This window comes from Rhyacophila brunnea, unplaced genomic scaffold, assembly GCF_057557595.1.
Source record: "Rhyacophila brunnea isolate RB1 unplaced genomic scaffold, BYU_Rbru_1.0 scaffold_2, whole genome shotgun sequence".
Lineage (NCBI taxonomy): Eukaryota > Metazoa > Arthropoda > Insecta > Trichoptera > Rhyacophilidae > Rhyacophila > Rhyacophila brunnea.
Genome location: NW_028232859.1, coordinates 22,016,704 through 22,160,882, shown reverse-complemented (window position 1 = coordinate 22,160,882; position 144,179 = coordinate 22,016,704). Strand labels below are relative to the sequence as shown.

General features: G+C 32.6%; 1 protein-coding gene across 2 annotated transcripts; it reads right to left on the bottom strand.

Annotated features, from left to right (window-relative positions):
• Positions 1 to 61,480: 61,480 nt before the first annotated feature.
• On the bottom strand, positions 61,481 to 139,808 carry LOC147072056 (myosin-IIIb-like). 2 transcript variants are annotated; one of them, XM_085947830.1, is made up of 21 exons: positions 139,304 to 139,808; positions 81,046 to 81,228; positions 78,433 to 78,588; positions 76,844 to 77,125; positions 75,918 to 76,220; positions 75,487 to 75,768; positions 75,203 to 75,391; positions 74,586 to 74,788; positions 74,320 to 74,500; positions 74,011 to 74,161; positions 72,934 to 73,144; positions 71,275 to 71,570; positions 69,882 to 70,177; positions 68,440 to 68,714; positions 68,185 to 68,350; positions 67,618 to 67,888; positions 67,333 to 67,473; positions 66,279 to 66,412; positions 65,661 to 65,842; positions 63,662 to 63,805; positions 61,481 to 62,048 (listed from the first exon to the last, which is right to left on the bottom strand). In XM_085947830.1, exons 2-21 carry the CDS (start codon positions 81,196 to 81,198, stop codon positions 61,619 to 61,621), a joined length of 4,446 nt encoding a protein of 1,481 aa, XP_085803956.1. In that variant the 5' UTR covers positions 81,199 to 81,228; positions 139,304 to 139,808; the 3' UTR covers positions 61,481 to 61,618. The 2 variants fall into 2 exon arrangements, with proteins under 2 accessions (XP_085803956.1, XP_085803957.1); XM_085947831.1 differs by lacking the exon at positions 139,304 to 139,808 and adding an exon at positions 82,214 to 82,550.
• Between the last annotated feature and the right edge of the window lie 4,371 nt (positions 139,809 to 144,179).

The window sequence follows — 144,179 nt, the reverse complement described above, 5'->3', positions numbered from 1 at the left end:
TATTTTATTTGTATCATTCAATTATATTGTTTGTTATAAAAACATAAATATAATATAGACGATTAAGTAAAAAATTCTTTAAGTACTTTACATAAAGTATTGACAATATAATTTATAATTATTATAAATTACTTATCTTAAGGGGGAAGGTGTTCCATGTCAGCTATTTTCTGGTATTTTCAGAGGTTAAGCCTGAATAGTACGTAAGATTTGTAGAAAAACTATTTATATAATTATGAAGCTTATTCATCGTCAAATATTTATGTAAAACATTTGATAACTACATAAAGTATTTTTATGACGTAAAATAATATTCTTTGAAACCGTGAAACGTGATAATTGAGAACGAAGCCATATTTTTGTGACATTAATAGGCTGTGATGATGACAAATTTTTCCCCTAATTATTATCTCAAACGATTTATTATAGATAGTTGTAATGTTATAAAACATAATGTAGTAAAATATATTCAGTATAATTATAATATTTGCAGTTTCTATTGGTTCTAAATCTAATGGAAGCGAGTGGACATTTTGTTATTTAAATATGCTACAATTATAGACATACGAAATAATATAAAGCTACGTATCAGAAGGTTTATCATTAATCATTGAATAAATGATGAAATATCTTGTTAGTTATAAATTTATAATACTAAATAGAGACCTTTTTAAAACAACTGTTTCCACGAAATATTCGACCATCTTGATATCCGTCAGACCCACCTGCGAATTGGTGTAAGATGTATGGAATCTTTAGCTGGTATTATTTTCACTTTATATGACCAAAAAAATACGCCAACACACAAGTATTGTACAAAAATATGTTTATAAAAGTGAATGCTACAAATTGAACACAAAAATAGGCGAAACAAACACAAATTCGAACATATTATTCAAAAGGAAAACATATTTTGACAGAAGAAGACAATAGCAAAAAACATCTGAAGAAATTTGTATTTGCGTCAATTCTACGTCATGTCATACTAAATCATATATCTATCTATATTTTTACACTGTTGCAATCTATTTGCCCCTAATATTGCAACATAGCAATCGGTTTTCTGTCCCTTTCTATTACTATCTTGCTCTATATTCAAAATTAATTTATTATGATTGTACAATAGGATAGGTATTTTTTTAGTTGTGATAGATTTTTTATTTCAGTGAAATTTATCGGGTCGTCATGTGTTGCCATATCTACTAAAATATTATTGGATTGATATTTTAGTAAATAGGTGATAAAATGAGTTTTTTCACCAGCTGTAGGTACTAGTTTAACTATTTTTTATTAAATAAATAATACACATGAGGTTTTACGAATTTCACATTTGTTATTAAACATACTTATATAATTTAGAACACCTCAAACACATCGCGAAGTGAAAATAGCTATATTTTTTACTTAGCGATGTATTGTCCCAAATTATGAATCTACCTAGGTTAGGTACTGATATATATTTATTTTTTTTGACTGATTGATGAGATGATTTTAAAGAATACTTTCATCAAATGACATAATAATGGATGCCCGTACATATTTTCCAATTTAATATTTTTTTGAAAAAAACTAACCATTTAATTTCGAAAATTTCACGTAAATTTATTTGAGCGGGAATGCGAAATTTTCAACCTTTTTAGTTCTTTATATAACAATATTAATGCATTTATTTATACCTACTTACACAAAATGCCGCGTTTTCATTATCCAATAGCTGGAAATTTCAAGAAGGAGAGAAATTGGAAATATTAATACAATGTATTAATACAAGGAAATATTAATAAAACAAAGGTTCTAAATTATTATTTATAGTTTGACACAATTATTCATAAAACATACATATTTGAAAAGTCCACATTTCACAGAAAAGTTTGGTTTACATTTGGTAATTATCTCGCGAAAGTACATTTTGCGTATTTTATAATAATTATGGTCATTTGTAGGTAGGGAAGACACATGTCAATTTTCATGTAGAGTAGGTATTTAATTAATGATGTATCACATAAATAATATGAACTAATATCTTAAACTTGAGATGGATTGTGATCAATTATCATTCCCTTTGCACAATGTAATCATTCTACTGGATATTTTTTATATCTAAATAGCTTTATGTTAATAATATACAACTCTCAGAGAACTTGAAGCCTTTTTTTTTTTTTTTTTTTTTTTTTAAATAAAGTTAAAATTACGAATTTAAAACATTTGAATGCCAAGAAATTAAACAATTATGTCCAAAATAGTTATAGGATGGACAAAAAATGGAGTGATGTTGAATAGAAGTCTATAAAACATATAAACAAAGAATAGGTACCTAGTACATTAAGTATGTATAGGCTCAGATACACATGCGAGAAGCTCGGATGCTTGATGATAAGTAACTATGTATACACATGTTAGCTTAACGCTTTTCTAGCTAGTAATACGATATAGAAAATATACGACTAACCAGCGGCGAGAAATGGAGGTAGGCTATTAAAATTCGACATAAATAATGCACACTTAACTTTGTTAGCCATACTTATTTGTTTTTATTGAATTAAGAATACAATTTGCAGATGGTGCAGGTTAGTTTATAAAATTCAAATAATCCCTGCCTACTCCATCTTCTACTTCGGCCATATCCGCCCCTTAGTTGGAGCATATGGACACCACGAGGCGCCTCCAAAAATCCCTGTTGCTCGCTAGTTTTCTTGCAGCATTCCAGTCCGCCGTATACACTCTATAGATAGTATTTAGCGGCTTTCCAGGACGCCGGAATCCGGTTGTCTTGAAGAACAGGCAAGCCAGGTTGAAGTTCTCTTCTGGCATCCGCAGCACGTGACCGAGCCGGGTCCAACGTCGCTTCTTCACTCTCAGTGTGACGTGAGGCTGCTTGGTGCGTTCTCTTATCTCCTCGTTACTCCTAAAGTCATACACCGCACACCCAATATCCATCGCAAACATCTGTTTTCGAAGTTCAGTATAATTTTGCTCTGAGCCTTCGTAAAGTGCCATGATTCGCTACCGTAAAGCAGCACCGTCAGAATGTAAGCGTCAAATAGGCGGTATTTGGCGAGTACAATCTTGAATCCCAGACACTCCGCATCGAGTTGAATGTTGATCCAGACATTCCCATTCGGATAGCAAGCTCTCTCTGCAATATTCCATCCCGTGATGTGTACCTCCAAGTATTTGAAGCTGTCGACGCTCTATCCGAACTCTAAACCATAATAGTTTTTCAGTCATACTTTTTTGTTTTCATTGAATTGAGAATACATATTACAGATTGCGTCGGTTAGTTTTTTTTAAAATTCATTCAGGCCTACCTACACCATAATCGATTAAAAATATTCTTCGATCTATAAAATTATCCATGGTTTAATTGCATACATTTAGATGTTTTATCATCATCATCAGGGGCGCGACAACCCGGTGTGGGTCCTAGCCTCCTCCAACAGCTCCCTCCACCTGTCCCTATCTAGTGTGGAAGCTTTCCAATTTGGTACCCCCAGAATACGGCAGTCACTGAAAGCTCCATCCAACCAGCGAATCTTTGGCCTCCCTCTTCTTCTACGTCCTATTGGATTGCTGGACATCACTTTCTTTGCCGGTTCATTGTCATTCATACGGTGCACATGACCTAGCCATCGCAGTCTCCCAATCTTAATTGATTGAACTGCGCTGCAATCTTCGTATAGCCCGTAGAGCTTAGCATTATATATTCTTCTCCAATTGGTGCCATCCCTGATCGGTCCATATATACGGCGGAGAATTTTTCTTTCAAAGATGTTCAGGGCTCGTTCATTTCGCAGAGTTAATGTCCAGGTTTCCGATGCGTAAGTGAGCACTGGCTTTACAAGTGTCTTATAAAGAGTGCTTTTAGTTCGGCGAGATAGTATGCGGGACTTAAAATGTCTTAACAGGCCAAAGTAGCATTTATTCGCAGACATGATTCTCTTGTTGATTTCTTCTGTAATATCATTATGTCGAGTTACAAGAGATCCAAGGTATATGAAACTGTCGACTGTATCAAACTTGTATGCACCAATATCTAACTTTGGTGCGCCTTCTCGTGGTGTGACATAGACAGGCATGTATTTAGTTTTTGCCTCGTTTATTTGTAAGCCCATTCTTTTGGCAGAGGCTTCTAGTGCTGTGAATGCCTTTTTTTAGCGCCAATTCTGATATGGCAATGATGTCGATATCATCGGCATGATGTTTTATAGATTAATGAATATTTTTTGACTATTATCTACAGTGGCATGAATCATGCAAGGTTTGATTGAATTTTAAAAACTAACGAACGCTATCTACACATTGCAGTCTTAGTTAAATAAAAACAAATACGTTTGAATGACAAAGTTTAGTGTACACTATTTATGTCAGATTTTAACAGCCTACTTCCACCTTTTGCCACTGCTACTAAAATACGCTCATGGGGCATGTTCTGGCATTCCGATGACTTGCGCCATGTGATTTCCTCTGCCCCTACACGGCCTACACCATGTCCGGAAAGTCAGTTGAAAAGAGCTGATGACCCTTACGAGTTACTCGCATGTGTATCGGTTGCTTAGTATAGATTTATTTTGTTCCATTTGTTCCGTCTTATTCATATGAACCCATTGACCAGTAATGATGTTATCCGAATCTGTAAAAAATATTAAGTACATAGTTTTTAGAACAGTGATTTTTAACCTCGTCTGGTTGGCGGAAGCAGTGACACACCGAAGAAAATTGTCACCTACAAGCAGACATTTTCGCCCTTACGATTTTTATTAAAAAATATTAATGTAATTTACTATTGCATTTTATTTTTACAATGGACGTATGCAAGTAAATTCATAAAAAACTGATATATACTACACTGCTCGCAGAACCCAGTTGGGAATCACTGTATAGAATCAGATGGCTAGTATAATAATATTTAATTTACGGGTTAGTTACCTGTTTCTAAACAGATGCTGTTTGGTAACTGGCAAATAAAATTACAGCCTCAGCGATTTATCTTGCTTTTGTAATTTATTTGATTAAACATTTGATTCTTCGATGTCCCTACTGCAAAAGTATTCTGAAAATAATGTAATCATAACAGGTATAATGTTAAAAAAACATCTTAAAGTAATGACATTATGAGACGAAAACGCAAATATTAACAATGCACATAACCTCAAAATGATATGGACTAATCACTAAATTATCAAATTTTAATAATTATCATCTATGTCTATAAGACATAGATGATAATAATGCATAAATGATACAATGTATTACACAAAATACAACTATAATAATCATTAAATTTGTTTTACTTACTTTTTGAAATATCGCATTATATGAGAAGGTATTATTATCATTTTAGAATCCATTATAAAAAAGTGACGTTTACAATAGTTTACATGCACCTGAAGCTAGCCACAAGTCGTAAAGGCTAAAGTGCACTTTATTATTTAGCCATAAACATTTTAAATATGCCTGAAATAAAATAGTGTTAATGTTAATAGAGAAACAAAAAATGTGTGTATTTTACCAAATGTATTACGTATTTCATTATGTACAAATCTATTTTGTTAATTCGTAAAGCACAACCACGTACGTAAAACGCATGTCCAATGTTTAATTATTTGTTATCGAATTCAGATGTGACAGAAAGAGAAAGATTAACCTTTTAATCATATTACCATGCGTAAAAGAGATGCAACATAATATCACTTTCACTTTAAAAATTATACCTAGTATTCAATGTCATAGTTCAACTTTAAATGAAAAAACAGAAACTCTAGGTAAGCATGTGTGCCCTTAATGAAACTACTCTTCTACTAGCAATCAATTTAAAACGTATACAGAGTGATCAAATGCTATGTCAGAACTATCTTTTTTAATATCGATAAAATAATATGAATACTTAAAAACAATATTATAAGTCATCTAGAAGTTTTTGAAATATGGTTGCATTAAATAATGTTCGGTATCCAATCGACTGATATGGTCACTACTATAGCAGGTGGTGTAAAAAAGGCATTTCAAGTAAGGAGGCTTGTTTTTCGAGCCAAAAATAATTATTTTCTTAGGAAATATAGAAGGGAAAATAAAAGGAAGCAGATGACCTAGTAGAAAGTGAAAATCTTAAATGAGAGACATCTGAGTTTGGACAGGGATTGGAGGAATCGAGAAACTATTTCACACAGACTCCTTCGCCAACATAATCGCACACATCTTGGGACCTGATGTAGTACACAATATATTATTATTATATATTCACGCAATAGAGAAATTAATCTTATACTTAAAAACATGTTTGGGTATAGGTAAATCAGTATGGATACAGTGGCAATACGGTAAAAGCAGCTTGATGTTAAAGTAGCATTGTTTGCTAGCATTGAAATAATCATTACAGCAAAAAGTTTCAATACACCCGCGAATCGCACATGCTGTCACTGTATACCGATTTACCTATATTTTACACAAGACACGCTGTTTAATTATAACGCATATTAAATGAATAATATAATTCATCTTGAAATAAGATTTTCTATGACTAACTAAATACCTGGACAACATACACGCTAAGTAAGTAAGTATACCCATACAAATATACATTCCATTAAAAAATATCGCCACACGTATTAATAATATTTTTAATGCTTAGTTCGAAGCCTGCAATTTGAAGCAATTCAGGTATTAATAATTTAGATTTAAATGTATCTTAAAGATAAACTTATAATACAAAAGTCAATTCGTTAAAGAACCCTGTCATATTATTACATATATTTTTTTGTAATAATTTTGAATAATTAATATTTTTTTTTCGACCATGTCCGATCCTAATAGGATCATATGGGCCTCCACAGAGTAGAGGTTTGTATTAACAGATTTTGTTTTTTACGATAAATGGATGTCAGCCACTTGCTCAACCTATTAGGTCCATACCCTGACTCACACACAAATTGAAAAACAATATGTGTACTTGCCAGACCCAGGATTCGAACCTGAGACCCACAGCGTGATAGTCTAACGCTTTAGCCGCGCGGCCACCGTGGGTGTATTATAATATTTTTAATCTATGTTATATGTATTTAAATGATTTTTATTTAATTATATATATGTATATAAGGATACTTATATAAAGTATAACTTGAAATTTTTTTCATTTATATCAAATCGAGGCTCAATAGTGTGACAATATCAAAATTAGATGGTATCTATTATTTATTAAAAATGATTTTATCTTCCCACCAGCGCCGAACCAATCCATCCCCGACTGTGATCAATCGACTAATACTATATTAAATCAAAATTTCGATATAAACATTTCATTAATTATAGCATCTTTATCTCAAAATAGCTTTTTGGCAATATAAAAGGAAATTATATATATTTAACGCGATCAGTATCTATTTTTATTCGTCCTGAAAAATATGATAAAACCGATACGCGATTTAAATAAATCACAGACAATAATATGCAAAATGACCCCTGTCAAAAAACAAATAAGGGGCATCAATACGTCTGGTGATTGATTCAGGTTCGGTCCACAGATTGCGCGGCGTTGCTTTATTTCACTCTCTCAACAATGGCAACCCTGAAGAACAGCATTCGACGTGAAGTTTGCTCTGAGCAAAGCGGATACAGCCGCGTAAGAATACGCGAATTGAAAAGAAATGGAAAGATCTGGGAAAAGTGAGGAGGAAAGAGGGGGGCGTTAGACGGAAACGCACGACTGCGTCATCTGTTCGAGGCACTTACTAAATACTGATTTATTTAATGATTCTGGTTACTCATACATTCGCTTTTATTTGTGAACAATAAATAAGTGGGTTATAAAAATATAATACAAAGTGTTATTATTGGTGACTGACGTAACCTATATTGACAATATTATAAATAATATGTATGAATGCGAACGCCGCTCTAAGTGAATTGAAAAGCAATCTGTTTAGCTGATAGCAAGCGTTGGCACAACTTAGAATGAAAGGGAGGTGATAGAATATACCTGATTGGATATTGGATTTGTCTGAAAGTGTCGGAAGTCACGACATTTTAAAGTGTATCCCATTGTCCATATAAACCGTAGTCTTTAATTTAGATAGCCTATTTTACTATTCTCGAAACATATTATATCCCTTATCCCTCCTGAATATCCGTCCGAAACGTTATGGAAAGAATGAAGAAGAACACGTTATGACAACCCAAAAATTTATTACAATAACAAACCACCGTGAAAGTCTTAATCATTAAATTATAAATACTTCTTGCCAGAGAACACAAAGTTAATAAGAACTGGCTTACCATATTGAGTGTAGTATAACAGGTTACTGATCATGGGACAAATTTAAATACTTAAAGAATATTATGTTATTATCAATAGGTACGTCTGTCTCATAATACGCATTCAATATTTAACAGTCAGCTCATTTTTCGTCTCTTGGTTTTATGGCGTGCTCTAAAATAATATAGCGAACCCTGTTTCAAAACGTATCCGAAAATTTGTACGTAAACAGTTCACCGCAGGATATTTATTCTTGCGCCGCAGTACGTGAAACATGAGTTCGTGTAACATTTAATCAAATGACGAGTTCTTCGTTGAACATTTCATCGTGAAGTATATTTATACGTATGCTACAACATGTGGAGAAGTCTTTATTAGGTTAGGTTAGGTTAGGTTAGGGTTAATCTAATTGGAACAGTACTATTTGCAAACTATCGCCGCATTTTGTAAGATGTAAGAATGACAGTAAAATTATAATGTATGTAAAAAACCAACTTGTGTTCATTTTATTACATCATTTTCAGTTGAGGGTAATTATAGCTGTCTAGCATACATGAAAATATGATTTTTCTGTTTTAATGAAGCGTAAATGCATCTATACTTAATTAGTAAGACAGTTAATTTTGATTAAGTTCACCGGAATCACTCCGTGGAATGACGTCATGACAAGACGTCCGAAAAGATCTACGCAACACGTACCCGGGTGACAAGGAAAGGGGCGCTAAAACTTTGGCGGCCGAAAAAAGAAACTTTTGACACTTCGCTGTTGATTCGGCAATTTCTTCTGGCAGTTGTGTGAGTTATTGCATCTGCTGTTTTGGGAAACATCTAAGATAAGACGTGGGGCGATCACAGATAATGCCCTGTAGGGGCGATAGTTTTATTTTTGCTTACCAAAGAAAAATAACACCAATTGAACGATTTATCTAGCTGAATATGTTATCGTTTTACTTTAAAGGAACGAATAGTTTTGTAGGAAATGTTCGCATATTATTATCAGTTAATATCATATTTATTTTACCTACCTATTCATTTAGGTCTAATATTTTACACTCAATTTCTGAGAAATACGCATATTTTTGGATGTTGGTATATTTTAATAATTGTGTGACTAGTTTGAACTGTTTCAAGGCCCCATTTAGAATTGTATGACGAATCTATTGCGTCATCTGCATCAAAGAAAATTGCTACTGCTCTCCCATTGCAAAGTGGCTGTTTTTCAATTCGGTGCTCAAAGCATACGCCAAGAGAACGGAACCTTTTTGAGGTTGGGAGCTAGTTTTTATCTTAATTTGACTTCAAATAAGAATATTATAAGAATTTTTGGTGTTTCTTTTTTAGTTCTTCTTAGTTCAAAATATTAATTTTAAAGGGCAAAATATCTTTAAATACCTGCAAAAACAAAATAATTTTAATATTTTCGTATTTTTTTTATAGATATAGTGAAGCAAAGAAGAATAAAAAAACCTTCATGCAGTTTTTCATTAATTCAAATGTATTATATACTTATAGAAAATTATTATTATTTTCATTATTCACAATCGAAATTGGGATCGGTCAAATTTTGTTCCGAGAACGACCGGTCGGGAACCCTTGGATACGCAATCATCGCCCATCGGTAGCTGCACCATGAATCCCCATGCACAAAAATATACCTACAGTACGCCGTAGATTAATAAAACGGAAAAATAGAGTTAGGATCCAAAAGTGATGTCAACGAGTACGATTATTGATGTATAATAAATGCAACATTTTCCGTCAGTATTTTAATCCTTTATCAAAATTATCTGATTAATGAAAGTTATACAGTTTTACTTTCGTACAGAATGTGTACAGAAGTAGTTTTAATAAAAAATTATCGTCTTCTTGACCAATGTCTTTCGATTGAGAACTGAGAGCCGATTGATTGTCTATTCCAGTGGTTCTTAACCGGTGCACCGCCAAAAAAATGATAAAACCAGAAAAATCCGCGAAATTATGAAAGCCGACGAAAGATCTAATGTGATTTAGATTTTGCCGAATCGATCGCACGCGTCTTCCGTTGGCCTCACAGGCGCCACTTGCCCGACCCTAGAATACCCCGCCAGACCATCCGTCAACTGATCGTACCTACTTAAAAAATAAATTTTCTGAAATAATCATGGAGGAATTTTGGATTTCTGTCCATGACGAATATCCAGCTCTCTACACGAGGGCACTGAAAATCTTGTTACAGTATTCAACATCATATTTGTGTTAGCTCGGTTTCTCAACAATAACTAATGTAAAAACGAAAAAAACGAGAAAGACTTACGAATTCAGACGAAGAAGAGGGTAGCTATATCAAATATTCAACCTAATATTTCTGAAATCTGCAAAATCCAACTTTTCCATATATGTATACATATTTTCCTTAATAATTTGTTTATTTGACTGTAATCTGTTTCTGACCGTTTGATTTTGGTGCACCGCATTTTTTTCTTATGATCAAAGTGCACTATGACTTTGAAAAGGTTAAGAACCACTGGTGTATTCCATCTAGCTTTCTCTTAATCCTCACTACAAGTGTCCTATCCGAAGAACACGAACAATTTAATTGGTATTAATTAATATTCTTTATGTTCAAGTAATCCCAATTCTGTAATGTGAAATACATCATTCAACTAAAACTACTAATTTTTATAATTCTCAACAATTATGTGATTTACTATTATAAGTATTTGAGTATAATAAATAAAAAAGTCTTAGCAATCAGGATAACGCATGGACTCTGGTAAAAGAATTCTCATAACCTGCTTTATCTGGTGGTAGCTATTTCATATAGCTTTTTAGATTTAAACTTACTGAATGTAAGGCTTACCGTACGTCCTGATTTGACCGGAATTGTCTCCGCTTGACGATGGAACCCGAAGTCACGGCCGGTTGGTCATTTTGTCCCGGTGTATAATGTTATAGTACATATTTTCTCATCCACAAGCAAGAGATCGATAACAAAATGTATTACAAAAAAACTATATATGCGGAACGCAATACTTCTATTTAGTCAAGATACCTTTTATAGATGGTAAGATATCATATCACAATATGAAGCATAATATATGCATTTTTGTAATTGTTGTACCTATATCAGTCATCATCAGATAGTGAAAAAACGAGGTTGTGGAAACAACAGCAACTGATAAAAATGGTCAAAATGAAATGATTATTGTCTTATTTCGACCATTCGTAATAGTTATAATATTTCTTTTTATTCAATAAACTTATAATTCCTATTTTTTTTATATTCTATGTAATTTTGTTCCGGTTTTCAAAAAAAAAACGGTAAACCTAGATATAGTGAACTTTTCTATGTTGTCATATTCTCTGCGGATCAAGTGACAAAATAATGAAGAAAATTGGTACATTAATGGCGAGAAGACTGTTCGATTTTTGAATTTATTCAATATGGACTATTATAAATTAGGTATCTATATTTTACTAGCTGAGCCAGCTGGCTCTTGCCAGTCTGTCTCGCTAGGTCTTGCAGACGGCTTGGCGGTGTTGTATTTTAATATAATTGATAAGTATGCATAGATGGCGCCATAGTTTTCTCTTCGGGATGGGTTTTTTATTCATATCAGACAGTTTGAAATTTCGCTAATAATAGTAGAATGAGGTTGCAGAATCCTTCATCCAGCAGTGGATTGATCCTAGTTGATGATGATGATGATAACGATATGAGTATGTAGATAAATATAATATCACCAATTTTGATAAATACAGTAATTCAAATGACAGAAAGGAGTAGAATCAGGCTAGGGAGGGCTTTATCCAGCAGTGCATTGGATCAGGTCGATGGTGATGATGACGATATTAATATGTAGATAAATATAATATCACCGATTTTGATAAATACAGCAATTCAAATGACAGAAAGGAATATAATCAGGCTAGGGAACCCTTCATCCAGCAGTGGATTGATCCTGGTTGATGATGATGATGATGATAACGATATGAATATGTAGATAAATATAATTTCACCGATTTTGATAAATACAGCAATTCGAAAGACAGAAAGGAGTAGAATCAGGCTAGGGAGGGCTTTATCCAGCAGTGGATTGGTTCAGGTCGATGATGATAATGACAATATGAATATGTAGATAAATATAATATCACCGATTTTGATAAATACAGTAATTAAAATGCAGAAAGGTATAGAATCAGGCTAGGGAGGCCTTAATCCAGCAGTGGATTGGTTCAGGTCGATGTTGATAAGGATGATATAAATAGGTATAGTATCACAAATTCGTTTAACTGCTAGTAGTAGAATCAGGTTGCGGAACCCTTCATCCAGCAGTGGATTGATCCTAGTTGATGATGATGATGATAACGATACGAATATGTATATAAATATTATATCACCGATTTTGATAAATACAGCAATTCAAATGACAGAAAGGAGTAGAATCAGGGTAGGGAGGCCTTTATCCAGCAGTGGATTGGTTCAGGTCGATGATTATGATGACGATATGAATATGAGGATAAATATAATATCACCGATTTCGATAAATACAGGAATTCAAATGACAGAAAGGAATAGAATCAGGCTAGGGAGGCCTTTATCCAGCAGTGGATTGATCCTGGTTGATAATGATTTGAATAATATGTATAACACCAATTATTGTTGAATACCTTTTAAATATTTTTGGGTTATATGAGCTAATTGAATGTATATAAGTTTCATTGGTTTAAAAAATTATCATTTAACAGCCATAAAAAAAATGTTACGTTATCAAATTTTGAAATAATATTCTATGGTTGATCCAGTGTTGCCATGTCTACTGAAATTTCAGTAGATCAACTGATATTTTTTTTCGAAATTCAAGAAATCTACTGATATTTGTGTTTCTCCATAATTGTAAACTAACTGATGATTCTTTTAATAATAAACTTGTAATGATTTACGCATCACCTTTTTTGATGTTATACACTTCTAAATTGACATAAAAAGCATTGTAACTCTACCCAAGAGCGCCATTTTACCCATTAATATCATCATTGCTTACAATAAATTAATATTATTAGTTATTGTTATTCTTATTAGTTTTAAATCATATCTAATAAACCATATTTTTCAAAATCTACTGATATTTTATGAAATCTACTGAATTTTTTGTCAAAATCTACTGAAATTTAAAATTTTGACTTGGCAACACTGCGTTGATCGCATAGTCAGTGTTGCCATGTCTATCTACCGAATTTTTAAATTTTGACTTGGCTGACGCTGACCGAGTTGCAACGTATCCACTTGGTAAGTCGAGGTTCTCAAGCTAAAATCCTGGACATGAGAAATTTGCTAAAATCCATTTCTTTTTAAAATATATATATTATGAAACCTCTTCGTGAAGCGGCTATCAAGAGCACCGGATTGAAAAGCCAATAAAATAAAATTAAAATAATTAAGTACAAGATAAAAAGAACTTTTTATATACCACGTTTTTAAATTTTCTGTTGAATCATATAAATTTGACAATTCCATGTATTAATAAAAACTTTTTATTGTACTTGATAGAAATACTGAATAAATATTATAGAATATAGAAATGGGGAATGGGACGACTGGCCTCCGGACAGTTGGACGCCGCACTGTCGTAGACACCTGTAGACGAGGTATTTTATTCAGTTTCTACCTACTACTTAGTAATTTGAATTGATTTTACTCTTAACATAATGTATTCTTTATCGCGGATTGAGAATTACCATGCCAAAAGCTTTACATAAAATAAAAAAACTCTCGTTCGTTGGAACTTAAACATTTGCACGATTAAATCATTGTTTACGTCTGCATATTTACATTCTTACCGACTATTAAATCCTAATAAATTCATTGAAATATAAATAATATATTATATAATAATATTGAATATTTTTTAAAGTACCTATAAGTACTTAACGTCTATTTATTTTCGAATTCCGTGGCGTCCAGTTGTCCGGTGCCAAATCGTCCTAGACCCTAGAAATGTCATTTTGACATTTCATATTGATTTCCATAGTAACGCACGTATATATTAATAATTTAGTTGCTAGGACCCACTTAGCAACCAATATTAGTGAGTAATAAATATTATTTTTAACGATTTTTTTTCCGAAACATACGAAACAGAATTAATTGAAAATGAATTCAATTCTGCTTAAAGATTGCCAAAAGTATTAAAAGAATGCATTGTCGTCGTGTTCTGATATATTCTAAAAGTTTCAAATGTCTAGCTAGTCGGGAAGTTAGTTAAAAATCTTGGACAAACAAAAAAAATTGTAATGCGCAAGAAAAAAATTGTACCGGACAAACAAGAATACGAGCTGATAAAAACGTGGTAAAATGAGGCGTCCGCGCTGGCCTGGCCGAGTTGCAACGTATCCACTGGGTAAGTCGAGGTTCTCAAGCTAAAATCCTGGATATAGTGAGATTTATAAATTGTTTTTCAAATGTGTCCAGGGCATGATAAATTTGCTAAAATCCATTTCTTTTTAAAATATATATATTCTAAAACCTCTTCGTGAAGCGGCTATCAAGAGCACCGGATTGCAAAGCCAATAGATAAAATAAAAATAAAACACATATTAGTAAGTATTTTACAGTTATTACATTACACCCATAAGTATGCATTGCTTATAATATGACACAGTGAGCTTCTGCAAGTAGGTATTAATAATGTTCATCTAAATGCGAAAATCCAGTGGGAGACAAATAATCTGGAATATGATAAAATACATTTTCAAGGTGCGGTGTAACAATCCATGTTTCTAGCATTGCCTGATTCTAAGTCGACGAGACGAGTGACGAGTGACGTACAATCTACACGACGTAATAGTTACAGAAGCTTCAACATCACTAAATTATATCTCTGACACCAGTGGCGGCACACCGAAACAATCTAGAAATACGTAAGCATTCCTCATTATTTATATTGTAAATTATGTTGTACTGTAATATTGCGCGATAATTTCAAATTAAAATTTCTAAATAATGGAAGCCCAACATTTTGGAAAGATTTCTATGCTCATTTGAGTACGATGTGCTGCATGGTATATTTACACCCATCAATGATACACAGTCAAAGCGGAGATATAAATTTAATGACAACTTACACGCTTTCATTCATAATATTCGGCCTCTTTAAATGGCTAGGCCTTGTATATAAAATAGATGAGTCCACATGAAAAAAATACTGACATTTAGGAATCCGGAAGACAAACTATATGTCATAATTAGTAGTTGTTCTACCTGTCACAAGATATAGCGATAGCGTACAACCGAATTTGAAGATTTTACACCAAAGTTTAATGGAGGTGACTTTGGTTAGAACTCGATGGCGGTCGTTGCTGGAAGAGGGTTGTAGGTTCAGGAAAAAGAATCAACGTAATCGTCTGGAAATAACCATCTCAACTAGATATGCCATATAATAAAAATCTAACACAATTATTTTTATAAAATGCACATACAATAAACAACCTATATTAATATTTTCGTGAAATTATCGAGCGCTCCGGATCTTGAAATACTCTATTTGAGCGCTGCCTTTTCGCGATTCTGCCAATACAATTTTATTTATACAGCAAGTCATATTCGATTTTGGCCGTTAAAAACAATAATTTTATCCAGTAAGAATTATATATCTATATTGCAGTATGGGTGCTAATCTGCCCTTCTTAGGAAGAAGGCAGTAACTGACTCTCAGACACTTTCGAGATAAATGACATAATGTGTTTTTTCTCACACTTTAGTACTGTAAATTAATAAAAAACGGTGGTAATTTTTCTTGCTAAGATGTTAAAATACAAACAAAGTAATAATAAACAAGCAGTAACTGCAATGAATAGGTGCAATTACTGCCTTTTTGCTAAAAAAATGTACTCTTTTAGAATATGTCTATTTTTTCACTAAGAATTTTAACGGTATTTTAGTGATAATACTGATTTTAAAGTGAACAGAATATATAACTTTCAAAATTACCTAACGGATGGCATTCATAACTCAATTTCACAATTTTTGCGAGTTACTGCCTTCTTCCTTAGAAGGGCAGTAATTCCCATTGATAGCTTTCACCTATTCTGATAACGTGTCCGCTTTAATATTGAAATAACATGCAAGAGTTTGCCTTCTATAAGTAGATAAGTATTACAAAAACAATTTAGGAGTTGTTTATTCATTTATAAGTCGTTCTATAAGTCTTTCTAATATATGATTCTTAGGACTCTTAAGATAATCTCTAGATTATACAATCATTAGAAATCCGTTTTGTATTATCAACTTATAATACATTCTTACTCAACAACGCCTGTCAATTTTAATTAAGTGCCGGGAAGCGAATTATATTATAGCCCAGTAGTAAGGGCGGTACGTCAATGGCAGTAAAAACATATCAGATGAAAATGCGGAATCAAATATCATTCGATCGGTTGACACAAGGAATAACCACGCAAACACAAATAGAAGGAAACACGCCTCTGCACACAGATTTATTTACAGATAACACAAATACAAAAATATAGAAATCCTTTACATGTTTTCTTTGAAATCTATATCCTGATAGATATTGATACCCCAAACTATTCTTACCTGAAAAAGAAGGTAATTCTGGATTCTTCTGGAAGATCTTTTTATACACGTATTATAAAAAAAAATGATCTATCAAATCAAAAAAATAATAAATAATGTAATTTTTTGGCCGCCATCTTGATATTTTATGAGATTTCAATTGCAAAATGTCAAGTTTTACTTCGAATTATTAGGTATTTACCATGTTAAAAGATATCTACACTTAAAATCAATCAAATCAGACGTTAATAATTATAAAACATTGAAAGTTTGGCCACCATCTTGGTATTTTATTAGCTTTATATGTCCAAACTGAAAAACAATTAAGTAAGACAATCATTAATGAAAATTTAATTTTTCTTTGCGTTGGTGCTATTATTTTTTTTACCTGCCTCGCACTTGACAATTTTCCTTAATATTATATTGTGGTATTCAAATCATCCACTACCGTAAACGTGACATAATGGTTGGTTGAAATATTGTACACATACTTACTAAAATAGGTACCGACCTACCTGCATTAAGTAGGTAAGTTAAGTATATGATAGTCAGAAATTTGATGCGCATGAAAATAAATAAACTAAATATCTAGCGTATTTTCAGCACATTTTAAAGCTGCAGGAGCAATCAAAAAATGTTTGTTAATACGCCACAAGCCAGATGCGTTTTTTGCAAGCTAGATGCCTATCGAAAAATGCTAGATCTGGCAATAAAAACGCTAAATTGGCAACGCTGTATGTAGTACAAACGTCAGTAAACGTTCCACTGACTGCATGTTAACGTGACACAACATGTATATTCCAGCTATATGCCATATTAATGCGAATCGGGAATAATTTAAAAATATATTGATAAGCATTTAAAATGAAATCTTTTCTGTTTCTAGTCCAATATACTGCCCATATGACTGCAAAGTATAGTTTAAGTGTAGTAATATATAACCAGTGACCCTACTTAGGTCTCCAAACGCTAAATCATCTCTTTCGCCAACCCACTTGACTAGAATAAGACGTTCCTCGTACGATATGCAAGAGAGCCCACATATTTTATTACGGAGACGTTCCCTCGGGTCTATCAGGGTATTGGTTCGTGGAAAACATTACCACCGTCTTGACATAGAAAATAGAAAGCATTCGGAATTGTTTGACCGGAAAGCCCTCCAACAGTTTTCGCATTCGCTATGTGTTACACAACGTACAGAGTAGGAATTGCAATACCGAATGAAAATATTAATACCGGTATTCTTGAAGTATATGAAAAAAACAGAAGTATCTATTAATAAATATATACTTATATTATACATAAAAAGGTCTTATATAGGTAAAATTTATATTTTATAGCGTGCCATTGCTGGTCTCCAAGGGTGTTGAAGGGCAACGGAAGTAAACCAGACATCACATGACCCGACCAAAATACCATATTAAACCGTTTTATGTTTTAATACATTTGTTTCCAATTTCAATACCCGTATTGTCCGACTTTTAAAACCGGTATTTTGGTATCAAAATACACTGAGATACCGGTTTTGAAATACCGTTATTGCGATCCCTGGTATTGAGGAAAAATGTACGAAGATTGGGAGGAAACTCGTGGTTAATATAAGTATATTTTCTATAGGGATGACTATGATTAACTACAATATATTTTTGTACTTATAACATATTAATACGAACAATATCGCATACGTGAAATAAAAATAAGTCAGATAAAAAAGATAGTAATTCATAAGATATTATCTGTATTAAGGCTTTTTTACACGGGTTTAATACTAATCATTAGTACTCGCTAATCGCACTAGACACTATACTACTTAAAACGTTGAGAAGAGTTTACACGAGTTGACAAGTAAAAGTGTATTAGTAGTACCAATCAAATATAAAATAAATACTGACACATACACCTGATCGTATTCTTAGTTGACTAGTTGACTAGTTACACTAGTTGAGTAAAATTGGGCGATTTACACGTTGCGATAAGTTGCGACTAGTAGAGTTATAAATAGAATCGGTTTCTATTTACTGGCTCTCACATTTTTACACATTCAATTACTAATTATAATGCGTAAACAAGACCTTAGGTGTATTTTATTTTTGAAGAAATGAGTATTATAGTTATATAGCCCACCACTCCAAAAGTTTTTAAACAACAAAATATTATAGATACGTTAAAACATGTTAAACACACTATTTAAACTGGATACATCTAAATTCATACTGCTGCGGCACCTGGGTGTCTTCATTTGATGATAAGAGGTACCAATTTACCGAAAACCATGAAAATATAAATTATGTTTATAGAAACTGGCAAATAATGTATGTACACTGTTACAAAATGCAGTTGATATTAATTTATGCATAGTTTTAAATGGTTTAACTAAATTTAATTTAATTAAATTATTCCATACATTATTAAATTTCCAGATATTACCGAGATAATTCTGATATTTAAAATTGGATTGACTGGAAGGTATTATTTTATTAATGAATTTATTTTATATTGACCATTTTGAACACGGAACATGTTCGACATGTACCGAAACTAAATTATTCACATTATATAATACAAACGGTGCATGTGATAGGGCAGACCGCGTCAATTATTATACATATACCGCAAAAGGTCGCTAACGATGGCAAAAATATTTAATATACGATATTATGAGTAAAATGTATATGTACAATAGCATTCAATATTGCAAAATTACTATCAAGTGTTATTGAATGAAAATGGTAAAAAGAGTTACCAAGATTCCCCTCAGTTAACATTCTTTTTTAAGATACCAATATCCTTGAAAAAATCGTCCTAAATACAATGATGTACGTTATTTCAATCATTCTCCTCGAGATTATTCAATGAAAGATAAAGTGGCGACGATAAACGGACGTCCATTTTGTTCCTCTTCCCGCCATAATGAACGACGATAAAATGGAATGCGATCATAAAATGGCGCGCTTCGCACACTTTGATGGACCGCTGTCAAGTTATCGTGACGAAAACGAAACACCACAGATATTTCTCTCCCCATTAATTTCGCATACACCACAGGGTTATTTTCATAAGAAAAAATTGATAGAGTCTTTGCACACACTATACGTATGATTATATTATAAACATGTTTTCCCATATACATACTATAAACAGTAGGTACATAATTATGAACCAAGACTCACGCTAGTTAATATTACAACAGGCTGCATTATACAACAATTCACGACATAGTTAATTGCGCAATATTATATTATATCTATAATTAAGAAAGCTCTGTGATGTATGAATTGTATTATATATTATTAAGTATCAATTTATTCAAAGACGTCAAAGAAACTTTTATTTTATTGAGACAAAGCTTAAATATTGAAGTTAGGCTGAATAATAGTATGCTAAGGTTAATGATTGAATTATTTGTATGTTATTCCGCATCGCAGGTTTGTTTATAACACATTTTACACCACTCTCACCTGCATCATATCAACACGTAGATTTATTTAGTCAGTCAAGTTCATGAATTATTAAAAATGAAAAATGAAAATTTGAATTGTTATAAGTGAGTGTAATTTTATTAATTACAAACTAAATACGTTGTTCATTTCAAACACATTATAATTTAGCTATAACTGCGTGTCATAGGATATACCATCGCCAATTATTGTTGTTATAAAAATCCCCAACTATCCTTTCCATAATATCGGGCCTAGGTACATATTTTATAATAAAATAAAAAATCGGTGTGTGTACTTATGTACGCGCGTTAGAAGTTATACTTCTTTGGCGTAACAAAACAAAAACAGAACTTGTGATAAACTAGATTCTTTGACTAGCTCTTAATTATCTTGTTAAATTACACACTCAAGAAAAAGGACCGTTTATTGGAACGCCGTTGGTTTATTTCTATACACTTTAACTTATATTACCAAATTATATAATGGTTTCTCGTTGTTTTTATTTTTAAAGTACCAACTGTCACTCTGACGTTTAATAGTTTGTTTACGTAAGGAATTGCAAATGCCCGACAATAATAAATTCGCTGTCTAGGCAACGGAACAATTCTAAACTATAATATTATACTGTATAATCGTCACGATTGCAGTGTCATAATGTGGCGTAAAGGTAGTGCGTTCGGCTGATAACCGAACAATCGTTGGTTCGAATCCAATCGAGTGCGTTTTTTATCGTGTGAAAAAATAAATTATGTGTTACATGTCAAACGCCAAAAATACACTCTGATCTGATTTTCCAAACGCGCCAAAAGAAGTATAACAAAAATGTACAAATATGTACATACTACACAAAATAATAGTTCAAACTATTTGGTTTAAATTTACAGGTATAATAAAAACTAATTAAAATAAACAATTTGATAATAAAGTACCTACGTCCAGAGACAACCTGATGACTTGGAATCATGCACAGAATAGGAACCTCTCACAATATCATGATCCTCAGTAATGCGGCAACGGAAAACGAGCAAAACTTGTGTCCAGAATTATAGGAATACAGTTTATTATTTTATTATTTAACACAATACGCCTGTAAATTACTGGTTTCTATACACTAAAACAGAATAATATGGTTTTAAAGTTTGAACCGTATGCCATATTTAACTTATGAATACTGTTCTAGGAAATATATTTTCACATAGGTAGTCTATAAAAGTATCTGATATATAAGTATATACTATACGTGTATATACTCATAATTAGTGAAAATATAAAGCCACATGCGGTTTTAATTTATGGATGAACTCGGCGGTTGGTTCCACTAAAATATTTCTCATGTATGTTCAGTTATTGCAAGCTCTAAGAAACAATTTGTATTCCATAATTCTCGGGCCATGTTGCGTGAAGAGAAGAGCTGTGCGAGGAAGGGAGGGCACAAAGTTGACGGGTTTTCCGGCAGTCTATTCCTAAGTAAGAAGGGTCCATAAATTGGCTTTTTTGTTAACCCTCGGGAACGACGATTGACAAAATGGCGCTTTTCTAAATTTGAATAAGTGCACTGCTCCAAAGAGAATTTTGTATAGCTTATAGAGAGAGACATTATGGGGTTCATTTTACGACTTGATAAATAATATACATTCAATGTAGAGTATTAAATTTGCTTGTATGTATTAGGTACATTGTATTAGATAATTAATTTAATACTAAATGAATGTTGAGTAAACAGAATGAGTCAAAAATACCCACATTAAAATCAAAATATTATTATAAATGTCAAAATTTTTGAATATGGAATATACTTCGGGAGTTTAATAAGAACACTATAATATTATGTTACAGGAAAGATATTATAGATAAGATGTTATGATGGTTTAATGGCCACTTAACTGTTTATTTCAAACAGATTCTTGACACTCCCAGTAGTAACATAGAAAGGACTAAGAGACTTACGCCACACCACACACATGTAGTATTGTTTTAAAAATTACTAGTAATCGTCCATGATTTCGCTTCTGTGAAATATGGAAAGAACAAGTAAACAGATATAAACAATAAAGAAATATACGTATTTATTACTAAGCGCGCGTTTCTTAAACCATAGTTTAAGTCATATTTTGTATTCAACAAATAATTCACACATTCTAATTATTGAACATACATAGTTTTGAAAACACTTCTGAGAAATTAATAAATAATAATAAACCAATAGATTTTCTTTTGATAAAAGTGGTTTTTTTTCTATTGGTTATAATATATGTTCTCAGAAGTGTTTTCAAAATTCTGTATGTTTAAGTCATATTGTTGAATGTGCGTTATTTTCGAGAAGTTTCGTTTGAAATATCGAAAACCGAGATTAAAGTAAAAGTAGTCCATAAGTCGTGCAAGCTTCATCTATATTGGTCCAGCAATCTTTGAGTTATAACCCAATTAACGGACAGATATATTATAGTCACTGCAATTTTATTATTAGATTAGGTAACAATAATTTCAACTTGCGCCATAACTAATGCTTTTGATATTATAATATAAAAATGTACGTATAACTATATATATATAAGGATATATTTAAAATCACCAATTATTGGCAGCCATGTACTCCGAACCGTCATTAAGAATATTTAGATAAATATTTTTTTTTTTAAATGCAAACAACCTAGGTACGTACGAATCTACATTATAACAAAACGCCAAAACGATTCGTCATCTTTCAGTACAATCTGTACCCACATTGTATACCAATATACAGACTGTTATATCACTTTAATATAATATACATATTTTGTGCCATGATATACCTATCACAATCTATATCATATATGACTCGTTATAGTTATACGCTAAATGCTTTTGATTGAAATAGCTCCACTAATTTTATCTACGTAACATAAGGTAAGTATATAAAATTAGTCGATGTAGGTACGTCTAAAGACAATGTAATTTGTTATTGTTTGTAAGGTTTCTTTCATAACACAAGATACTTAAAAGTTAAAAAGACGTTAATAATATTATCAAAGGGTGTAGAAACACAATGAATAATCAACTCCTCAAACATGACTAGTGTAAACATTTCATTAGCAAATGTGACAGTTTAAGCCGAGTACATCCGGCAGCCGAGCGAACATTGTAATAATAGGCATGGAATTGATTACAAGCCGTGAGCTTACGTTTTTTACCGCGAGATTCCGCTTCCGTTCCATTGTGGCGGGAAATTGAAAGCATGATTTGGTCATCATGGAAAGCTGGCGCTATTATCCGCAGAATGAATGAATAAGGCGGGAATATTAAAATCCCCTTTCAGCGGATGGCCAATTCGGTTTGCGATACGGTTTCAATTTGGACCGATCGGCCAGTCACAATCGGCGAAGGTGCCATTATGTTGGCCATTGAACATCTAATATTTATGTCCGTTAGGAATTTTGTTTCAGTCTCAAAGGTAAGAGGATAATTAATTGCGTACATATTAAATAAAACTACCTGCCCAAAAGTGATTAAGTATACAGTTTTCAGCGCTGACTCATATTCCTATCATCTTGAATCTTGATGCAAGTTTTAATTATTCCGACTTGAAAATGTTTTCTTTGTACTAACATGATTCTGCCACATTCCTGCAATGGAATATATGAACAGCGTACGACGTGATTTCCATCATGCAAAAACTGACTAGTCTGCTCGCTACATCGAATGTTCGTGACGTGGTGGAACCAGCGTACCTCTAACACTTAAAAGGTATTTTGCGAATAATTAAAATGACGCATCATTTTTTACATGTACACGGATAGTTCGCACACATTTATTGATCAGCATTCTCACTGGATACAACAGTGACCTACATGCGACGATGCGTTCTTATATACGTATACACTAGAATTTTTTTAAAACTAAAAAAAACGCCAGTATACGCGTGAGCTTCAAAAATGGCGCCGCTTTTTTCTTTAAGTATGTATACGTCACAGCAAAATGTATATAAACAGGAAGCCGATGTAGGTATATGGCGGGCGTTTATGGCGCTTCTAAAAAACGCTATTATGTCAGAGACTTAAAATTGATTTAACGTAGACCCTGTCAAACCCATGCAGACGCCAAGTTCACTCGAAAAGTAACAGTGGTATAAAAATACCAATAAGTATTTAAAAATGGTCACACGGTCACTAGTTCATCAGACAAACCAAAATCTCCAGAGGACCAGTCAACATCAATCGTTTTACATAATATTATTATACAATTTTTCATCTATTCTAAGGTATTTAACATTCTTCATTATCAAAACTCATTATATTGTTCATATTTTAAAAACATATATTATCTTTAATTCTGTAAAAATACAATATGAAAAATAAATGTATTAGGTATATTCACACAATGTGAATAGGCCGAAACAAATTGAAATAAGACAGATTTGACGCTAAGCCCTGGGGGCATCATTTGTTTAAAAATACTTTTCGATTCTTCGGATTTAATTTTATTGAAACACGATATTTCATTTTATTTATATTGAATAAGATAGGTAGTGAAAAAAAATTGACACTTTTAATAATTCCCGTTTTATTTTTTACTACTTATTTGAAACAAGTTAAGGGAATTTATTTAAAATGTCGATGCGTTCAGAGATAGATTGATGGAAATAGCAAAGGTGAAATCGATTTCTTATAATTTATTTTGTTCGGCATTTCTTGTCCGTAGAGTAAAAAAACTCGCCTGCGGCCCAATTTGTTGTATTTTTTATAAATTTACTTACATAGTACATAATTTCAAGTTTGTTTTAAGATTTTAGATGATTAAAAAATATATTATACAATAAACCTATTAGAAAAATAACTTTGTTATTTAATCATTTAAGGTAAGTAGGGGAGCAGTTTTTATTTTACGGAAAATCTAAAATGTCATGATCTAGTAAGTTTCTGCCTTATTTTTATTTTATTTTATCAACATAAATAATTCTAAAAATAAATGCCATGAAAACTATACACAATTTAAAAAAATATATGTATACTATGAAACTATGAAGGGAGGAATGTTCATCTGATTGTTGGAAAAACCTAATTGTTTGAACGATTTATTTAACACGCCATTTCACTGTAAAGTATTTTTGCAGCACAAAGCGGTTTTAAATTACCCTACGGTTGATCTTATAACTATAAAATGATTACATTCAACTTTTTATTACAAAGCATGATATGATTAGGTATGTAATAAAATATTCAAAGACACGTTCCAAGCCGATTGTTTTCTAAAAATAATAAAAAAAAAACTATAAGAATCACTCTAAAATAAAATTTAATAGTTTCTTTTTAAGTATAAATCGTCACCTGGGAGAATATGCATCAAATAGCACAATTAAATAATAAGTAATAGGAGTAATAGTGGAATTAGTCAAGTCGGAAATGTCAATAATTGAGTATAATAGTATGAAAATGGCAGTCAATTCATTGTGTTTATAAGATTAGCCTAATTTATGATGAGCAATATGCCGATAATCCGGATAATCCTATCAAAAGCTAAGGTCAATAATTTATTTTGTTTGATGTGTCAAAATTATTCCCTTTCATTGTCAACATTTCAAAGTAATAGACATCGTTGCAAATGTATACGTAATCAGTGATCCATTAATAATATGCCAGAACTGTAAGCTTACCGTAATCGCATTTATATTTTTGGCTTCTTGTGATTACAATTAAAATTTTCTTGGGTGGGTAGATAGATACCTACCTAAAATCAATATTTTAATTTACTGATTATTTTCCAGTGAAAAATCGAAGTTGCATTGTATTGTATTATGACAAAAGTCATCTTATTGTTTTTCGCTGTCCCTGATAGCGGAGTAAAATTAATATTATTATAAAAAAAAAGATTCAACAATCCATAACAAAAAATAGAGGTAGAATATTGTTTGTATACCTTATTAATTACGTTCTCCAATTACAAGCCGTAAGGCTTTCAGTTTTCTCATCTTAATAAGGGTCAGTAATTCTTTAGTTTTACGTTTCCGGCACAATATAAGCGTGGTCTTTTCAGTAACATTCGATGTCACCAAATTTTGAATACCTCTATCTCCTCTCTAATATGATTAATTATAACGTTCTTCAAATTAAAAATGCTTTTTATTATCTAAAATATATATATAATGATGGTGAAAATAGGCGAAATAAAGTTAAGTTAAAAATAATACGCAAGTAAGTAAATTTAAATTGAACCATCTTGATGTACTACGTTTTTATTGAACGAATAATTTACAAGATTTAAAAATGTAACATACTTAATTTGGAAACACCCCAGAAAAATCCCTATTAGATAAAAAAAATATGATGCCAGACCAATTTGTTTTATCAATTTAACCACCAGCAGCCTACCTAATTACGACTAAATTAATTAATAGTCATGCAACTTAAGTGCATCTCAAATTTCGTTAATATTGGCAAACCGGTTTTTGTGGTTTCAATCGAGTTAACTTAGTAAACCACATTTGCCGAAATCCTTCGATAGATACAGGTTAGAGTCCGGCATCATATTTTTGAAGATTTTCTCTAATTTATATATGTTTTTGAGGTGTTATCAAATTATTATTGAATATTTTAAATATAAATAAAATACATGTATGTATATCAGTGGCGAAGGGTGGAGATAGGCTGTTAAGATTCATCATAAATACTTCACACTAACCATAATATTTTAGGTATGCTAATGGGCAATCTGATAAACATAGTAGACAACTTTTCAGTCATACTTATTTGTTTTCGTTCAAAAAAATTAAAAATACATTTTATACATAGTGTTGGTCAGTTTTTTTAATTCATTAAGTACTAACATCGTTAAAGTGCCCACAACCACCCGTCATATATGCACAGCCGTGGATATGCACGGCCGCTTTCTATGACGCTTTAAACGTGTCTGAAAGAAAGATTTTTAAGTGCTCATTCCATCCCGAGACGGAGCCGCACGGGACTGATGCTGCAATCATGCGCCGTAGTGCTTAAAGAAGAAAGTTAAGAAAGAAATAATTCATTAAGTACTGTCTAAACAAAACTACAATAGATGAAAAAATATTCTTCTATCTATAAAATATTTAAAATTATATATTATGATTTATGATTTATGATTTAATGGCATAATTTTAGATATTTTATAGACGAATATTTTTTGACTATTATCTATTATAGCTTGGTTTAGGCAGATTTTAATTGAATTTTGAAAACTAACCAAAACTATTTGCAAAACAAATACGTATGACAAAGCTTAGTGTGTCTTAATAGCCTACCTTCACCCTTCGCACTGATATATATAGTAAACTGTACTTTCTTTGAAATACTTACTTACATTAACTATTCTAAATAAACATAACAAATTGGAAATGCTTTTAGTATCGGTATGTATTCACTTAGTGTGCTGTGAGGAATATAGAGGGTAAAAGTGTGAAAGGTATAAATTAAATTTGCACGGGACAATTCACAAAGCAGCAGAGGTTATTTGGGAATAAAAGCGAAAAGAGAGTGGTCCATTTTGGACAGGTGCATTCAACTTGTATAAGAGTTGTCATTTTTTTAGTCAGAAGATCGTTTGAATGAAATTAATTGTTCAATTTTCTTTAATATTTTGAAATAATACTATTAAGTTGAAACCTATCTACTAGTTAAAAAAAATTCAATCAGCGGATTTCAACAAATTTGCGATGAATATCTTAGTGGTACCTACCAACCTATGAATATTGCATTGTTTTTGCTATTTTAAAGATCTGACTTTTTATGATTCAGCTAATAGCATTGAAGCGATTAGAGTTATTTATCATTTTTTTTAAATATCTGTTAATAATAACAATAACTCTACAATAGATTCCATCAGCATAATTTTGCAAGTTAACTTTTACATGAAAACCTTCCTTAATTTATCAATGAATAAATCCCAGCATTTTATAAAATGCTGGGATTTTTCATCCTCAACATTAAGGCTATACTTCAGTTGAGGCACGGTCTAAAAAGATCGTGGCTAGGCGATGCGCGGATTGCGGGTCGCGGGTGCAAATGACGCATGCCGAACGAAATATAATTTGTCATATAAATCCAACATGCGTCCATTTAATGTTCTATTAGTAACAATAATAATATATTCATTGACATGTTTTCTTTTTTAAGTAAATGGGTAACGTTTTTAGTCATTTTTACACGATTTAAGAATTAATACCCCGTCCCCATCACGAAACAAATTGACGTGTTCCCAGCTCGACGTTCTCTCTCCGAATGACAGCGAGTCCAAATTTTCGTCGCGCCTATAGTTGAAAATTATTTGCCGTTTCACTGATGTATCGTCTTAATAATATATATACGTATATAAACCTTCTTCAAGTCGTATATCCGTATATAAGTGTTTCTTATACTTTTATAGTGTATTACATTTATAGAGATGTATATTTAATGTCTTCTTAACCTCTTATCGATAGCCGGGTTTATATAGCAAATAAGCTAAGTACATTTTTAAACAGCTCCAAATAATATGTTTTAACTATATTTGTCGTTTTTTTTAATTCTAAAATGTACATATCAAACAAAATATATTATTAAAATTATACACACTTAATTTAAGTTGCATACAAATAACGTTAAAAAGACACTCTATCGTTTCTTGCTTGAATATTTCTGAGGGAAGTACTCTAACGGGAAAAGAGTCTCAGAGCATGAAGATTCCCAAGACACAAAGATACCTTTTAATACCCTTCGCCAACTTTAAATAAATTATCATACTTCACTATGTCTGATGAGAGCTTTCATTCAGAAAAATACTCTTTCTGTGCATTCTTTTCTAATATCTTGTTTCTTGTTTTTACAGAAATGAGATATTTTTGCATCTCAGCTTAATTGAAATAGCTGCTATTTTTACATTTTAGATGACCATTTTTATCATATTTAATTAGTTTAAGTATTGGACTAATCTTGTAATATGTAAATTGTACATTTTATTGTTACATTTACATTGTAATATTTTTCATAGCAGGTACATTTTGTAATACGATTTTATAAATATAATAATATGGTGTTACATTTATTAAAACAATTTGAAATAATACATTATTTTGACTAAATTAACCCACTACCCACTAGTTGTAAACTAATTAAATATATTTAATCAAAAACACGAATTGTTGCACCGGAAAACTACAATACTATTTCATTATATTATATTATGTAAGTATAAGGGTGGTAGTTAAATGCATATTTAAAAAGCTATCTAACCATACAACACATTATATACATCCGCCCAAACATTCCATACATAATGTATTTTTATCTAAAAAATATAAATATATTTTCAAGTTCTTTAATATCTTAATTTAATATATACGTAATATATATCTATATATTCTGTGTCGTTTTATGTTTATTTGAATGTGTTTAGTACATTAAGATGACAAAAAGTGGATACTGTTGTCACTAAACATGATTCAAACGGAATAGTACGAAATGAAATCGATGGTAACTTAAATTAAAATTCCTTCATGGGCGATCGCGATTCCCATTGGTGGTCCTAACCAATGTGAAAACTATCAATTATAAATTGTTGATAATAATATTGAAATTATCTATTTCAATGTTCAAAATATTGTTTTCAATATTTATCATATTATTTTAATAGCCGCTTTGGTTACATGTTCAAAAAATAACCACATATATATACAATAGAAAAAATAACTATCTAAAGCTACCTATCCAAAAGTTATGATAAATGTACAAACAATGCATATAATCATGAAATCCTAAGATTTAAAGCACGGAAGTCTATATATTTACTCTAAATGTTAGGTACATAATCACAATCTCAGCCTACAAGAAGCAAAGTAATAAAATACTCCACGCCGATTCGCAGTATAATTTTTGTATAACGCCAAACGGAAATCGAAAAAAAAACCTTATTACGTAGGCTTAAGCCCTAAGCCTCCCATTAATTTTCCCAAATATCTTTATATAAAGTCCCTAATATTTGGGAAACTCTTTCAAGGGTTCTGCTATTACTTGTTTACTTTATATACTAACTGTGACGTCATATAAAATATCTTCACGAAAATGAAGGCACTATTTGCAATTTTAGCGGACATATTCAGGCTAAAAAATTCTTGCGACCAGTACGTCAGTAGTACAGCTAGATAAAAAGGCATTACACTGAGATTTTTTTTTGTCTTGTACTGACTTCTATTTACAAGGAAACGCATTCTGCCGTAATTGGGTCTTAAAGTTTTGTAAATAGCCCTGAGAGTAACAAACGACTTTTCAGTGGTGCAGAAGAATTTGTAACAAAATTAAAAATAAACGGACCATTTCAAGGAAGTAGATAGTGATCATCACCAGTCGGGGGATATCTACTACTGAATGAATACCACTCTTCTCGGTAACTAGTTCTTTGCTGACACATATATACGCCGAACTTGACAAATGTCATTCGTGAAAATCGTTTTTGAATTTATCATTAAAGCAGTTTCTTATTACTTTAATTTTTGACATATTTACAACTCAATTCAATAACAAAGATTCTCTGTATCGTTAGATATACCAACAAATTCTTCAGTGAAAAGCTACAAATAAAGACAGACTCGCAAGCATCTACTTGACTCATAGACTCCTCATTTATATGGGCACGTGACTTGGAAAGGGATGGACCTTTATTACAATGCAGGTAAAGTAAAGTAAAGGTTTCCTGAAACATGTATTATAATAATTATCTATTTACGAATGATAGATATTTGTATGAGTGGACACTGGGAGAATAAAAATGTATGGGGAATGGTATCTGTATATAAAGACGTCACGTCACGTCACAGATACGTCAATGGTTAGAATTAAACCTTCCAGTGACTAAAATGAATTTTCATCACTAATCAATGTAATATTCTTTCTATTAATGTTTCATTAAAATTATATAAATCCTCTAATTCCAAAAGATGTTAGCTCGTATTATCATAAATTCAACAAAAAGCGGAAAACCCGATGTGGCTACTATGTAATCAACTGAACAAAGAGTTTAACGTCTTTATTTAAAGGTAAACCATTGAAGACGTTTTAAAATATAAATATGTTTAGTAGGTATGTAGAATTATTGGGAAATCTTAAAATTGGGAAACTAACTGTTAACTAAATGTCACATATGAATGTACTCAGGAAACTTAGGTCACGTAATGAATGACATAATTTGTTTTCATTGTAATTGGTAAGAGTGAAGTAAACACCTGTATGTTTCACTCGGAGATGGAGTTAACACTATTTGAAAATTACTTATTTTCCAATAATTTTCATACCTCGAACAAGATTAATTAATTTACCTTTAGAGCTTTACAAATTTTAGTATGATTCAATTCACGCCAATTAACAACTTTAGAAACTATACGATTTATATTATGCACTCTTTGTGGTTAGGTATAAATACTTAAATACTTAATAGTATATAAAATAAAATTCAGATGTGACGTCAGTTAAACTAGAAACTGCACTGGAATTTGAAGAAAAAACGTTTCCGCGGGAGACCGAGCGAACGTGGACGCCAAAAAGGAAACAAAATGAAATATTTTTGTAATAGACTGTAAATAAATCGCAGTCCACTTAACTTTACAAACAAGCAGCCTTTGTTCGCGAACTAAATATAAATGAGTTCTACAGATTAAGCCATACAAACTAAAGTTAAAGTAATGTTTATTGAGGTAATTAAGAAACTTGTTTTCGGTGTGAACAGTTTCTGCAACGTTTTATTGGGTGGGTATAGATAACAAATTCTTTTGTCGCACTTTTCTTTGGAACCAATTATGGAAAAAAAATCTGAAAAAATTCAGTGCGTACGTAACACGATGATTTTCCAAGCGTTGGCGTTTGCATTTATTTACCCGAGAAACGGCATAACTTTTTATGTAATTATTTGACGGTAATTAACGTGACGAGAAATGATGGTCATCATAATGACAAAAATATCTTTTCTAAAAAAAATACCAATTCTTTATCCATAAATTATTAAATTTAGACCTTCATGCCGTGTAACTGCCTTTAAAATTGCATGGCTATGAATTTGTAATACAACTAGTGGCTTGTTGAGACAATAGCCCGTAATAAATTAATTTTATTTTTGCTTTCATATTGGGACCCAAGTCTTTCATTCAAGCCATCAGATATAGAAATAGATTCAACAGTTTTCTCATGATTTTAATTAATTAATACAGAATGTTTAAAAAATCCAATTTAACATACACGAAATATCATTCATTCCATTACTTTCAACTAATATAATATTCGTTAAAAGTTTTTCGTAAAATCTGCTACTATTTTGAATAATATCATAAAACCGGCTAGTTACAAGAAGTGATATAAGTAACTATCTTTAAGGCATAAAGCCCACCAAAAAAGCGTTCGGTGCGCTCACTACTGAGTATGTCCCCTCCCACCCGCGCATTACCCTTCACCTATGTAATAAGGGGCTCAAGGAGCACAAAATAATTATTATTATCAGCGTCTCTCATACAAAGCAATAAAAATATTATTAAATTTCTCGGGGCTTGTAATTAATATCGGACACGCAATAACTAAACAAAGAGTTCACTGTTCTTAAATAATGGCTTCTCGCCCGTCTATCGACGACGCTTCGAGGAGCGTGATTTTGCTTGCCGTGTTCAATGAATGGACTACGTTGTATTTTCATTAATTCTTATCGCTGAGAAGCCAAAAACGGTGACTCATGGGGCAGGCGGGCACAATGCGTCGTCAAATCCAGTGTGCGCTGGCGTATTTGATTACGTTGTATTTTCGATGATTCACATAGAAAATGCGCGAGCGCCCCGCAAGCCTGCTTTAGTGGACTTTATGCCTAAGAGAACACAGCTCAATCGAGCTTAAAACCTAAATAAAACTTATAAATTCAGAAATAAATTGCCAAGTACACTTTTTTATTCAAAATTAGAAAAACTTTGGATAGACGTGACTAGTAGAAGCTCGTATCCGGAAATTTGTACGTAAACAGTTTGTACGTATTTGTACGTTTGCTACAACATGTGGCGAATTTTATGAGATGTCTTTACTAGGTTAGGTTAGGTTAGGGTTAATCTAATTGGAACAGTTTTATTTGCAAACTATCGCCGCATTTTGTAAGATACGTACAGATGTATTCCACGGTGAAATGTCCAACGAAGAACTCGTCATTTGATAAAATGTTATACAAACTCATGTTTCACGTACTGCGGCGCACGAATAAGTGTCCCACGATGAACTGCATACGTGCAACTTATATGTAACCGTAGAAACTAGTCTTAAGTTATATTCCTGGATTGGATTTTTGTTGTTAAAATGACATGGATTGATTCGTGACTCACCGGCCGCTCTCGCCTCCTTGCAGGCGTCGTACATATCCTGCTTGATGTCGAGGTTATCATCGGCGATGGTCTCTCCGACGGTGACGAACCTCTCCACGGCCAGGTTGACCGCCTGCCCCACCCTCGCCACCGCCCTTCCGCCGCCCCCACCCGACGCTCGCTCATTTCTATGCGACACTAACGTGGAAATCTGTAAACAAAGATTAAATGAAAACTATATTAGTGAAGTTGACATTAGGAGGCGTTTATACTAGAAAAAGTTGATTCTCTCAAAAAGGTCGATTTCTGGAATTGACTTGAACCAAGTAGGTTATAAGATTCTACAAAACATAGATTTTTTTTAAAGAAATCATGAAAATAATTTTTCCGACAATATTACTTAATAACAAAATTAACAATGCCTTAGTTCTAGTGATGTTCAGAGAAAATTCTTATAAAACCTTTTATAAAAATTCTTATAAAATTTTTCCTCCGAAAATTGACTAAGTACTATATAACAATAAAAATGAATTCATTTCATATAGGTTTAGATTATAATAATAATGAAACCTTTTGGTAATAAATGATGCCTGAAGTTCATTGCACAAGGTGATGGCCTTTTATCTGGGGGTTCTGGGTTTGAGATCACAATAATTATGTGATTCTCTTAAATCCTGCGTGTTTGCGATTGTTTTTCTAATCACACTACTAACTGTCATCGAGCTTTAAAAAGAATAATATATGTATATGGGTAAGTACATATTTTTTTATAATTCATAAAAAAGAAAGGGTATGAAATAATATACCTATAATAGTACACATGTTGAATGAATTTTAATGTTTCCAAAATTTTTCGGAATATCTACCATTTTTTATTATGCATTTCTTAAAAATTAAGAAAATAAATAAATATTGTCATTAAAAATTATTTAAAATAGATACGATGTTTGTTATACAAGCAGAGCGTTTCACACTTATGGTCAGCAGTTGGTTATAAACCAGTTGAATGCGGTATTTGTCTATGTTTGTTTGAACACTTAAAAATGCACATGATGTCTTTACAATCACAATGCTTCATGACTTCAACGCACATAAAAGTATTCATACACAATATGAAAATCAAAGGATTGCTTTTTTGAGTAGCCTGTCACTCATTAGCGAGAAAAATGTCCCCAATTTGAGAATCACTGATTTAAATAAACCTTGGATCGCTCATTATTGTTCGGAGAGGATTAATCAAAGTTTGAAATACAATCTTGACAAATTAATATGTAATTTAATTATTAAAGTATCTGTAATACAATAGCTTAAACTGTTTGTATTTATAAAATAGCATATATAAGCATCATAACATGTAATTGAAGCAATTTAGCGAAGGCATCAATCATACGTAAAGACTTGACTAAAGGTCTACGCAGCGTCGTAGCAATATCCTCTACAAGTCTACGCCGCTCGTAGACGCAGATTACAGCCACTAGCGACTAAAAGCAACCCCACCGAACCAGCAGAACAACACGATAATGTATAATGTGTGATGAAAATGATATTAGACGGTGACGCAGTTAACTAATATGGCGAGCTAATGCCACCGGGTCACTGCGGACCGCTTATTATAGTGTGTACCATCTAATAACATCTTATAAATACTAATATAAGTTATCAAAGAATATATCTACGTATGTTCTTATATTTAAATTCTGTAAGTAATATAAGACAAGTAGTAATAATATTTTTAATTAGTATTATATTGACTGGATCAGTGGTGAAGACTCCGTGCTATGCGATCATTTAAAGCCTACCTTTTTATAAATATAAATTTAAATAACCTAAAGACATTTAACGGTTAAAAAGATTAATAAAGCTATGTCTCTTAGTATTAAATTTAGGATTCACATATACATAGATATACTCAATACTTTATACAAGTATATTGAATCCTACTAACACATGCAAATAAAGGCTTGGTATAATCCAAAGTTTAGAATTTTCCATGCCCGCATGGGGCGCTACTACCAGTAGGGTATTACTCAACACTTATTAAAATAGCATTATCTCATATTCTTTGATCTTAGAATACTATTTATCAAAAGCTTTTGTGAATTCTAATGGAACCATCGTTAGGAATCACCGCCATAATACACGTTTATAAAATTGTTAGCAGATCTTGTATATGGCTGAATGAATACTGTATTTAAAATGACCTTACAACAATTCTTAATAAATTCTAAATACAAAGAGTCAATTTATAGTGAACATAATCTTTTTAAGTTATAAGAGTTATTATTTTTATTAAAAACATGATTTCTTTATACTATATATAGGTATCATATTTCTTTAAAACATCAGAGTGTTGAGATATTTTATTATTTTTGATATTCGATATTTTTTTTAAACATTTTTTTAGTTGTTCAGATAGCTTATGGTATCCTTACTTAGTTACAACAGTATTTTATTAAAACAGTATTAAAAAATAATAAAATACTGTGTAAAGTACGTCAAGCAATCAAATATGTCTACAATCTTGTACAGAAAAAGTACAGCATGGTTTAAAAAGGTACACAGCGGCTGACAATGCGATAAATCTCTGTATACTATCCAAATGGAAAAAATGGAAGCTGTCAAAAAAGTACTATAAAAAAATTGCGTTTTATTAAATAAAAACAACAATGTCAAAATGTTGTTGAAAAAATAATTACTAGAGACACAACAGTCACATTAGGGAGGCTTTCATCTGAGAATAAATTAACTCGGACTGATAATAGTACATACTAATATTTTAAATATGTCCATCTGAACTTTGGACCTAAATAACAAAAATATTATACGTTTAGATTAATTATTAACACATGCGTTCACTATCATATAAAAATAACAATACAATTTAAAATTAAATTATTTCCACCACCAAAATATTTAAATGTGTACGAGTAATGTAGTAAAACAAAAATGGCACTATTATTTATATCAATAGTTTGATGAATTCGTGGTGGCCTTACCAATTTATTATTAATTAGTTATATACAAAAAAATAACGAAAAAAGGGTTGGTTTGTAGTTGTGAATCTCATTCATCATAATTTATATAAATATGATTTCTTATAAGACCCTACGTAAACACTTTAAACTAGAAAGTAATAATAATTGAACCCATGATCGTTGAGTAAATATTTTATTACCTACATTACTTGGGTATAGTTTTACTAATGAATTAAATATACACCTTACTAACGTTATTCCCGACATATTTTGCGTACGACTTTTTACAAAAACACGAATCATATAGATCTGTCAGATGAGCCTCCATGTCCTAATCAGTCTTGAAAAAGTAACTTAAAAATCAATTTCGTTGGAAACTTTTGCAATTAGTAAAACAAGGGATGTAAGTAGGCATCACGGATTCCAAATCAAGGAACGCTTTTTGAATAATTGAGGCAATTCGCCTTTTAAAATATCGCTTCCGAATTTTACACAACCTCGAGGATTTGGGTCAGTGAAGATTTACTTCTTGCTCGAGCGGATAAATCCCACTTTTCGGTCAGTGTCATTTCCTTCTACATGAATGCTTCATCAAGCCTAATTACCACATCACAAAACTATTAAAATAGAACACCACGTGGCTTAATATGGATTCACCTTCGCCTGATAGTTTACATGGTTTTTAATGTTTTATTGTTCATTTTTATAATATGTATTCTATAATATCATATCATTTTGTTTTCATCAATTTAAATTAATGTTTTCGTTATCCCTATACATTCAAAACATCATCCAGTCACGTTTTCAGCTCACTATTCATTTAGTATTTGAATTCCAATAATTCTCCCCCTCCCTTCCATGCATTCAATTTTAAAATGTAAATAATAAAAATATGTTTTTTTTTTTAAATAAGAAGACTTTTAGAGAGTAAAAAAGTTTCAAAGATAAGACAAGTAAATCGATAGTTAAATAGATTTTAATCCCAGAATAAGTCAAATCAAAATTAAATTTAATGTACAATCCATTGTAAGTATTTTATTCTCAAAAATGAGGATTTTTATGTTTTTTTTTATGTATAAAACTTCTAATTGACAAAAAAAAATCTTGAAAAAGAATCAGATTTGCTTAAACAATTTCAATTAAATTTCAAATTTTTGCATTAATACTACTACCAAGTTACATAATATACGATCGATGAAGAAATACTTATTATTAATGCACACTTTCCCATAAATATCTTTTTAATGCCTACATTTTCAATATCTTTAAGGACGTCGTAAAATTTTACTATCTATGCACCTGTGATTTTCACAAATGAAAGAAACTTCTCATTCACTCTCGGAGTAGTTACTAGATCAAATTATACAAAGTTTTAATCTTGAAAAGCTACTTTGTTATTTTACATATAAAAATAAATATTTGTTTTTACGCTTATTCAGGGCCCGAAATGTATCGGAGCGTACCGTTGCACCGTTCCGGTTCGTGAAATCGGTAAAAGTATCTCTCCGTCTCGTGGAAAAATATTTTGACAGTCTGAGCTAGATATGCAATATAATAGAAAATCTAACACAAACAAATCTAACATATTTTTTTATAAAATACACAGAATTACTGTAAATATCTTCAGAAAATTGTCGAGCGCTACGGTTCGTAAATTTTTTCCATTTCGAGCGCTGCGCTTATTCAATATATAAAACAGCTAATAAGGGATGGTTTCCATATATATATATATATATATAACCTTACAAAGTAAGTATCTTAATCGACCATTGTGTGTTCCGATACCAAAATACACTGTAAAAATAAATTATAATAAACACTAAGTATTAAAAATGAAAATATTTTACGAAATAATACAATAATTTCCAATATAATCTAAAATAAGTATTTTTTGTGCATTGTATAATTTATAATATTTAAGAATATAGCATTAGTTATTGATTCGTAACACCTCAAAAACATATTATTGTCAATTTAAAAAAAATTGCTGATGGGATATCGGATTCTGGCCAATGTGTCTTACCAATATTAACAAAAAAATTAAATATACCAGACGTTAAGCTATTGATTAATTTTGTTGATATTAGGTATACTGCAGATGCTTTAATTGGTAGTGTAGATTAACCGAAGTCCGATGGATGCGAGCTCGAATCCACCAATATATTGTTTTAAATATTTTTTCTCATAAGTACGTTTCTGATGTGTTCCGAATTACGTATAAAATAATATTAACGAAAATGCATTATATTGCTTTATTTCACGTAATTAAATAATAATGAAAAATAATTACAAGATAAAAAGAACTTTTTATATACAACGTTTTTAAATTTTCTGTTGAATTATTATGCTCAATATACTCAAACTTGTACTTGATATGAATTAAATAAAAAACAAACAAACAAACAAATATTGAATACTTACTGAAATGTCATTTTTACATTTCATTTTGATTTCCATAGTAACGCACGTATATATTAATAATTTAGTTGCTAGGACCACCCCCTTAGCAACCAATAATAGTTTTTTACTTTTTACGGATTTTTCTGAAATAACTTTCCGTACAAAACAGAATTAACTGAAAGTGAATTCAATTCTGTGTAAAGATGGCTAAAATGGCATCGTGTTCTGATATATTCTAAAAGTTGCAAATGTCAAGCTAGTCGGGAAGTTAGTTACAAATCGATTGCAAGATTTGTACTAGACAAACAACCACCGGACAAACAAGAATACGAGATAATAAAACCTTGTAATAAGGGGATGGTTATTTTGAAAACGATGTTATTTTCCTATCAATAATGCAAAACAACATGATGGTATAGTAATATATTATGTAGGTATCCTCAACCGCATTTTTTAAATATAATTTACAAATATCTACTAAAACTATTAGAAACTATATATACTCATCTTTATGTAATTTTGTTCTATGATCTGTTGAGTTATTCATAAAAATGCATACAAAAGATGAATCCTCTGTGACTTTTGATCATAATAAATCATCTAGACGAGATTCTTGACACGGTGCGTGGCGCAATGCGATGGTCATTTATAAAGAAAGCAGAGGCAGTTAAAATGAGTAATGGCATCAGGTCTGTTTCAGGAAAGACGATCCTTCCACTTGCAGGCGAGCAAAGGTGATAAAGCCATAAATTACAACTAAATCTGCCATACGTTTGAAAAACTAAACCGCCGACAACTTTACTGGCGAATGAAAATTGCTTTAAAAAGGGTTGAGAAATGGATTGCGGCCTCGTGCTTAAGTTGCCACACGAACTTCGTACTTCTTTGGTAAAAGCACTCGCCAATTGAACTTGGAAATGGAATCGATGTGTTTTAAGTTGAAGAGCTGCTATTAAAAAAAAAAAAACGAAATACAATATTAAATATCTAATAGTCAATTGTTAAATTAACCATTACCTTCGAAGGATGAACAGAAAAGTATTTTGCGATAGTGTATGTTAAAATTATCATTATATTTTAATTAAGCTTTTTTATTCAATGAATAATATATAAACTTTTAAAATATAGCATTTATAATTTGGAAATAAGTTTAGGGTAATCTGTTTAACCAATTATTATGTAATCGGTGCAATACTAATTTCGCCGAAATTATCTAACAATCCATGGTACAATCTCTAATTCTATTAATATAAGCAACTATTGTTTGAAATTGAAAGTAATCATAATAAAAATAATTATTGCACACATATAACGTCGTCTACGAATCAAAGTTAGAGAATATTATTGTTAATAGCTTGATGAAAAATTACTAAAAATGATAGCCATCAGTGGTGTACGGTTCATAGATGCTGTAGATTTGGAGCATCCGCAAAAATAATCGACAAATGATTATGCAATAATAGTATGTATTTATTATCCAATTTTCTGGTGAAGTGTACCTAACTATATTCCTTCCAAACATTCTCATTATTACAATACTACGTAAATATTTTTATAATACAACATATTAATTTTTCGGCCGCACATCATCGTTATATTATTGAAGTTAATGGTGCCACAAAACCACACTCACCCCGCACCAAATCCGGTATTAATTGGGCGTATCACGAAACCCTACGTTTGTTGTGAAGTATCGGTATTTTTAATGACTGAGAATGTCTCAGGAGCTGTTACCCAAGACTTGGGTAGTCATATACTCAAGTATTATTTACTGAATTTACATGACATACACACAGAGGCAAAAATTCAAAAAATGTGGTAAAGAACAAAAGTTTATTAGGCAATATAAGTAAAGAAATTGTCATGCTGGAAATTTTATTAATGCAAAAGGATGGCCTTTTATCCAGCAGCTAGTTAAACTGACTTGATCAGCTTTTCCATACACAATTTTAGAAAGTCGCAGAGGATATGGATTGCATCCTGGTCCAAGTAACTAACGATTCATTTAGTTACAAAACTATCTGAATGTGTGACAAATAATGGATAGGTTTTTTTTCACAGCGTCTTTACAACGAAAAATCACTGCTTGCCTCTGGTTGCCAATATTGACGAAATTTGGAATGACATCTCGGACACACAATTGTTAGAAGTTTCAATGTGATTAGTTTTTCATGTGGTTGCTTAAAAATGGTAAAAAATATTGTCCAAAATGCGACAAGATTGATGTGAGAGGTCGGTCCACATGCTTCAAATATTTTTCAAAAATAATATATAAGTTATTCTAAACTAAATCATGTAGGTGTGCATATTTTTTCATTTTCACATGTTGACACGTTAATAAATAAACAAAAATGAATAACTTTGTCTAATTAATCATATAGAGGTTTTAATACATATTGCGACGCTTAATTTATAATGATCAAAATGAAAATGAATGCTTTTGCTTTATTACAACGTTTTTATTAGGTCGTATTCTTATTTTTCCGGTGGTTGTTTATCCAGTACAAATCTTACAATCGATTTTTAACTAACTTCCCGACTAGCTAGACATTTGAAACTTTTATAATATATCATAACACGATGCCAATGTATTTTTTTAATATTTTTAGCAATTTTTAAGCAGAATTGAATTCATTTTCAGTTAATTCTGTTTTGTATGAAAAGTTATTTCGGAAGAAATCCGTAATCCAATCCACTATTAGTGGTTGCTGAGGGTCTGGGGTCCTAGAAACTAAATTATTAATATATACGTGCATTACTATGAAAATCAATATGAATGTCAAAATGACATTTCAGTATTATTTCTATCAAGTACAATTTTTTTTTGATCGTTTAAGCTAGTCAAGTTAAGTTTATATGATTCAACAGAAAATTTCAAAACGTTGTATGTAAAAAGTTCTTTTTATCTTGTAATTATTTAGTATTTTAATTTTGCCAATTACTATACGCAGTATCTACGTGTAGGTAATAATATTCAATACATTAGTGCCAAAAGACAAAATAAAATCATCAAAATATATATATGTACAATTATCATGATATCGTTGGAAAGTAATGTCATTTAGGGGACTATTTATTTTTTAATATTATAAACGTTATAGCCCGTTTACAGATGCATGGATTTACTTACTGCTGGCAGTTCATATTATTAGGATCATAATAATAAAATTGAAGCTTAAACACGTAAGACTGCATTCATGTATCAGAAAAGTTCAGCGGCTTACGGATTTTCACGCGATAGTTGCAACTCGCGCGATATCTGCGCGATAGTGGCGATCCTGCCGAACGAAAAATACGAACTACAGCGCGCAGCAAAGAAAACCTTCACGCAACATCAACCGACGCGTCTCGCTGACACTAAAAAAGGCGCGACAATTAGCATTTTTGTGTGTAAACAGTTATTATCGCGATAGATTAATTAATACACTATTGCAGGTAGTAAATCCATGCACGTGTACAGGCGATATTCGTTACAAAATTTAGAGATTGTGTAATTACGGCAATTTATCATTTTTTTTAATTTCTTCCTAGTATTATTAAAATGAACTTAAGTATACGTTTTATTACGTTATTTTTAAAGCCATTGTAAATGGTACGCCTTGACATTATTATTTAGCATTAAAAATTTATAGCTCATGTAACTTTTTCAATTTTAAAATACAGACATTACATTATAATATTCATTCCTCATATCTTTAAATTTATAATTAAGTTATACAACATTTTTTTTTAAATAAAAGTATTTTTGGTAAAAATTTTAAAACAAGAGTGACTACTTTACGTGTTATCGAAAAATATACATGAACTCAAATGTACCATTCATAGTATTAATTTCGCATAATTTATAAATAATGGGGAACAGTTTCGTCTAATTTAAAGAGACACTATAAACTGTTACATATTATACAATAATGCAGATATTTATACCAACAAATTTCAGAAGTCAAACTTATATATCTTAATTATTGTTAGGTTTAATAATTAGTTTAATTAATTATTGTTAAGGTAAACTTATTTAGTGAATATCACTAAAAAAGTTTACCTTCTAAAAATGGAAGCATAAATATTTATTTAATTGTATAGTCTGTACTAGTTAATAAGGTCCATCTAAAACGGATGAAGTCGGTTCTGATATTATTAAACTAAATAGAATTAGCACAACATAATATGTATTGTGTTTTAATTTAACTTAAGGGCGGACGTGCTCAGCGTTTAAAAAAAAGATTTTTTTTTCGGTTAGGTACATGTTCAAACACGCGCGTTAACATTTTCTTACTCCCTACTTCAGTTTTAGTTTGTCAATTTATAGCTACGGCCGTATGTTGTAGCTTAACCACTGGAATTCCAAATTCCAAACAAATTCCAAAAAATCGAATAGAATGCCAAAAGAAATGGCGTATTTAAAAAAAACACTACCTTATTCTTAGGTCAATAATTATTATAAAGCGATCATTATTCGTAGGATATTCATCACACTTGAATGGCCAAAGACATAGCCTATAATATGTATCTTTAGAATTATCTTCAAATGTGTTCATCTTGCCCATTTTTTGAATAATAAAATGCCTAATTCTTGTCAAATTTGGTATCACAGAGATTATCAATATAATTTTTTATCGTAAATATTTCACTATAATAATGTCGACATAAATTATACTGATGGTTTTATAAATGCGTTTAAAAATTATTAAATGTAAAAAATCTTAACACCACTGCACATTTATGTACAGAAATATGACTATATTCTAAAACATTAGAGCGAGAGGTTTAAAATAATATTATTTAAAGTAATGAAAATACTTTATGCAGTCATCAAATGTTTAAAATAAATATAAAGAATAATAAGGCTTCAAAATTATATAAATAGATTATCTACAACGTTTAAGGTATGTCCAGGATCATGCTTTGAAAATAGAATAAAAGCTCCATTTTGACCTACGCTGAGCATGTCCCCCCTTAATGCAATATAATATCTTTACATATTATTATAGAAAGAGTTTGAGCTTTCGGTTTACGTCCACCATCTCATAATAATTTCTTTCGCAACTTTACTCGAATAATATGATGCTCTCGAAGAGTTTGGGTCCGCTTTCATAATAATAATTAGATTGTATGAAAAACGTTAGGTAGATTCCATCTAACGTTAGTTGCAGGTGACGTCCTGCCCTCGTTAGGGGAAAGAATAATATTCGAGCGCAAGACGGGAGACTTTTTTCCTATCTAGAGCGCTCATTAATGGAAAACGGATATTTTCGCAAGGAAAAATAGTTCTACGGTAGCTTACAAAATAGTTATAATATCTACCACAACATCTCTATTAAATTTACCTGATTATATCTTACAGTGATAGTTTAATATACATTAACTATGAATCAAATCTACAAAATACAGGTAAATATATGATAGGCAACAATTAATTTTAATTAGTTCAGTTTCAGAGAGGAAGTGTTATTTCGGACGTCATTTGGATTCCTTCCTAGTATACAACTGGAGAGAAGGTCTCTTCTCAATTTGGCTCGACCGAAATATCACACACTCTAGCGTACTTCATTCACAACTAGGGTTTTGGGAAGTTATTCCTGGGATGCTTCCGACACAAACTTGAAGAGCATTTCTCATTCACTATGCCACGAAAGGTAGTCAGTGGCGAAGGGCATCTGTTGAAGGTAGGTAGGTTGTAGTAAATAACTGCAAAAAAGATCTAATATGTACAGCCATATTTACAGTCCTTGAATTTGAATTTTTTTCATCTTCTGCATTTTTCTGAACGAAATATATTAATTTTACCTTTTTATAATAGATTTATATAGTACATGAAAGAATACAACAGGCATTAAAATATATATTAAAGAATGTAATACTCAACCACGATTCGAATTCGGATTAGAAATCTGGGCAGTCCGGCGTTTAGAGTGTAAGATTGTTTCGGTATCGGCCGGGCGCGACGAAATAAATGTAAAATTACATCGTTGTATAGGACCGGACGGCTTATGATATTAGACTGTTTGTTAAGGTTGTTAATTAATGTTTATAATACTTAGAAGTATTGTACAGCATTTAAATATTACAAATCATTTCATTACCACATAAGTTAATGCCACAAAATTATGTTTTTTGCTTGATAATAAACTAGTGTAAAATTAAATGTTAACGCAAGAAATATGCCTTGGATTAGTTTCTAGTAACAAAAACATGTCGTATTATCTCATTAGTAACCAATCTTTGATTTTTTCTACCAATAAATAATTTATTACATAAGATTTTGGCAACCCTGTTAATCCAATGCGTAAAATACTGGTTTCTCATCCAGAGAGTTTCATGTTCGATTCCTAATAAAGTCAAAATACTATATTGTATTAGATTTTTCTCAGGTCTGTGTGTTTCTGTGTTGAGTTTCATTATTGTTACAAACGTCGTGGTGTCTAATTAATATAATAAATGAAATGCTTAAATATATACTCAAATAATATTTCTATTATTCTGTCTATTTCAAAATAAAACATAAAACGAAAGCTTCTCTATACGTATTGGTTATAGTTAGCTTTTATATATTTTTCTGTTTTATTCCCTGAAAAACAAATTGTTATGCATACAGTTTTTTTTGACGTTGATACTATCTTCAGTTTTCAAAATGACACTTAATTTCAATTATATATCTTTTATGTCATTATTATTTATATCATAAATCGCTTCCAAAATATTGCATTAGTGTTATACCCCGTTTACACGTGCACGATTGTACTGCACGTATTATCGCGCCAATAATAATAAAATGCACGTGTAAATATATATTATCGTGCAAGTTACAAGATTGCATGCATGTATCAAAAAAGTTCAGAAGCTTCTGAATTTTCATGCAATAATTTTTACTTGCTTGGCGTAGGCTTGCTTGCTAGTAGAACGATGGTGGCGAACCTGCCGGAAGAAATATGAACTACACCGCACAGAATATTATGACGTCTACTGATTATCCACGAACTTGTCCGAACCTGTCATAACGCACCATACGATGATTTTAGAGACAGTCAGCACTTTTAAGTGTAAACAGTTATAATCGCGATAGTTTAAAAAACACACTGTTGGTGCAAGTAAATCCATGCACGTGTGCAGGCACTATTATGTTCGCTGTCCTATTAAACTGTGGCTTGAGGTTCCCAAATAATGTATTGCAATATAATTTATTACTACAGCCGTCACTAACCACAATTTATAATTTGGCGCGATATTAATTTATACACGTATAAAATATTCATATTTCATTATGATTTAAAGACCTCATTATGGTTGGTTGACTTTCAATTTTCCGACAAATTGGTGTGGAAAAATGCCAATTCCATATGAGATATATTAATCGAACTACAAATTTTATTATTAAGTAGTTTATTTATCATAACGTAAATTTTATTTTAGCTATTAAAAGTAAACGGCCCACGTGCTCGTCGTAGGTCAAAATTAAGTTTTTATTGTATTTTCAAACCATGATCCTGGACACTCCTTAAACGTTGTAGATAATCTATTTATATAATTTTGAAACCTTACAAACTTAAATAAATTTGAAGAATAATAATATTTACAAGATAAAAAGAACTTTTTATATACAACGTTTTTAAATTTTCTGTTGAATTATTATGCTCAATATGCTCAAACTTGTACTTGATATGAAGTAAATAAAAAACAAACAAACAAACAAATATATAATACTGAAATGTCATTTTGACATTTCATTTTGATTTCCATAGTAACGCATCTATATATTAATAATTTAGTTGCTAGGATCACCCCCTTAGCAACCAATTATAGTCTTTTACTTTTTTACGGATTTTTCTGAAATAACTTTCCATACAAAACTGAATTAACTGAAAATGAATTCAATTCTGCTTAAAGATGGCTAAAAGTATTAAAAGAATGCATTGGCATCGTGTCCTGATATATTCTAAAATTTTCAAATGTCTAGCTGGTCGGGAAGTTAGTTAAAAATCGATTGCAAGGTTTGTACTGGACAAACAACCATCGGACAAACAAGAATACGAGCTAATAAAAACGTTGTAAAAATGATGTACATACTGTTATTATTTACAGAGTTCATAATTAAAATAATATGTTTCTTAAAAGAAAAGAGTTGGAATGCTGTAAGTGATATTCAAGCAATCTCACGTATTACTCTGAAGGTTGTCACGAATAAAACGAGTTTAGCCGAATTTGAGTGGACTAATGAAAATTGTGACATGGCAAAAGGGGAGAGCTCAGAAATGGCGCAGGGCCGCTCTAAGGTGAAATTAGTGTCTGAGCGTAACAATGTCGAGTGAGAATACTTACGAAGAGCGGCTAGAAGTATGACTGCGATAAATCACGGGGGTTAAGGGGGCAGACACCTTTGGGGGCCCAAAATGCCGGCGAGAGAAGCGCAATTATTAACGTGCCAGCTGAGAAAGCTCCCGAACTCGACGAGCTTCATATTACAGCGTTGTAAAGCTTGCGACTCTCATGGAAAGGTGACAGACTAGACGAGTTTTTCAATAAAGCCTCCTCATATAATCCCAACATACGATTTTTAATTTTTGTTACTACAGCAATATTTGGTTTGACTTGCGAAGAGAGTCGAACTAAAACATTCGATAACCTTATTATCCTGCAATTTTGATCGGTTTCAAACTTTTCACAGTGAGACATATCGGTACTGTAGTAGAAAAAAAAATAATAATAATTATGTAGATTTAGTTTTCACATTCATTATATTTATTTCAAGAACTGTTCTCTATCGATATCGATGGTTATTCTATTAGTATTATGACATTTTAAAAATGCAATATATTTGAGAAGCAAAAGAAATTCAATAAAAATATAAAATCGAATAAAAACCATTACTTAATTAAGAATAATAGTTTATATAAGTAATATGCATAATTTGACAACACTTTTGTGAAATATATAACCACTAGAACACCTAGACACCCATTAGGATTTAAACCTGCACCCCCGGGGTTCTCGCGCTCATGTGCTCTTGCCACTAAGCAATACGTTTCCTATCTAATTAAAGTTAACTGATAAGCTGAAGATAAGGCCACGTGAGCGCGAATCCCGATATCTTATAAATTATATTGTTTGTTTAATAAAAGAATGTTACATTTTTAAATCTTGTGAATTATAAATTGAATAAAAAAAATAGTTTATTAACAGTATTAATATATTGAAAGATGGTGTTACTATTCTCATTTTGTTATAAAATTGATTCATTGAGCATATCGAGTTCTTGAAAAAATATTGGTGCATGGGGAGCACGAAGATCCATTGGATTCCGGTGCCACAAAAGTAACCTACGTGCTGCAGGTCTGACATGGCGGGAGGCGCAAGAGTTGGCTATGGACCGAGGGAAGTGGCGTGAACTTGTGCTTGCCCTATGCCCTAATGCTGGGTCGTAACATGGTGAAAGAAGAAGATCTTCTCTTTTTAGAAGGTAAACCATTGCGCACTACCAGAAAATGCTATTCTGAAGACCACCGGCCGCCACTGATTGGGGCCTCTAAAGCCCCCAACTTATTAGTAGATACGTAATTTAAAAAAAATATGTTTATTTTGTCCCTGATCAGATTACTGCACATTATTATATATGTTCTTCATCCATTAGGCAAGTTGTAACAAGAACATTTTATTTTCTCACAAATTATGTGTGTTTCTCCGTTCGACGGCTAAATATATTTATAGCGTTATTTAAAATTTATATTTCGACATCCGGGGGCCACTATAGTCATATAGACCCTTTTTCCTTATAGAAAATCCGGCCCTGAATATATTTATCGTTTATCATTAATACCATATACCTAATTGAATTATGAACAAAACTTCTACAATGAAACTTCAATCTTCATATTATTATGTTTTTCCGGAGAACAAGGATAGTACTAAATTCACTTTTAATATTTTCCTGCAAATAGTAATAACAAGTTTTAACCATTAATTTTAACAAACATGACAACACTATAGACAGTAAAATTTTAATCAACAAATGCCTATACATATATTTTCTGTATTAAGTTTAAATAATATGCTGGGAAAAAAATATTTTATAGAGATGGAGTCTAAAAATATTATAATATAATATAACGAAAGACAAGCAAAAAAATGAAGCAATGGTGTCTAGTTTTCATATAAATTCTTAAAGAATAGACTTAATAATTGTTGCATAAAAGATGGCACTAACGAAAATCGGAAACCTGCTTCAGCGATTTCGATAGGGACGCTACCGAAAGCTTCACCTGGTAGAAGAATGGTTTCTTCAACATCTTCGATTAAACATATTACAATCAATTAATCAATATTACAATTTACAATTATTCTATTTGAAGCAAATAATTAACCCAATTATATGTTTGTCACCATAGAATTATTAATTTCTTATGATATGTCATAAAAATATGCACAAAAAAAAATCAATTCATTTTCAATTAAATGTTGCTTGTAGCACTTAGCGTAGTACTTATAACTGATTCTATCAATATTTATTTTATAACTTTATTAACGATCTGTGCCATATTACATATCAGTTATCAATACGTAGTCTTGGGGGCTTTTTTAAAATTTACAACTTTGATTTTTACTGTGCCCGTAGAACTTAAGTTCATGGAAATACACGGATATATAATTGATATTATACAAATATACACATTATTAATTATTGTAGATAAAAAGGCCCATCTTAATTTACAATGAGAATGACCATAAAAATTATATAAATGTATTTCATTTTTATTTTATGGATTCTTGATAACACTAACATACTCTGTAACATTATGAAGAAAATATTCTCGAAATTTTATTAATAAATAATTTTATTGCAGCTAGCGATGGTTAAATTAAATAAATTGATAAGAATTGTAATTTCGATACAGATTTACTTAATTTTCTATGTTCTTTAATTTGGTCAATCCAATACCACCGAAATATCCACTTTATTTAACGGTAAGTTTTATATTACAATTTACCAATGCAAATTCATTATTTACAAAAAATAATGTTTCAAACTCGACTAGTAAAAAATATCAGTTTATCACGTATCATAAATAAATTGCCTTAAGACCACAGAATACTAATTCATATATTTACTATGGTCGGTTGTATTAACACTTTAGTGTTTACAATGCAAAACTATATACTTACCTAATTGTTTTTCATAAATAAATAATAGGTAGTTTTAATAAATAAATACTTACAAAACATTTACATAGATTGCAGATAATTAATATCTTCAAATTTGAAAATAAAATTAGATTTAGAATATTAGTAGGTAATATTAATTATAGATGGAAAAATGCGTGTAAAATTTTTGAGGTTAAATTGTCATTCCCATTTTCTTCTGTATTTAATAGTAGTAATACTTAACCCCACCCAATTTTTTAAAATTCTCTAATCAAACAATATAATTTTAACAGCATTATTTATAAGCTGAAAATTATGATATTATTACTTAGATTTATTTTTGTGATTGTATTTTTGGATAAGTATTTTATAATTTTAGTGATAATGTTATTGTCACACTATCTATGAAAATGGATTAATTTCCTTGAGATATAGTGATGAAAATTGGTTCTGATATATATTTTTGAAAAAGTATGATTTTTCGACAGTGTTGAATTTGAAATTTGTAGTATTTGACAGATTGTAATGTAATATTTTCACGGCGCTGAAGCACGGTGGAGATGGCCGTGGAGAATGGACGAGGAGTGTGTGGTGCTGGTGACGTTTGACAGTTGGCAGAACACTTACCTGTGCGTTATGCCAGTACTCCGCTATGTCTCCCATGGCTCCGATCGCTATCTCATACCACAACCGTCAATTAATTTACCGCACTACGATAACAGCCACAATCATAACTTATTACAAAACATCAATTATTAACAGATAGCTGACATAAATCACAAAACAGCCGCCGAGCAGAGGACTGTCAAACTCGACAAAAGCGGGATATTCACCGAACCACGCCGCTCAATCGAAGAACGTGAAGTATCATTACACATGTTTGCATTTATTTAATTATTTATAATTAACGATAAATTATTGTTGATTTTTATTTGTTTATTATTACGTCTATTATTATTACAGCGTCACTAAGCGATATAGTAAGGTGTTATTGTCCTAATGATTATGTATTGTTACCGTTTATTGTTGATATTGTTTAGTTGGTGTATGCGCGGATCGAGTGGGAAGCGTGGCCTGCCGACGTGGCTAGGCCTGCGAAGAGTCGGGAGCGACTGCGCTGCGAGACGGAGTGCCGGGGACCGCTACCCGCTTGCTGCGAGCGCGCCCGACCTACTGGTCGATAATGCCCGCCCCGGGAACACCCGCCCCCACCCTGCACGCCCGCCACTCTAAGCCAGGCCTCCAAAACCCTACGCCGGACCTTATTCAGAAACTCATAGAATGCCAACCCTTAGAGAAAACCTGAGGCAAAATAAGGCGAAGTAGTCATTCAATTCAATCCATTTATTTTATCCTACCGTGGACACAATTCATCACAATAAGAATAATAAAAATGTTAATAACATAAACATTATAATGTATAAAACACAGATAAACGGAAACCTAAAATAAATACGACCTAAGCCTAAAATATATGAGTGTAAGTAAGTCCCGTATAGATGATATATAAACTGCGAAGTGAATGAAGTGCCCTTGGAAAAAGCTCATTCCATTATGTACTCAAGTTGCACTCTGGATGATACTATAGAACTGAAATGCCGAGTCGATAAAACCAGGGGAGCTTTTATACGACTGAGGAAAATAGTATGCAGTCCCGACCTAAACCTCTGTACATGCGCTCACTCCGTATCAGTCAGAAAAATAAAGTTATAAATATCGAGGTGATGATAAAAAAAAGATCATAGATATAATCAGATAAATGAAAACAAGAGAATTCGCTAACTTTGGCTACATAATGCGACATCCCATGATATCATTCAACGGAAGATCTCCAGTATGCGAGGTCTTGGTAGACTAGTTAGAGATCATCACCCCATCTTTATCTAGAGCAGCGACAGACAGGGAGAAAATGGCCGAACTCATCGCTGATATCTGATAACGGATATGGCACATAAGAAGAATTAAAACATTGATAATGTGTAGCGAAGATCTGGAATCTACTGAATAAGTTAAACATACTCTAAAACATCGTCCACTTAATTCACTTTGATAATATGCAATTATATCAAAATCGGAAGCAATTTAGCTATAGTATGGTTGAAAAAACTATTGGTGCTTCTGATTAGATGGTTATCTGTGAAACACATTATTATACTTAATAGATTATTATACTAAACTATTATACTATATTATACTTGCGAGAATTGCAAAGTTAGTATTTACACCTCGCGTAAGTTGGATAAAATACATAGCATTCCAAAGAAAAAATCAGTTGGATAAATCCACGGATAATATCACTACAACCTCAAGTAAAGACACTTCCAAAATCTTTTCTGAATCCCCTTCAAAGAATATTCGTAGGTACCTACTTAAAATTATGCGGAGCTACTTGAAAATGATCAATGATTATGTATGTATGAAATCACAACACTTGCAATGTTACCAATCACGAAGAGCATTTTCAAGTAAGCTAAGAGTTGAAATATTAATAGGGTGTAAAGGTACAAGGTAGAACTTTTGCAATATCAAGAAACTACGCAATATAACAGAATGCGGTTACACTATGTAACGGAAAGCTGTAGCTCATTAAACTGTTGACTACTCTTTTAAAACTATTATAAAACCCCAATTATATATCAATCAGTGGTGTCTTATGTTATTAGTCGGAAAGCTCATCCAATATTTCCAAGCAAAATTACATTGTAGAAGTATGTAATTCACATTATTATTAACATAAACTTTCGCTACGCCGTAGCAAAAGCTCTCTAAAATACCGGTAGTCCCAGAAGTACCCGACCTGACGTATAGATAGCAGGTGTTGTTTAAAAATAATGACCATGATAGAAAGTACCAACCTTATAAAGCTTACGTTTGAAGTTTGACGACGCTAAGTTGTTCAGTAATTATTTGTCAGCCATCAACAGTGAACACTCTCAGTGAAATTGTAAACAAGGAAAAAATTGGTCATAGTTATGTGATACAATACTTTCATTTGAATGGCTTCAGTCCAACCAATATCAAAGCGGTGCTAGATTCTACTCTGGGGGTGTCTGCTCCTTTGTTTACAATAGTAACATATTGGATGGCTGAGTTTAAACGAGGCTGTACGAGATGCCAAGACGAACATCGCAGTGGTCGTCCAAATAAGATGACCACGCCAGAAATGGTGACGAAAATCCACAAAACGGTATTGGATGAACGTCGACTGAAATTGCGCGAGCTAGTAGACATGGTAGGCATTTAAAAAGTGCTGTACATCACATATTGACTGAACACACTGACACGAGAAAGCTGTGCGCAAGGTGGGTGCCAAGATTACTCACAATGGAACAAAAACAGCATCGTGAGGATGTTTCAATCGAGTGTTTGGCGAAGTTTCACAGCAATAAAGCAGAGTTTTTGCATCTATTTATAACCATGGATGAAACTTGGATCCATTGCTTCATACCTGAGATGAAAGAACAGTCAAAACAATAGACTGAAAGGGGAGAATCAGCTCCAAAGAAGGCGAAGACAGTTCCATCTGCAGGCAAGGTCATGGCGTCAGTTTTTTGGGATGCGCGTAGGGTAATTTTCATTGATTATCTTCAGAAAGGAAAATCAATCAACGGCGTGTATTATGCAAACTTATTGCAGCGTTTGAGTGATGAAATCAAGAAAAAACAACCGCATTTGGCGAAAAAGAAAGTTTCGTTTCATCAGGACAATTCGTCAGTTCACACATCCGTTATCGCGATGGCCAAAATCAATGAGTTAAAGTTCGAATTGCTTCCTCACGCACCCTATTCACCAGATTTAGCCCCCTCGGATTATTTTCTGTTTCCTAACTTGAAAAAATGGCTCGGTGGTAAAAGATTTGCCAACAATGAAGAGGTCGAGTGTTCGGTTGATGGCTATTTTGAGGAGCTCGACAAATAAACAGAGTATCGAAGCTATTGAACATCGCTGGGAAAAGTGTATCGACCTAAAAGGAGACTACGTAGAGAAATAAAAATATTGTTTCCCAAATTTTTTGTGTTTTCTTTGTTAGGTCGGGTACTTCTGGGACTACCATCGTATTTACAATAAAAACTACTTTGAATTTCAAAGAAATATTTTCTGATCATTCAAATATAATACATTTTAATTTTTTAAATTACACGAATAAATGGATAGGTGACTTTGCTAGCAATGGTTATATGAGTATCTAGGACCATTTTAGCATATTTTGAATAGCTAGCATACATGTTAAATAATATATACATAAGTTTTTGATATACACCAATATCGAATAAACTTAGAGAAGGATATAATAATTACTACTTAATATTTGAATCTATATAAAGTTCCTTTCTTATGTGCAAGCGTTGTTTATATATCGACACCTCCTACGTATACTATTGTAACTAACAAAATGACGTTTTTCACTTTTTTTCATTTTTCGTATCCATAGTATGTATTACATATGATGCAATTTACAGAATTTCAAAATTCGTATTATAAGTGCGATTTTCAAGCATTGCATATTATTGTATCTCAAATTTCTTGAAATTTTTCCGACGTGAAGTATGGTAACGTATTTAGCAATACTATACGCGGGAAACGCGCGGAGATCTTGCCGCGCGGGTGTATTGTTACTGCTAATTACGATACTTCACTTCGGACGGGAGGTGACACACCGCTACCACTGTGAACTTTCGGTTATATTGTATTTTTGTATAGTTTGGTAAATATTAAATACCATAATGAAGAGATCTAGACAATGTCAATAAATATTGCGCAATATATCCGCCCGACAGGACTTTAGTGTCAAGAATACAAAAATTGATAGAAAATCTATGCGTGCACAAAAATGTGTGATTAGGCCAGATGGGACAATTAATAGTACAGCGTAAAATATTATAGAAACGGATAATAATAGTAAAACAACAATGGACGAAATAAATTCTACCCAGGGAAACGGTGACTTTAGGATTCAAGGTAAGTTAATATTTTTAATCTTTTTCTCTTTATATAAAAAAAGCTGTGGATTCAAACCGACGGTTAGTCAAAAATACGTATTGTTTTTCAACGTGTATTTGATCCAGTGCGCAGACGCATTTGGTTGGGCGAATAGCTAACAACTTTACTAGTAAAAAAAATATTTTAATGCAACCCTTACACTGTAGAGGTCCATAATATACCATGATTAGGAGCGAATATGTTTATTAAGTCTTTTAATTAACTCTTTAAAGTAATAGAAGTTTTATTAATACTTTTATTAATATTTTTTTAATGAGGAATGGTTCTTCTTATCATTCCTTGCTTGAATCAAACACACATTTTTATAACACTATGTTTACGCAGTTGCGCATCTAGAAATATTAGGTTCATATGCAAAGATCATCCAAGCACCCCCTACTCCATCTGTATTATAAAAATAAAACTCTACAATGTTTGCCTTATGTTGCTATTTGTATATGCACATAATTAATTATTATCCATCATATTATAGAAGCTATTATGTATAGAAAGTATATTAAGTCGTTGATTTAAAAATATGTCTCTTCCTAGCTTACATATTGTTATGCATTCATGGCACAAATTTGGGATCCAAATGTTAAAATGAAAGTTTTTTGTTTTTAATAAAACGTTCATATTGAAACATCGTGTAATCCACAATACGGGATACCTCGTGACCTATTCTAGCGCGATTGATCTATCGGATTCCGACCAATATTTTTACTAATCAAGCCGCCAGTACCGTGACCAATCATGCCGAAATTAACTTATCATTCTAGGTGTCAAATTTTGATGTTGTTGTCATTTTGAATTAATACAATAAGTTTATCAAATAATTTCATTACTATCAATGGAATTTTTTCAAGATCTTTCAAGAATTTATTAATCGTTTTCAGCAGAATTTATCGATCTATTTCTGTGGGGATAACCATTAAGGCTATACCTCAGTTGAGGCATGGTCTAAAAAGATCGTGGCTAGGCGATGCGCGGCTTGTGCAAATGACGCGTCTCGAACGAGATATAATTAGCAATATAAATCCAATATACGTCCATTTAATGTTCTGTTTATTGTTCTATTAGTAACAATAATAATATATTCATTGACATGTTTTCTTTTTCAAGTAAATGGGTAACGATTTTAGTCATCTTTACATGATTTAAGAATTAATACCCCGGTTGTAATCACGAAACAAATTGACGTATTCACACCTCGACGTTCGCTCTCCGATTGCCAGCGAGTCCAAAATTTCGTCGCACCTATAGTTGAAAATTATTTGCCGTTTCACTGAAGTATCGTCTTAAGCGTCAATTACATTGAGCTTCTTTACGAGCTGTTTGTTGGCTAATTTATAATCTGCCTGTAAAGTCGCCCAGTGTAATCATCGAACAAGCTAACAAGCAGGTTGTAAACACTCTACCGAGAAAAGTTGTAAGCCGGTCAACTTTACACGCTACACGCCGGCGTGTGGGCCTACTGCGTCTGCGCAGTAGAGCGCAGTAGCAACCTCCCGATAAAAAAACGAACTATGTTCTGTCAAAATAGTCGCTGGCTTGTGGCCTCTCAGCGAATGGAAAGTTTTATGTGTAATCATCAAATCGCAGTATCTGAATCGCCCACTTTTAAATTCGCTAACAAACAGCTCGTAAAGAAGCTCACTGTAATTGACGCTTTAATGAAATATTATCCAATAACTCTTTTCGGCCGCTATTTTACCAAGATGGCACCGTTTTCCCATCGTTGCTAGAGTGGCACCCGGTAGATTCGTAAGCAACCAGAAATTTGACTCAGAATCAGTCAAAAAACCTTTGTCCCTCCTCTGACGACCAGACTAATACCTTCCAACGGTCGATGCATTTATTTGCAGACACATGACTGAACCACGGCTACAAGGACGAGTACTCTACTAACTACGTAGGAACTAACATGCAACCCGGTGAAAAATAATAAAAAACGTTTCTCAGACTTTGTAAACGTAACACGTCCTCTATCCCGCAGAAAAGCCATAAATCATAATCCTCGTTTTACCGCAGCACCTTACAAGAGTCGCATTAGAATGCTAAAGCCACCGCACCTTTGCATTCTCGCGACCCTTTTCCGGCCCCCCATCCGTCCGCGAGTCGACGTTTCCAACCGCTGTCTACCAGGCTTATCCCCTCCCTGCCCGGCTACGAACGATCTCGCTACGACAGTCCTACAGCAGGCTTCGACACCCCTGCACCTCTACGAAGCTACGTATCGGTGACTAAATTTGACACTAAATAATATAAGCGTATCAATCCTAAAAATATCCAACTCATTAACATCTTCATTTATTTACATAATAATAGTTGTAAATTTTTAAAATGTGTTTGAAAATTGATGGAAAATCATCACATGCGTATTTACGTCTCACATTTAGTTTGGTGGGGCACATTTTATATATTTTTTTAATTATTCAGAGTAGGCGTATGTAATTTTGTGATCAATTACCGTCAAATGTTTTCTAAAATGGATTGTGTATTCAAATAAGTAACTGATATTCTTAGTTTCATTCATAATACGTGTGTTTTTTACAAATAGTTATCATTGTTGACAATGGTCAATATACCATATTAAGTGATATGCTAAACAGCTAAGTGATTATCGCTTAACAAGACAAGTGTTGAAAATCGTTGTGAATATGTTTGTATTAGGTATAATAGACAACATAATTAATATTTTACAATTTTTAATTAAAATTTATAAGTAATTCTTGTTTGTTTAATAATATAAATGTAAGTAGATGACTAGTTAGTAATGAATATATTTTACGTAACTATACTTTTTATTTGTCGTTTTAATTCACCTATCGGTTATATAATGATGTGACATCATATTTATATATTTAATTTGATGTTGTGCGTATATTTTAAATTGTAAATAATACATCACGTTCAAACGATAAAATAGAGCTTTCGTAAAGCTACCGCAGAGTGTCGCCGAAAGCATTTTCCGCGCAGCCGCGACGACGCCGACGCAACAGTTCGCTTTTCCAAGAGACGCGCGAATTCTGGCGGGAAATTAGACCACAACATAATTACTTTATTTCAAAATACGATAACGAAAAAACATGTAATGAGTTTGCAGACAACTCATGCTTACCAATCATAAAAAAATAATGTCATTTACGTAAACAAAACAAGCTATCAAAAGCGCACTCGAGAGAAAATCAGTGAACATATTGTATTATTTATATACGTCATGTCAAAGCTTACAGCAATAACAAGCATTTGTGGTTATGTATTCGTATTCGTATGGTAAGAGTATTCTCTTAAAATAACATAAATTTGACGTATTAGGTTATTATCAATAGTTATAAACGTATTAAAGATTATTTAATCGGTATGTATAATATTTTTAAACATCATAAGAGAATGATTCTTGTCGAAAAGAGGTGTGCCCTAAATACGGTAGACTGACAGTGGATGCACACGAGCGATTTGACACGAAGATAAATAATAAAAAGGTGACGTGTGTCGCGTAATGGCGGCCGTGTCATGTGTATGTAAATAATCAGTTTACTCTCCTACCTGTTTGACGAGCGGCAGGAGAGTCTGCTCGATGGATCTGGTTTTGATTTCGAGAGATGTGTAATCTGACGGATCGTCGGTCGCCATTTCTCTAGGCCCGCCCCACCCACGCACTGCGATTTCTGTCTCTTTCGGTTATATAGAATTAGTATAGTTCTATCTGGCTTTGCAGTATTCATAAATTAAGCTCGCTCAGTGTGAGCTTTCAACACAAAAGTGCAGTCAACGAAGGGAAAGGTGGGGAAATCGGCGCCGTTTTTGAAAACTATTCACGACGCGACGGCAAAAATTGGCGCCGGTCAATCGTCTTTTATCTATTGCATAATTTCAATCTAAAGCTTAGTTTTAATATATTTTGATGACGGTATAATAACATAATTTTTCTGAACCTTGTAAATTTAACCTGTTACTTTATTTTTCATTGGAAAACAAAATTATGTAGATGTCTCTAAATTCGTAACAGAAAAAATATTGTAAATAATATCCGACAAGAAGACGTACTTCAATGTTTATCTTAAACAGTTATTGAGAACCACTAAAAAGTGAACAATTATTCAATTAAGACTTTCGCTGGTCTTGTTCATTATAGTTATTTTTTAATTAAAAAAAAAACTATCAATGCCAATACGATAAAATTTAGGTACTTACACAACTTTTTAAAATAAAAATGAGTACCAACCTCATTGGTTATATTTATTTTAATAGCGTTTATGATAGTATTACCCACGTTTATGATAGTATTAGTATTATCACAATCATTATTTCGTCACCTCAGTGCTAGATTTTTGTAAGTGTGATAAATTAATTTTGAGGTAATCAAATCTGAGGATTGAATAAAAATATACGCGATGCTATGGATCAATTTTATTCCGAAGGGCAAAGATGTATGTCGAAAATCACAGAAATTTGTGGTGACGGCCATTCGGAAAAGTATTTTTTCTCTTACAATAAAATGGAAACAGGATGACAATTTGTTACAAAAAAGATGTTGCTATTATATTATGTATTATTATTTAAATAAAAAAACAGATTTCAAACATCAATAAATTTATTTTCTTCGCAGGTCATTGGCACAATATCACATGACAGTAATTATATCATTTTCAAATATAATTAAATATGAGATGAATAAAGAAACAAAGAAACAAAAAGGCCCAAAGAAGCGGGACGTAAATGGTCAGAAAAAATCAGTTAGGTACTTAGATTGATTATTTATATAAGAAGTGGATAATCTGAAATATAAAAAATAATATATATCAAGTATAAATTATAATCAATAATGACAATAGAATTATCTTATTATTAAGTAGAAATTCTGACAATAAATTAGTAAAAGAATTACCACAATTATCAATTCTAAGTACTTACTTGTATTAAAATGAATATAGTAATATTAGTGGAAAAATAATAAATTGCATCAGTTTGTTAGATAGGTAAAGATGATTTTCTGATTTTATTTGTCTATAATATGGGTAACCTTAGTAGTACCTACAAGTCAATAATTATTCCATATTTAAATCTGAGAAGGTAATGTTTACGTTCATACCAAATAGCACAACTAAAAATCACTTAGAACATGTAGACAATAAACCACAAAATACATTTTGGCCATTATATTATTGCAAGAGACAACACTTGGTTGTGTTCATAAAAAGGGGGAAGAATTCTAATTATACTAGCATGAATATTCTTACAAACTTTTTAATAACTGTTTTTAAAACAGTTTGATTCGTGATTATTATTTTTATTAATTAACAAATCTAATGTGATTTTTTGTCATTTTAATGCTGTCCTGAAAAGTAAACATTATTTTATTTATACTTTTAAGGTCACCCATTATAGATAATATTATAAACACATATTTTATTTGAAAATTTTCATTTATGAAACAATTAATTAATTGTTATTAAATAATCATTTCAATGGTTGTCTAGATTATTTAGTCAACCTATTAGAGAAAGAAAGATAAAGAAGTTTGAAAATATTACTTACTAAGTAATAATTATTTTAATTGTTATATTTATTTTTATCTCGTCATGATAAGTTGCATCTTTGGTAAATAATCATGGTTTTAATAAAATAATAATTGTACAATAATTCATCACTCCATACATCAAAATATTATATGTAAGTTGATAGCCAAACACTGTACCTATTGCATTTATTTAACACTAAATAATTCTATTTGACTACATTTACTACATATTTTGTTTTCTACATTTTTTTACTACATTATTGTTTTCACTAAATCCATTTTTATTATTTTCACGACAAAAAAACGAGGCTATAAGAATCAAAACTACACATCAAAAAAATATGAACAAAAATGGCAAAACTATGAATGCGTGTAGAATAGATGATAAAATAATAATTTTATTAAGTAGCACATAACGAATGCAAAATATTAAAGTTAAATAATAATTCTAATATTACTCAGCATTTGATTATATCTACTGCGATTTAGTATGCTGGATAGTGATTTTGATAGTATGATGCCGATTTTTAAAAGGAAAAATCGTTTAAAACAGTACAGTGTTTTTCTATAGTGTGTGTTACTGAAGAATTAGAATATTAATAATGTTTTTAAAAAAAAAATGGTTGTTAAGTAGGTTTTGATTCTCATTGCCTCAAATACTCATTATCAGAGAAAGGCATATTCTGGGACATTCTAAATTGAACTCTTTTCCCTTCATATAATATTATGTTTTTTATTATTGTCCTAATGTAATTATCCATGAACACTATTTTAAAATATAGAAATAATTAAACACTATCCGTAATTTGTATACAGGTTCTTAACATTTTAATTTATCTTGCTGAAAACGAAGTATAAGTATATTTTATAATAATATTATACTATCTATCATTTTCAGCGTCTATGACAGCCGGTACATACTCTAAATCAAGATCTATACTACTTATACATATTATTATTATGAAATTAATTTTCATCACACATTTTTCATACGACTAATAATTTAATGTTTTACAATGATCACAGTATAAATAATACACGCAAGAAAAATTATGGCTTGGCTATCAACGGTAATGGTTGTCTACTTTGAAATTATTCGGACGCCGTTTGTTGTAAGCCAAATTAACAACGACAGGTTTGGGGACCGATTCAGAGATCTGCTTGGAAATCCACACCGATGAAGGAATGACGGGCCTGCCTTTCCTCTTGCGGAGACTTTCCGTAGGACCCCTTGTGGGACGTAACATCTGCCTGAAGTTGAACGGACCGTTGATGTCATCATCATCGAAGTGCTCCTTTGCATTGTTGAAACAGACTTCTGGAATGGATCGGTCATGCATGGACTGCGGAGAGAGGCGGAATTGACTTTGTTTATTGGGCGACTCCGGGGACTGCCTGAGGATGCGACGAACGTCGGGTGGCGATTCGTAGTTGTCTTTAGTGACTTCTGGTATTCCTTTCCATCCAGGATTGCAAAGCTCATTGATTTTGTTACTGAAACAAATTAAATAGTCAAAATAAAGCTTTCATTATTCAATCAACGTGAAAATAAATATTTTTATTGTAATGTATATAGAATACTGCATTTGACTGAATAATATGACACTATTTTATATCTATTTATTAACCATTAAAGTGGCTAATATTTATAATATTTTTAGGTTTTTTTATAGTATTTGAGGAAGTGGTTGTAAATTAACCACTTCTGCTTGTAAAATGTGAAATAACACTATATTTACTTGCCAATTCAACGCTATTATACTGCTAAACGATATAAACAATTATTAGTAAAATGATGTAAATGGTTACCTATTAATCAAACATCAGAAAGCTTGGGAAGAAAATATTACAAACTATTGATTAATAAATCTTTAAATATTTTTTTAATATAGTACATAATATCTACTTTAATATGGATGTAAAAATGTAAAATTAATATTCATTTCACTCAGTCAAGTGTAATATTCTAATATCTGTTACACTGCACTACTCTGAAGATGGCTCCAAATGATGATAATAATGATTCATACGCATCGTTAAGCAAAGAGGGTCGATAGTCAACCAATAGCTGGTGAAAACTAATATGATACATTAATAACGCACTCCATGAATATAAATACGAATCAACATGTCATCTGAACACGCCTTGATGACACCATAACAGGTAGCAAAGAATTTAACCTACTGCTCATTCATCAACAGTGCTTAACCTAAACTAACCATAAAATCAGCTTTTCTAATATTTTACAATTTATTAAGATGCTTACAGTAAAAATGATCGATACAAAATTACTTAACGCCTATTTTGGCTTGACAAGTATTTGTTATAAATAAAATTAATATGATGTATTTGACACAAATACTGCAAATTGATTTATTCTTCCATCCATAATTTCATAGTATTTTATACATATTATGTATAAAATACTATGGAATTGTTGATCTGACATTCCAAATTAAAAAATTGTATTGACACCAATTTATAGCACCTTACTGAAGAGAGATAAAAAGAATTCAGAAATTGTAACTGATACAAATAACAAAATCACAATATATATTCTGTTGATATGAAATTTTTGATTAAATGGAATAACCCTCGAAAAAATTACCACATATTAAGCCTGATGTAGACCAATCGAGCGAATGTTCGTTCTTCCCCCACTCCAGCGTATTTCTCTCGACGTAAACGTTTTTTATCGAGGAGTGGGGGAAGAATGAACATTCGCTTTATGCGCCATAAGGCACTTGGTTACTCTCCGTCAATTTATAATAACATATTGATTTACTATCCAAGCGAATAAATAATATTGATCCTTTCCAATACAATAATATTTAATTTCAATAACATTAAATTCCACAAATATTTTTTCAGTCGATATCTATTCAGATTGTAACACCATTATAGTCTTGATTTACAGTCTAAATTTATCGAATTTAACATTATTTACATTACTGTAAAATAGAATTCTTCCAAAGTAAATGCTATCTCAATTATCTAATTTATTGTCAGTTATTCCTATCGTTTACAAATTGTTTAACTTCATCTGTCAGGCAGTATTCGCCACAGCACCATATCAGTAATTTACAAAATAAAATGATTTACTCACTTGACTAAGTGGCCTCGCGCCCTTGGGGAACCATGGTGAAGAGCCGAATTGGGTAAAATATTGTGCCATGCGGGAGACAGCTGCCTGTCTGCCAGCGGTCGACCAATTGACACTCCTAGAGGTCTATCATCCGATGGGTAAAACCTACAGAATAAGCACATTATTATTATCCATATATAAAAATATGTATTAGAAATAACGAACACTTTCATAATATGAATAACATATATGAACATATTATGTTTGTTATATTTTATTTTTTGTACTTATTACAAAAATTATATTTATAATAAGACCTGTTTCATCTGTAGAACATTCTCAATTAGCCCAAGTATGAAACCATTATTTATTAAAAATATAATTATGAAAATAAGTACAAACAATAAAATATAGCAAGGTGTACCCCAACACAATATTTCTAATACAATGTCTTCCCATCAAATCTTCTCTCCAAAATTCAATTTTAGTTAAAAATTTAAATATAAAATGAATTACAATATGAACATTATAATCCAATGCATTCCATCTATAATGGTGGACATGGACTTCAAGCAACTACGTAATAATTGCAGACAGCCACATTTACGGTCCATATGTTGGGCATTGGTAATATTAGATACAATATATTATTATGCAATAGCGTGTTAAAATACTAAACTCTCAAAATATGACAGTAACAAATTCTTCAAAATCATATTAATCCTATATTACATAGCATTTCATAGATAATGCTTTTGTACCTAGTACCGTTTTTTGTTTTACCTGTCTGGACACATTTGATTTTCTTTTTGTATTAGAGGTGTGTCCCACGATGAAAGAGTGACTTCGTTCTCATCGAACTCTGGAGAAGGACTAATTAATTATCGAGAGGATTGATTCCATGTTTAGTGAACAATTTTTATTCCGAGTAGTGCAGCAGTAAGGAAAGAAACACAAAGCTTAGCATTTTAATGATTGGCAGCAAATATTTCATTACTTTAATTTGCTTTTAGCTTAAAATAAATTATTCAATGTTAGATTTTTTTAATATCTTGATCTGATATTGAAATAAACAGTTTGAGAGTAATAGATAGTAGTGAACAATGTGCAAAATGTGGTTTTAGCTATTTAAAAAAACAAAAAGCTTCGATATTTCGTCCATAGATGTGTCTGTATTCAAAGGATAATATATTTATTTTAAAATGTGGGCAAGTTCTTATTAACTATCTATAAGCCATCAATAATTGGTTTGTTCTCGCAAACATTGTAGATGCGCATTTCCAGTTTGAAATAACATGCTCTCGCAAGTCAAAGAAAAAATCAGACAAAAATGTGTGAAACAATTTTATTCCAATAATAAGGTTGCCATCAGACAGTCTAAATGACAGATGGAAATATAACTAAAAGTAAACTCAATTGCTCTGGTGACAGTGTTCTGATGGAAAATTTAAGTTTTTTCCATGTTTTCAGTAAAAAAACTAATCATTCATAAAAATAAATTAGATGTTCAAACTAGCATTTTTCAAACTGTTTTAGACCACTTGATGATTGATTTGCATAAAGAAACAAACCTTTAATAACACAACGTCGCTGTAGGATTGGTTTGTCGAATAGACCAAATGTTCAGGAGACGAAAAACAAATATCGTAATCTTATATTTAAATAAATGGAGATATTGAAATTGTTATTTTTACAGCATATGAATGATGTATTCATTACCATTACAAAGTAATTTAAAGAAAGGGATGGTTCTAATCCATTTAGATAAAAAAAAAACATTCTGCATTAAAAGGTCGATTTCGACAAAAACGGATGTTCGACAAACCAATCCTATAGCGACGACAATGTAACAGTTTAGAAACAGGTGATGCCATCGGTCCATAAATCATGGTCTATTTACAATAAACAGAATGACATAAAAAATATGAACAACCTCATTTTCAAAAACAGAATCCTGCATTTTATTTTCCAAACAGTAGGTATCAGCAATTAAAGATAGGTATTATATTATAAATTGTACCTTGACAAAGGTTCTCGTGAGTCAAGAAGATCCGGAGTAAGTTGGCCACGAGCCAAAGAGGACATTATGGTGAAACCTGGAGGAGCGACATAATCCGACGGTGGGGGCCGAATCTCTTCCAGCGCTACGCCTGGCTTATTACGCCGCATAATCTTATGTGCTTCTTGGTTTGAATTGTGGATCTATAAAATAAATATACCAAATGTACAATACAATGAAATATTTCTAATTTGGAGAAAAATTTATTTATTTTTATTTTAATTAGCAATTGTCTGTTAAGTTTTCATATTATGGTCAAAGCATTTAATATTTACAAAATATTAATAAATTGATATACCAATAAAAACACTAAAGCAAGGCATTTTGATGTGAGTGCACCGCTGACAAATAAATATCCGAGCATCTGTGAAATTTACTACAAGTGAAACTGCAATCTTAAATGCCTTGCAGCTATTTTAATCATCTCATTTTTCTGTTTCGCTTTCATATTACTTAGGTTCTATTTTAATACAAGGTGATTCAAGTAAAATCCAATAGAAAGTTATTGAATACATTTTATATTATATTCATTGACCCCGATGAAGTAAGCAAGTACAGTGATTAATATAATATTCTTACCTGTTTAGAGAAAATTATGAGTTGGGCCTGGCGATCATGCGCTGGCGGTTGAGGGGCTGGTCTCTTGGGACTGCGCTGGTGACGATCCTTCAAACGGTCGCCCCATTTTCGACGAACCGTGTATCCACGGAAGTCTGCAATGATAAAAGATGATTGATTTTAAGAAGTGACTACATTGACTGCAAATTATACCTAAATGATTAAATATAATATTACATTATTACAATATTTAATGGGCATACGCAGTGTAGTATTGGAAGAGCATCTGGTTAATTCATGTCATTTTGTTTCAATGTGTGTTTGATCCAAAACAAAAACCTAAATGAATTGAGAAAACAGTTAACAACAGTTTCACTTAAAAATCTGTTTAGATAATAGATCGGCAACCTTATTATCATGAGTTCACTACAAATGGAAATTCATATTTACATGAGCAGATAACATATTTATATTTATTTTTTATTGGTGTTAATAACTTACTCCAATTTTATATTATGAAAATGAAAAGGCTTCATGAAGTTAACACTACAACTAACAGGCCACGAGGTCCAATTACATTAGTGAAACAGGTCGCAGAAACACCCTGGCTTGAAAAATTTACATAAATAGAAATATTATATTATGATATCATCGGTAATTGAACTCAAAGTGAACAGTATAACAAGCGGAAGCCTTACGTATTGGAGTATGAGGCGGCAGTGGCGAAGAATGAAAGTAGGCTGCAGAGATTCGACATAAATGGTGAACACTAAACGTTGTTAGTCATACTTATTTGTTTTCATTGAACTAAGAATGCAAATTGCAGATGGTATTAGTTAGTTTTTCAAAATCCAATTAAACCCTATATGAACCAAACCTAAAGAGGTAGATAAAAAATATTGTTTTATTTATAAAATATCTAAAATTACCAATCTCGGTTTATTACAATTGAGAAAAAATACCTCCTATAAATAAAAAAAATAATTTAACATATCAATAATATTGTCCTGTCTATTGTGTTATTCCTGACAGTACAGAAAATTAAAAATAAAAACATATAGATTGTTAAACTTACGACTTTGAATGATGACTGCAGCTTTATTTGAATTGATGTTTTCTTTTTCATTTGAAACTACTGCTGACAGCATGTCCTGTGATGAGAGCCTCTTCAGTAACTTCACTTTCATGAATGCCGATTTGCTTTTACCATCAGCCGCTTTATAAAAAAATAAATCTGTAGGTAACCTTTCAATAAAACTATATTGTGCAATACAATATAAATTCTATTCAATTAATTATGGTTATTTTTGTTATAATCTTTGAGGCATCTTCAAAAATGAAAATATTAAAAAATATTTACCTTGTCTTTGCTGAATATTTTTTTGTTTCCTGTTTTCAATTTCGAGCAGTCGTAATCTTTCTCGCTCTTTTTCCCGCTCTTTTTCTCGCTCTTTTTCACGTTCTTTTGCCAATAATTTCTCATGTTCTTTGAGTTTCTTACGAGTTATCCACCCTCTGACGTGTCTCTGAAGAGTGACGACACTACGTGCCATTTGCCAGCGAGCTTTCTGATACCAGCATTTGGCCAGCCATCTTCGTACACAAGCTTGCACAAGTACAATTTTTCTTATCTAAAAACAAAAATCGCAATATTTCTAACGATACCAAATTCATATGCCTTTTATATTTTTTCCCCAAATATAACTTTATTATTTTGTACCAAATTTATTATTACTAGACAGAGAATTTAGTACCATCTATTAGATAAAAATATACCTTTTTTCTGTTATTCCTAGTAGTAATAGAATTTTATTCACAGATGGACAGTATCAGAAAATACTAATTTATTGATTCGCACATTGTGGGTGAAATATATGATATTTTCTTTAGTTTGTAGTAATATTAGCAAAATAAATCAGCTGTTTACCTGTTCCTCATATAATTTGGCAAGGAATTCTACATGATAATATTTAAGAAATACTTTTGTTTTTCCTAAAGCCCAGCCGTCCATTTTAAGACGAATCAAAAGTAATCTGCAAGTATTTCGATCAGCTTCAACATGTTCATCATAACTAAATGCTAAGAAACTATACCTGAAATAAAACAAAATAATTTTGTATTAAAGCGTTCTTAAAACAACTGTATTCTAAATATTATTTTAAATTACAATCAAAACACAAACCTCTTTAAAAATTCAGAAAATGACAATCTGTGTGAAAATCCATTCTGCCGTATTCTAATAGTTTCGAGAACTCCAGTGTATCGCAGTTGCTTCAGTATCTTGGTGCTGTCAAATAATTTAGGAGAACGAGACTCATTTGGTTTTAGGCATCTGACAAATTGTGGTGAACCTGACACCATCTTTTGTAGGAGATCCATCAGGGAATAGCGGAAGTACGTTGCAACCGTCTGTTGAGCTCGTGATTGAGACGCTAAGCCACGGCTGTTATAGCGCTCCTGAAAGCATATCCAATATATTAAAAGTAATATTAGATTAGAGATAATGAAATTAATATATGATTGGTAATAATCACTAAACCTTTCAAGGTAATCTGTTTTTCATCAGTTATTTATAAATTATATTAAAACTGCTTGGATTTGGCAACTTGGTCAGAACAATAATACTAATTATTTGTGGAATTAACTGTTTTGGTGAAAATTCTGATAAAATTTAGTTGTTTATAATAGATATAATATGTGAAAATAGTGAAGTTTGCTACAAATAAATCTGCAACAACTTCATATTCTTATATGGGGGGAGAAGGCTTTCCCCAAAGTCTTAGGAAATAATTCTACAATAATCTTCTGCCATATCTGCCCCTTAGCTGGAGCATATGGACACCACACAACGTCTCCAAGAATCCTTTTTTCTCGCCAGTCTTCTTGCGTTATTCCATGTCATGCTAGCACCCCATAGCTCTGCTTATACACTATATAGATAGTATTTAACGGCCTTCCAGGATGCCGGAATCCGTTTGGGTTGAAGAACAGGCAAGTCAGGTTGAAGTCTTTTCAGGCGTCCGCAGCTCATGACCGTACCAGACCCAACGTCGCCTCTTCACTCTCAGCGTAATATAAATAGAGGCTGCATGGTTTGTTCTCTTATCTCCTTGTTACTCTTAAAGTCATACCACCCCACCGTACGGGAATGGGACAACTGGACTCCGGACAATTGGACGCCGCACTGTCGTAGACACGTATACAGAACGTAGACGAGGTATTTTAATCAGTTTCTATCTACTACTTAGTAGTTTTAATTCATTTTACTCTTAACATAATGTATTCTCTATTGCGGATTGAGAATTACCATGCCTAAGGCTGTATATAAAATAAAAAACTCTTTTTTCGTTGGAACTTAAACATATGCACGACTGCTTACGTCTGCATATTTACATTCTCACCAACTATTAAATCATAATATAATCATTTAAATATAAATAATAATATTAAATATTTTTTTAAAGTACCTATAAGTACCTAACGTCTATTTATTTTCGAATTCCGTGGCGTCCAGTTGTCCCGGTGCCAAATCGTCCTAGACCCCCACCGTACATCCAGTATCTGTCGCAAGCATTTACAATATCTACAATATTACCAATGGTATTAATAATATCTTATCTTTACCCTGGTACCACTTCTTGAGCTCGGTGTGCTGGATTTCCTTGATTCGCCATCACCTTGTAGAGCAGAATATAAATTTCCTGTCTTTGTTATTGGGCATTGGAACAAGAATCTGACAATGTCAAACTGGCTCTGCCTCATCAGTTGTATAACTTCATGAGGCAGGAAGTTCCGATTTTTCTCCAAGAAGCCGCTCGCTTGGTAAACCACTCTGCCGGCAAAGTGGTGAATGGCAAAACACACTGCATCCGATTTAGGTCTCACATAGAATTTGCTCTTGATATTATTGTGGAATTTTTCTGTAATCAAACATGAATAATAAAAATTAATAAATATTAATATCACTATAAAATTAAGTAGTTAAACTAGACTTATGAACTCATTTTTAATTATTATTTTATTACGAATTAGGTAGGTAAAAATTTAACAACAAAAAATGAACTGTTAATTATTATTACTATGTATATTGAGTATCTAATGAAAAATAATTAAGTACTAGATTTTAATCAAATTATTGTCATGTTTTACGCTTTCCATTATCCTCATGAGTTTTATCACTCGCAATGTAGAGTGAAGGTCAGTTTCTAATGAACACAAAAATAATGGAAAATAGGTAGCCTTCTGGATGAGTCTGCAACAAGGCTTAAATCTTGATGGCGGATAAATATGGGATGAACTTAAACACGTATTAAAGAATGTGTTAATTTCAATAGTTACATAATATTATGTATCATTTATGTATACAAGTAAATGAAATGCGCATTAAATATTGCTAATATTTGAGGACACTCGGCGTACTTTCTGTTTCTTGCGTTTTTTGACCTGACCATCGTAAAGTAATAAACCGAGTCCAGCTTCAAAGCCTTGGTCCACGACGACTGACTTTCATATTTATATCATATTAGGCTGTTCTGCATTGGTTTCACATGCCTCTTTAAGTCAAGTCATGTTACACACTTTCTTATACATTTTATACTTCAATAATATGCATATCATCTACTTCATACTATAGGTATTCCAGTCTTATGACAAAACATATAGCAAGTAATGCTGGAGAATAATATGCTGGTTAATGTATATAAATATCGCCCAAACTGCATTTTCCATTTTAGAATACAGGCATATTGTGAAACCAGTACGGTAACACAAAGTGATGGCACAGAACAGAACATAATTTATTAACACAGTAAGAGAAAGGTTAACTTGAACTTCCAGTTGAATGGTTAGCTTCACAATAAATGTTGTCTTGATTAGTTCATTGAAAATATACCTTTAGTACATTTGTGTTTCTGTTAGTGAAGATCTCATTTTGGTCAAAAAAGTGTAGATATTATGTACAATGAATAACAAAAAAATATCGCTATAATCAGATAAATAAATTAATTCATTCACTTACCAATCAACGATCGATCATTTGATCTAAGAAACCGGCTCTCTTCGTCTAGCAAAGCCAACAATCCCATTGGCCTCGACAGTAGCATGTCTAACACGGGTCGGTTATCAGAAAATTCCACCAGGTCAACTGGTACTCCCTCCACCATATACTCCTGTTGCTCCCAAGTGAAGATATGCTGATTGAAGTAATATTGGATCTGCTCATTTGCCACGTTGATGCAGAGCTGCTCGAACGAATTGCTCGGAAAATTTTCAAACCCAAAAATGTCCAATAGACCGATAGACAATTGTTCTGAACTGTAACATAAAGCACAAAGCAAAAGTAATACTTGTATTCATAATATGTATTCACGGCAGGGACGGCTCTTGTATAGGAGCAAATGTGCACTGATCTCCCAAATTATTATGTAATAATATGTACGTATTCAAATAACTACATTTATTGTAATAATTAATTATTGTAAAATGTCTTTAATTTGTCGCCCGTCCGCTAAGCGCATTCACGTAAGTATTTCTGGCGTATTTTTAACCAGCCGCTGAACTGGAGATGTGTATACAGGTACGTCTTTCATAGTATTTGTTGAATGTTCGAAAGACGACCTGTACTGCCCGTGTGCCCGACCGTAGACGATTTTTTTGCATGCTGCCGAAATGTAACCTCACTGAACGTACAATTTTTACCTTGCTTTGAGCAATGTCCTCCCTCCTAGTGATTCAAGTATAACCGATAGATGTCGCGATTGACTGGCGCGTTTATAATAATATTATTGTACGTACGTATGAAGTAGGTAAAAGGTTCCCGCGCAGTATTTAAAAATACTAGGTATATTATTATTTCGTACGTTATGACGTTATGAGGTTAATGCTCTGTTGTTTGATGTGCCATATTAATATTGAATCAATCAACATATCGATTAGAGTAATATTGTGATAATTAAGTTAGGTACAGCCATCTCACCATACAAATACGATTTTATAATTATTTTACATTTCAAAATTAAACACTAAATAATTTTAATATAAATAAATCTACAGAAAAGTAAGTCAGTAACATAATACATACAATATACCTACTTATACTTACTATTATTTTTGATGTTGAATGTCTTTCAAATCAGTCCCATTTGGAGTGCAATTTTGGAGTGGAGGTGTACAAAAGTGTCAAATTTTTAATACAAGTGATATCCCGTTGGAAAATTAATGATCCATGCCCAGTATTTATAAAAATGATACAACGCGCATATGATAATGATGTGGGATGACAAATGAGGATTTTACGGCTTTTTCTCAATGACACACGTCTAAAATACTTACATCAGTTACGATTTATGGAAGTTACGAGTGACAAACATGGTAACTATGTCAGCACATATGAAGTGTAATCAGGTACAATAAAAATCGAAAAATGTGTGTATCTATTGCCTTTTGCATCATACTTATCATACCAGAGGCTTGAACTTTGTAACTTTGACAACAAATAAATGCTGTTCGTGAATGTAAGCGTCGTTTAGCATACGCCTACCTCTACCACAAAGGCTATTGCAGATTTTTTTTCAATACCATGAAAAGAAAAATGCATGTCTTTATTTGCAATCCCTAATTTTATAATCACCGGCCGCCACTGATTCACGGATATGTTCTTTCAATAATTTATATTTACCAGTGTGGCCTATTGAAGGATAACAGGGCGTTGATTTGATTTACAGTCCAATCGAAAAGACGAGAATAAAGTCCTCTGGCCATCGCATCACGGGCCGCTCCTGATTCCGTTAAAGTATTATGTCGGGTTATTGTTTCTCCGCGAGTCACGACACTGCTACAAGTAAGGCACTCTTTCAATTCACTTGCATCCACACCCAGTAGACGGGAAACTGTTGACAAATTAAATTAAACAACTGATTTATATAAATATTGATACAGAAAATAATTAAATAAAAAATTATATGTAATTGTAGTAGAATAATAATGTTTCATATTCTGTTAATAGTATTAACCTGTATACTGCGCGCTGAGCGTGTAAATATAGCCAAAAAAATTGAATCTGTATTGCGATGGGCAATTAAACATGCCCGAGATAATTTTAAATCAAACTTTTAATCAATAAACTATACAATAGGTAATTAATTGAACATACATAATTTTGAAAACACTTCTGAAAAAATATATAACCAACAGAAGAAATCGAATATATTAATAGAATAAATTATTAGCAAGTTCAAGTAAGTTACAACAAAAGATCTTGGAGTGATCCAGGACATCGGTTAGTAAATAAAGTAATTTATGCCTACTTTGATTTAAAATACAAAAACCGATTGTCAATAGTAACTTAATTTGGAAAGCGATTCAGAAAATATTGTAAGAGCCATTCGTTACAATTTGTCGCTATTAGATAGGATGCCTATAACATTGTGGTTGGTGTGCGTGGACGCAAATCCCGACACGCAGATTCAATTCCTGCTGGGTGTCGTATTTTTATCAAAAAAGATTTTTTCTATTGGTTATATATTTTCTCAGAAGTGTTTTCTAAATTATGTATATTCAATAAAAAGAATGTTACATACTTAAATCTTGTGAATTATTCGTTGAATAAAAAATATTTGTTGATTAAACTATTAGCGAGCTCAAGTAAGTTACAACAAAAAATCTTGGAGTGATCCGTGATGTCAGTTGAATAAAAAAAATAGTTAATTATACAATAATTGGCATATGTCGAAAGGATTAATTTGTATAAACTTACCTCTGTGGAGAGGTGATGAGTCTAACACTTTGGATTTGTTATCTGTATTGTCCTGTGAAACTACTTCAGCAAATTCAATGTCACCAAGGTGTAAAATTGCTGCTAGCATTCGGTAAACTGTGTCCACTTCTTCTTTTTGAAACCCTATCAACTGTAATCAATGGATTTTATCGATGAGAAATGTTTTATTTGAATGGTTCATATTTGATTCTTGTATATATTTGTCTTATGGATTATGTTTCTCTAATTCAAAATTTTATTTATTAGCTTTTAAATCGGATTATGATAAAGAAAAATGACTATTTTTACCTTAAACGACTCGTTTAATTGATTCCACTTATCAATATTAGACTGAGTATGGACGGGAGAAAGGGATCTCAAATATCGATGTTTGCTTCTGAGGTTTCCATCTAAATAAAAATTTGAAGCTTTCCCACAGCTCTCCAGGCCATCGTAAAGATAATAGAATAAGTGAAAATTGCTTTCACCGCTGCAACAAAATAGTCATAGTTAAAAATTAATTAATTAAACATTTTTAATAAAATAAATCAATGTGTTTTATGCTGGGAACATACTTTGCTTGATGGACAACTCTCGATTGTTCCAATAAGTAGACAGATATCCGTGCTCCAGTCACTTTTCCAGCTCTGGTCATAGTGAGGTCGAGATATTTTCCAAAGCGCGAGCTGTTGGCATTTATACCAGTCCTCGCATTACCAAACGCTTCCATTATTGGATTCACTTGTAGAATTCTTTCTTCAAGATTCCTATTCGGTGCCTACAAGAAAAGTAAATGATTTTATTTATTTTTTTGGGTAGATGACCCATTTTCACACACTATGTATTTGTGACGCTAGGTGCTAAAAAAATATAATTATTATGCTCATATATCTTAACAAGTCTGGGAAAGGACCTTAAATCAATTTTTATTATTTAAATGTAATTATTATATTATATTGGAGTAAGAAGATTGTCACATCAAGGATTCATTCATCTGTCACTGACATCTATGTGCTGTAAGATACAGTATTTAATAGATACTTTTTGGCATGATCGATAGATGGCAGTAGTTTTGTTTATTTTATATAAGAATTCAATATTTTGTAAACGTTCAACAAAATTGTAAAAAATAATTTGATGTTTTGATTTGATATAATAACAACAAAAAATGGCATTTTTATGGAAAACATACCTTGGCTAAGTAAACAAGTTGCTTCAATAATAAATTAGCACTTTCGGTTTTCCCAGCGCCACTTTCTCCTGATATGACAATCGCCTGATGTCTTCGTTGGTGAAGAAGAGCCTGGTGAGCAGCGTCTGCCGCAGCGAAGATGTGAGGTGGGTTATCCGAACGACTTGCACACGAATATCGCTGTTGCTCCTAATTTATAAAAGTAATGGAAATTTGAATGTAAGTTACAAAATAAATGATAATAATAATATATTATTTCATTTTTAAGTATGTTTGAGACTCACATGTGTGCCATAGATTCCCAAATCACTAAATGGATTGACGGCAACTAGTATATCACCGATATATGTATAGATTTGATTTTGATTGTATCGTGTGAGCAACTGCTCCACAATCGATTCTTCCGACAGCTCGTCCAGTGCTGCTAGATCATCCATAAACATTTTCTCAGGTCTTGACTTTCGATCTGACTTTAACTTTCCTCGTTTTGTTGTTGCTTCAGGTTTACGGACAGAACGTCCGTCGGCTCTTTGCCGGGATATTTCTGTTTGGAGTTCCTTCTTCACCTATAATTTTAATAAACAGTTTCAAAATCAATCAATAAAGTGAAAAGTTATAGGTCGAAAATGAAGAATTTGAGGCACTAGCGGAACTTCCAATTCTAGGCCCTCACAAAAATATATCTGTTGGTTATTAATAATAATGAATTACTTACCCTATCTGAGTACTGGTTAACAGCTAAGAGGAGTGGATGCTGCTTCAGTTCCCTGACAAAGGGCCGTTGATCCAAATCTTTGACTAGACATTCCGAAACGAAATCGGACAATAATGGTGTGTACATTTCTGGACGAGATAAGCCTGGGGGCGGATTCCTGGGGATTTGAAAGAGTGCTCTCATCGGGTGAAGCTCACTGAGCGGGGGATCTCCTTCTGCTAATTCTATGGCAGTTATTCCTATTGACCAAACATCACACCTGGCATCATATGAGTGATCTAATTGTTGCTCGCAGGCAATCACCTGTAAAAAAATCATTCAATAAATTATACTGAATATTTAATGCCACGGTGGAGTAGATAGTAGATAGTACACACATCTAAATCCGTGGGTCACAGCTTCAATCCCTATATTATATATTTTCAATTTGTGTGGGCCAAAGGTATTGGGCGAAGTACTAGCAATCATTAAATGATAACTTTTATTCATTGCACAGTGCCCAGAAGACTGTAACTAATTAGCCAACTCTGGCACCTCAATTTCAGTAAAATGTTTGAGCATTTACAACGCTGACCTAAGCAATTCATTATTATTTACCTGAATTGATACATTAGTAATACCTATTCATAAATTACCAGTCAGTAATAGCACACATGCCAATAACAAAAATTTTGTTTATATTCAGGCTGGTGTCATCCTTTTTAAACTTTTCTGAAATTAATGATAATAAATGGTTCTGGGAGACAAATTCAAGTAGTAGTCTACGGTTGCCCCTTGTACTTAAGGATGCGACACCCTTGATGATGTGTGTAGAATACTAACAGAAATAGACTCTATCATTGAACTACTATAAATCTGTAGGTGCTTGAAAACAAGTTAACATTGGTTTTAGTATCCAGAATATTAATCGTATATTAATTTTTTACCTCTGGAGCCATCCAATAAGGTGTCCCCACTGAAGTGTTTCTCCTTGCCATGGTTGCTGCCAGATGAGACGACACTCCAAAGTCAACAAGTTTGATGTTAGCGCCTTCTGTGAGCAGTATGTTGTGCCCTTTGACATCTCGGTGCATGCAATGATTGCTATGGAGGTAGACGAGAGCTTCCACCGTCTCGCGTATGATGTAAGCAATTTGATTGTCTGAAAGTCTCTCACCTCTGTTTCTGAGCCCCTGTACCAGGTCAGTTACAGAGCCACCTGTGCATAGCTAGGAATAATAAAAATGTAATTATTTACATCGCTTTAAATATTAACATAATATTATAATATAATAGTGTTACCTTACTGGAAAACACACCTAATCCTTTAATAATATTCAGTGATTCAAAAACCGAATGTTTTACCAAAACACAAATTTGTGTACAATAATTTTCATGTGTTTGATCAAATGTGGGGAATTGGTAGGCTAGTTCACCACCAATGTGACAATAGTATATAATATTGCATATACCATTGGGTCTATTCTATGCTTATCGACCGCTAAAGTGATAAAGTGAAAAATATTATCAAACTTAGGGTAGGTTTGTATCAAAATATTAGCACTTATTGTAACAATTACACGAAGCCGGTTTTTATTGTTGCAATAAGTGCTATATTTTAACAGCACCTATCTTGCTGCTGTTAAAATATCGCACTTATTGCAACAATAAAAACCGGCTTCGTGTAATTGTTACAATAAGTGCTAATATTTTGATACAAACCTACCCTAAGTTTGATACTATTTATCAATTTAGTGTTCGATAAGTATAGAATAGACCCACATATACCTATAATATGGCATAATAAAAATATTAATAACCATAGTTTGATTCTTGATTTATTCACCACGTGGTCCCTGATATCGTATTGCACTACAAATATTAAATATCTGTGGGTATATACTTAAATGAATATAAATAATAATGAAATCCCAAACTTGCAATATAATAATACAGGCGGCTCTCGTGGTGCAGTGGGTAAGGCGTTGGCCTTCCACCCGAGAGTTCTGGGTTCGATTCCCGGTCATGACAAAAATATTTATGTGTTTTTCTCAAAGCCTGGGTGTTTGTGATTGTTCATAATTACTAACAACCACCTTGTACGAAAAAGCAAGGACATGGTTATTAATAATTCTAAAAAAAAAAAAAAAGCATAATAATACACATAACCCTTGACAGACATAATATTATATTATTTTATCGGCGTACCCTCCCTCTTTTAACAAAAGTAATTAGGTACCTATATGAGAGGATATTAAATTTGTTAAATGTATTTTATGTTTACAAAGTCTATTTGTGACGCGTCCGCATACTTACCACCTTAAATCTTTCGCGTAGGTACCACAGTTTGGAAAACACTGAGCTAGCTTATGTTATAATCATGCTGAAATATTGGATAATAATATTTAGATACTAAAAAATCCCAATTATATTGTGAGAATATTTCTAAATATCGGTAGGTACATGCAATATTGCAATATTATTTTTTCACAAATAATTCTACTCGGATAAATGATCATAGATTCGTTTTTCTTACCTCCATGACAAACCATAGCTGATCATCTTCGGAGGTAGGACCCCTTTTGAGGAAAAGTCCATGAAACGCTGGTATATTAGGATGGTGTGAAAGATCTCGGAAAACTAAGAACTCCTCTTCGATTTCTTCTATATTTTCTGCGATATTTTCCAATACCTGTCGACATTATTACATATATTAAAAAAACGGTATTCCATATTACATCATCATTATTTCTTATTGTCAAGTTTTACCTTTTATAATGAGGTAACAATAAATATTTATAATTAATTGAAAATCATTGTTTCACCGGATATTTGGCACTCATAACGTGTAGCCTTGATTTCGTGTACCAATTTTTCATTCGGCTACTTCCCGTTGATTTCCTTTCTCAATACAATCATAATAATATTCGGTATAATAAATTACTTCGATTGCAGTTAGTTAATTGTATTTATGAGGCTTCTTTATTTCCGTTTTTATTAATAGGCCTTTTGCAATTTTGCATTTGATGTCAAGTTCGTTTTATAGAAGAAGAAAAATAAACATTCAATATCTATATAACACTAATTATTATTATTGATAATATAATAACGCTCAGGGCCGCATTCGTTAGCTAATATAGACATTATATACTCAATGGCAGACATTCGGCAATAGACTAGATAGAGAGGAATAGAATTGGACTGAATTTTGGAAATCACCATGACCCCCACAAAGGGAGGTTGACAGGGCTCTAGCCTGAGGGATCGACCAGATAAGTGAGATAAACGCACATCACAAATTTGCTCTAATCGTAAAAAAAATAGCGGTGGTTGTGGTATTGGATTTTTTGGTTGATACACTGAATATCCTTAATTTTACCTCGAACACCATTTGAAAAACGCGAGAGCGTTAAGAGCGTCACACAACCTTTAACCTTAGTGATAGGTAGGGGGGCCGCCACAGATCCTGGACTTGGGGCCCGCTTCAGGGTGTGGGGCCCATGGAAATCACTATATACTTTTATTCAAATATAATATGATATTTTTACAACTTTGTTTATTTGTTTAATTTTTTATGCGCTTCGTGACACAGGAAAAGTTGATTTAAATGATATTTGAATATAATTTTCTTTGGTAGGTAAGAAGTTTGGCAAGAAGTGAGTTCCGGCACCTTTGTTTAAAAAAAAGCCATCGCAGTAGGCATATTATTTTGCAAAACGATATGGCGATGTAAAATGTATAGCTTTTTATTCGCATTGCCTGATCATAATCCAAACACAGAAAGAGATTTTTCAATGATGAACGCACAATGGACAAATGAGCACAATAAAATAATAAACCTGGTATTATCACAATGGAAAAGGTGATTTATTGTATAACAGCAATGGTCGTGAGTTTTTTTTATTATTAAAAAAAAGAAAACAAAGAACTAATAAAATAGGGAAAATATAAAGAAGACGTATCTAATTTCCTAAATATATTTCTAACGATATATTCTCACTGAAAATGACTGTCTTAGTATTTCTCAAATCTGGCCACCCTAGATCAGGAATGGCGAACTTATGACACGCGTTTAGTAATTTTTATGCTTTGTATTTTAATCTAAAAATATACTGATTTTTTTAAAATTGACTACTACTTTCAACGCTTGTTGTATCGGCGTTCGAACAGATTATATGAAAAACTTGAATACTATTATTCCAGAATGTTATTGGAACTCATTGCCCGATACATTTAATTAAATGAACCATTTGTAAACCACTATTTTCGTCGATGAATTATTAAAATTCGAAAGTAAAACATCGCCTTTCGTAATGGTTTGAATGAACCATGTGTAGATTCTCTTATAGGTACATCGTGTCTCCAGCTATCTTCGAAAAATCTTCAAAATGGCAAATAAATAAATTGACAAAAGACAAACAACAAATATCTCAATAAATTCTGAAATAATATATGATGTATTAAGTGTGTAAATTTTAGTTAATATTACATTACATCATGTTAGATCCTAATAGGATCTGTCATACTTATATTATGAGCCTCCACAGCGTGGACAGTTTTTTTTTATACGAGAAATGGATTTTAGTCACATGCTAAACGTATATGATACTTTTAATCTTTTGTATCGATTGTAAATTTGCAATAAACTCTCGTGTAAAAGCATACGCATTTCGGTTTTCTGTTTTATTTGTCTAACCCGCGACTATTTTTTGTAAAAATTTAGCATTGTCACATTTGTAGAAAAGGTGCGCTATCCCTGCCTTATTGTAAAATGAAATTTAATAACATTAATGCGATCTAGTTCATTCGCTTACCGTTCACAGATACGAATTGGGCTTTTTTTTAAATTATATACCTACTTACGAAAACTAAAGCAATTCACTAATTTCATACAACGTCTATGACATTTTGTTTCGATGGATTATAGCACAGTTTTTTTTAGGGTTGTATTTTGCGATAATCATAGACGAAGATAGGATCTTTTCAAATACTTTATTTTGATGTAGATACAATATTTCTATAGCGTGAAAAAATTGGACATATAATATCTACATGCATCAACCTATCAATATAATCTAATTTTCAAAACTACCAATGACGGCCAGTAGAGTTTGGATGGATGTAATGTCAAAAGAAGAATTAGTTTTACCTTTATAGCAACACGCCGTTTGGACTTCTTGTCTCTCGCCGAGAAGACCTCCCCATAAGTCCCTTCCCCAATGAGACTTTCGAGGGTGAACCTGTCCAAAGGATCAGCAACACTATCCAGTTCCACATGCTGAGAAAGTCCGTGATAAGCCATCGTAGAAGGTGTCCTCCTTCACTCCTTCATCTGAAACAAAACGAAAATATTTTAGTCAAAAAAGGGTGCGTGGACACTAAAGAAAATTTATTATCCTTATATGGTTTTATAAATGAATGTAGGTACAATAGTGATCGTCACGACGATATGGTGATCATGGCTATAATCATATAAATCTATAATCTATTTTGTATTAGGTATAATCTAAAATCACATTCAACATAACACAGTGACACAGATATTAAATTTAAACTACAAATGTTTAATTCTAATGAATATTTAATTTTAGTCATTTTTTCGACTCGGGTTTCCCCTACTATGCGCATTCACCAGTGGCAAATGCACATTGACATGGAAGAAATACGGTTAATTCTCATTCATATTAATTAAGGCTATACCTCAGTTTAGGCATGGTCTAAAAAAATCGTGGCTAGGAGATGCGCGGATTGTGCAAATGACGTGTGCCGAACGAAATATAATTTGTCATATAAATCCAACATGCGTCTATTTAATGTTCTGTTTATTGTTCTATTAGTAACAGTAATAATATATTCATTGACATGTTTTCTTTTTCAAGTAAATGGGTAACGTTTTTTAGTCATCTTTACACGATTTAAGAATTAATACCCCCGTCGCCATCACGAAACAAATTGACGTTTCCACAGCTCAACGTTCGCTCTCCGATTGCCAGCGAGTCCAAAATTTCGTCGCAACTATAGTTGAAAATTATTTGCCGTTTCACTGAAGTACCGTCTTAATACATACAATAAAACAACATGAAAACATCATTAGTAGGTAACACAGCAAGTAGGTATAAGTTATAGTGTTGGAAATTTCAAGAATTTGGAAATACTGGAGAACATTAATTAATATCCACTTTAGCAAGCCTATTAAAATGCAATTACTCATATACAATGAAACTGGGTAAAGTGTTGTATACAAATTAATAATAGGTATTGAGACATATGTGTCCTTAGATATTGGGATTACACTAAAAAAACACGTAAGTACGTACCTATAGTGAATTTTTCTCAATCAGAAAACATTTATTAAATTCGAATTACGAACACTTAAAAATTGGGCTACATCTTACATTGTTTTCGCCGATACTAGGATTAGAATTTAAAATACTAATATCTTTAAACACTGATTTTTCCCAGGATTGAAAATTCAGTGATTGCAATTTTTTATCGTGCAACCAATGCAACACAATAATATTATAAAATGCAACGATTCGCCGATTTTAAATGTGGTGCACGCAATTAGAAACCTTACAGAAAAACATTTTGGCAATTATTACTAGCTCAATGAAAGCAATCGCAACAAAACGAAAAATCGATAAAAACGTGAACAGTGTAGGTAACTCAAGAACAGGTTTATTTTGCTCTATAACAAGATTATAATAAATGTGACCCATATGGGCCATATGTATCGAAGGAGAGGTAAGTATCTACCTATATTATAATTCGTACGACTAACTGAAGCCATAGTATGCGCGCCTTGTAATTATTTATGTATGAAACAGTAAACCTGATTTAAATATTAGAATGGATTCATGGACAAATAAATTCAAACTATGGCATTGTAATGCATAGGTCATAAATTCACGAGTAGGTATGTTTAGAAGACTTCTTATTGACTGATTTTAATTAAAATATATATATAAATATCCATCAATACTTTTTTTTCCAAATTAAACAGAAACAAATTCGGTATACTACATATCCGTTTAAATTAAATTGAATTCGTCTGAAGAAATTCGGTCGTCATTCTTCTTTTGTATTTATTTAGACACACAAACTGTTATTAAATTAGCACTATAGATTTTTTAAACGTGATAGCAGCCATTTTTTCTGATTCCCACCAAAATTGATATTTGTGTTCAGTATTGTTTGGCAAATCATCGTGTAAAGATACACAACTGTACACCGTATACACCTAGGGGCGGCAGGTTATATGAAAGTATGGTGAAGCAGGCTGGTATGGTGAAAAAGTATGATGATGCGGGCTGGTGATCAAGTTGCGGCAAAATTTCTACGTCAACATTATATTATATGGGTACGTTATAATGACCAAAGCAAATCCTCCGTGATGCCCTGATTTTTTTTAGCGCGTCGCTATTTCTCGTAAGTTGTCGGCTATTGTTGGCCTGCTTCATTCGGTTGTATGCCGATTCCTTACCCCCCTTTTTATTTAATACCTCTATGGTAAACACATTATTAAAATTTATTACAACAATAATGAATCTGAAAATATCGATGTTGTTAATCAATGTGTAAATGAAAACCCAGAACAATCAATTACACGTCGTTCTCGAGAACTTGATTTTTCTTATGGCACTATAGTATAGTTAACACAAGAACTTAAACCGAATGACCATGTGGTGTGTTGATATTTTGCTGATTGTGCAACTTGAACAACTTGAAACAGACCTATTATTTCATGAAAAAAGCATCTTCAGCGATGTACCTCATTTTTAATTAAATGGCTTCGTAAATAAGCACAATTGTCGCGTTTGGAGTAATTAAAAGCCATATGCTATTCTTAAAACACCTTTAGATTTACACGAATATAAACAGTTTGGTGTGGTTTATGGTTTGAAGGTGTAATTGGACCGTATTTTTTTGAAAGCGAAAATAGCAATGCAGTTACTGTCAATGGAGAACGCTAAAGAAACATGATTATTGATTTTTCTAGCATGAATTTAGATTGATCTGACCAACTGTTCCAACAAGATGGTGCAGCGTGCCATATAGCCCGTGACACAATCAATTTATTGGGAGTTAAATTAAAAATATTTATCTCTTATTTGATAACCCTGTATTTTATTCTACTATAAAATTACTTTCACCCTGTCTAACACCACGGCCATATGACAAGTACAACGTCGCGCCATAAATTCTAAATAAATCTCACATATTTGCTGATCAGGCATGAGCCAACAGGTCGACCACGGCCGTATTTCTAAGTTGGTAACATAGTATAATTTATTCGCTTATAATTTAGAAATATTCTTTATCTGTATATTATTATCTTGATAATAAATATCAGCCAGAATATTCATTGCACAGTTGTTTTAAAAAAAAAGTTAAGCACACTACAAACTAAAAATTAATTAAGAAGTATATTTAATGGTCTTGTCTTTAAAGACAGGGACTTAAAAATATCCAAATTATAATAATAATAATTCACGAGGCCCTTTGCTCGATCCGAAGTCGACTCGAATTATTAATTTTGAGTAGTCATTTTGGAAAAATATTATTATCTATCCAAAACCGAAGACGATTCGGATTTTTATCGGATATTCAGATGTTGATGGAGAGTAATTGTACTAGCGTGATTGATAGATGACTTGTATCCTTGTATCGTTCGATAATAATTGTCACATTTCCTTATGGTTCCTTTTATTTGTGCAACAAGACAAACTCTGACAATGTCCAATCCTTTGACCGTCTGTCATTTCTCCATACAAGATGTCAGATATTATTAACGGCGATTTTCTACGACGCATATGACGCAATCAATTCAATAGAAAATTTAAAATGGGGCCTCGAAACAGTTTAAACCGGTCATACGATTATTATACTACCATCTTAAACATATGCGTATTTCTCACAAACTGTTTAATACAATAATACCCAAACTACAACAAAATTCCAAAAATACAATTCAATCAGATACAAAAAAAAATCCACTACTATTTTGTGTCTGTAGTTGATTGTAAATAAGTGATTCTTTTCTACTGCATTATCGATTGCTAGCATTAGTTACATTTTCTGTCGATAGATGTAACTATATGTCATCACTGGCATCTTCAATAATAATTATTTTTAGTTAGTGATTCTAGATCTAGAAAATAGATAGATAATTGATATTTTTACTATGTACGTTGGTAGTTTTATCGTGGAGATCCCAAAATCACTCAGTGATATTATGCAATATATTATAAATGTTAGTTATTGTCCCCTAAAAAAATTGGTATTATTTGTACTGGTATTTGACCAGCGCTCGAAATGGAAAAGTTTACGAACCGGAGCGCTCGAATATTTTCTGAGGTTGATAACATGGTTATCAAATTTTATGGGTATTTTATAAACATAAGTGTGCTAGATTTTTTGTTATATGGCATATCTAGCTCAGACAATCAAAATATTTTAACCACGAGACGAAGCGATAACTAACGGCGCTCCGGTGCGCTCCGGTCCATTTCGAGCCCTGTATTTGACCCGTTCCTTCTGATTTGTTTATGTGCTGACATAATTATGTAACTTCGGACCTGAGAATATCTGTCTCTAAGTCATATCGGAATTATCCGTAAAGTTCTTCACGGTACCTATATTCTCTTAGTTTGCAATACCTCAATTTCAACAACATTCTCTTCATTATCTCCGTCTCGAATGTTGTTAGTTTTGATTGATTTCTGAGTAGCTTAACTAACTTGTATCAAATCAACACCTAGCTTTAATAATTAAGTAGAACAAATAATTGAACATTCTTCGCACGTCCCAGGGCGCATCGGCGCACACTTTGATAAACCATTTATTTATTATGCTACCAAAAGTTCGAAAGTCGATAATTTAGGTATTTAGAGTTAACAACGGATTATGTAAATATGACGTATGCTTGAAACAAACAATAAAGTCCATCCGATATTTATAGAACATATACATACATATACACGTAAAGCACAAAAAAATTAGCATTATGCCAGATTTTAGAGGACATGTCAAATTTCAAATTGCAATCACTAATTTATTTCGACATATACTAACGTTTGGCAGTAACACCTGATAATATTATGTATTCTTGTTTTTAGCCCGTATAAATGCAGATCGATTTTTCACTTTTAATCTTTCAAAAGAGTCACAATCAATCATGTTAAAAATCCTTTTTCATATTATAATAACAATAAAAATGAAGCTGATAATAATGTACTCATTAATTTATCAGCAAAACATTTCGCATCGCGGTTTCATTCATACCAAGCTCACACTAGTACTAAAATATTAACAATCGCATAATTTTCTAAATATCAGTACCTGTCTATTGATTATATTTTCTAAAAAATGACAGTACGTAGGTATAATCTTTTATATATTTACCAATTCAACCCAGTTGAAAATGTTCTTGAATCGCAATGTTGTAAATATTGCAAGAGTCCGATATGCTATTTATTGATTTTTTGAGCATACACCTAGTTAAAATTTTCTTCTAAATTATTATAGTCAGTTAGGTAGAATTTATAAATAATATAATTTATGACCACGCCATGTTGTTATTATTAGACATAGATACTTTCTATTAGAAATTCAGTGCATCATTTTGATTGACTTTTATTATAGGAATAACAAGACCACTGGGCGGGAATACAATAACCAGCAAATAATAAATTGTCAATTTCAATGTTATAAATTTACGGCCCAGTTGTTGGTCGTATAATAATATAAAGTATCGTAGAAAGTGTCATTTTTCTTTAGTTAAAAAATACATTTAGATTAATAACAAAAATATCTGTAATACTATAAAATGCCGTTAAAATCAATGAGTGTTATTCGTTGCAGCGACTGCGATTTCTCGAACCAAATCAATTCACGAGTCGAAACCCCGGCAAGAGAATTTAATAATAAGCAACCTGCCGTTATAATAATTATTATCGCCGAATCACTGATGGAATATGCTTGTAGTTTTGACTCTTTATAAGCTTATTATGTCGGCACATTTTTGACCATATGGCCTCCTATTGAAAAGCTTAAATGAGTGCTGTCATCACAGGTTTTTTTGACCATTTAATCGTCTATCTGTTTGCTTTGTACGCCGATATTAAATTTGGTTATGCACGAGCGCAGATATAATTAGTAGGTAGATACCTATTATACGTATATAACCAAAGCTTAGCAGCAGTCGCAACTAAAATTCAATAAGTCAGGCATACTGGTATATTATGTTAATGCCTTCTTTATTACACAGTTGTATTGCGATATTTATTATTGTTGAGCGTACCAGTGTATTATTATAATGTTTTCTTAAGTTTTAATCACGATGTACATCTAAACATTGTCTGATAACAACGTGTACACTCCAGACACTGAATGATTTGCTGGTGAGATATCCTAAGACAGAAACTATTAAACCATCTTTTAGTGCCTAAACATAAAATAAAATTCAAAATTGTGTGTAGATTTCTCAGATGGGTCAATTTTTTTTGATCATGCCCGATTCTAATAAGATCATAATATTATTATAGGCCTCCACAGGTTTTTTCAGCCTGATTTTTGTTTTTACGGGAAATGGATATTAGCCGTTTGCTCAATCTATTAGGTCCATAATCTGACTCAAACACAAATTGAAATACAGTAATATATTATATATTTTCCAGAACCAGGATTCGAACCTTGGACCCACGACCCCGTCGGAGCCCGTCGGAGCCCGTCGGCCATCATGGGGTCGAGTATTATAGTCATCAGATTCAAGTACATTCGTATTTTTTGTTTCATGTAGGTAATATCGATGTTTTTGGATCACAGTGGCCTAACTACAAAAATGCATGTTTTGAGTTAGCCATGGTTTCGATAATGCCGTAATCATAATGTTTATTGGTGACACAAAGCTCTATATCGTACATATAGCCATTTACAAAATCATTTGCATTTATCTCAAAATTGTGTTATTGTATCATGTGATCCTAATATTATTATTAGTTCTTTTTTATGACTCTTTCGATATATTGCCTGTGCGCCGATAAGCCACATCTGAATGTTAGAAATAAAGATAGTTATGCTAAAACGTTTTTCACATAAACAAACGATACATTATTTTATAAAAATATAATATTTTTAAATATACTTTATATAAACGATAAAATTTGTAATATAATTATTATCTCAAACAGAGCATGCTCAAAAAAGTTTTAGTACTGCGTACTCATAAAAACTGCACTGCTTCTAAATAAAATACATACTTCAATATCGCATGATATTGTCGATCAGTGGTGAAAATATTTCAACTAATATACCTACATAAAACCTTCCTTTCACCTTTGCCCGCATGATGCAAAGGTTTATCGTTGCATACTGAACGTGATGAATCTTTCAATTTGCAAATAACGAGAACCATTTTCAGTCAATGGTACCGTACCACATGTAGGTAGGTACGAATAGACTATATAGATGTTATAGTCAAATTGAAAGGTCGAGATTTCTCGGGAAATAATGAGGAAAATTGACTTTCGTAGAAATATTGAATGAAAATTTCGAGATAACCAGGAATATACAAAAAATGTGAGATTCTTATGACTGTAGGTAATGTCTGTTGAAGGAAGTTGACACAATTTGCTCGCGATAAAGAAAGATTTCTCAATCTGTCGAGAAATCAATAAACCAATTTTGAATTCTCGAGAATCAAATATTCTTGAATTCGAGAAAAACAATTTGCAATGTGATTAAATAAAAATCTTGTCATTGTTTTACTATTTTTACAATGTTTTTCTCGCGCGGTTAAATTACCTAAGTACATACTTTTAAATAAACGTCTATAATGTATACCAAGCAGGCATAATAAAAACAAACTGACTAATCTGAATAATAAAATTAAGATTGCAACGCTTATTTTTAGACATTGACTTTCGCACATAATCTTATATTGAAACTGCTAATCTCGATATAAAAACGTTTTTCGTATGTTGATCATACTTGTATATTTAAAATTGACTTTCTCGGTGATTATATTAAGACGTTGATTACATATTGTAAACCATAAAAAAAGATAAAATAATAGAGTGAAGGTCTTTACGATACAATAATAATAATTAAAGTGAGTTTCGAAAATAGGCGCAGATTCTTTACTACAAAACATTGTTTTCCAATCGTTGAAACTTTTTTCATAGCACCAAAATTATATATTTAATGATGAATTTATATTTTAGGAATACGTATGTACTGACACATTGTAAATAACCAAACCTAAGTAACCCAGTATAAATAATTTAATTATTCTGTTATTCAACACCTGTTGGGGTTTTCCTTAATTTCTGTTTAGTTTTTCGTGAATCATATTGCCAATTGTGGTAAATGCATGGTTTCACTGTGGCGCCTGTAGCGAAAAGAATAGCAAGGTGAGGCGGGAGATATGACTACACCAGTGTCCAGTAGCGAAGGTTGGAGGTAGGCTGTTAAGATCCGCCGTAAATAGTGCACATTAAACTTTATTGGTCATACGTATTTGTTTTTATTGAACTAAGACTACAATTTACAGATGATGTTGGTAAGTTTTTAAAAATCAATTAAACTCTGCCTAAACCAAACCATACTGGTTTTAGTATACTTTGGGTGATACGACAAAATTGTGCACACTTTTTCATTTATTATTATTTGTTTTCGTTGGATTAATAATACATATTACGCACACTGTTGGTTCATTTTTTAAATTCATTAACCATACTATAATAGATAAAAAATATTATGTTATCTATAAAACATCCAAAGTCATGTATGATTTAATTGCATAATTTTAGATATTTTATAGATAGACGAGTATTTTTAAACTATTGTCTATTATGGCTTGGTTCCCAGGGTTTAACTGTACTTTAAAAAATAACCAACACCATCTGTAAATTGTAGTCATTTTGCAATGAAGACAAATAGGTATGACTGACAAAGTTTAGTGTACACTATTTATGGCGGATCTTAACAGCCTACCTACACCCTTCGCCACACAGTACACAGCCTTCTTAGTGGCGCCCGTTGAAAAACTACCACCTGGGTGCACGCAGTTTGGTTGACAACGACTCGGATACGAACTAGAGTAACCAGAACTAAAAACAATATGAAGATGTGATGATACATACTTACTCAGATGATGTTTCAAACTGCGTAAAACGTGATAGTCTATTCGCTCGTAGCATCCCGCTGCATCATCGAGACGTCTTTAAAGCCAATGACAGACCAACACGGTGGCCAAAGCATGGTTGCGTGGAGTTTTGCTTTTATGCGCATCTCACACGGATACGACAGAAGAAGAATTAATTATCTTGCTTACCATACTTCCATATTTATAATATATAACTAGACATCGTATAATATATAAACATATTTTAGAGACATTTGTAGACATATTATAATATGTACTATTACTCTACTAAGTATACAATTTAAGTAGGTAGCATTTTCTTAATATGTTTATTTATTTATAATGAAATTATACCACTTGTTATTTGAACAAGGAATTTGTTTATAATTTTCCCACTTCTAACAGCTAGTCTAACGTATTTATTGTAAGCAGAAAATTGCCATATGAAATAATTGCCATCAGTTATCTTTGTATTCTAATTTCAAACTCGATGAGCTCAATGCTAACAAATTGTATTTCAACAAAAAAGAAGAACCTAGGCCATTATGTATCAAATTATCACGAATTTGTCTCGAATTTTAGATAGTGTAACCCAAAAATAGCTAGAGTACAACCAAATGACAATGGTCTAATTACGCTGATGTCAAATAATTCGTTTGACATTGTTAGCCATGCTTTTGATATAATGATCTTTTTTTAATAATGACAGTTTGACGACGTTGTAAGTAGGCCTGCACTGAAATCGACATTGCGTCAATTATTTTTCTTCGTGGACGACCGAATGAACTAAATATTTACCGCTGGAAAATTATGATCGAGTTTTTAGGTTAACGGGAAGTATGCTTTTATCTACTTTTCTTTTTGGAAGACACAAAAGATATCAATGAGTGTCACTTGCACTCTATTCTTTTCTAGGACCTCATTAATAATGGTGATGAATTGGGAGCTAAAAACATAAATATATATATATATATATTTGACCATAAATTAATTTTTTTATGTAAAAAATAGCAAAACTGCGAGCCAATAAAATAATATGTGAAATTATTGGTAGATTTATGTATTCAAACCAAATTATCACGTTTACAAACGGTCCAGTTGTGTGGTACTTTACAATATATTTTTTTATTATACCTATAGCATTCGGTATTTACAACATCTGAAGAATCTGAAATTTATTATGTCTTCCGAAAGCCATCCGAGACTGGTACACTACGGGTTCTAGTGACTCGGAATCACAGATAGAGTATCCCGTAACTTTACAAACAGTGACAAGATTTGAGTGTAATACGCACTTCGTATTAGTGTATTAGTAAATGCCAGGCGCGTGATTGGCTGATTTCATCAAATAATTCAAAAAAATGTATTCCAAATTGCAAGGTTACGTGGAGGGTGGTATACCACCAGGGAACTCAGAAATAATGGGAACTGAAATACATAACGGGTAAGGCGAACCAGGTAACCGACTCGAGTAGGGAAGAACCCGGGTTAAACTTACACACGTGTTAAGAATACGTTTTACGTCGAATACTAAAAACTGCTCTCGGTTTATGCATTTACGCTCATTTAATGTTGGTGTATTACACACACTATTGCACGTGCATAATGCGTGCTTCATTTTCGTAGGACACTCACACATTCAAAAGCCTGCATCAAGATGCGGCGTATTGAATATAGCCTATCGGTATTCTATTATTATCTGTTCTGTGTATACCACCCTCGCCACGGAGTGTCCCTCGCACAGTACTACAAGAGCTCTCTACTCGTTACAGAGTTGAAATAGCAAGAGCGCACAATGTGGCTATCACATAACAGATTAATAAATAGAATTCCGATAAGCTATATTCCAATACACTACATTTTGACGCAGGGTTTTGAATGTGTGAGTTTCCTACGAAAGTGAACCACGCATTATGGACGTGCAATAGTGTGTGTTGCAACCTTCAATACACCAATATTAAATGAGAGTCAATGAATAAACCGAGAGCAGTTGTCAGTATTCGGCGTATGACGAATTCTTGACACGTGTTTAAGTTTATCCCGTATTCTTCCAAGCTCGATATCGGTTACCTGCTTCTCCACGCCCGTTAGCCCAGTCGCACATTGAAAATCGTCTCGTCCGGGATAATAGTCATAAATCAAAACTGAGGGCAATATGCAACTTTCTTATGTGCGTATAGCACGGCACTGAACTCGCCAAGCTAAAATGAATGACGAAGTGCGAAATTTTGGGATTATACCTGCGCTGCATGTCGGGTAAAAATAGTTGCATGTGCCTCCAGATGTTTTTTTTTTTCAAACTAAAAAGTCGCATTCGACCAATCTGCGGAGCTCCATTTGGCAACGTGTGTTTTGTGAATAATGATGATGTCACTTCGACGTATTTGACACGTTGCGGGCGAGACGAGTTTTGATGTGAGAGCCGGCTGTTGGACAATCTACTGAAGACGGAAAATGGTCTACAGTAGCGAAGAAGAAGCGACCAGCGGCTGTCCGTGGCATCTTAGGCGGAGGAGTGAAGGGGAGCGATGTAGTTAAAAACTACCACTTCTACCCATTTCACCCAGAGACGTCTGCTGCGGATATGTCTAATTATTTAAAAAAAACTTGCAAATTGTAACGCCGAATTTACAATTGCAAAGCTAAAGTCAAAAGGGGACTACGCATCTTTTAAGATAGGGATCCCTGTTAAACTGAGTACGTTGATTCTAAAGCCTGATAATTGGCCACGTTACTCATTCATTAAAGAATGGGTGTCAAAAATTGAAACACCACGGCTGCCATCCAGCTGACTTAACAATGAAAATAATAATTGCCCAAGGCAATTATTGTTCTACTACCAAAATGTACGTGGCTTAAAGACAAAAGCTGTGATTTTTTGAGAAATGTTTTGGCTGACGACTATGATGTCATAGGGTTAACTGAAACATGGCTTAATGACAGTGTTTTTAATCGCGAATATTTTGGAAGTGAGTACTTAGTCTTTAGGAGGGATCGAGATTCCGGCGCAGGCCACAGGCAGGGTGGAGGCTGTCTTTTGGGGGTTAGAAGCATGGAGGGGTTGAAGGCCGAACGTGTCCATGCTTTAGAGACTCCAAATGAGGACCTTTGGGTGAAACTAACCTGTGATGGAGTCACTATTTACGTTTGTGTTGTATATTTTTCTCCAGCCAGTGACGTGGAGGTGTATAAAGAGAATATGCTATCTAGTGTCAACTTGATTGGAGACAGAAGTATTATTGTGTTGGGAGACTTTAATCTAACTTCAGCGCGCAACGGTGAAAGGGTCAATAGTGACCTGGAATTTATGTGCGCTGTTTTTGGATTTTCTCAGTACAATGATATTTCTAACTCTAGTAATGGGCTTCTGGATAGGGTATTCAGCAACATCAATTTGTCAGTTTCCCGATGCATGTCCCCTCTTGTACGGGAGGATGACTATCATCCAACTTTGGTTTTTGTGCTCAGGTTTCGGTCGATTCGCCCGCTGCGAACTGACATACCCTCACATGAAACCGATCGGTGCAGGGGATGGAAGCTTGAAGGTGGAAACTTCGAGCTACTTTACTCATTAATGAGTGAAGTAGATTGGAGTGAGTTGCTCGGGATTTGTGATGTAAATGAGGCGGTACAATTCTTTTATAATACTGTATATAATGTGTTTGATGAATGTTTTTCAAGGAAGTCGCCATGTCGTGGTGGAAGGCGATACCCGAGGTGGTTTTCTCGAGAGATTATTGGGGACATTCAGATCAAGCATTGCTATCACAAAGCTTGGAAGGCTGAGCATGGTCAACGCGACTATGAAATGTTTAGCCTTTATCGCTTGAGAGTGAGGCAAGATGTTCGAATGGCCTATCGAACATATATGGAATCGGTAGAAGATTGCATTAGTGAAAATCCCAAATCGTTTTGGGATTATATTAAATCATTAAGAAGGGATGGCGGGTATGCCGATTCGATGAGTTGGAAAGGCGAAAAGGTGACCGGACATGGAGTAGCAGAAGCATTTGCTGGTCACTTCAGGTCTGTCTACGCAAGTAGTATTCCTTATTTGGATGTTGCCTCTGCGTCAAGACAGCCATCATGCGGTGCCCAGTCCATTGATATTTTTCCAGTTGATGAGAGTGATGTGTTAAAATTTATTATAAAACTAAAAAATACTCACTCTTTGGGACCTGATAACGTCCCTACATTTTTTTTAAAGGGGTGTGTTGATTTTGTCAAAGGCCCACTTGCATATATTTATAATCTTACAATGGAGACAGGTATCTTTCCGGAAACGTGGAAGATGTCGAAGGTTACTCCAATCCATCAGAGTGGTACAGAGTCATCGGTGGAAAATTACAGGCCGGTAGCTGTTCTCTCTGCACCAGCAAAAGTTCTAGAGATGATCATGCACAACATGATTTCTCCAAAAATTGAGTCATTTATAATAAATGAACAGCATGGATTTAGAGCAGGCCGATCAACGGAAACTAACCTGATGGTATTTACCAATTATGTGTCATCGGCCCTGGATAGAGGTCACCAGGTTGACTGTTCTTACAATGACTTCTCGAAAGCATTTGACAAAGTCGATCATGATGTCCTGATGGAAAAACTCCAACTTATTGGATTGTCTGATCGATTTTTGAAGCTATTCGGGAGTTATTTTAGGAACCGTCAACAATACGTATCGTACGGCCTTTATCAGTCACAGACCTTTAACACATTTTCTGGTATCCCTCAGGGCTCAAACTTAGGGCCGTTGCTGTTCATCAATGACATAGCATTGGTAATAAAAAATGCTATGTTTTTGTTGTTCGCTGATGACTTGAAACTCTTTTTGGAAGTTGTCACCTTGGACGATTGTCGTCAGCTCCAACTTGATATAGATAATATATTAGATTGGGGCAGGCGTAACAAACTAGAATTCAATATTGATAAATGCAATCTTTTGTCGTTTACCAGAGCCTCAAAAGTGTTGTTCTTCCAATACTCGATGCATGGCAGAGTTCTGTCACGAATATCATCTGTAAGGGATCTTGGCATTACGTTTGAGAGTAAATTGACATTTATTAGCCATAAAGTTACCATTTGTAACAAGGCGCTTAAAATGTTGGGCTTCGTCATGCGTACTTCCCGGGTCTTTTCGGATGTTACGGTATTAAAACTTTTATTTAATTCTTTAGTTCGAAGCAGACTTGAGAGTGGGTCTATTGTTTGGGCACCGCATCATTTGAAGTATGGCCTTATGGTGGAGAGGGTTCAGAAGAAATTCTTGAGACTCCTTTATTTGAGGTTGTACGGATACTATCCGTGGCTTTATCCAATTGACTTTCTCTTAGGCATGCTTACATACTGTAGTTTGCAATTTAGAAGAAATCTTTATTTAGCTATGTATTTTTTTCGACTTATACGAGGTATAAATGAGAACTCTGCCATTCTGGGCAGTGTTGACCTGTGTGTCCCTGATAACTATCTTAGAAATAGAGAACATCAGTTGTTTATTCTCCCAAGGTGCAGAACCAACCTGCCACTGGTAATGCCAATTGGGAGGGCGATAACTATGTTCAACGAAATTGCTTCGGGTGTTGATATATTCCACCTACGTGAGGATGAGTATAGGTGGACGTTATTTTATAAATTTTTAAAATAGGGTCTGCTTAACTCATCCGGTGTATTTCCATGTACCTATATAATTAATATTTTTGTATGTACATATTTGTTTAATAACATATTATCTATCTCTTTTTTATGTCATGTTGTGAACGTCTTAAACTTATAATTTGTAATGTCCACAATATGTAAAAATAAATAAATTGAAATAAATTGAAATTATTTCTGAATTCCCTGGTGGCCATGTACTAAAATACTGAATGAATGATTTAACCGTTTGCTATGCTATATTGGTTAACATGTGATATTTTCATCGTAGGTTATAAAAATGTTAAACGATATAATATAATAAAATAATAATATACATAGAGAGAGAGACATACGGAGCAGGTACTTAGTTACAGATCGGTTGTCTGAGTATAGATATTAAGCAAGTTATTACTGGATAATTATTTTTTTTCGTTGCGCAGAGTAAATTTCAAAACTAATTGTTTAGTTTTGATATGCTTTGCTGTTTACGCAAATCTCATACGATTAAAAATCTTTTATGGTCAAATTGGCAGTAGTCAAGCCGTTACCGATCGACGATCACATACTATAACATCACTCACTCATATTTCCGTCATGCATCACGTTATATTGATGGTGCCGGCTAGCCTCAGGCTAAAAAAAACTTTAAAAGTGAACCATCAAAGCATAACCTATGAGAGCTATTATTCGATACGAAAATAAGAGAAAATCGCCCCAAATGATCGAGTAAAGTGTAACAATCGGTCTCATTTGAATATGAAAGGCGCGGTGCATTTTATTAATGCAAGATTTCCGATCATTCAGGCGGATAAAGCCATTGTTAGGTTCTACATTGTTCCTGTCATCCGGTTACAAAACTACCGACATTTTTGTTTTTGTTTTGAAAAAGGAACTAAAGCATTTTCACGGATTGACACAGAGATATAATAAAAGTGGCGTACACAAATAAGTGATTCTATCGTTACGATTTTAACAGCAATTTTATTAATAGATTAACTGATTAACTGGGGACTGGGATAATATATATGTCACAGTTACGTTTTAAAAAGTAAATTCACTGCCAATTCTATGCCAATAAATCTATACCAATTAAAATTTGAAATTATCTCGTTCTAGTTATAGATACGTGTTAATATAATTATTAACATAAAAGTAATATTTTTCATAAATTTGTTTTCATATATCTATACATACCAATAAAAATCTAAATAAATCTCAATAAATTAACACTGTTTTCATAATTGAATTATCATACATTGTGATAACTATATCTATACGACTACAGGCGTATAACAAAATAACGTGTGTATAATATGTACCCACTACATATTTAGTTATTGGAATGAATATGTAAAACTACTGATTTAAGCTTTCATGAAAAAATACATCCATATTTTTTTGTTAATAATTCAGTGTTAACAACCGTACTTTCATTAGGTACAATATTGCACCTGCTATAATTTTTATTGCACATAAAATGTGTTATAATTTATTTTATGCTAAAATGCTATGATTTTGAAGAATTTAATACGCCAAAATAGCTATGAAAACGTAATGTTTTTTAATAGCAATATTAAAAAAACGCCCACAATACATAAAGTACCCTCTTCGGAATAATCATAGACTATTATTCTATGAATCAGGAATAATCCCGATGTATCAATAGCCTACAGTTATGTAAACACAATAAACGGAAAAATAGAGTGATTATATTAGTCACTCAAAAGATGACAAAATTCAAAAGGTCATCACGATACTCAGCCATGAGGGAAAGACTAAGAAGAAGATTATTTCTAAGAAAATCCTGCGTTCACATTTAGTATCGATAAGATTCTCAAAATCGTCCAAAGACACAACTAAAGGTAATTATTTTATTTTGTCATTGAGCTGCGCCCTAAAGAATCGGTTAGGTTAGTTACGTTATGTATTTCGGTCGGTTGTGTGTCACTGCTAGAACGCCACTGCCAGAAACCTAACTGCGGAAGAATGCGAATAAATTGATTGCACAATTTGCATGGCACAGTTTTTTTGTTTGCTTTTTGAAATGACAAATGCCTAATTTAAATCCATCCTGGATTTAAATAATTAAGCGTTTACGCTTTCTAAACAACCATAATACATCATTTTATGGCGTTAATTGATTGAGGCAACTAATCGGTCGATCTACGATTGTTTTTTTACAATAATTACAATATCTGATAGCCACCAGCTATGCATAATGAATATTCCCGCGAAAAGTTTGAGATAAATCTTTGTTGGAGAATGGTTTTTTTGATTTGTGAGCGCTCCATCATTGCAGCATCCCAAAATAACAAGTAGGTACCTACTTCATCACCAAATTTTTCATTGAATACGACAAAATTCTAATCTCTTATACTCGTATATTAAGTTCTAACGTGTAAATACATTATGTAGATACGCAATGCAGAGAGGAAAGTGATTGGAGCAACTGAAATGTCGACCCTTAATCGGCAGAACAACGTAAGCGACAATTCATAAATTTTAGAGGAGAAGGTTTTTTTTAAATTATTTCCGTAATTAGTTCCAAAAATGAATTCTGTTAATGTGGTTAATAATAATTGGTTACTGCCTATACGGAAATTATAAAACAATTGCATTAGTGCTTTTAGTTTTCGAGATAGTGGCGGTAACGCTGTTTTGCTTATGTCTATGACACGATATTTTTTCCAGGCATGTCGCTTACGCTATTTGGCGTAGTCGTTTTTATTTATAAATTTCATGCTAATTATTATGACAGGGCATTACTAATTAAGTATTAAAATAAATAACATAAGCACCCATTTATTTTACGAAAGGGGACGTTGTTAAATAAATTAAAAATACTTTGACTTTTTAAATTAATATTTTTGCTTGTAGATACTTAATCACATATAGGTAAAATAAAAATAAATGATTGGTATTTTTAAGGTTTCGCTTATATTATTAATATTATCAGGTATTGCTATTTTTCAAAATGAAATAGGTACGTATCTACTCGTACATAATTAAATATGGGGACCTACTAATTATGATAAAATAAAATTGTAATCAACTATTCAGTTTTACAAAAAAATTATTGTCCCACATTTTTTAAGCAGTAATCGCTGTATTATCCTCATTCACATCTTCCTGATCGGATTCCGGTAAAGTATCTTCCAATGATAATCCATGTGGCAGTTTCATAAACTCATCCGTCATCTCTGAGGGATATTACATTTAACACAGAGACTTTTAAGATCGTTATACTGGATCTCCGATATTGGTGATTTAGCACTATACAGCAAGGGTGGCTGCGCTTAAAGCATCACAGCACTTGATCGGGATCTGATGACGTTTTCTAGGTCTAACAGTTTAGTCCTACTGTCACCAGAGTAGGTACAATATTTGGTAAGTTTTTTAAATTATGCCTTTCGTAATTCACCAAATTTAATTTTGAACTTTGAAGGAATGCAAGTAGCAGCGAAAGATTTCCAGTCACGGAATTCTGCATATGACATGATGACCTAGCGTTGGAAATGATGGTGGGTCATTCTGATAGTGCCTAAACTACTCTGAATATAAATGACTCAATTGTCGCATGAAGGGAATCGACCGGCATCGTCGTACGACCAGTGGGTCTATTCTATACTTATCGACCGCTAAAGTGATAGATATTATCAAACTTAGGGTAGGTTTATATAAAAGTGTTAGTACTTATTGCAACAATTATAATCAACGTATTGTAATTGTTACAATAAGTGCTAATTCTATAATACAAACCTACCCTAAGTTTGATAATATTTATCACTTTATCACTTTAGCGATCGACAAATACAGAATAGACCCACTGGTAATAGAAAATGTATTTCTATCAATTCAATGAAAGTTGAATTTTTCATAAAATAAGATAGCATACCCAGTGTTGACCGGTTCTTATTCTGACCAATCACAGTATAATAATTCCTTGATTTTTTCCCGCTTTGTCAGTCCTGTCCAAAGATTTGTGCATGATTGCTGAGATCTCATTACTGCCACGTTTACCATCAGTTTCACCCCATAAAAAGCAATATCCATTATTTGTTCCACTTTCGTAGATACTTTCATTATAGTATGCGTATTTCGACTAGGGAGTGTTTAGCACCTTCTCGAGGTCAAAACTTGCGCACAAAATGTCATTGTGATTTTTACTTTTGGCCAGATCATTAAAGAACATCTCCTTGCATTTATCCTTTACGGTAAGGGGACATTTGTAAGTATCCGTTTCAATTAGCCGAAGTCTCTCGTCACCAGACATATTTGTTACTTTCTCGCAAAAAGAACACTATTATCTTTTTTGGTAGATGAAAACCCAAGTTGAACTTACTGTCTATTAAATACGTTTCTGAAAACATTCCGAATCACGACATTAGTGGATTCATTCAAAGAATCCAAATTTTCAGTATAAATTTTATACTTATACATTTTTAACATTTCAAAAATCTACAGGAAGATACTATTCTTCGTAGATTATTCCGACAGTAGTGAGATGGAACGGCGGGTAATTATTGTTTAATAAACTCTATTACCAGGTTTATTTTATCTCAGCCAGTTTTACTGGACGGCGCGAGCTTTGCTCCCAAATCGGTTTTCGCACAACTCACTACCAGACGGACCACCGAATAAACCGTGCCGTAGCTTACACTATCAAATAATGTCGGTTACGTTGTTTTGCTCTACTTTATAATGCGATACAAGTTAAAACGCTAAAAGGCACAGGCCCTAAAAAAATGTCACGCGATTGAGATCGGGCTCTAATATTTTTGTCACTTATGCGCTAGGTGATATTGAACAGTTCTCCATTTAAAACGTAATTTACCAAAAAGTGTCGCTTACGTTGTTCTGCCGATTAAGGGTCGATGTATCAAACTATTAAATTTTAAATAATAAAATGTCTAGTATAATTTATCATTATTTTTCAACATAACCCACTGCATCCTGTGAAAAATTATAAAATCGATAAATTGGCCCTTCTTTCAAAAATAGGTTGCGCACCGCTGATGTACCTATATAACGTGCAGTCCTTACGCAACTTAAAATAGTGATCTCTGTCATTTTGTAGTAAATGTTATCTAAACGTCAATAACCACCATAATTTATTATTTTTTTCAGCAAAACCAACCAATAAATAATAAATTGATACTTACATTTACATTTAGAGCCTGCATGCTTTACAGTAGGTACCTATCACAGGCGAAAAGGTATAATTTTTACAAATACAACTTTTTGTAACTACTTACTAAAATAATTGTAATACTTATATTATGTATTGTTTCCTCCCCGGGCTCAGTGACGTCCCGTGGGGGTAGGCAGATTGAGCGTCGCTTGGGGGCGGCAGTTACTCGAAGGGCGGCAAATCGAGGAGAATCTTTTGGTATATCGCTCATGAGAAAGCAATACCTCGTATGCCACATGACACTTTTTGTGGATGAGATGAAAAAATATCTATATTCTCTAGGATTCCATCAATTTATCACGTATTTTTCGTATTCTACTATTAATCTTAATAGTGATAAACAAAAAATTAAGAATTTTTATGCTTTGATAGTGACTAGAAAGAGTTTTCTTCATCTCGTGTTTTGTGGGATACGAGGTATTGTTTTCTCATAAGCGATACATAGAAATAGCTACCTAAACTGAGTACTAAATAACGAAAATATTTTTCATTTAAAAAAAATCAGCTCACTGGTTGGAAACAAAATGCATTAATTAACATAAAACGTTTAACAGAGCTGTATTTTTTTGTCGGGTTCATGATGTCTAGTTTACTTCCGTTTCCCTTCGACGTCCTTGGTGACCAGAAACGACATAAGTACGGATGATAAAAAATATTTTATACAAAAATGGGGCGGCATTATGGCGCTGCCCAGGGGCGGCATTTTGTCTAGGGACGTCACTGCCCGGGCTTGTACAATGTACCACTCATTACCCATGGGAAGTTTCAGGATGTCACGTGTGAAAATAATACAAAAATAAGGCGGTTAAGTTAGTTAAGTTAGGATATCCAAAAAACACAAATTTAATATAATGTAAATATTAAATAATAAAGTTAAAATTCTACTAGCTAAATTGCACAGCGAGCAACTTTAAAATACCACGCTGACGTTCTATTATCAGTTGATACAAATTCACAATATATACCGACCTATACCTATACGTTTCTTTAGAAAAACAAACATCAAGTAAATATTAGTAAAAGGTATAGAAATTTCAAAACAGATGGTGTGAATTAAAAATACACCACGATAGCTTTATAACATAATATGAATTCATTCTGATTAGTGTGATTACTAATGACTCGTGAAGACATTGTTAGTGAATCGTCAATCGATTATTAGTTACCCATCTCTACAATAAAATACTTCAATGCGGCTACAATTTATATTGTAATAAGTGGTAAGATAAGAAATATGATAAAACTAGAATATTTTGATATAAGCATTTTAAATTGTCCATTTTTTTCATTATTATCATATGTAAGAGTATTAAGCCACAACGAGTAATTTTCGTAAGAAGTTCTGTGTTAAATCTTCTTTTAAAGTATGATCTCAGCAGGGATTCCCAACCTCGTGGCGCCGATGACCAATTTGTGTGCGCCCGCTACTATTCGACAGCGAAACCAAAAAAGGTTTAACATCACTGGGTTAGACGAAAGATGAAATGACAACTTATTAAAAATCTAAATAGGCAGAATATTCAATACATATTATATTCTCACATAATTTAAGTAGGATTTCAGATTCTCTGTATCTGTATTATTTTAAGTATTACCTATTTAAATGCTAATATTCTAAAAAAACATTAATTTGTGTGTAGGCACTAAATTTATAGCCATACTACGGTTTTATACGATTATTTTAAATAATCTTTTAAAAATCCTCGTACTAAAATTGGACTTTTTTTATTAACCACATAATATTACTAAACGGATTCTATTCGTTTAAGATTTTAAATAGGTACCACCTGAACCGAGAAAGTTTAAAGTGAAATCAGAAATCGATACTGTAAAATTTAATAAGAACACTACATATTATTTCGTTTAACTTTTAAATTTTTGAATTGAATATACTTTCACGTGAGTATTAAATACTTAATAAATCCATGCGTAGCCATAACTAATAAGAAGATATTTTATTGCCGATAGCTTTTTAACTTATTTATCAGTTGAATAATTGGCATTGGCCGAAACTCAGAAATAATTAACTGTGTTATTTTTAGTCACACAAGTTATAAAAGGTACCTACCGATCGACAGTACATATTCTATTTTTCGTTATTGAAATATTAACATTTTTATAATTTTAAACTCGTTCCCATGGACAGTGACGTCCCTATACAAAATGCCGCCCCTGGGCAGTGCCAATATACCACCACATTTTTTTTTATACAGTACCTACTTTTTATCATCCTTTCGTGACTCCTATATCTAAGAAATGTGTTGTATGGATACATTACTAACAAGATATACGTATATCAATAAATCTAATTTAAATGCCATCTCTGCTTCAATAGACAATATTGCGAGTTTACGGTTTCAGTTAGGTAGGTACATATTTTAATAAATTTTAAATTAGGTATGCACGTGTCATTGCTGTTCACCAAGAACGTGACGTCCAATGACAACGGAAGTAAACTAGACTTCGCGAACCCGACAAAAAAAGTTCTGTTAAAACTTTTATAGTAGGTACCTAATAAATACATATTGTTTCTAACTAGTGAGCTGATTTTTTTAATGGAAAGATATTTTCGTTATTACTAAGTTTAGGTAGCTATTTATATATATACCTAATGAATGTTCCTCGATTTGCCGCCCTTTGGGTAACTGCCGCCCCCAAGCGACGCTCTATCTGCCTACCCCCACGGGACGTCACTGCCCATGGAATGGCATGAATGTTAACCACTTTAACTTTACCATATGAAATAGTATTGGTCTCAAGGTAAAATCCTACCTACTGATTTCTATCCACATTCCTTATTAAGATTTAATGTAAGTACCTAGTCAGCATACACATAGCTCTATTTCACATTGTTTTGGCTTATTCCACCTTTATGGATATCATTTAGTGACGTTTCATGGAAGTATGCAGGTCATGCACTGGTTCGGAGCGGCAAAACCAGAAAGGAATGAGAATTTCACTGTGAGATTAGGTTTTATGGAAATTAATATTTGACGAAAGAAAATTTATTAGAAAATTAAATACTAATTCTGTAAATATTGCCAGAAAATAAATAATAAAATAACTTAGATGAGTGTAAATCAAATTTAAAACCAATATAGAAAGGGTAGTATTTTAAACATGCTTACAGGCACCACTTTGGCTAAGGTCGTCACTATACTGGAATAATTCTTCAGTGGCAACTTGGGTACCTACATCACAAACATAGACCCATCCAAACCAACCCGCCCCGCACCACACTCGATCTTAATCGAGCTTACCACGAGGTGAAGCATCAGCAGTTTTTTACGCCTGGGAATGTCTCAGGAGCAGATTCCCAAGACTGAGATCGCCACGCTCTAAAGTGAGCTTTCACTGAGTTTACTGAAAGACGTAATTTAATAAAAAGTGCCATGGGAAAGAACGAGACGGAGACACGTCCGCAATAAGACGCCGCAATTTTTTTTAATGCGATATAATTGACCTCTGTGGCAACCAGCACCGCGATTTCCTAACTCTCGTCTCGTGTGGCACCAGACGAGATGACGTAATTGTGACGTCACGCTCGAGGCATGCCGACCGCGCACAGAATAACCATAGAAAATTTTATTATGATACACCTATATGTGTATGGTGACAATGAATAGCGCCGCTGTCTGACCACTCGCTATTTTCTCGAATGCTATTATCACTCCGGTAGTACGTCATAATGATGTCATATGACGTCATCTCGACCGGGAAGCTTGCACTCGCAAGTTCTAACATAGAGCCCCTCGGACGGCCCGATAGGCCGTAGGTGGGACCGACTTAAAACATCTATTCCCTCCCGGAGAATATTCTCGAACAATCCCAGAGGATGTGGTTTGGGTACCTACATCAAAATTAATTTATTTGCAGTGTATTTGCTAGCATTGAAACGAGAATTGTAGTAATTATTAATACCAAATACTACTTGCGAATCGCCTATGGTACCACTGTAGAATTATTGTAGTATACCTACCACATAATTGAATATAATTAGTTTTTTCATTAATGTGTAGCTATGCCAAATTATAAATTGATTAATTATTAGAAGATAGCGCTCAGTGATGACCGATTACTTCATTCGGATCAAACAATATAAAAAATTCTCACCTATCCAAGCTGTTGGTCAGGCCAATTTAGTTGTCATATTATTTAATTTATAGCTTATTAGGTGAAATATTAACTATGCTAACATTACACGGCGTATTATCGAAGATTTATTGATTCGTAGAGCAAAAAAAATTAAGTACGTAAAATTACAGTTTTAGAAGAGAAAGAAGTTGAATGATTACTCAAGCATGATTTGAGACATATTTGAATGAAAACAATTATTAATAATTAATTCTCGATCAGCGCAATCGTTTCTTTTAATTTAGATTGTATGGATATTGATTGTTGCTAAGTATTGTACTTAACAGGTCAGTGGGTATTAATTTTAATTATTTATGCAACGACGTAATATTTTTTTTGAATTACCGTTATTGATTGATATTATTTATTGTCATGTAAAGTCATTCAGTTAGTCATGTACTAATTCTGTGGTTTTGGGGTAAAAGTGTTGTCAGTTTGGTTGCAGCTGAGATAATCGGTTGTGAAATACATCACAGTTTTCAAAATACTCTTGCTTAGAAGTTAATTGGTGTACTAATCTTTTTTTATTTCTTTTACATTATTTATGTACCTATAATTAAGTTTTTGATATTGAGTTAAGTATATTCAATGTGTTGAATAAGCAATTTTATATACAGCTAAAAATGATTATATAAATTTACACTATTTTATGTGACAAAATCCACAATGATACACAAAAAAGAGCACTATTCTTTTTTTATACGCGTTGGCATTAAAATTTTAATTTCGTTAAAACTCAATTTAAGAACTTTTACCCTGCAACCACAGAATTTATTATCTTATAGTAAAGTTATGCATACAATAATATCAAATGCTCAGCCCATGCCAATATACACGTCCGCATAAAAAGTATACCTACAATGGTTTGTAAACTATTGTCGTCACACAAATGCATATTGTGTTTGTTCGAAACTAAACCTGCAAAATATTGGCATCAAATTAAATCGTAGTCTAGCTAGCTGCTAGACGGTACATAATATAGTAAACATACATTTAAAAACAACATTCTACAACACTACGCGTCGCTATAATGTTTATATACAAATACATGATTATTTGTATAAAATAATTTATGCATTATCTCTATATATATAAAAATCTCGTGTCACGATGTTTGTGGTCGAACTCCTCCGAAATGGCTCGACCGATTTTTATGATTTTTTTAATGTATATTTGTTAGGTATGAGAATAGGTCAACAAGTATATTTCATACCGCTAGGTGATTAGGGTATCTCTATCCAGAAAAAAATTCTTTTATTTTTTGACAATTTATTTTTTTGTATTTTTTTTATTATTTGGCATAAAAAAATACTTATAACCTCAAATTTTCATTTTCCTACCCCCATCCTCCCATTTTTTAATCGCGATTATATTATTTTTGTATGAACAAATTTAACCGTCGTTCGTATTTCAAACAGAACGAAATTATTTATGTTGTTGAATGACAGATGGCCTACGTCCGACAAGAATTCAAGAGAAGCGTCGCGTCATTTTGACATTTCATTCGGCAAATCACAACGCAGTGCGTGCAAAATTTTGTACGATTTATTTTAATTTATCTATTTTTATGTGCGTGTAGTACAGTGCAAAATGCCAGCAAGACGCAAGGGGGGCCATTTGGGCCGTCGAACGAATAAAGCAACAAACATGCGAAATAGTAGAGTAGAAAGAACAGACGAACAAATCCAACAAGATAACAAAAACGTGCGTGTAAGCATGTCGCAATTGCGTGCATCTCAATCACAAGAGGCACGAGCTGCACGAAATCAACAACGACAATTGGAACGGAGCCAAGCGCGCCGGTTCGTAGTTAACACACGCAGAGAAAATGACCGACAACGCCAACAAGTACATGGAACATTTACATCCGCTTCGTTCCTTCGTCTCGCATTCGAGTACGAGCCAGATATTGAATATTCCGCTCATCCGAAAGTGCTGATTGGTGCTATGGACAAAGAATGTCCCCATTGTCATGCGCTCAAATTCAAACATGAGTCAGCCGGGATGTGTTGCGCATCAGGAAAAGTGCAACTACCAGAAATTGAGATACCACCAGAACCATTGAACAGCTTACTCATTGGCACGGTTCCAGATTCAAACCTGTTCCTGAAGTCCATTCGCACATTCAATTCATGCTTCCAAATGACTTCGTCCGGAGCAACAGAAATAGTTCACAATACTGCGGCAAATGGTCAACAATTCCATTCTACGTTCAAAATCAAAAGTCAACTATACCACAAAGTAGGCTCATTGCTGCTAATGCCAAACGAACCACATACATTTTTACAAATCTACTTCATGGGCGCGGCGGTGAGGACATCAATCATGTGGATGCACGTTGCGGCTACAATAGCCTCAATTCGCCTAATGCCAGGCGCATCGTCGGCGAACTGGACGCCCTGTTGAATGAGCACAATGAATTATTGAAATTCTTCAAAGCACACATGCACGAATTGCAAAGTGACAATCACGCTATTGTCGTCAATCCTGATAAAACACCAGCTGGAGAGCACGTACGTCGATTCAATGCGACTGTTGTTGACGACATTGCTGGAATCATGGTTGGCGACCGCACATCGACGCGAGAAATCGTGATTCGAAGAAGAAACAATAATCTGGAGTTCATCGCTGACACACACCGTTCATACGACGCTCTCCAATATCCGCTAATTTTCTGGAAGGGACAAGACGGATATTGCATAAACATTAAACAACGAGATCCTGTCACAGGTAATTCATTCATTATGAACATCATTACTCATTTTGAATTGAGAAAATGAAAGGTTGATGTTTTTTGTTTTTATCGGCGGTCATCGTCTACAGTGCTCTATTCCTCTTTCTGTCATAGATCCCATCCCCACACACTTACGATATATTCGTTACTTTTTATTTAACAACCAAAATATTCACTAGAAATAATTTATATGGCAGAACAACGTTTGCCTGGTCAGCTAGTATATTAATAAAAATGTTTATTTCCATACAACTTTTCAACAGTTTTAATACAATGTTTATTTCTTTGTGGAGAAATGTATTTTGAATTGTAATGGCCTTCATGCAAACATGTTTAAAGACTTAATTATAAATATTAAAATTAGTTTAATAGGTATGTTTCGGCAATGAATACATTGATAATGATGTTGCACTGTAAACAACATAAATTTTTTACGTGTTTTCTATTTGTATAACATTTCCCACACCATGGCCCCCAGATCCTGAAGCAGGCCCCCAAGCTAGAATCTTTGGTGGGCCCCCCTACCTACCGCTAAAGCTAAAGACAGTGTGACGATCTACAGTTGTGTATTCCAAATAGTGTTTGAGGTAAAATTTAGGGTATTTATAATTTTTTTTTTTGTATTTTTTAATTCCTCACTTGAATTATGGAATTATCTAATATCAACAAATAATAATCAAAAATTGTATCGCACAACCACATAATTTTAATTGTTATTATGATTTAAGTGAAATAGCGACATTTTTTCAGTTTAGTTATTAGTGCCATTTTGTGATGTTTGCTTATCTCACTTGGCTGGTCGATCCGCCAGGCCGGGCCCACCTTAAGCCCGGGCCCCCAGGCTAGAGCCCTAGCAGCCCCCTACCCCTTGTGGGGGCCATATCCCACACTCTTATCCACTGATAGAATTTATTAAATTGACTTCAATGTTGATAATACAATGATCCACCGAAAGTAGATACAAAACCGAGCAGCTTTTGGGCATAGTGTAAAAATTTTAAAAGAATATAACATATAGAATAATCGTAAATTCTACAAAACGTACTTTTTAACATTCTATAAAAAAAATTATGTATTATCATCAAAGTTAATGATCAAATTGGCTACTCCAAAATTACATATTGATATTTCTTTGTATTATTAATGTTTGGAGGAATACAAAATAGGCATATTATACGTTCCTATAAAAATAATAGCATTTTTTCACGAGAGTTCATGTAATGTAAGATTTTTTTATGAACAAAATGCATTCAACTTTTCATATAAGTACACATGTTACGTGTTTGAATTATTTTTCATACAATGTATGAGACGGTGTGAATACTGCCCCTAACTCATTAGTCTATAAATATTAGGTAAGTATATAAAAGTCAATATATGATTGTTTGATGTTTTTCCTTCTAAAATAAAATATTTGTTAACAGCCCTACAAACTTATCTGTAGAATGGCCAAAAATGGAACTACGAACTACTACTACAAGACGCCATTTTGAAAATTTCATTTGTCAGATTTTGTCCAGTTACGAGTCTTGATTGGGTAGTTTTCGACAGTGGCTCCCCCATCCCATTCTACAGATAAGTTTGTACCTTTACTGCTAATTCCAATTTTGAATTTTCACGACATATCAATATAAAGTGTGCATATTTTGAATTCGATTTCAATTTTCATGTTCTTTTGTTTGACTTATCTGTCAGAATTATTTTCATTTGACACGTTGTTTGTCTAGATACAGATATTTTAATATTGAAGAATGTAATTATTATTATATTTTTAAGTAATATATATGTATCTCCTATATATTATTATCCTAAGAGATTTTGGAAAATACGTCAACTTTTTTATTTAAACACCGCTTTGTTGATTATTAAAGGAATTCACTTCAATTTTTAGAGTCCCGAATCTACTTCCATTTGAATCGGGCACAAATTTGATATAACTCGACACAATCACAGATAATATCGTTTTTAAATCGCGTTTTACATCCGTCACCATACATTTTCGCATCTTGCTAGCCATCTATGGCAAATTGATTATATTGTCACTTAATACTTTTTATATAATCGATATTTCACAAATCAGAATTAATACTCCACCAAACTATTCAAATCTGTAAGTAGCACATTGGCGTGCTACGTGAAATAAATACATCTTTCCTCACTAATTACTACGAAAATATAACCTAAAACCATGTCACTGCTTTTTATCTGTCAAACTAATAGACTTAGATTGTCATTTGTTTTCTTTCGCAAAACAAGTTCATTTGACGTGTCAGAATTGAAATTTAGAATTTGCAGAATTAATCGAAAAAATGTGACATTTCTATTAGCATGTTAAATAATCAATTTCAATCAAGATGAGTTTTCTATTAATTAATAACAAATTTGATTTTTTTTTAAATACTTCTTTGTGGCTGTTTACGCACTATTTTTTATTGAATAATTACCTAGGCTACTAATTTCCATAGATATAGTCATATTAAGTTGCCATTGCAAACAATGAAATAAATTAATACGAATTGTTATAGTTGACAAAATTTGTGATATTGTATAATATCTACCTATTTTTACCATCATTATTATCATCAATCTGGACCTATCCACTGCTGGATGAAAGCCTCCCCAGCCTTATTCTACTCCTTACTTACACATGAAATTCAGTGATATTATACTATCTATATTTATAATGCCATTTTTATCACAAGCCTTAATAAATCCACTGCTGGATGACGGCCTCTCTACGTTGATTGTATTCTTGATAGTCTTGAATTTCATCATCATCATCAATCCACTGCTGGACGAAGGGTTCCGCAACGTGATTCTACGACTATCGGTTTAACGAATTTGTGATATTATACCTATTTCTATCATCCTTATCATCATCGACCTGAACCAATCCACTGCTGGATAAAGGCCTCCCATAGCCTGATTATACTCCTTTCTGTCATATGAATTGCTGTATTTATCAAAATCGGTGATATTATATTTATCGATATATTCATATCGTCACCATCATCAACCACAATCAATCCACTGCTGGATGAAGGGTTCCGCTACCTGATTCTACTACTATAGGTTTAACGAATTTGTGATATTATACCTATTTCTATCGTCCTTATCATCATCGACCTGAACCAATCCACTGCTGGATAAAGGCCTCCCTAGCCTGATTCTACTCCTTTATGTCATTTGAATTGCTGTTTGTATCAAAATTGGTGATATTATATCTATTTATATTGCCATTAGCATCATGAGCCTGAATCAATCCACTGATGGATGAAGGCCTTTCTAATTTGTTTGTATTTCTGTCGATCATATGAATTGCTATATTTATCAAAATTGCTGATATTATATTTACCCATTCATAATATCGTCATTATCATCATCAACCAAGATCAATCCACTGCTGGATGAAGATTATCCCAACCTAATTCTACTCTTCTTAGTCACATAAACTGCCATATTTTTTTTAAATTTGTGATTTTATATACCTACCTATTTATATCGTCATCAACCTGCATCAATCCACTGCTGAATGAAGGCCTCTTTAAGCTGATTCCACATTTTTAGGTTTTATAAATTCCTGTTTTTATCAGAATTGGTCTATTCCTCTCAGATATAATATGCATTGCTTTATTATTTATTAACATTTGTCTCAATATGAATATCCCGCACCGGGAAACTATATTGGCTAAGGTTAATTTTGAATTCAAAATTTGATTTGTAAATATTATTCTATTTTTTACATACATTAATTTTTTATAGACAATGAAACAAAACAATGTTTAAATTTGTTTTTTATGCTGCTAACCTTTTTCTATTATGTAAATAGGACCCGAAAGAGATTAATATTTGGATATAATGGGTCGCTTTTTATGATAATCACATAATATTGCTGTATATTCGAATGAATGAGATGTATAATTATTTATCATATTTAAATGCACATACCTACACATATATTGTATTAAAATTAATATGTCATTGGTAGCAATCGGCGATTGTCAGCTGTTCTGCTAGGCCTAGCAGCCTGAAGTGGTGTCAGGTGATATTGTGAAGGCCTTACTCCAGAATAGACTACGCATATGACTCCAAATTTGTATTGGCAGGGACGAGATGCAAATCGTAAAACTGGCAAATCAGCGAAATGTCAAAATGTCTGACGTAAATGAAAATCCATCCCGAAGGGAAAACTATAATAATAAATATACAATACCGCCAAGCCGTCTGCAAGACCTAGCGAGACAGACTGGCGAGAGCCAGAAGGCCATGCATTAGTTGAGGCACGGTCTAAAAAGATCGTTGCTAGGCGATGTGCGGATTGCGGGTCGCGGGTGAAAATGACGCCTGTCAAACGAAATATTATTTCTCATATAAATCCAACATACGTCCATTTTATGTTCTGTTTATTATTCTATTAGTATCAATAATAATATATTCATTGACATGTTTGCTTTTTAAAGTAATGGGGGGACACGATTTTAGAATTAATTGGCCCGTCGCCATCACGCAGCAAAGTGACGTGCGTCCGACTCCACGTTCTCTCAATGAATGCGAAGCAAGTACAAATTTTCGTCGCGCGTACAGTTGAACATTATTTGGCGTTTCACTGATGCGTCACCTTAAGAAGACGGGTACTACAGCTAGTTACTTAGTATTTATGATATGTGTAAGTACCTACTCCATTTATCCTCAACACCTCAATTAATCTTGTGATATACCATGTGATTCTTTGTTATTTATCTGTATTCTGTATTTATTACTTTTTAACACTACAGCAGGCCGTGAGCCCCAATGACAGTAGTGTACATAATTAGTAATATAAGTGAAACTAACACTTCACGGGTATCGAGTCCGGAGCCCCCAGATAAAAGACCAGCGTCTTCTGAACTGGACTATGAGGGTCGCACGTGTCATCGGGTACTTATTGCTAGGACCTTTCCAAGTCAATGCTGATGATTTTATGAATGACAAAGTAAATCATTAAATATAAATAATATAAAAAAGACGTTTTAATTAAAAATCATTTTCTCCGATACCACAGATATTAAAGAACAATCAAACCTGTGTGTTACGCAGTTCAATTTTCACGCATGCTATATTTATTAACAAGCCTCATATTATTGTCTTGATATAACATAATACCTATTATGCAATATGGTTGTTTTCTCTTGCTGTAGATACATAAATGGCGCCATTATAAAAACAGCCCAGATCTATTTTTAATTACCATTATAATACATTGTCCAATTTTAACACATCAGGAAGTTAATAGATATTTTCATTTTATATAGTTCAAAAAAAAACAATGGATATAAGTAATCGTGAATAGAACAGTGACAAATTGTTTGGTTTTAATAATCACTTTCCAAAAACAAAAGAGTTGTCAACAATAGACAATGTTTTATAATTACGACTTCAAAGTTGAAAAACAATGCAACATAATAATTAATAACTCGCCATGGTAAAATATTATGTCGATCCGTGCAAAACTAAACCTGAATGTAAACTCACGATGAGAAATTAAATATTATTAGTGATTTTAGAATGTGTGTTTACACACTTATAAAACATTACAGTGAAAAACAATATGTACAGTTTATTTTCAATATATATTTCATTCAAAATGCATTTTAAGGAAATGCATTTTTCAATTAAGTACATAATTATTACGTTGATTAAAAATAAGGTAATTATAATATATCAATGCATAATCAATCATCAACAGACGGAATCAATTCACTGCTACATCAAGGTCTCTCCGTCTCCGATCCTATGTCAAACCCTTTTGGTTTAGTGCATTGCGTTTTAGCGTACCTAAGTTCCACCTTTTGCAGAAATCAACTATGTTGTCAATATTTTTGGAAGTTTTATATGTATTGGGTACCACCAATAGACGACTAAATTTATTCAACAATAATTTCCTCTTTATCGAACTATGTATTGTTCACCATTGTTCCGCAATAAAATTGTTTCGTTTGTCGACATTACGCGTTATACTCGGCATGCATTTTTCAGTACCTCGCTGTTCGACTCTATGTTTCTGGACCTCTCTTTTACTGATGGTTCACATTTTCTCATGCATATGTGATTACAGCGAGCAGGCACATAGGTACTGGTTATACACGGTATTTTAGACACAATTGGATAAATGCACGTATTACATGAGTGGTTCACAAACAGAATGAACCAAGTCCATTCTGGTTATTTTTGAGTAAGCTAGGTTCAAACATAATATTTGAAATTTTTTTGTTCTGTAAGGGTAAAATTTCCCTTACATAATAACTTAAATGTACTAAAAATAACACTTCAGAATTGCAATCATATTCCCTTACAGAATTCGAAATACTCAAATTTTATGTTTAAACCTAGCTTACTCAAAAATAACCAGGGTGGACTTGGTTCACTATTCTTGTGAACCACTCACATAATACTATGTAAATATCTCGATAAATAAAGAATTCTACATACTTAACTAAAAAAAACTTTATATAGTTGGTCTTTTTTCCAGAATGGAGATATTTGTTATCCATGCCGCCCCGCCGCCAATGGAATCTTTAGCTTCGTCTTCAATACTACAATTTAAAGGCATCAATATTTGAGAAAAAATACTGGAGTCATGGAACGGTGAATTTCGCTCCATTATGATGACACCATTTAATAACTTTAAAATAAGACATGCTTAAAACAATCACTGCCGACCTTTTAATTACCACATTTAAATAACATGTTAATTATATCTAATGGTCAACTACTCCAAACGCGCCAGTCGCGGTGTTAGCACTAAATGAGTTTTAATCAAATTTTATGGAATATGTAAAAAGAATTGTTATTATCTACTCGCATTGAATTATGATGTGGTGAAAAATATCTTACAAGATTGATGACTTCATATTTTAATAATTGGATTTTTTTAGATACCCACCTTGTATATCAGAAATAGATAGATGTGGTCATAGGTTATAACGTTATTGATACGTTATTTTCAATTAAATTAATTATATAATCAAATTTATAAAATCGTTAAAGAGGATTGTCTGTACCAGGGTTGTCAATAAGGTTGATCGAGAAAAATATTTAATTTACTCATCATTTGGAAGTACATAATATAATGGGACTTTATTTAATTTTACCAAATTATATCCAATCCAAAACCCGATAAATTTAGAACTGCTAGGGTCCAGAGAAAACAAAAATATTCACATTATTAGTGCTGTAAATGCTTTTAAAGAAAAACTGAATTTGCTTGTATCCAGGCTTGAAAATAAAAAAAGTTTATCATTTGATACCAAAAACAAAGCAGAAGTAATTGCAGAAAACCTTTTGACACTTTTTCATATAGATATGTTAAAATCCAAAGAGGAAATAATTATATATTAAATGATATTTACATTAAAGCAAGAGCTTCGGAAGATAAATTTTGGAAATATTTACCAGCAGATAAGTATTCAAATCTATTAAAATGTACTGAAAATTTGTACGCCTGATTAGGTTCGACATATTGTGCGAATCAGCGTTTTCGCAAATGGAAAATATAAAATCGACGGACGAAAATTTGGAATCCTGTTTGTGAAATTGTGTGAGTAAGTACATCTCCAATTATACAAAAAATATAGACACCTTACAATGTAGGATAAGTAATTCAAGCTCTGTAACATCATAGCATTCGAGGACGCAAAATATAAAAAATAACTACAAAATAATAAAATGTCTCTATGTACAACGTACATGTCTTTATTTAATTTTCTGAGTATTATATTTTAATCTAAAAATATTTTTCATTTTTTAAAGGATTTTTATTCTCTTAAGTAGATCTTATGTAAAAATTAGTTGACCCCTGTTTGTACTATACCAATGATGATTATTAAATACATAATATTGAGAAAAAAGGTTGAATTCTCACGTTGAAATACTTTAACATGATTCGCTTTGTCTTATTAATAATTAGACATCGCTCTGTACTCGTAGAGTTCAATTTTAATGAATTTAAAGATCAACAGCCAAGAGCAGTGATTTATAGCCGCAGAAACGGATGATAAATAATAATCAAGAGAACTGGCAGTTCGTTTATATCGCGACATAATAAAAAGGTTCGCTCGAAGACCTCGTTTCATTGTTGTAAATAAAATTGTCAATGGTGGTTGGAAAAGAAAGTTAATAGAATGCAAAATAATAATGAAAACAAATTCTCACGTTCGGCATTTAATAAATAATTGGCAGCGAATTGTTTCTCCCGTGGTATCAGGCCATTGATTTGAGAATACAGTAGCAATTTACAATGGAAACGATTTTTTAAACGGTGTTGGCGGATAAATTTGTTTGTGGATTTCTTAACACCGCCAATGCCGATGTAAATCTTACAATCAAATAATTTATACTCACAAAAGTTTATATATATATACTATGTAATTTGCTTATAAATCGTTATTCATAACTCCATTTGTATGGGTGATAATGTCGAAGAGCAGAATCTAGTAAAGATTACACATAATAATATTAGTATTTTATTTTTCACCTGTATAAGTAGGTACGTCTCTATTTTTGAATGTTATAGACCCCTTCGATGTTGGTTGTTGGGATTTTATCACTTTACATAGGGTATTATTTTATATTCAATTTGTGAGAAATATAAATATCTTTTTAAGATTTTGGTATAATTTAATATTCATATTACTAAACTCTGTATTCTATAAACTGGCGTACACGTCACACGGAAATCATTGCGCCGTCGCGTTCAACTGTTGCAAGTATTCAATGGGAGGGAACGAGATAGATGTTGAAGCGGGGGGGGGGGGAACCGGCACGCCAGCTTATAGAAGACAGAGTTGTTTTTAAGCCCCATTTTCAAATTTTCTGATGAATCAAATACGCTATCGCCACATTGTAATAATAGTATGTAGGTACCTATTAAATACACGAACTGTATGATGGAAAGATTTTGATATTTTCAATCTTCCTAGATAGTGTTGAAACTTGGACTCGCAAATAATCCGATTAGAAAAAAATCGATGCATTTAAGATGTGGTGCATGCGGAAATGTTTCCACGTACGGCCAAGCTTACAAATGTCTCTATACTGGAAAAACTTAGTATCAAAGAACATCTCTTTCGACCTCCTCTAAGAGATGCGTTCTCCAATTTTGTTGTTTAAATGGTTAAAATATAAAGTGGCCCCGGACATATCGAAAGGGAAGAGGCTGTAAGGGGTGTGTGCCTTCCAGATGGAGCGACATCATCAAGAAAGCGACTGAAGTAACACTCCAGATGGAAGGATATTATTGACAATGTCTGTAATTTCAGTGAACACCGTTCTCAGTGATGATGCAAAGGATATGAAGATTCTGGAATGTTTAAAATACTTCATCTGGGCGGTAGAATATCATAGAAGGAAATTTCTAATCTCTTGTATCTAATATCTTGATCTCAAATGATAGTTTACTGAGGAATTTCAGATGTCGAGTGTTATCAATACACATTATGTATTTATTTAAATTTAAAGAATATTAATGTGATATATTTTCACTGTCGTACACATAATATATACAATCAATCTTTGTATATACAACGTAGCTATTTCTCAACGGATAAGGTGAAATAATGAATCGAATAGAAAATCAGTGTGTGTACTTATGTACGCGCGTCAGAAGTTATACTTCTTCGGCGTAACAAAACAAAAACAAAACTTGTGATAAACTAGATTCTTTGACTAAATCTTAATTATTTTGTTGAATTACACACTCCACACACACGCCACAGGACCGCTTATTGGAACGCCGTTGGTTTATTTCTATACACTTTAACTTATATTACTAAATTATATAATGGTTTCTCGTTGTTTTTATTTTTAAAGTACCAAATGTCAATCTGACGTTTAATTGTTTGTTTACGTAAGGAATTGCAAATAGCCGACAATAATAAATTCGGTGCCTAGGAAACGGAACAATTCTAAACTATAATATTATACTGTATAATCGTCACGATTGCAGTATCATACTGTGGCGTAAAGACAGTGCGTTCGGCTGATAACCGAACAATCGGTGGTTCGAATCCAACCGAGTGCGTTTATTTTTGTATGAAAAAATAAATGTGTTACATATGTCACACGTCAAAAATACACTCTGATCTGATTTTCCAAACGCGCCAAAAGAAGTATGACTTCAACAATCTCGTAAAAATTGCAGTATCTTTATCGGGATCGGTTGGGTTAAAAGAGTAATAATCATGCAAATTACAGTCACAATGAAAAACTAAAAAGTCCGTGACTGATCTATAAATCCGCGTGCGTTTAGCTTGAATACAATTATTACTTTTTAATGAAAAATGTCTGCTATGGTAAACTGTGATTAAACGAATAAAAAATAGGGCACTAGTTACCTACTTATTACAAGCGGTAATTTTATTATTTACAATTTTATTATAGGTCGAACTATTTTATTGTCGCTTAAAAATTCAAAACTAGATGAAATGTGACCGATTTATTTAAAATTTTGTGTACTTTGATTTGTTTTATCTGTTTTACTAAAATAAATTATGAATTAGGGTATGAAATATTTATGATAAGAATATTCTAATTTATGGGTGTAATATATATTTTTTCACCGTCTTTCTATGTGGATAGAGCTTGGCCGCATCACTAACAAATGTCTTAAGGCTATACCTCAGCTGAGGCATGGTCTAAAAAGATCGTGATTAGGCGATGCGCGGATTGTGCAAATGACGCGAGCCGAACGAAATATAATTTGTCATAAAAATTCAACATGCGTCCTTTTTATGTTATGTTTATTATTATATTCGTAATAATAATAGTATATTCATTGACATGTTTTCTTTTTCAAGTACATGCGGATCGTTTTTTAATCATCTTTACACGATTTAAGAATATATTCCCCCGACGCCATCATAAAACAAATTGACGTGACAAAAACACGTCGCTATCGCTCTCCGAATGGCAACGCAGCCGAAATTTCGTTCCACATACAGTTGAAAATTATTTGCCGTTTCACTTATGTACGCTCAAATACGAGAAATGGATATTGAAAAATTTACATGTGATACCTATGGAATAGTATAAAACTCTTAACAATTAAAAATTATATTTTCTTTTATTTTGTTAACTGTCAATTCATGGTGGAACTGCATTGTATTGTTGTTTTTATTTAATAAAACGCAATTTTTTGTAGTACTTATTCGACTTTTAATCAATAGATTAGGACCGGTTTCGTCCGCCTCAGAGGGACATTTTCAACTTGTTGTCTGATTGTCAACTTCGAGTTGAAAATGTCCCTCTGAGGCGGACGAAACCGGTCCTAATCTATTGATTAAAAGTGGAATAAGTACTACAAAAAAATGCGTTTTATTAAATAAAAACAACAATAAAAATTATATACTATGTCCATCAAGTACCATCAATTTTTAGTAGGTATCATTATATATTATAATTATAGTACATAATATAATGAAAGATACAATTTTTTCTTACTCACAGTCTCTGGTCGTAAAATAATATTTAAATGTTCAGGACTTGTCTATCTAGTCTGTTACTTCAAATGTCTGCACATTGAAACGGTAGATATGTAGGCATTTAAATTATTTTTAAACCAGTTTTTAAAATGAGTTCATTCTACTAAACTATACTTGTCTATGATGTCGTTTTTGAATATTTTTATAAATTTTGTTTGAGTAAAGCTTTTATTGATGTTATTAATGCCAAAGTGCACTTTATGACTACATCGTAACAATTTTGCTTTATTTGACAGTTTTCACACATATAGCACCTGTACACGCGCATGGATTCATTGGCGACAATAGTGCGTATTTTAAACTGACTGTCTCTCAAATCTTATTCTTCAAGAGTAAGCGAGATGAGATGTTGTCATTTTTGATACTATTTCACAGGTAGTGAAAATCGGTAAACCTGAAAATTCGTTCGTAGTTCGTTTTTTCGCCGGCTAGTTTGCCACTATCATTCTACTGCGCAGGCGCAGATCGAAAAAATCCTACTGTCGCATGAAAATTCAGAAGCTTCCAAACTTTTTCGATTCATGCACGCAATCTTGCCAACTGCAGGATACATGTTTACCCACACATTTTCTTGCCGCGATAATACTTTGCAATTCATGCAAGTGTAAACGGGGTAATAACTACATAAATTCCATTTATTAATATTATTACAATATAATACTAAGTATAAGATATTTTTACATTTATACTTTACGACTACATCAATAAGGTAAACACAAATTTAGCGTTATCTTTAAAACGCAGTTAACGAGTTAAACATGTTGATAAGTATGGGTTTACGTGGGTGTTGATTTATACTTTTACACTTATTAAAAACACGGATTCAGGGACATTAAGTATTACGTAAGTATATTTCGCTTGACAAGTAACAATTAATTATCAACAACATTTGTAAACGCACGCTTTGGCGCGAAAAGGTGGCAAATTGTATTTAGAGGCTACGTTCAAGACTCGGGGTAGGTTACCGACTGACCGTACCTACTCTCGATACTTCGTTCGCCCAGAAAACAGAAAACGGTAACTTTCTTTTTGTTTGTTTCGCTGTGCATCCTGGTCTAACTTTTACTCATTTACAGTTACAATAATTTATCATTATATTCCCAACTCTGTCGATTGGAGGATTTTTGATGGGGGATTTAGGCATTATGATATTTGGTATCAATGTATATTTTAGATCTTTATGCTTTAAGCTTTATTGACACTAAAATTTTTCAATTATTTTTAAATCATATCAAAATTAGGTTCATAAATTAATTTAATAAGCTTTATGTAGAAACTGAATAGTTAACTTGCAATGTACTAAAATTTTATTATTAAGTAAATAATTCCTCATGCATATTATCTTAAAATCAATAAATACATAAGTAGGTATTTACTGATATTAATTATTTTTCATGATACCGTAGCTCTCTGGCTCACTACATATAGTTTTATATAAGTAATTGAACAGGTAGACTCATTAGCTAGATAATATTTATATTGACAGTTTGATAAGTGGCCCAGCAATCATCTCTAATGTGTACCAGGGACTATATGAAATGGTGATGAGTTGATGACAATCTTCATTATCATCAGTGTACTCACATTTATCCACAATATTCACTGTGTCCAACAACAACTAGGTAGAATTTTGCGTGAATTACTTACAAAAAAGGCATATATTATTATATTAAACTACATTTAAAACATTTGCGTTTCTTAGTTTACAATAAAATTGAAGATACATTCTGCGTTTCAATTACAGGCGGACCTCGACTTACGAACGTTCGACTTTCGCACAATTCGCTATTTCGCACATTTCAAAAAAAAAATCGTTTTTTTTAAAACGTCGCGCTGGCCGTGGGGTTAAGATATCCCCTTCTCGCTCGCTCACAAGCAAGTGCATTTCTTGCGTCACTTGCATCCTGCTCACACCCGTCACTTTGCTTGTGAGCTAGCTAGGATAGGTTTAGTCTTGCGCAGGAGCGCGTGCAGGCGTTGTCGTGTTGTGCGTTTTGCTAATTTTCATTTGAAATATTTCACCCTAAAAATTTATAAACATGAGTGAGAAACGAAAAAACTGCAGTGTTGATACGAACAAAAAGAAATCAAGGACATATAAACTTCACATGACGTTCTGATTGCGGTGAATCTTTTGCTTCAATCGGACGTTCGTATGATACAAATAGGTCTACTACGATATGTTCAATTTTGAAAAATAAAAATGAACTTAAGGAATACGTTCAAAATTGTGGAAATATATTATCTTTAAAGGTTGTTTCCAAAAGACACGGCATAGTTATGGATGGAATGGAAAAATATTTGTCATCATGGATCGACGACCAACATCAAAAAGATGTCCCTCTGAATATTTCAATTATTCAAGCGAAGGCTCTTAGTTTGTACGAAGATTGGAAGGCTAGAAAAAGAAGATTCTAACACGATTTTTCAAGCAAGTAACGGTTGGTTTATATTAAATTCACTGGAGAATCGGCTGATCATCATCACTATCCAAAATTATTGAAGATGGAGAATATTCCTCTAGCCAAATATTTAATGTAGATGACACAGGTTTATTTTGGAAAAAATGCCTAGTCGTACATTCTTATCTAAGGAAGAATCAGTTGCCCCTGGGCATAAACCATCTAAAAACCGATTGACATTGCTTATTGGTGGAAACTTGGCTGGTGATTTAAAATTGATGCCAATGTTAATTTATCAACCAGAAAATCCCAGAGCATTGAAAGGGAAGGATAAAGAATTGCTTCCAGTAATCAAATAAAAAAGCCTGGGTTTACTGCGTTAATATTAAAAGATTGGTTCACTTTACATTTCGTGCTAGCAGTTAAGCAATATTGTAAAGTTAATGATTTACCATTTAAAATAAGAAAAAGAAGAGTGGCAAACAGTTAACTCTTGATAACTTTTTAATGGAAACACCCGCATACCCCACTTTAACATGTCTCTTAAACATCTTATATTTACTTGATAAATACATATTTCAAAATACACACAATTTAATTTTTTTTTTACTTCCCTCTACTTTCGAACATTCAACATTCGCACATCTTTTCAGGAACCAATTATGTGCGAAAGTCGAGGTCCTCCTGTAATTTATTTTGATATTTAAACGACTTTTCTAATACATACGTAAAGTTTTCAACTAAGATATTATGAAAGTTCGATAAGTTTTTACGTATCATAAAACCATGTGGTATAGAATATCATATATTATGATGTGATATGTATTTGTAGTTATATTAATGATTTTATTTCAAATAATATTTTAAAACGAATTAATCAATGACATTAGTAATGGACAACGCACTCAATACAGTAGCTAGCAAGTAAATTCGCGCATAGCGACATTCGCACATGTATAGGTAGACGTCACGCAATTTCCATTATGCGATATCACGCGTCGGGAATTTATAGCAATATAACCTTTATTGTAATGGCGTTAGAACAGTGTTTCTAGTGTCAATGTTCATTTGAGCGAACCCGTTCGAACCGAACCATTCGGCAGACTCGACAAAAAGCATCGGGAATTTATAGCAATGTCACCTTTATTGTAATGGCGTTAGAACAGATTATGCCATTCGGCAGACCCGACAAAAAAGTGAGTGTCATTTTTTTCCAGATGCTTCGTCCATATTAATGTCATTGAAATTAATACACAAAATCTAAACGATGTGAATATATTGTCCTCACCATATTAAAAATGCGTAATTGGACCGTCAACACTTTAAACTCAAATTCTACCTTAAATTATAAACAATGTATTTTTTTACATTTTGATCTACAGCCAAATTATCAAAATCTATTAGTGTAAATATTTTAAAACAAAGTTATGTATATTTTCTATAATATACTAAACCAAATCTACGAAATCTCTTAATTCATGATGTTTTTCGTTCAATAGACACCAAATTAGAAAGGAATACAATATAATTGACGTTGTATTTGTTTTTTTTTATTTACAATAGTTATTGTTAAACCTAAATTATACCTAGAAGGTTATACATTTAACATAATATTTCTACATATTTATGTAAATGCGATAATTTCCTAGTACCTACGCCTTGTTTTGAATTATTTTGTAATGTCGATTATTACAGGCGTGTCGCAACCAAGACGAATGGCCCAACAATGGAACCAAAATGTCATAGATCCTTATCCGCAAAGCCGCTCTGACGTTTGTAACAACGACGTTACCTTAATTATTTTATTACAATCTGATCATGATGTAATCGGACTCTTTTACAAAGATCACTCATTATTATTTACCTATGCAGTTTTTTTCATTGAGAGTCAGTAATTTAATATAAGCTTCCGCAGTGAGATAAAAACCAAACAAGTTTTTTTATTCTCTCTCAGTTTAGCGAGGCATCGCGCCGAGGACGTAAAATGTCTTGCTGTGTTTACTCAACTGGTAAAATAAATAGATTCGAGCAACTGAGAATTTTTCATTCCATTATATTTGTAATTAAATTCCTGTAGGGAATGTAATCAGAAGTTTATGTACTGGTGTTATAAAATGGTACCAAATACAATAGTGATCGCTTACCGACAAAAAATACAAGATAAAAAGAACTTTTTATATACAACGTTTTTAAATTTTCTGTTGAATTATTATGCTCAATATGCTCAAAATTGTACTTGATATGAAGTAAATAAAAACAAACAAATATAGAATACTGAAATGTCATTTTGACATTTCATTTTAATTTCCATAGTAACGCACGTATATATTAATAATTTAGTTGCTAGGACCACCGCCTTAGCAACCAATAATAGTCTTTTACTTTTTACGGTTTTTTTCTGAAATAACTTTCCATACAAAACAGAATTATCTGAAAATTAATTCAATTCTCTTTCAAGATGGCTAAAAGTACTAAAAGAATGCATTGGCATCGTGTTCTGATATATTCTAAAAGTTTCAAATGTCTAGCTAGTCGGTAAGTTAGTTAAAAATCGATTGCAAGATTGTATTGGACAAACAACCACCGGACAAACAAGAATACGAGCTAATAAAAACGTTGTAAATAAACACGTCACTGATTAAAACTCAGCACTTCAAGAAAGAAGTGTATGATAAAAAATAAGTATGTATTGAAATTGGTAGTTGTTTACTTAAATAATAAGATGAGAGAAAGGAGAGATAAATTACGTAGTAAATTTATGATTATAGCGTTAAGTTGTTGCCGGATATCTTTATAACATGAAAGTGAAGCTAAAAATGCACTATTAAAACAAATGATTAAATTAGCTGCAAGTAAAATCGCATTGCAAATTCATGTCTAGCAATCGTTCCACTGATATCGCACGCATCTGTCAAAACCCGCCAGCACAATTTAATATTCACTTGAATGATCCCATAAAATATTATTAAATGTGCAAATAGTGTTAAGAATAACCGTGAAAAATGAATTTGTTATGGTTGAAATTTATATATTACTACAAACAATGGGCATTGCGAAAATGAAAAATGGTCGACTTATATCGAAAACAAAACATTCACATTATAATGCAAATGTATATATAATTGCACGTGAAACGATAGGCTACGTGAATTATTGTAGATACATAGAAAAGCAGCAAAATAAATACATATAGTCATCAATGTCATCATTATTTAGAATATTTAAATCAACAATCACAAAATTCGCGGCTATTACATTAGTAACTTTATAAACGTCATATTATTTTAATTTGCCAACGTACAGGATATTAATGTTTCTATAGCTACCAATTCAATCACACTAAAACAATTATGTTAGTTTTTCAAAATACATTCATTTGTTTATTGCGTGAAATATTTAAAAGATTCAATTTAAAAGATTCTTTAGTATCAATAAACTATAAAAAATATTCTTATAAGCATGTAAAACTTGTCAGTCTTGTAAATAATGACGTATTTTGTTGGTAATAACAATATAATAACATAGAATGTCACTTTCTCTGCGAAACGTCGTTATTAGATAAATTCCAATTATATGAAATGAGAGACATCACGATTTTAAAACATACCTACTCGTACTTGCCTATCAATCAAAATTGCGAAGAAGAAAAGCTATAATTATAATCGTTTGCTTACCTACATTAGATTCGTAAGAAAAATCTTTGCCTTTAAATATATATATATTATAAATAACATCAGATTTATAGGACGTATAGAAGGTATATATTATATACGCCACAAACTTACGAGTATGATAAAATTAGGTAGGTATATCAAAGGTTGAGCCACACGTGCGGATTCGAAATAGACTATATTCTGACTATCACCTCCTGTATTATAGACAACGAATAGTCTTAAACAGGGGGACGTACTTGCCAGTCTTTTATTTAACGTAACCAGTGACGTCCCGTGGGGGTAGACAGATTGAGCGTCGCTTGGGGGCGGCAGTTACTTGAAGGGCGGCAAACCGATGAAAATCATTTGGTATATATAGAAATAACTACCTAAACTAAACTGAGTACTTAATAACAAAAATATCGTTCCTTTCAAAAATTCAGCTTACTGTGCGGAAATAAAATGCATAAATTAGCTTAAAAGTTTCGCGATGTCTAGTTTACCTCCGTTGCCATTCGACGTCCTCGGTGACGGGTAACGAGCACGGATATTAAAAAATATTGTATAAAAAATGGGGCGCCATTATGGCGCTGCCCAGGGGCGGCATTTTGTCTAGGGACGTCACTGAACGTAACCCAATTGAAAACCAATGTCATAATATTTTATAAGTCAATTCAATTATTGGCATAATAGGCTGATGATATCGATGTCAATAACCGGTCCCTAAAAACCCTCAATGAGGTATTTTTTTCCCTATTTCAATTAATATAACCTTATTAATGAAATGTTCAATAGTGAAATGGTTTACTGACTGAATTTTAAATTATATAGGTAGTATATATTTGAAACAATGACGGTTTATAATTATAATTTACTACTATTAAAAATACAATTTAAAAAAAAAGATATCGAGCCGGGTTTTCCACAAAACGTGAGTGAAAATTATAATATACGAAATTTCTTCATTTCTCTGGTATAATTTATTATGCAGTCACGTTCTCCAGGAAATGAAATGAACAGATGAACATATTTATGTAGATTGGTTGTTTGGTCTATAAAAGAGTTTTTCCATAACGATACGAACCATTATAGCATTTATTGGACTTTTTAGTCTGGATAAATTGGAAACTAGAGCATCATTTATCAGTTGGCTGATTGAAATCAAAGTAGTGCAACTTGTTTTTTGCCGCATTCTTTATTTTCCCACACTATTTTATATGATCTGTTATATGGTAAACCGTGTCTAATACGTGAATAATTATTACGATTGAATTCCGTAATAATTTATTTAGAAGCCATTTGACGATACTATCTTTTCTTTCCCAATTAGTTCAGGATATTTTCACTAATCACTGTCGCGTATACTATTATTGACAATTTCATGAGTCGGCAATAATAATAATAATAAGTTAATGATATAATTATTTATGGAATTTACTATTTCAGTGAATCTGTTGAAATTTGATTGAATTGTTTGCAGTTTTTGATAGATGCAGATTAAAATATTGAAGTTCGAAACTGTAAAACGAATCCGCAAACGTAATAGGTACATGATTGAACCCTTTCCATTGAGTGCTTTTTTAGACACCCATTCAATAATATATTAGCTAATCCTTATTTTCTCAACACCAAGGCCCAAGGCAATATTTCAATTACCTATAAGAAAAAATACATTTTAAAACTACACAATAACCTAAAATTACAAATTTTAATTAAAATCAATAGTATCTATACATACTTACATAAGATTTAAGAATGTTAAAATCTTATAATCGAAAATATATTATTATAATTGGCCGAATTTGAAAACCTAGAATATCGTAGCTATTTGAATTAACTTGCATAGCTCATAGACGTATCGGCATCTTAAAGAATAAGAGCACTCACCCAGACAGTGAAAGATGTGAGGAAATTGGATTATTTCTTGGATTTATGTTTCTGAGATTTCCAAAAATTATATGGATACTGAAGTATTTTTAAATGCTTATTTATTTCTTTTCTTTTTACCATGTTCGACCCTCAGAACATCATACACGTCTAACACGAGAAATAGATTTTAGCCACTTTTTCAGCCCAGCGGGCCCATACCCTGAGTCCAAACATACATTGAAAAACACCGTGTGAATTTTATAGACTTGGGATTTTAACCCGAGATCTACGACATTATAAGCCGACCCCTGACACGTTACCACTAGGCCATTGTGGGATATGGATCTTGTTAGTTAACATTAACCTGATTTAAATTTATGTTGGTCGCCAATCACCATATCTTAGTGGAATTTGAACACTTCAGATATTATCACCGCAGTTATTGAAAATTATTTACAAGAACGAAAATTCATTTATTTATAGATAGATATACATGTTCAAATCCCACTCGGTGTAATTTCTAAATTTTATTGTTAAAACGTTTTTCTATAAAATTAATGTAACATTCCTAAGTTGTGTGTATATTAAATTTAGGCTTCAATAAAAATGTAATCTACTCAATAGAATTATTATAAAATAAATGTCTAGTAATAGGCTTTTAGACATAAAAATGCCTAGGACCCAGGAAGATCTTAAAACGGTCTTGACCTTATCCAGCGGAAGTATAATGGAAGATGTATAACATCCCCCCCCCCCCCCCCCCACGCCATGTCCTCGCAAATAATGAAAATACTTATATACAATATTATGTTAATTGCGACTGTCTACACCAGCGATACTCAACCTGCGGCCCGCGGGCCACATGCGGCCCTTTAAGCTTTTATGTGCGGCCCGAAACACATTTATTATCAGGAATTTCGTATATCATGAGATTCGTTTCGACTTTGACGCACAGTTAGTGACACCCGAAGAGTATTGTCATTATGGTCCACATCAGATCTGGTATAAGCGTGTTGCTATTGCACACGATTAATATTAAAAAACACGCATAATTTTTAAAATCTCAAAAATGTTTTGTGAAAAAGGGGGGGTTTCATGATTTTCTTCGACACACCAGTAGTGATGCGGCCCGCGTTACTTTACAAATATATGTATTTGGCCCGAAGAAAAAAAAGGTTGATTATCATTGGTCTACACTCTACCTGATCTGCGGTCAGGGTTTATTATCTGATAAATAATCAATCTGGCTTAGCAATTACGCAATCTCTTCTTATGATTATTAAGTCACCGTTTGTGTATATAGGTACCTATTATAATTTATCTAACGCGTCGACTCTCACATTCTAATCCATAGGTGCGTAACCTTTTTGACATAAATGCTAGTAACTTTTCATTTATACTGTTTGATATCGATCGATTTGTTTTCTACATTATACTAATTAATGACGTATAGAAAATTACTTCTATATAGATCAATACACGCGGCATGCGAAATATATATGATACAAGAGCGAATTATGTCGATGATTCGATGAATTTTCCGAGTAATAAATATGCAAAACTATTTTATCTAAGTATACCTAGATATATTCACATAATTGACTTTTCACATAGATTCTGATGATGCTGGAAAACGAAAACCTGGTAGCTAAAACTGACCATCATGGAATTGTACAAAACTATCATATCATATATTAAATTTTAATTCAATTTTCAAAAATAGTCGCTAGACAGTATACATTTAGAAATTAAGGGGGAGAGGCATGCCAGAAGAGAACCTAGCGGAAAAATACGAAGCTTGCAATTTAAGATTTTTTTTTGATAATTTACAATTTCAACTGTATTAATTAATAAATATGTATCACATCTTATTATTACATTATATTTTATGGTCATATTTATTATTAAAATTTAGTATATTAAGTTTTAGATTTTTTGTCGTTTAGATTTTTGACTAATTCATCATTTTAATATTTTTTATATTTATTTTAAAAAACATCGATTTTTATAAAAATATAAATGTGTATAACTTGAAATCCTTTTTATTGATATCGAATCTAGCTTCAATATTGGGACCATGCCTAAAATAAAATTTGATATAAATAAAAAGACTTTTTCCCTGAAACGAAAAATATGGAAGAATCTTAAGTGGTCAAAGCTAAAGTATCTTCTACCTACTAACAATCATTCTTCTCGACTTCAAGTGACTAGTTAAGGCTATACCTCAGTTGAGGCATGGTATAAAAAGATCGTGGCTAGGCGATGCGCGGATTGTGCAAATGACGCGTGCCGAACGAAATATAATCTGTCATATAAATCCAACATGCGTCCATTTAATGTTCTGTTTATTGTTCTATTATTAACAATAATAATATATTCATTGACATGTTTTCTTTTTCAAATAAATAGGTAACGTTTTTTAGTCATCTTTACACGATTTAAGAATTAATACCCCCGTCGCCATCACGAAACAAATTGACGTGTTCACAGCTTTTCCCGATTGCCAGCGAGTCCAAAATATCGTCGCACCTATAGTTGAAAATTATTTGCCGTTTCACTGAATTACCGTCTTAAGGCGTACAAGAGTAAAGGAAGGAAAATTGTTGAAAATTAGTGGTACGTGGGACCAATTTATAAGAATAAATTTAATCAAGGGATCGTTTTTATCATATTCCCACAGATCTTAACGGCCATAGCTAATCTGATTTTTTGCCCAACATAAGAATTCCCCACCCTACAAGTACCTACCAGTTATCTGCCTAACGTCATAAAAAATCTTACTATGTATTATAGTTTATTTTAATGCGATGTGAACTCATGAAACGGTGCTGTAATAAATGGTTTGACACCCAGGATCTTTCTACATCTCCAAACTAAACATTACGAGTAATCTGTCAATGTGAATACAATTTAATATTACCGGATAGCAAATCATTAGTGATTTATACTCGCCTCTCGGCGGACTTTTTTTACACTTCCGAGCCAACGTAAACACCTTCTTCTATAAATGGCAATTCATGATTGGAGTTATATAAACTGAATAAGCTTCAAAGTGTACCTGTCAACCAGTCAGTCACTCAGCCAGTGCTTCATTATACACGCTAAGTATACAATACTCATAATGAAGTGAGATTTTAACAGACCTACCTATATTAATACTTGTCTTCTAATAATAAAATGAGTGGGTAGGTAAGTAAATCCATTACAATCTTAATGATATTCAGTATAACTAGAGAGGGGAATTGGTTATCAAACTGTATCATTTCATGGCGCCCTTTAAGACGGTACTTCAGCGAAACGGCAAATAATTTTCAACTATAGGTGCGATGAAATTTCGGACTGGCTGGCAATCGGAGAGCGAAAGTCGAGCTGTGAATACGTCGATTTGTTTTATGATGGCAACGGGAGAATTAATTCTTAAATCGTGTAAAGATGACCGACATCAACCCCACTTCTCCACTCTGCTTGGTCTTCCTCTCTATTTTTCCAGTCGATTATTTCCAATACTCACAAGTCTTTCTGTTTGTAACCCATCCAGTCACCGAGGTTACGATCGTTCTGCCCTCCATGTCCCAATTTAAAGTGAGAAAGATTCGACGATGCTTGGTTATAAACACACTTATCACGTAACTGGCCCATTGCAGGCGTTGGATTTTGATAAATTGTCATGCAAAAAGTTCATGATCATATTATGAACGACCCACATATACAATCCTCGCAAATTTTGCCAAATATCTTTAGGGTAATAATTATACACTGAAATTACCAACAGTTAATGTCCACGTATTTAAACCATAATAAACGAGTATACATACAATATGTATTTATGACGGAATCTCAAAATTCTTCGATAACAAAGAACATTTACATACTTTCCTAATTTATTATACAACGGACAAGCTGTAATAATAATTGATTGAAGACCAATAAATATAATAATAACTTACTACATTATTAGAGCACGTCAATTATCTTCTTTTTTACCATGTTCGATCCTAATAAGATTATTATTATGGTCCTACACATAGTGGATGTTGTATTAAAAGAAATGGAGTGAAAGAAAGTGCTCATACTGACGCGTCTTTCGTGTTCACTTGTCGGAGTATTCTTAGATTCAGATTTCTTTCAGATTATTTTATCGTATCTTGGAGACCTTGGAGTTCATCTGATTTAGTGGTTCTGTGTTATTAATAATTGTTGACAAATCGATATTTCCAGCTGTCTTGATACAGGGAATGGCTTGATTTAGATAGATGCGTTACATGATAAATAATACACTAGCATTAACACGCCTTTTACAAATGTAATGCATAGGTCAATGCTACATATTTATGCGAAATCGATATTACCACCGGTTTTTGTGTGAAAGACTAGTCTGAGTTTGACAGCTGATGAATAACAGGAATGTATAGTATTTATAAATAGCACTGATAGTTACTATATTTGATTTGATATTTTTTGTAATTCAATTTGAAACGAGAAAGGGTGAATCAATATGTCAAGCAATCTGGGATCTGATTTTGACAGCTGAACAGCGGTCCACTCGTTGCTTGTGCAAAAAGATATGCTCAGGCTTTATTAATCTAAAGATGGCGCCGAGTCCATACTCAAGGACCAAACACACGTTGAAAAAGAGCATGTGAATTTTACAGACCCTTGATTCAAACTCGAGACCCACAACATTACAAGTCGACACGTTACCACTTGGCCGTCATCTACTTAGCGATTAACCTAAACAGATTTTTAACTTCCTACAGTTTCAAGTGGGCAACTTGAAAACTAATCGATGTAGACAGTCATCAAAATTATTATTGCAACTAAAATCGCTATTCCGTTATATTATTATTGTTTATAAAATATTTGACACACATTTTAAATTGAGCCGGTTTCACACGACGAATCGATTTGTACGGAATCACATACTTGGTTGGTTTGCCTACGCTGCGGTTAGGTGCAATTTTGGTGAATCACCAACTCAACACCAGTGTTGCCATATTTTCAAAGTGGAATTATAGTACAGAGCCTCCAAAATTATAGTATTTCGGCAAAAAAATATAGTACTCGTTAAATGGCCAATACTTTGTTACATGTTCAAAAAATTGCACGTTAAGTGATGAACGAGACCTTTTTTAGACAATAATTACTTGTAAGGTAATTTGTAACTTATCTAATCTCGTACATAGCACACATACTATAATTATTATAGTACGGTTGGCATCACTGATGTGTACGCAGTTTTGGCTATAAAAAAGTCGTCAAAATTATTATATGTATCACTATAATGTCTGGTCCCGGTCTTAGGATCGCAAACATAATATCGACCACAGCCATACGTGCATAAATCAGTCAACCACAGTGAGACGATTTTAATGCATTTGATACATCGTTGAGTGGGTAACTAACTGTTGTTAGTTTTGCATACTGCTTCGTTTTATTATAATTTGTGATTAATTAATACTTACCCACCATTGGCCTAATGCGCGGTGAAAAAAATAACGGAGAACCAGTTTACTTACTTATTATAGTGATCGGCTCGTCGACATCATCGCCATTGTTTTAAAGATTTAGAGTAATACAGCGTGATTTTTGAATCGTGATTGCATACTATTATCGTAGATGTATTCATAAGAAAAATGTTCAACGTGAATACTAATGAGAAATACTTCACATTTAATAAATATGCAAAAAAAACAGCTGAAAGTAGTTACATGCCGTGTGACACTGCCCTAATTTTATTAATCGATTACTTGATGTTTGTCTATGTCGAATATTAGCTAATTTATAATATCATTATAACTTGTGAGACTCAGCTCCCCGACACCCAAAGATTGTCGAATCGAATCGAGAATTTTTTCTTCTGTCTTGGATTCCATTTCCTTGGAGCTCTTTACTATGTGAAAATCTATTACCTACCAAATTGATATTATTAAAAATAAATTACTAATAACATGTATTATTTTACTATTATCTACATAAACCCTTTCAGTATGACAGTTTTAAGTTGAATTGAATTTTGGTAAGCCAAAAAAAATATATTTCAATATATACGCTGAAGTTCTAGTTTGATTCAATTTATCTATTTTTACAACGTATATGTATTAAAAATATTAAAATATATAAATAATGCAGTTATATCTATAACAGGGATGGTGAACTTAGTGCACCAGTGGCACGCGAGATGATTTTGCCTGGCACACGAATGTTTTATGTTGAAGAGAGAAACAATAGATATAATTTTAAAAGTATATTTTTTACAAAAAAGTTTTACAAATAGGTAAGTACTCGTACCTAAATATATTATAAAATATTAAAAATTGCGTATTTTCTTCGGTTTTTAATAATATTTATCAATCGATGCGCAAAAGGAAACGACAAGATTCACGCATAAATGATATATCGCATTGTATAAAAAATAACAGGCAGATACTCTTCAAGAATAAGCGTTATAATTAATTTAAATTGAATAGATCTGTTCTTAGGTTTTATGCATCACACATAATAATATTATAGTACTGACCGCATCAGGCGGCGGGGAAAGCCGCGTCGCAGAGAGGACGCTTCATATGAAATTTTGGCGTCAATTTGTGCATAGAGAACCAAACTAAGTAGGTATTATATAATTACTCAAGAACCCAATTACTTATAATTTTTGAACTTTTGTAATACAATTTTTATTTCTTTCATTTTTTTCCTGCTCTAACTACTTGAAAAACTGCTCGGCACGTCAGATAGTCAAAAAATAATATTTCGGAAATTTTGGCACGCGTAGGTAAAAAGGTTCGCCATCCCTGATCTATACGTTATAAACTAAGTACTGTCTTAAACATTCACGTCATATGTCACGGTTATGTCAGAGTATCTTAGTAATATTTTTTTAATAGTAATTAACAATTTTATTAATAATAATTAAATGATTTATGAATTGACATGCAAATCGATTTTTTTATAAGCCACATTAAATCTCACGTAATACTTTTGCTTAAGGCATAGTAATTGTGAACAATGACTACACACTTTTATCTTTATAAGTACTACAACATACTAAAATGTTGTTCAGTAAGTGGTCCTCATGTAATCTTTCTCTATTTGCAAGCACGTTTACTTATTTTTTACCTGTACCTAATATGCTATTCATAACTGATTTGAATTTTGTTATCTTACGTAAAAGCCACGATCGTGATATTGTATCTTTATCTTGTCAATATGAAAACCTTCAGGTAATAGTCTACTAACGAATGTTTATGATACTCGTATGTTAAACATATCGTACATAGACTATTCGGTATGATTTTCTATTTGAAACATATTATATCAATACAACATTAGTAACAACTCTATAAAGACATTTTTTCAATACTGGAGAAAAGAGATTTACCAGGTAATATTTTAAATCAAGGCTTTTACAACAGTAATTTTGATTCGTCTACCTACAACGTTATGATTTCTCCAAAATTTAGTTTTTACATAAATACTTTATTTAGGTTATAAACAGTTAGTTTTTTTCATTATTTGTGATACAAGGTTTACGAATGTAATTATTATAGATAATTTAGACAACTTTATGTATTGACATGTCTTTAAGTTTCAGCGATACTAGACCCTGGGAAGTTTTCTCTGTAAGATCAAACTATCGAAGTAATTATCAATGTATGGGAAAAAACGTACCTTCCTAAGTTTATATCGTACTTTCCCGCTAAATCATTGCCTAGATATAACATCATTTACAGTATTTACACTTTTCTGACAACGTTAGTTCCACACATTGAAATTCCTATTTCATTCAGTTTTTAATTAACTTTAAAAGATTATTCTTGCACGATACGAAGATCAATCAATGCGAAGCGAAAGCCCAAAATGTTGAACTGGAAATATGGGACTTTCAGAATGATATAATGGCACAACATTGTCTTTTATTTTTGTCATTCATCAACATATTTCTTTTTGATTCTGGTAGATATTGGCGAGCAGAACGTTTCACATGAGATGGCATTTTGCAAATCAAGCATCATATCCGAATGGGAGTCGGGTTGGATCAACATTAAACTCGATGTGGAATATGTGTCATGATAACTGTGGACGGCAGTTCTACGCCTTCATTGTGAAAATGCTGCTGTAAGGAAGCAAGTTAAAGCACCTTACGAAGGCACAGAGAAACCGTATAATAAGCTTCGAGAACAGATGCTTTCGGCAGATACTGATAATGCGACGGTATGACTTTAGAAGTAACGAAGTGATAATAGGGGAGACAATTCGGCTTCTCGTCACATCGTAGGTGAAATTGGACCTGGCTCGGCCACTTCCTACGTGTGCCTCAAAAGAGCCTAAATCTGGCTTACACGAGGCACTTATACGAGGTATAAATGAGAACTCTGCCATTCTGGGCAGTGTTGACCTGTGTGTCCCTGATAACTATCTTAGAAATAGAGACCATCAGTTGTTTATTCTCTCAAGGTGCAGAACCAACCTGCCACTGGTAATGCCAATTGGGAGGGCGATAACTATGTTCAACGAAATTGCTTCGGGTGTTGATATATTCCACCTACGTGAGAATGGGTTTAGGTAGACGTTGTTTTATAAATTCTTGAAATAGGGTCTGCTTAACTCATCCGGTGTACTTCCTTGTACCTATCTAATTTATCTACTCATCTATCTATTTTTTTGTAATAGTGTTATATTTATATATCTTTGTTTCTAAATATCATGTTGTGAACGTCTTAAACTTATAATTTGTAATGTCCACAATATGTTTAAAAAAAAATATGATTTTTTTTTAATACAGACATCATGGAAGGCCGATAAATACTATCCACGGCGTACCTATATACGGAGATGCAAGTTCCTGACATGACCTGAGAAGATCTGGCGGATGACGCGGATTCTGGAGGTACCGCGCGATGTTCATGTGCTCTAACTAATGAGCAGACATGGACTAAGATGTTAAATTTTGAAAGTTTCATTGGAATAGATTGTAATTGTACTTATAATCAAAAACCAGCTGCCGCCAATGTTCTATGCATGTTTGTCAGTAACTACATAGTTTGTTAATCCGGTAGAACATGATAGTGAGTGCTTGTTTTTTACTACTCATATTAAATACACCCCACTGAAAAAAACCGAAAGGCCAGAGAGTATATCGTGATCACGTAAATGTCAAGATCACGTTACATAAGTAATGAAATATAAAACTGTAGGTTTACGTGTAGAAATGACCAATGTAACATATGAATTAATCACGCACGTTTCTACCTTTAATAAATTTCATTCATGATAACTCCTAATATCCATACTACGAGTAGTTTAATTGTATTTCTAATATAACCTTCCATAATAAAATAAAGAAGATATTTTAATGGTAAGTTTTAAAAATATACCGGAATATTTAAATGTCATTGACACGAGAAAGAGAAAATCCCTTTGATTATATTTCGCACCTGATTATTGAGGTGAATTTTTGATTGGCAGTTCGATTGAACTAGTTAGTTACAAAATAGCGTAAGTAACGAAAAATCTTCTAAGGATTTTACACTATATATTATAATTATAAGCAAGGGATTACGGTTCGGTTAAGTATGTAAGTACATTTTAGAAATATTATAAAGTGACATCAAAATGTTTTTGGATATTAGTTTAATTAGAGCAGTCGTTATTTTAGAATAATTATTGTTGGCGATACCCAAGTATACTTTGGTTACAAAATCAATGTAGGTAGAGCATGGCCCCCACAAGGGGGAGGGTGACAGGGCTTTAGTCTAGGGGCCCAGGCTTAGGAAGGGCCCGGCGTGACGAGTCGACCAGATAAGTGAGATAAAAACAGATCATAAATTTGCTCTAACAGTAAAAAAAAGTTGCCTGCGGCGCTATTTTCCTTAACTTATATTAATAATTAAAATATTCGGTTGTACCTACGATGCAATTTTTAACCGTGTGCCGATAACAACTCCATAATTCAAAAATGGATGTACATATTATTAAACAAACAAAAAATCGCTAAAAATACACCTTAATTTAGCGATAGGTAGGGGGACCACCAAACATCCTAGCCTGGAGGCACGCTTCAGGATGTAGGGGCCATGAGGTAGAGTTTTGGGTTTCAGTAAATGATTGAGTAATGTCATTGACATGGCTGAGTGCAAACCTCAGCGTATCCTGGTTCCATTTTTACATCTACGACTTACATCTACGAAGCTGGATTTTCGGCGATAGCTGTAATACCTAGTACAGACCTGATGCAACAATATTCATTATTTGTACATAATATAATATATTATTATATTGGTCTATAACGGAAACTTAGGGTAGTTGTGTTTAGTTTGATTCAAATTTCTATGTGTGGTGAAGAACTGGATTCCGCTATTGGCATTTTTATGTCGCCGTGAAACTCAACAGTTTAAAAACCATTCTACGATTTCAAAGAGTATGATAAATTTAATTTAAGTCAGATTATTTCCTCTACACGATTAAGTAGAAATTAAGTCTTGCATATTATGAATAACGTGAAAAATGATTATCCTGTTGTGTCATCAGGATATCACTTTTAAAATTACTATAAAAAATATAATATCTAGAACCAAATATGTTAAGGAAAACATATCATCATACAATTTAAAATATTGGGTTGGATCATTTTATCAGTGATAATGTGTATTTGTAATAATATTTGCACGACTATAAAGAATACGCATATATTTTTAAGTAAAATTAAAATATACCTTAACGCCATGAAACTTTATTAATTAATTATGTATTTTATTTAAAATCAAATGCCATGTTGCGCAAACAAGAATATGCTTAGTTTGTGACTTACTGTATAGTCAGTATTATAGTTTATTTTGAATATGTATGTCTACGAAGATTTTTTTATTGATACTTTACTAAATTATCATTTAAAATGGTTCATAACCAGGGAACTCAGAAATAATGGGAACTGAAATACCTAACGGGTGTGGAGTAACAAGCAACCGATCTCGAGTGTGGAAGAATGTGGGATAAACTTAAACACGTGTCAAGAATACGCTTGTGCTCCGTTCTGACAACTGCTCTTGGTTTATGCACTGACGCTCATTAAATATTGGTGTATTTGAAGGTTGCAACACACACTATTGCACGTCTATAATGTGTGGTTCATTTTCATAGGACACTCACACATTCAAAACCCTGCGTCAAAATGTAGTGTATTGTATAGCCTATCGGAATTATATTTATTTATTAATCTGTATTTATGAATGTGCAATTAATAAGAGAATATTTCTTTATTTGTTAAGTTGTTCAGGTGTTTATTAAATAGAATAAATTAATATGCTTAATATTATATACATTAGTGACAATTTATAAAATAATATTGATAGATTAAGGAAATTCGTTATCTGCATCGTATTTGCATTCGGGTTGAAACTTACTCATAATCAATCAGTATTAGTCAAGTTTGTTTAATATGAAATGATTCATATATGTAATTTACCTATAATATGTGTGTTTACAAATTATAAAATAAGTAATGAATGACCTTTTTAAATTTTACTCAAATACGTTTATAAGCATCTTCGCAATGCTAAATATATTAATTAAGCACCAATTAATGGATTTCATACATTAACGTAAATTTTAAACTATACTTCACTATTAATTTTGTATTTGATTTCATTTCGAGTTTGTTTTTATTGTTTTGTCCACGTAAAAACTCTATATCCCCTCTCTTTTTTATCTAAGACTTTGTCTAATAAATCATTCAAATTATAACAGACAGCAGTCCATATCCATAAATACTCTATCGTTAAAATATCATCTCTATATTTGGAGATATAAGTAAAACTAGTTGATCCAATTTCCCAAATAAATCAATGGAGACCATTCTATGAAAGTGTTATTTGGATGTGTTCATTAATTTATGACTCGATCTATATTTCGAGCTTGAAACTGTATCATGTAATAATATATATTTCCACAAGTTGTTTGCATATGAGTGTGAACAGACTTTTATTTAATCTGGTAATTTAGTTACACGGTTTTTGCAGCTCAGAAAAACGGCTAATTGAGCCTATCGTTATCGTCATGAATAATTAAAAATCAAAAGCGCACATGACGAACGTCAAGCAGAAACAATAAACATCACGATTGCATTTAAAATCTCTCACCTATGCAGCTGCGAGAAGTACCTTCATCACACCACCTTACACTCCTCGGCACGATCGTTTGCCAACCGGCACGCAAATCAAACGAAAGCTATAATGGATAGAGAATTGCAACAAATTGGCCAACTTTCAACTCACTGCAGTAATTACAAACACCGGCGACTGTACTGATAAGTGATAACACATACACCTTGTCAAACCACTACAGAATTTCAACTAACATTCACCAACTACAAAATCGTTTTATCAGATAAACAAATCACAACCATTAATACTGGATATCTACGTTGAAAATCTTCTCACATGGCTATAATCTGTTATTGTTTCTCACGGCCAGTATTGTTTCTCGCTGGTTTTCTTTTATAAATAATCGATCAAATATTGCTGTCGACGCTGAATGTACGTACACTCGGTTGTCAACGATGTTGTTTGAACAGTTTGCGCGGTTCGTATCGAGACTCGATGCACGCGAGCGACCGACGCCGCCTGAGTTATAAAGTCGACTGTCAAGTGGCAAACTCACAAAGCAACAATATGTGAAATCAACTGTGGTTTGCACTGTAGACTGAGCTGAGGTTTACCTCTATGGAGCTTACCTCTGGGAGGCTTGTTTGTCTACATATATTATAATTTATAAATAATACCTCAGTGGATAGATTCACTCGTGTTTGTTGGATCTTTTCTTACCTTTGCCTTTTTAGCGAAGTCTGGGCGTTACTAAAGCAGATCTGCATTCAGGACACCAGAAAACTGAAAGAATTTATAAATACATACCAATCTAAGTACTAAAGTATTCAGATTTTCAACAAAAAATCTATGTAATCCACAAAAAGAAAATCACAGTCGTCTTCATATTTTTGCTGAAAAAAATATTGCCTAGTCACTAAAGAACGACAATAGCTGTTATATTTATGAATTTAATTGAATTACAGCATCATTTCACCATCGGCACTACAACGAAACGTACCCACTCCCAGGAAACGTCTCCACTGCCCTATGTCTACCGCAAGCTCCCTCCACCGCCTCAGTCTCAGGAATGCTGTGTCTCTTTCTATATAGTCCAGCCACCGCAGTCTAGGTCTCCCGACCCTCCTTTTCCCTTCTGGTCTGTTGAAGAGAAGCCTCTTTGGTGGTTGGGTGTCTTCCATCCTTGAGACATGGCCTGCTCAACGAAGTCGCCCCACTTTCACGTGTGAGACTACAGGGGGATCTTCATATAGTTCATGGTTCATTACAGCATCACAAAGTGGAACTTATATTAATCATTTTATCGACCCATTATCCAACAAAAAAAATACAGTCACCTATGTAAATGTATTACCCGCTGGCTTGGTAGACTCATAATCTACACTGCCTTTTCGAAAACCAACCGGAATCTGACATCTCGGCATGACCTCTAAGTAAAATGGTTGTTGCCATATTGATATTGCTTAAAAGCATGAAAATTACCTAACTACATGATTTTTGAAGATATCTGTAATATGCTACATGTAGTAAAGTTCCTTAATTTTATGAATGAAAGAATCATTTTTTGAATCAAAATACTGAAAATGGCTCTCTTCTTAATGATGATAATCACGTGGTTGATGATAGTTCAAGATTAATATTCTGTTTGTGGCTACACTTTTATACCCAATATTCAGCGCTCGAAATGGACCGGAACGCACCGGAGCGCAGCTCCGGTTCGTGAATTCCTCGAGATTATCGCTCCGTCTCGTGGAAAAATTGCATCATTTACATATTTAAATCTAATTTTTAAAGTTTATACGAAACTGAAAAATTAACTCAATTTTCATCTACCTTGTCGACAACATTATGCCCAAATCTTGCATGCCACAAAACTGTCCCATCAAACCGTCTAATCTTGGTAGGTATATAACAAAAAATCTACTAAGTACATACACTCTTTTTATATAATCTTACATAAATATTTTAATATTTTCGGAAAATTATCGAGCGCTCCGGTTCGTAAAATTGCCCATTTCGAACGCTGCCAATATTCATTACCCATTCTTAATCAATCTTTGTATCAATACGGTTGATAATAATAATTGTAATAATGCAGTTTGCAATTACTTCATAATAATTGAATAAAAATACATACTCTATCAGCTATCTAATAAAACACAATATTACGTTCTGTAAAATATTTTCCCGTCACCCTAATAATGCACGAAAGAACGATTTTAGCAGTAAAATTCACTATTCATAGTTTTTTCATAATGAAAGTTATAATATGTATATAAATCATGGCCTAGCTCGTCATAAAGTTGATTAAATTAATCACAAAACTGAAAAACCTTCAAACTGAAACTTTTTATGATATTTATGCCATGTCATAACTGTTACAAATATGTTATTATAACAGACTAATTTAATAATTTTGCAATAAATAAAATCGAGAAGACGTTATCATTCATGCAAGATCAAGAAACAAGCGATCTATGGCTCAATATATTATTTTAGTTAAGAAATATTTTACGAGTTTATTTAAATTTTAAAAAAAAATAATTGCAGTGCGATTCTGCACTCAAGAGATTTATATCGTTAATCAGATGTTAACAACACATGAGCACTCGTGGAGTTTTTGTTATTAATAAGCACACTATGCAAAAGTTTGCGACGCTTGCTTATGTACTGGGCAGGTATATTATATACTTAGATAATATTATTGTACTTAAGGGTGAGAAAAACGTTTTAAGCAAAAACTGCAATTTTATACATTTTAACATGTACTTAAATTGTTTTTTTTTTCATGAATCTAACTTTGATACGGTCACATAATAATAATGCTCGAATCACAGCTAAAGCCGCGTTGACAGGGTCCAAGTACGATCCAAGTACATTTGGACCGAGTGCCATCCAAGCGCACTCGTATGAGACATCTTCATACTAATTATTCCTATCCAAGCTAACTTGGATGAGTAGGACGCGGTCCAACTAGTTTGGATAGGAATAATTAGTATGAAGCTGTCGCTTGGATGGCACTCGGTCCAAGTGTATTTGGATCGTACTTGGACCGTGTCAACGCGCTTTTAGAGAGATTGTAGTAGGTAGTATTGCCATGATACTGAAACTCGGTAAGCTATTTATAAACAAATATTTCGAATTAAACACTTTTTGTTTTCTAGCAATCATCATCGCAGTCTCTGCGTTTTCTAGTAATAAAGGTATATGTATTTTTAATAAAAATACACCATTAAAACTATGAATTATTTAAAATTTTCATCGAGACCTTTTTGAAAACTTTTGACACTGCATTTCTATGAAACACTAAGTAAAAACTGTTCAACCAACGTATATTTTATAACATTTTACAACGTTTTTTTTTAACTCGTATTCTTATTTGTCCGGTGGTTCTTTGTCCGGTACAAATCTTTCAATCGATTTTTAACTAACTTCCTGACTAGCTAAACATTTGAAACTTTTAGAACATATCAGAACACGATGCCAATGCATTTTTTTAATACTTTTAGCCATCTTTAAGTAAAATTGAATTCATTTTCAGTTAATTCTGTTTGCTTGAAAAGTTATTTCGACACCATTATTGGTTGCTAGGGGTCTGGGGTCCTAGCAACTAAATTATTAATATATACGTGCGTTACTATGGAAATCAATATGACATATCAAAATGACATTTCAGTATTATTTCTATCAAGTACAAATTTTTTTGATCGTCAAGTCAAGTTTATATGATTCAACAGAAAATTTAAAGACGTTGTATATAAAAAGTTCTTTTTATATTGTAATTATTTACTGTTAATTTATCGCTGTATTTTTTTTTGAATATTAATGTTTTAGACCAATATCAACATACAATAACAATAAAATAAAAATATATCGAAGTACCTACACACTTTCGTCTGTAATATCACCACCAGAATCTGAAACATCTTCAGAATTAGTTTTCAATTTCTCTGCACTTTCCAATAAAATATTATTTTCCTCGCCATCGTTTATGTTATACGACGCCCTCCGAATTCGGAGACAAACAGTGTGTGGCACTTTGACGAAAAGCTGCAATGAATTCATATTTGTAGATAAGTAAATACCGAATGATTCATATAATATCTACCTATTTTGTTATTTAATTTATTCAGAAAATAGTATTTTCAAAATACTAACTTATAATAATTCGATTCACTCACTGTAATGTAGAATTATACAAATAATGTAAAATTGAGTGCCTGGTCAACAAGTGTTTTTATAATAATTTCGTAATATACGGGTACGAATGTCCGACAGCATTTCATTGTTGCATACCCCTCTCTAATAGTCGAAGCAAGAACAGATTCACTAGAAATCACAAAACCGATTTGCCAGGGGCGGATAAATGATTATAATTTGCATCTATCTTAACACAACAACTAAAAGAATATAATAAGCTACTTAATAAGACTTCTCATAGCGAATTTGCCTGGCAATATTTAAAAATGATTGAAGCGCTTTACTTTCACCGACTCGTCGGTATCACGATCTCTATACCGCAGAACGCGGCAATCTTTGTTTTTTTTTCTTCTTACGTTAAAAGTTTTCTGATTTACGGTCAATAATTTCTGTTGATAATATAATCAATACCCGAAAGCGCTATCAATATTACCATATTTATCATTACCCATTCACTCACCGCAATGCGTCTAAATTATTTTTTTCTAAAAAATCCATAAATTTTAAATGAACCATTATTTTTTCATATTTGCAAATAAATGATTTGATTATTTTTATTGATAATTTAAAATAATTATATTCTTGTCGTGTTTTTGGAACATGGTGATATTATTGAATCAATTCTTCTTCTTTCGTTTATGTATTTGTCAACCTGAAGAATGCTGGATACCGGAAGTCGGGACAATATCAACGTTTCTAAGCCAAAATGATA

Coding starts and splice junctions, on each gene's coding strand:
- LOC147072056 (XM_085947830.1), bottom strand. CDS start 81,198: ATGGCTTATCACGGACTTTCTCAGCATGTGGAACTGGATAGTGTTGCT. Junction 78,589..81,045: donor AACGGCGTGTTGCTATAAAG/GTAAAACTAATT, acceptor TAATGTCGACAG/GTATTGGAAAATATCGCAGA. Junction 68,715..69,881: donor GCTCAAGAAGTGGTACCAGG/GTAAAGATAAGA, acceptor ATATGCTTTCAG/GAGCGCTATAACAGCCGTGG.